The 144,179-nt window shown below is 40.1% G+C and overlaps 2 protein-coding genes across 3 annotated transcripts; one reads left to right on the forward strand and one right to left on the reverse strand.

The window, feature by feature from the left end:
* Positions 1-7,955: 7,955 nt before the first annotated feature.
* UTP23 (UTP23 small subunit processome component) lies at positions 7,956-12,139 on the reverse strand. Of its 2 annotated transcripts, none has more exons than XM_076329206.1 (3): positions 11,917-12,139; positions 9,720-9,894; positions 7,956-8,812 (listed from the first exon to the last, which is right to left on the reverse strand). In XM_076329206.1, the coding sequence occupies exons 1-3, from the start codon at positions 12,102-12,104 to the stop codon at positions 8,426-8,428; spliced, it is 750 nt and encodes a 249-aa protein (XP_076185321.1). In that variant the 5' UTR covers positions 12,105-12,139; the 3' UTR covers positions 7,956-8,425. The 2 variants fall into 2 exon arrangements, with proteins under 2 accessions (XP_076185321.1, XP_076185322.1); XM_076329207.1 differs by lacking the exon at positions 11,917-12,139 and adding an exon at positions 11,139-11,595.
* A 13,090-nt stretch (positions 12,140-25,229) lies between these two features.
* EIF3H (eukaryotic translation initiation factor 3 subunit H) lies at positions 25,230-116,668 on the forward strand. Its single transcript, XM_076329208.1, has 8 exons — positions 25,230-25,371; positions 48,184-48,340; positions 98,264-98,431; positions 99,942-100,041; positions 101,443-101,592; positions 111,107-111,227; positions 113,808-113,940; positions 116,408-116,668. The coding sequence occupies exons 1-8, from the start codon at positions 25,252-25,254 to the stop codon at positions 116,503-116,505; spliced, it is 1,047 nt and encodes a 348-aa protein (XP_076185323.1). The 5' UTR covers positions 25,230-25,251; the 3' UTR covers positions 116,506-116,668.
* Positions 116,669-144,179: the final 27,511 nt, after the last annotated feature.

Below are 144,179 nucleotides of genomic sequence, written 5' to 3' on the forward strand. Positions count from 1 at the left end.
GTTATAAATAACAACAACAACAACAAAAAATCTCAATAGTTGAAAAGGAAGGAATGAGGGGAGGAAACAAGATTTTTTTCAGATGAATTATACAACCTTATTTCTTACCTTTTCCTAGTCCCTTACACACAGAGACCAATTAAAAATCTAATAAATGAAACACCCCTCAGATATTCTACATAACTGAAGCGAATTGTCTGCCATTTTGATATGATCAAGCATATGTAATAACAAAGTTCTAGTTCCCACTAGCATTAAGAAATAAATACAGACTTGAAATCAAGTCCCCCAGACATTACAAAAAGCCAGACAGATGGGAAAAAAGTCCACTGTTTGGTACAGAGCAGTGATTTGTATGAATGCCATATCCCTATTTTAATTTTACTATCTTCAGCTCAGAAGCTTGGCAGGCCTGCCTGGGTTCTGATAGCACCAATCTTGGAATTTTTGTGCAAGTTTCTCTCTGACTCAAGCTTGACACCAATGGTATTGTTCTTGTTTAGGGCAACAATAAATCTGACTTTTTTTCTTACACAATGCAAAAGGAAATACTGCCATTCTGTAAGCATTCTAATGATGATGCGGAAACCTTATATAATTTTTTAATATCCAGGTTAATTAATTAAAAAAAATCTAATATAAACAAGCAGCTCTCATTCTGAAAACTCATTGTGGATACTGAGAGGCAAGGTCTAAAGGTGGGATAGAAATACAGTCCCAGGACTTGGGGGAAGATTCCAGCTATGGAAATGCAGCCATATAGCCATTGAGGACTACAAGAACCTTGCTAGGGCATGCAGAGAGGCAGTCAGGAAGGCTAAGGCTCGGCTAGAACTGAAATTGGCCAAAGATGTCAAGAACAACAACAAATGGTTCTTCAGATACGTGAGCAGTAAGCAGAAGCACAGGGAAGACATAGGACCATTGTTAAACAGGGCAGGGAAACTAGTTACTTCTCAGTGCAAGGCCACTGTCTATAATATTTGAAAAGTTGTGGAGGTCAGGGGATGTCCCTGATGACTGGAGAGGGCAGCTGTCATACCCATCTACAAGAAAGGCCTAAAAGAGGACCCAGGAAACTACAGGCCCATTAGTCTTGCTTCAATCCTTGGGAAAGTAATGGAACGAGTCCTTCTAGAAAGTATCACTAATCAAATGAAGCAGGTGATTGGGAAAAGCCAGCACAGATTTACCAATGGCAAATGATGCCAGACTAGCCTGATCACCTTCTACAACAAAATAACATCTTCTCTCGACATGGGAAAGCAGCAGATGTTGTTCACCTGGACTTCAGCAAAATGGACTTCAGCAAAATGTTCAACACCATTTCCCACAGCCTTCTCCTGGACAAACCGGCAAGACATAGCTTGGGTGGGTGGTCTGTGAGATGGGTAGGGAATTGGCTAAAAGGCCACACTCAGAGGGTGGTGACCAATGGTTTTCACTCAGGCTGGCAGCCTGTCACAAGTGGGGTCCCCAGGGATTGATACTGGGTCCCACGCTCTTCAACATCTTCATAAATTATCTGCATGATGGGACTGAAAGCACCCTCACCAAGTTTGCTGATGGCACCAAAGTGGGTTGTGCAGTGGACACATCAGAAGGGAGAGCCATCTTACAGAGGGACCTTGACAGGCTGGAAGAGCAGGCTAAGAAGAACTGTATGAAGCTTAACAAAGACAAGTGCAAGGTCCTGCGCATGGGACAACATAACCAAAGAGCCCAGTACAGTCTAAGACCTGTGTGGCTGGGGAGCAGCCTTGCTGAAAGGGACCTGGGGGTCCTGGTGGACAACAAGCTGACCATGAGTCAGCAGTGCGCTGCTGCAGCAACGAAGGCAAATTGGATCCTGGGCTGCATCTGCAGGGGCATTACTAGCAGAGATAGAGATGTGATCATCCCACTCTACTCAGCGCCTGTCAGGTCACACCTGGAGCACTGTGTCCAGTTCTGGCCCCCACAATTCAAGAAAGATGCGGGCAGACCGGGGAGGGTCCAAAGGAGGGCCACAAAGATGATCAGAGGGCTGGAGAACCTGTCCGGTGAGGGAAGACTGAAGGAGTTAGGTCTTTTCTCCCTGGAGAAGAAAAGGCTCAGGGGGACCTCATCACTGTATTCCAGTATTTAAAGGGAGGCTACAAAGAGGACACAGACTCTCTCTTCACAAGAAGCCACATAGAGAAGACAAGGGTCAACAGGAACAAGTTGCACTGGCAGAGGTTTCATATTGACGTAAGAAATAAATTTTTTACAATCATTCAGTGGAACAACCTCCCCAGGGACGTGGTGGAGTCCCCATCACTGGAGGTTTTCAAGATGCGATTGAAGAGGGTGCTAGATAATCTCATCTAGGCTCTCTTTCCCATGAAAGGTTGGACCAGATGATCTTTCCAGGTCCCTTCCAACCTGGGCTGTTCTATGATGCTATTCTATTCAAATTATCATTCACATCTTAATTTTAGGGTACAAGGTTACAACCATAAGTCTAGTGTACGGCTGAGTTTTATTTAGGATTTACGGTGTATTGGGCAAAGACTAGGCTCTTACAATAGTGTCAGTGCAGTAGCCAGTTGACTTGTGCATGATAGTGATCCCAACCTCTGAAGAGCTTGGGAGCTCAGGGAAATATTTACACCACCATTCCACAGGCAAGAAGCCAAGATACATCCAAGGGCAATGGCATTCAGCTCAGCCACCTGGGGAGCAGGTGGCAAACCAAGAGCTGAATGCAGAGTTCCTGTCCTGTGCCTTTTCTCACAAGACTCTTCTTGTCCACGCTGTTCCTCGAAGAACATCCAGCAGAAAGCAGAGACATTCTGGTCTTCTCAAGTGGGCTTGAATAAGTTGAAATCTGCTTTCCTGTTAGGTGCTGCTGTTAGGTGCTACAGAATACACTTCAACCTGGAAAAGAGATGAATGAGTGGAAATATCACAGAGGTCTATGCAGTCACGAGTGGCATGGGAAGGATGACTAGGGAATGACTGCTCAATGTTTCATCCATTACAAGGGCTAGCTGGTAGGTAGTACATTCAAAACAGACACATTTTTCGTAAGATGTGTTCAAATTGTGCAACTCCTTACCACAGAAAATTAGAGGCTTAAAGTTTACATGGTCTCAGTGAGACTGGACAAATTAGTGAAACAGAAATCCATTGTGTGCTGTTAAAAACAAACTATTTTTCCTGGGGTCAGGAACACCCTAACAAATTGTCAGAAAGTTGGAAAGTCATCTGGGGAAGTACGAAAAAAATGTTTTGTCTATTTTCATCCTATTCCTGAGGAACAGCTTTCGGCCACTACTGGAGGCGTGATGCTGGGCTAGACAGATTTTTGGACCATCCCGGAACAGCCCTGCTTGTATTCTTGGGAGCTGACAGAGAGGTCAGGGGTGGAAAGAGAGAGCCAGGAATTCTAGAAAACTGCTCTTTTCATTTTTTCTGAAAACCTGCCTGTCGAAACGGGTGCCAATTCACAAAGTGAAATATTTCCTCAGTGTTTCTCCAAGACAGTCTGAAAGAGTAACCGCCCCGAAGAGTCAAATCAGTAGCATCTTTGGCCCCAGAGGAAAGAACATGGCAAAAAGATCATTCTGGATCAACTAGAAGTCAAGACTGCAACAAGAAACTTTGAAGTCCCGTACTGAGTTCCTGGAAGGAGATTAGACTTAAAAAAACCCCATACCATGCTTTGGGTTATGATTTCCACAGCCAGAAGAGCCTCAGTCTATCCCAGGCTATTGCTGTGAGTACCCTCAGGAGCAATTAACTACATGGATTCACCCTATCAACAATGGCATGAATAAGGTTGCTCCTGGATGTAATATCTGTGTGCTGGGCAGTGAGCCACGTGCAATGTCAGGCGAGCTCTGCAGAAGAAGGATTTGGCTGCAAACCTGCCAGTGCTACAAAGTGTGTAATATTGAAAAACCATGAAGACAAGGCGTGTTTGGCATCATGGGACCTACCTTCTGCGAGAGCTCTTGGGCTATCAACGCAGGATCTGTGAGTGGGTTAGTCAGACCAGCTCCCTGTTTTGAAAAGGCAGAAACTGAGTCAGAAAGGGTAATGAAGTTTTCTTAAGGGAATTAGGAAGATTTTTTTTTAATTTGCTTATGGTTTATTATTCTGTTCCCTACTCTCCTTGACCGCTAAGCCATTTCTGGTTCACCTTTCGCTACTGACCAATTCTTTCCTCCAGTTAACACCCAGAAACCCTCATATATATTTTCCTCTCTTCCTTGGTTTCTTTTAAATGCCAGTGACTAATCTACTGTCTCTTTTCTTCCTCCCAGCTCTCGGCTCTGGGTTGGTTTTGGTTGGACCCTTGTTAACAGCTTCGTAGTTTCCCTGTATCCATACACAGAGTGCAGCTGCATGCTCTCCCTCTGAACCACAGGAGAAGAAATCAGAAAATAAAGTCCCCCCAAGAGAGCCCAGCCTGTCTCTTCTGTAACAAGCCGTAGCAACTTCTGCAAAATGACTGCCTCCGTGGGCAGACAGCTGAACTCTCCTAGACAAATTTGGGGCTCAGAGTGCACAGACATAATAATTACCAGAAATACATCACAACCTCCTCTCCTGGCATTAGTTAGGCCATTCCTAAATCACAAGGTGCAGTCTCTCTCTCACTCCTGACTCTCTGGGTACGAAAACTTTTGCTTTCTGTCATTCTTTCTCAGTACACGGCAATCTTTCTCCACAAAATTGTAAATGATAACACCTGCTGGGGCTCTTATTTGTTCATTCCCCGTGTCTGTGGCTGCTCCCTGTGTGAGATATTACGCCCACACAGAGGTATGAAATATACAGTAGCTGCTTGTGAAACTTCTATATGAAAGAACCAATGAGTATAAATAATGGCATTGTTCCGACGTTCTTCATCTTGTATCTGACAGAACATGTTCAAGAAACTCCAGGAACACTCTAAAGCTGATGGAGAAGCCATTCACACTATACCAGCGTAGCTGAAAACAAATGAGCAGGACTGCTTTGGACATCCTATTTTCCTTTCACCACCAGAATGTATTTATTCTTCAAGTCATACCATATTCATATTTACTTTAATGATTCATAAACATCCTAGGTTCCAGAACCTTCTAATTAACTCATCTATTTCGTGTCGTTAACAGATGCTCAGGGAGTGATTTATTGTACCATACCGGATCACACCAACGTATAAATCCAGCCAATTGAATTGGCAGGCAGTCTGGGTAAATATCTTCTGCTGCTGGTAGATGAGACTCTGTCCTAAATTCAGCATTAATACCCTGCAGACTGTGGCTGAAGCATTATTGTTTTCTTCCTCTATTATTCTGCACATGTAGCATACATTGGACTGTACAACACTGGTTATTATTTCCCTCTTTTTTTAAAGAAAGATTTAGTGAGGTACTGCATAGGATTCAGGATATATATTTATCCTGTCTGAGAAAAGAGGAAATCAATAGCCCCAAAGAAGCTTTCGCTCAAGCTCCTTTCAATTTACCTCTGGCTTTCTGTAGTTTCAAAAACAAAACCAGTCCCTCCGACACGCTACAGCAAAACGATCCTAAACTTTATTAGAAAAGTCACACTGGGGACCCTGTCTGTACTAGAGATCTGCCCAGATCTCCAGACCATTTATTGATAAATAAGGGATTGGGACTGGCCACCGTGGCTTTGGGCAGAACGCGGAGCTGAACTCCTACAGCAGCAGAGTTAGCTCTACAGGTACTTCCACGGCGGTGTTTTACACAACGCCTAGGGATGCTCCCAGTGACTCACGTTGCTGAATTATTAGAGGGACCCCGGCACCGTTTCTAGCCTGGGCCAGCTAAACCTCCACCAAAACCTGGCAGGCAGAGGCAGCACAGCCAGAGAGCACCCGCACGGGGCCATTTGCAGGCAGCCACACCGGTGTGCGCTACAAGAGCCCAGCCTGGACAGAGCCCGTCCATGCCAGCTGGGCTCAGCGTTACAGGCTGCTCTCAGCGTTACTGACTTGATGATATAAATACAGCCTGTCAGCTTTGGCCTGGCGGACTTGTTTTACTTGGAAACTAGGGTGGGTTTTTTTTCCCAGCTTCAAAACGGTAACAACACATGGTCTGATTGCCTCTGCTTGTTGCCTGGGCAGGAGCTCTCTTCCAAAACTGAAAGGCAAGTTATTTACCTCACTGGAGGAGAGCTGCAAATTTCACAGCTTTTCTCTTAAGAGCTCACTCCCTTTTCATTCCAGTTCTTCCCAATGGCAACACCATGACTCAGTCTGTGTTCGCAAAATACTAAGGAAACACAGATAAATATTGTTTTAAATTCCTTAAGGTGGGAGTCACTAGAGGACTGTTAAAGTACTCTTTTTTGCAGTACTTATGTTTTTGTCTGTCTGTAGTCTTCAAAAAAGGTATATTTAAGCTTTGTGTTTCAACTGCACTGAAAGGGACTATTGTAAATAATTACGGTGTGTTTTCTCCTCAATTTTTAAAAACAATATTTATAGTAAAGTTACTGGATTTTAATAAGCTTTTGACTCAGAATGAGATTTTGAAGATGAGCCATCTCTGCTGTCTGCTCCAAGCTTGACTTACAGCAGTGCTTTCTGCAGGCGGGTTTGGGGAGGGGGAAGAAATACAAACAATATTTAAGGGGGAATGGGAAGCAAAACTACATTAACGTGGCACTGTGCCCAAATAAGTGAAGGAGAAGGAAATAGGACAGCTTGAGAAAGGTGATATACATTAAACAAATATGCTGCATGAAGGAATTTCTAGGAGTGATTAAATTTCTCCTCAGGACTCACTATTAGCAACCATATGTAGGAACAATACCACGATGAGCATGACTGGTTTTAATTTTTAATTAAAGCTTTCACCTCGAGTACAGCACCCTTCCTTGCTGCTTCCATCTCTCACGGTCAGCTCCCAAGGCGCGTGTGGTCTCTCATATGGAACAATAAAGGCACACTCCACTCCTAACGGCTTCGTTGCGGTGAACAGCTTCGACCCGGGGCTACAGCAGCAGCGTACCGTGCTGCAAGCAGAGAGCACACCGATGTACCTCTCCCGCGCTGGCTGGAGGAAATCTCTGCAGATTCTAGGGAACGACCCTGCAGTTTCCGCTAGGACTGGCCAACTCCCATCACGCAAGCTGGTTTCTCAAACTCCATGAAACAACCGTCCTTACCATTTGAAAAGCCAACAGAAAGCATCATACATTATAGCTGTGTACGTACTCCAGACATTCAAGAACCTGTGCAGATAATGCACATAGGAGAACTACTTTGCAAACATATGATACACAGGTTGAAGGACTGTTTAAAAAACATAGCCCAAACTCATGTAGGTGAAGAAACAGAAAGCTTTCCTTTTAGAAAATTACATCTCGGTTAAGCAGAAATGCACCGAGAAAAGTTAAAAATCTGGTAAGAGGTGACTGGAAACACTGTTACGGCACACCTATGCCACAGCACGTACGCTACTGCATACCCCTGCAAAACGTCATCTCGGCCGCTCACTTCTGCCTCCTAAAGCCACCAAACATGCAAGGTACAGGAAATAACTACTATAGAAAATCAAGTACTTGAAACAATTTTGGCAGCTCCCTCCCCCAACGCAGTTCTATTCTATTCATAACCTTACGGACCAGTGAAACATGTGCAACGGGGTCCAAGTCCCATCACCGTCACCTGGCTGTATTTCAGGACTCCCCCACAGCTGCGCTATACTGCGATGGCATTAGGTGTTAGTCAGTGCTATGATTCAGCATTTTCAAGTTGCATTCTTCCTATTTAGAAGGGAAGAATAAACTAGAGGTAAGCTAGACACACTAGAGATGCCATTATAATGTCAGGAATATCAACACAATCACATGCCCTTCAGGAACTTCTTAAAGGTCACGAACAGCAGACGTATCAGTTCACATGGAGTTTACAGAGTAATTTAGGCTGGAAGAGACTTCTCGAGGGCATCCAGTCGCTTTGCAAAAGACTTAACCTTTGTATTCAAACAATACAGATAAATAAGATGCTATGCTCTTTTAGGTCAACTCCACATTCTGTAACAGAACAACTGTCAAAACTAGTTTTAGTATGAATAGCAACCTAGATTTAGAAAGAAGTCTAGTATCCCACCAAAACCCATGTGAAACCCAAGAAGCAGTTCTAAAAAATTGCTACTGATCATGTTAACTCTCTGTCAGGAATCAAGATGCTGGAGAGAATAACGAAACATGAGAGTTCCTAAGTATTTTGTCACAAAGCCAATTACTAAACAACAGAAGAAATTATTAGGACAATAACCTGCAAACATTGGGATCCAGTAATAAGCAGTACCACCTCAGAAAAATAAGTTTTAATAAGAACAACTTGATTTCACATGATTGGAAAAAGAAAGATTAGTATATAGAGTTCAAACAATGTTCAAGTCCTGCATTGTTTACAAAGTTGGGTTTATTCTTCTTCATTCTTCCGCACTGACTGCACAGCTTCTGCTTTAACCCTATTTCGCTTTCTTTTTCTTCTTTTCTTCTTTTCAGCAGAAGGCTCCTGACCCTCCTGTGTTTTCTTCTTTTTCTTCTTCAGACAGCTGAGAGGATTGGGGCCGCCTGCCCTTTTACGTTTCCTTCTCTTTTCACCTTCTTGCTTCGCTAGTCCTTCTTTTTCTTTAAGCTGCTCAATACTTTGTTTTTGGTGCTCTGGAACAAGCTCATTTGTCTGCAACTTTTGAACAAATGCCAAAGATTTCGGAGAAGGTTTGTCTAGCACCATAGTGTTCTGAATAATAAAGAGGAGAGGAACGCCAGCCTTCTTTTTCACTTTGTTTGCTAAATCCTGGTCCTGTAAAATTAAATACTTTAGTCAATATTTTGGGATTAAATGATATTTGCAATTCAAATGCACCTACTTTTAATACAAAACTATGAAGATAAATCACATTATGAAAAAGATAAGAAACTTAATCTAGCAGATATACCTGGCAGTGCCTTTCAGAGCAATTTAAATTTCAATTTCTCTCCTTCTGATTAGCTGTACTTCTGATGGAAAATTTCTTAATGTTTCCTTTTTTCATGCATATATAAGCATACATGCATTTTTTGAGAAAAAAGTCCCAGTTCATTGGTATGTAGTACACCACTTCACAAGAAGGAAGATAATTTCTCTTTGACACATCATTTTAAACTCCTTGTATCTTACATAAGTATACAGAATTTTACTGTAAACCATTTTATATATAGTGTATATAATTTACACATACAGTCCCAATAACAGACCTAAGAAAAAAAACTGCCTTTCTTATTTGTACACAAATTCTACCTTTATTCTTTAGTTAAAACCTCCAAAATTTCTTAAAACTGAAGTTATATGGTCGTTTAACGCTTATTTTCACTTTTTAGACTACTGTGCAAAATGGTTCAGGGCAGGGGATGCACACATAAGCAATATGCAAATTAACATTCATCAGTTGTTTTCTTACCTGTCAGTAGGTAGTCAGTATGTTTTCTACCCTTTCTGCTAAACTAAGCAATATCCTTCTAGGGTAAAAATACCTAGGTGTTCAAGTAAGACAAAAGATTCTCTACTTCATAATTAGCAAATACATGTAATAGTGAGTAAGGCTTTACGAGATTAATTCCCACAAGCTATTTAAAAATCTCATAACCGAGGTTTCTGTAGGTTTCCTCATCCTTAGGTATCAAAGGATCACTTCAGATGAAGTGAAGTTATGTTTCCCATGAGCATTTACCTGTGTAGCGATAAAGAAGTGATGAGGGTTGCCTTCTTCAATCATAGAAAGTAAACAGGTCGAACCACTCACAGGATCCTTGTGGTGAGAACAGTTTCGAACTTGAAATCTTTGGGCAATTAATTTTGCTCCGTACAGTGCTTTTCCCAGTGATTCCAGTTCTTTTAGAACACATCTGAAAACCAAAACCAACAGTGATTTCTAAATGAGAAAATAACTACACTCTTTCTACAACAGCAAAAGGTTGACGTGAGTTAATTAGGAATGAGCAATGCCCAGTTGTTCAGGCTCTATGATTTGTAAATGGCACCCAGTAATCTGAAAGCAGTAGCCCATCTGAAGACGTCAGCAAGATGTCCTCGGTTCCAAACAAGATTAACCAGTAACAACATTAAGTTATATTAAATGATTTAGTATCAGTGTCAATGCTAAGTCCTTACATTTATGTTCGGATATCACCTAGCATCTGAACTACTACTTAACAAATAAAATTACTGGAATTAGCACAAACTGATTAATCACTGCACGCAAGTTAAACTCGGTATTGGGGTCCATCACCCTGCTTCAAACTTGCTATCAGAATCCAACCGACTCAAGCAAAAGAAGAACAAAGATTGTCCATATGATTAAAAATCTGGAAGTTTACGGCTCCACAATGTTCCAACTAGACAATAAAACGCAAACCTAAAATCCTCCTCTTAGGAGCAGTTAGAGCAGACGTTCACACAGGACAGCGTTAGCAGTCTATGAGGATGCTAGCTTGTATACTCAGAAATGAACAGGAGATGAAACCTAACTTACTTCGGCCACTGAGTCTCACTATTAAATGTGGACAGTGGTAGGAACGTATGGGCTTGAAATACAGGTTAAGGACATGGTAGCATGGTGATTAATCAGAAGAAGTGAGAATGCCAAAAACCTCTTTGGAACTTTTTAGTATATATTTATCTCCAAAATAACTGCAAGATATTAAATAAAACTATTTTTCTTTGTCCAGAGAAGAAAGTTTAGCCTTTGAGGACAGTCTTTGTGGAGATTTGAGCCTGTTCTTTTTGCAAAGACTCTCACAGCGAGCCAGCTCGTTTCCTCAGGGAAGCTCTGGTCATGCCATTGAGGTGCTGCCTCACCAACTTAGCATTCTGACAGCAGAGAAAACAAGTCCATTCAACTGTCCTAAGTGAAAACAGGTCAAAAAGGCCAACAGATACTGCTGAAAGAAGGAAGCAAGAAGTGAGATTTAGACATGACTGGAATACAGTTTGGATCAAAGTGATTCCCGAACCTTTCACAGCTAAGGTCATGACTCAATACTTTCTACTGTTTAGAAGTACGGGCCAGTTCTGTATGCTTCGCAAGATGGCTCGGTGTTTAATTTTTGTAGCCTCGGGTATACATCTTCCTGATATTTTTAGTACTTGCCTCCATGATGGGCAGCTGGCTATTCTGTCATCACAGAAATCCAAGTGAGGGAGATTTACCATACGCAACATACAAAGTCAAGTAAAAACAAAGGCAATCTTAAGGCAGCTTAGCTATTTAGTATGCATGCTTTTACTTCCACGCCTTTGTCTAGCAAGCACATCCTTGCTCTCCCTTGAGAACAGCTACTTTGGAAACAATCCCTTACTGGCAGGCTGAAACTCCAGACAAGCAGTAATTCCCTCCCTGCCCAAGAGTTCTGAGCTTGCCTCTGCTGTTCTCGCTTCGCCAAGACGACGAGTGGGAAGAGAACCACCCAGACGTCCCTCACACGCCGGGGCTACCCCTCGCCCCACCTCATCCCTCAACAGCTTCTGCCATCTTCGGAAAGGCAGCTGGTACTGAACGAAGCTCCTGTCCTCCTGCAAGCTAACTACAGCCCACAGCGATACCCCCTCACCACGGCTACTGCCCTCGGCCCCATAACCACGCGGGCCCAGAGCCCCGCGGCCCCCACCCCACCGCACCCCACCGCTGGCGGCAGCGGCGGCTGCTGCTGCTGCTGCTGCTGAGGAGAGGCTGAGGGACCGCGGGCACCGCCGCCCGCCTCCCCGCCCGCATGCGCACTGCGGCCCGCGCCCTCCGGCTCCGGGACCCCCCGGGCATGCGCACTGCGGCTCGCCCCCACCGTTGTCTCCACCCCCACCCCCCCTCAGGAGCATGCGCACGGGGGCTGCCCGGCGGCCCCCTGCGGTGGCGGGGCCCCGCCGCGGCCTACCGGGTGGTGCAGAGCTGCGTGGCGCCGTCGAGGTACCCGGGCAGCTGCTCCCGGATCTGGATCTTGTTGCGGAGCGCGGCCTGGCAGAAGGTGCCGTCCAGCAGCACCTGGAAGGGCTCGCGGAAGCGGAAGTTGTGCTTGTAGAAGCCCATGTTCTTCTTGGCGTGCTTCTGCCGCGTCAGCTTCATGGCGCCGCCGCCGCCCGCCCGGAACGGCCCGCGGCTCCCCCGGAAGCTGCGCCGGGCCCGGCCGCCGCGGCGGAGCGGGGCGGGGGCGGGGCCTGCCGCGGCCCCCCGCCCCCCGGAGGCCCGAGGGGTCTGGGGCTTGGGCACCAAGCCGGCCGGCGCGGCCGCCTCCCCCGCTTGGCGAGGCCTGCGGTTACGGTCTGCTTGGCTCCCTTGTGCCTCGTCGGCCAGGCTGGCGTGCGCCGCGGCTGGGGCCGTGCGGTGCCTCCGGTGCGTGACCGGGGGAGGGTGGCGGTGCTGCCTGCCCGCCGTGCGTGAGGCCTGCGAGGGGTCCTGCTGGCTCATCTAGTGCTTCACACCGATTACCCGAAAACTAGTTCATTACCCCGCGTTTTGTGGTGCTGTGCTAGCTCCTGCCATTTGCCAGGATCAGAAATACACAAGATAGTTCTTTTTCCTAACTCGGTACAATGATTAAATCGCAATTACTGTCCCAGAGACTTCGTCGTCGGAGTTACTCATCCGTCGGCACACTTCCCTTAAGGCTTATTCATTGCCTGCTTTTATTGTTTGTCTGTATTAGGTACATCAACTTACGCTCTATATGCACAAAATTCAAAATTAATTAAAGTTGAAAAGCATATATTCTACATTTTAATGACTTTTTTTCCATGACAAATAGAAAATTTAATTTCACTGTAGTCTGGGGAAATAGCTGTCATTCAGAAAACTAGATTGCACAAACTCCTCCCTCTTCATCAGAAAGCCGGAGCATGCCAGACATCTGGCAGTTAAGAAACTGAACTTAATGCCTGTATTTTAGGCAGGCAAAGGGATGTGATACCTTAACACCATCAAAATGATAATTGGAGACATCTGTCTCACTGTGCAGGTACAACGGCAGACATCTTTCTGCAAGCAAAATTTGCAGCTACCTGGCAGTTAGCTCACTGTAATCAGTCAGACTGCTCTAAGGTCATTTAAGCAAATACCCACCTGTCATACTGGTGTTTTTGCTACCAAATAGACACGGGAAACATCTGCTTCCAAGCAGGTGAGTCAGTGTTAAGAGAAACTGAATAATAATGCATTTGATTACTATTCTAGAAATTGAAATGTTTAAACGGGAAGATATTTTAAAGTGGCTACAGGATGAAAAGTGGGAAGAACACGTGATTAGGAGTATTTTCCATGGGATATGACTGTGCTGTTGACAGTATTTTTCTGTCATTAAATCCTTCTTTCCAGCTGTCTTCAGGGCACAGTTGCGCGTGCTCATGAGTATCATGGACATACAAGGATACATGCCTTATTCTATGAGCTAAGTGGTAAGTTGAATTCATTGGTCTTTATTAAACTTCAGTCCTGTGGCTGACGTATTCCCATAGTGGCGTGGTGTCTCAGTTACTCTATCTAACTTCATAGTTTAATTATTAAAAAAATTAGACAAAAACACTCAGCAAGACTCCAAAGTAAAACCTTATTAGATGATTTTTTTCTTTTTCAAAATAAACTGCCCAAAGACAGGCAGTTATTCCTTCATAAGAACACTTTGCCAGCACGTCTCGCAGTGGAACTGTCAGCTAGAATGTGGAATCTGCAATTGCTATTGCAGAATGGAGATAAAAAGGACAAACAAGTAAATGAGAGCTTGAACTAGTCACCATTTTGAACTAAATGCAAAGTAAGATATAATCCCGAGTAGGGCGTTAAATACCATTGTGATGAGATACTCCTTCACTGTTATTTGGTAAATAGTGTCATCACAGATAAGTTGTAATGCAATTGGTATGGTAAAATATGTTCAGAAGGCTGGCTAGCAGGCAAAACAACAGCACAGATTTCTCCTTCATTGTGCAGAAGATAGCATTAATTGTATGATAAGCTACTTGCAGTACCATTCTGTAAATTGTATTTCACTTCTATGCAATTCTTTTAAAGTTTCTTTTTAATAGATTTTAAATGTTAAAAGTAATGTCTGTAAGAATACTATAGCAGTGCAGAGAAGTAGAATTTTTTCAACATTTTCTTTGATGTTTTGACAGTATTTTACATATAATATTCACCATTTTCCTTTTAAGTTCAATTATTTTACTATTCCCATGAGCAATGTGTAGAGTGGATTTTTTCAAATTAAGCCTAAGGATCTTACGGAGACTGCTGAATCCAGTGGTCTCTGGGACCGGGGGGGTTGCTGCTCCTGGCTGCTGAAGCCCACCCATGTACACTCTTTGGACCTGGGAGGGGTCTTAGGCTCACATGTATCCCGGGCGAGTGTATGCACGCACGCACACACACACAGAGAACATATATAATGTAAGTACAGACAGTGAAGTGGACCGCTGCCTGCTCACATGTGAGCCCCCCTCCTCCGCATCTTCCTACATGTCCCCCTGGATCCACCCTGATCCTTCCTTTCCCTGCCTTTGGCCAGTTCTGTGAACATCCCATAGCAAGTTTTGCATAATCCCACAAGCCCCTGCTGATATCCCATAAAAAGTTTTGCACGGTCCCATACACCCTCTCAAGTATGTTGTAAAACTCATGATAATCATGTTTCCCCATCTTACCAGTGACAAAGCTCAGGTTGATTGTCTTCAGGGTGGCTTCCTCGGTAGCTCCTTTAATGGCCTGAAGAGTTCTGCTCTTCACTGTTGTCTTGGCTACCACCTGCTCATTCGGCAATTTTTGTGTGTCTGTGTGTGTTTAATATATCACTTTCCTTCTTATTTCTTACTTCTGTTATACTGAATAATCCTTAACCAGATGACTTAATGAACCAAATGCTCTCACATTCCACATACTCTTACAGAAACTATCTGTAGCACAGCAAAGCTTGTCATAAAGCTCAGAGGAAGATAACTTTTTGAAATTACTTGCTATTATATTTTTAATTGAGAAGTTTCATCAGTTACCTGGCTGCACCACTAAAAGACTTTGAGGGTTTTTTTTGAAGTGACCATTTCATCGAAGAACTAACAAATCACTTGCAGTACCAGTAGATTGCCTACCGGCAGTATCATTCTGTTAGTGTGTCCTGGTTTCGGCTGGGGTAGAGTTAATTTTCTTCCCGGTAGCTGGTACAGCGCTGTGTTTTGGATTTAGGAGGAGAATAATGTTGATAACGCACCGATGTTTTAGTTGTTGCTAGGTAATGCTTACACTAGCCAAGGACTTTTCAGCTTCCCATGCTCTACCGACTGAGAAGGCTGGAGGTGCACAAGAAGCTGGGAGGGGGCACAGCCAGGACAGCTGACCCAAACTGGCCAAAGGGACATTCCATACCATGTGACGTCATGCTCAGTACATAAACTGGGGGAAAGCTGGCCGGGGGGGCCGCTGCTCGGGGACTGGCTGGGTATCGGTTGGCGGGTGGTGAGCAGTTGCATTGTGCATCACTTGCTTTGTATATTCTTTTTTTATTATTTATTATTATTTTATTTTATTCCCATTATTAAACTGTCTTTATCTCAACCCATGAGTTTTCTCACTTTTACTCTTACGATTCTCTCCCCCATCCCACCGGGGCTGGGGGAGTGAGCGAGCGGTTGTGTGGTGCTCACTTGCCGGCTGAGGTTAAACCACAACAAAGTGAACCTGAGGAGGAGAGTGGAAGGTGTTGAAGCACTACCTTTGTTAACATGGTTTGTTTTTCTAAAGACAGGAAACAGAATTTGAAATGAGAAACTTTTTCTAAAACACAAGTTCTTGATCACTGCTGGACAGGATACTGGTCTAGGGTACAGTTCTGAGGTAAGAGTTCCTGTGATTTTATCAATAATATTAATACCTTGTGGGTAAATACACAGTATTTATGAAAATAACGTGTCACACTGAGGGAGACCTTCTATATATTCAAAGCAAGTTCATACTGAACTTATCAAATCTGAGCAATGATAGGCGTCATAGGAAACCTGGCTCCACCTGTTGCACTGCACATAAAACTTGGTTCAGCAGAGTATTAGCTCTTTGCAGAGAACATCATCTCTTGGCGTCTATGAGTTCAGCTGGTTTTGAGATGCTGGGTAAAGCAGCAGTAGAATTAAATAACATAAAAATGCTGTGACGTGGATTACTTGAAGCGAAAGCTGTTCTTTATCAAAACAGCTTTGATGTCAGCCTAATAAAGATTTTCCTTAATAGCTGGCACTTGGCAAATGCTTGTAGCTTGGCGAGAAAAAGATCTCAGCTCCTGATTCTCCCAAACTTGTCCTGTGTCAGACCTTTTTAATCTGAATGTGTTGCTTTTGGGCAAATCTTGTGCTCTGTGGTTATCTGTAGTAAGTCTTAGCACCAGACATGCTTAAATATAAAAAATGAACTAATTTACAAAAAAGAAAAGGGTAGGGTTTTCAATTACAAGATTTGGAAACAAAACTGGAATAAATAAACACAGGACAGTAAAACATTATTGGGGTGTGTCTGAAAATGCTTTCCTAAGTGTAGTTTAGAATTTTTCTGAGCTATGTGAACCTCATGAACCTCATGAGGTATAACAAGGCCAAGTGCAAGGTCCTGCACCTGGGTCGGGGCAACCCCCGGTATCAATACAGGCTGGGGGATGAAGGGATTGAGAGCAGCCCTGCCGAGAAGGACTTGGGGGTACTGGTGGATGAAAAGCTGGACATGAGCCAGCAATGTGCGCTCGCAGCCCAGAAGGCCAAGCGTATCCTGGGCTGCATCCAAAGAAGCGTGGCCAGCAGGTGGAGGGAGGTGATTCTGCCCCTCTGCTCTGCTCTGGTGAGACCCCACCGGGAGTACTGCGTCCAGCTCTGGAGCCCTCAGCGTAAGAAAGACACGGACCTGTTGGAGCGGGTCCAGAAGAGGGCCACAAAAATAATCAGGGGGATGGAACAGCTCTCCTATGAAGAAAGGCTGAGAGAGTTGGGGTTGTTCAGCCTAGAGAAGAGGCGGCTTTGGGGAGACCTTATTGCAGCCTATCAGTACTTCAAGGGGGCTTCTAAAAAAGATGGCGGCAAACTTTTTAGCAGGGCCTGTTGTGACAGGACAAGGGGGAATGGCCTTAAACTAAAGGGGGGTAGATTTAGACTAGATATAAGGAAGGAATTTTTTTACGTTGAGGGTGGTGAAACACTGGCACAGGTTGCCCAGAGAGGTGGTGGATGCCCCATCCCTGGGAACCTTCAAGGTCAGGTTGGATGGGGCTCTGAGCAAGCTGATGTAGTTGAAGATGTCCCTGCCCACGGCAGGGGGGTTGGACTAGATGACCTTTAGAGGTCCCTTCCAACCCAAACTGTTCCATGAATCTATGATTCTATGTATAGGCCACAGAATAAGGTTCAGCAGCATTTAATATGCTAAATTGTATTTGTCAGTGTTGAGGTTTAACCCCAGTCGGCAACTAAGCCCCACACAGCCGCTCGCTTACTCCCCCCTGGTGGGATGGGGACAGAATCAGAAGAGTAAAAGTGAGAAAACTCGTGGGTTGAGATAAAGACAGTTTAATAGGTAAAGCAAAAGCCACACACGCAAGCAAAGCAGAACAAGGAATTCATCCACCACTTCCCATCGGCAGGCAGGTGTTCAGCCATCTCCAGGAAAGCAGGGCTCCATCACGTGTAATGGTTACTTGGGAAGACAAACGCCATCACTCCAAACGTCCCCCCCTTCCTTCTTCTTCCCCCAGCTTTATATGCTGAGCATGACGTGATATGGTGTGGAATATCCCTTTGGTCAGTTGGGGTCAGCTGTCCCGGCTGTGTCCCCTCCCAGCTTCTTGTGCACCCCCAGCACTCGCTGGTGGGGTGGTGTGAGAAGCAGAAAAGGCCTTGACTCTGTGTCAGCACTGCTCAGCAGTAACGAAAACATCCCTGTGTTATCAACACTGTTTCCAGCACAAATCCAAAACAGCCCCGTACTAGCTACTGTGAAGAAAATTAACGCTATCCCAGCCAAAACCAGCACAGTCAGGATGTTTATCATTCATTGCTGGCTCCTCCTTTCATTGCCTTGGGGCTGGTTTTGAGCTTTTGAATTTTAGCCTTCATCATGTACATTCACCTTTTAGAATACCTATTTTTCTGTTATCTCATGGGAGTGCAGCATCTGGATTTATAATAAACGTGGCTGTGACAAACCCTGTTTTTTCTTTATGGATTGGTACGAACTCGGCAGAGGAGAATTTTGTATATGGTAAAGCTTTCTGCACTTTTCTGGCTCTACTGTTACCAGACTCCTTAGTTAGAAAATTACTTCAGGTTTAAGTATTATAACTGCTCATCACAGTATGTCCCATGTTAACTGTCTTTTAAATTGTATATCATAGGAAGCACACATTTAATGTAGAGGTTAGGATATTTAGTTTCACTACATACTGGTGGCTTCCATGGGTAAGAAATAGAATACAACGGATATCTATACAGGCTTTTAAGTGACTGCTTATAGTAGCAAATGCTTTGAGAATGCTCTGGAGAACAAAGAATTTGCAGGTAACTTTAGCTTTGTTACTAGAGCTGAAAGAAATTATAGGGCTGAAGATAATCAGTGGGATTCTTGTCAGCTTCTCAAATGTTGTACCAGCTTTCTTCTCTTTTTCAACCTTGAGCTAAATTCACATGAATGATGAACAAAATCAGATCTTATCTAATTTAACTAAATCTTTTGTCTGAGTAGACACACTTCACTGATACACATCATGTAGTTTATGCAGCATTTTTGGTTGATGCAGCCCTCTAAGATGTACATGTTAAACAACGGGTTTCATGCTGCCGTAAGGACACACAAGGGCACCCTCTGAGAGCACCCTTTCTTCCCTGCAGTGTTCGTCGATCTGCACTAGTTAGTTGCCATTCTGCGCCACATGTGACATGCTGCAGTACTGCTCCCTCTGTACTCGCAGAGCTTGTAGAAGCACTTAAGAGTGATGTAAAACTGCCATAATCTAGAAAAATAGGAAGTCTTCATGGAGTACCCAGGACTGGAATTGTAACTTCAATATGGGGAGCGGGAAGAATGCAGAATCACAGAATCATAGAATCATTGAGGTTGGAAAAGACCTCTAAGATCATCGAGTCCAACCGTCAACCCAACACCACCATGCCCACTAAACCATGTCCCTAAGTGTCTCATCTACTCGTCTTTTAAATACCTCCAGGGATGGGGACTCAACCACTTCCCTGGGCAGCCTGTTCCAATGTTTAACCACTCTTTCAGTAAAGACATTTTTCCTCACGTCCAATCTAAACCTCCCCTGGTGCAACTTGAGGCCATTTCCTCTCGTCCTATCGCTTGTTACTTGGGAGAAGAGACCAACACCCACCTCGCTACAACCTCCTTTCAGGGAGTTGTAGAGAGCGATGAGGTCTCCCCTCAGCCTCCTTTTCTCCAGGCTAAACAACCCCAGTTCCCTCAGCCGCTCCTCATAAGACTTGTTCTCCAGACAGGAAAATATCTTGCCAAACACTGATTATGTGATAGCTGATGTGCTAGGTAGACAGAGGGGAAGAATGGAGTGATGCTTTACATCTTGTCTCCTGTTGTGCCTATGAAACTATCCATTGCTTCATTTTGAGCAGAACATCCCTCTCCCCCATTTAGTATTTCTGATAGACAGTAAATATATCAGGTCCATTTTAGTTCTTTTAAACAACTACACGGTTTGGAAATTACAGGAAGCTGGAAGACATAAAACATTCTGGATTTTTAGTATGGTGTGCTTACTTCCATTTGTTTCCTCATTTCTTGTTCTCTTAGAGAAGGTTGTTATCTTCGGCATGTTGTTATCTTCGGCATGTGATAGCTTGCGTCTCATCAAGAATCAGAAGGTACATCAGTTGGTTATGAAGATAAGGCAGAACAAATTGACATCAAAAGAGAAATTACGTGGGAAGCCTCTCTCAGACAAGAAATTAACTTTATGGCCAAAAATTCTGATTTGTGCAAGAGAATTCAGTTCAGTTGCCTGAGATACTATACGTGTCTTTTCACCCTTTCATTGATTTCAGGGAGAAATCAGTTAAATGGGAACAGAGAAGTGGAATCTTTACATTGTGGTGATAAAATGGTATATACTCTCTATGCTTACATAATTTTCTAACTTGATACTATAGCAAGAGTCTGGCTCTGCTTAGAAACGTACAATAACTTTGTGCAAATAACTTCTTTGTTTTACAGGCCAAAATTAGCACTTAAAATGTCTCAGTCTTTTTCATCAACTGCGTTTTCAATTAGGTAATTTCATTGTTAATTCCTATGACATTTTCTTTCTTCCTGTTAGTTGTATGCTAAAGGTTTTGAGGTGCTATACTGAATGATCCGTTAATAATAAAAAATAGCTATTAACACCTGGAACATAAAAGGAGTGGATAAGAATAGAAGGTAACTGAAAACATTTATTGGAAAACAGTTATTGAAAAAAGCAGAGAAAAAGTTGACCAGTGAAAAAAAAAACAACCTTTCCCAAGAGAAGAGCTTATATTTTTAAATATTTCCTTCATGTGCAGAAATACCTTATTCTGCTACTGTCCAGGATAGCTGCTCCTTTTTTTTTAATATAATGCTTTTACATTTAGTCAAGTAAATGCTAAAAGGTTGCTTGTCTAAGAGCATGGCTGAAACCATGCACGGCCTTTGAAACCTCCATTCTTACAGAAAAGAAATTGAATTTTCAAAGCTCACATTCTGGTCCTGTAGTTCCTTTATTGCATTTGATGTTTGTCCCTGGGGGTTTCTATGCTGTTGCAGCTCTCACCTTTACCATTTTTTTATCACTCCTGCACCCTTATTACTTTCCATTTCCTATTTCAAATAAAAAATCCAATAAAACCAATTTCTTCACTTTGATTCTCTTGAAGAAAATTAGAAAAAATTGTGGAATGGACTTCAGTATTGGCACCAATAACTTCTAAAATCACAATTAGCCTCATGACAAATACTAGTACTTCAAAATTCTTTGGCACAAAATGCACATGCAGTTATCTAGTCTGATCTTAAATTTTCACATTGAGCTCCTCTGTAAAGTAGTAAGCCCTGGAATATCTGACACTAAAGATTATTATTTATCAGTGAAACAGAATCCTGTACATGCTGTAGACCTAAGTATACAAAGGGCCTGACTTCAGTGACTTGCATCTGGTGAAGTGATCAGTGATACCGGAACAAAGTGGGTGTAGCGTGCTACCTTATTTATCAGGGAGAACCTTTTTAACATGGAGTTGGTAAGTCAGGGGATATTTAATTTCCTTTAGACTTAAAATGCTGTGGTCAGCAGAACACAAATGGCTGAAAACCCTGAATTACACAGGATTTATACACAATGCTGCTTCCTGAAGGTGTAGTCGGTATTTGGAATTGCCAGCATATGGCACACAGCGCTACTGAATATAACTGTAGTTATACGATTATATATAACTATACAAGCATGCACTTGGCAAAACTGCAGCTACTGGAGAGACCTGAGGGTCCCTGTTACATCTTCTTCCGACCCCCTTTCTTTTTCTGGAAACAAAGGAAAGAAAAGAATGGGCATTTAAGAGAACTCGTCTGTCCCATGGTTTCTGAAACTCGATTCACAAGTCTTCTTGCCTTCCTTCTGTTTTCTCCCCACCCTGTGGGAGAGGGGAGTGAGCAAAAGGCTGGGTGGGTGTTTGGCTGTTGGCCGGGGTCAACCCACCACAGATACCACTGACACAGAGGAACCTTCTCGTCATAAGGATTTTCACTCTCCCTATGGGATATGAAAGTGGTATGTAAGTGAGAGGCTACTATCAAAAGGCGTGCTGTGAATAAGAAAGGGACTTCAAAAGGGGCAAAGAGACCACGCCGTGTGTAGAGTTACACGGAATAAGCTTTGTACTTGAATGTAGGGATTAAGTACAGCCTTATATTCACTACAGTTCTCCCAAATACAAGCCTTACTTTACGAAGATGTTTGATACTTCATTTTTAAGCAATGCACCTGCCTGCTAAGGCAGAGTATGTACGTTACATGTAACGGCACACTGAAAAAGGTCAGCGATATATTCATGCCAAGTGCCTGTGTTTCTTGATGTTTGAAGGTTTAAGCCTGAATACCTCATCTCTTCGAGAAAACCGAGCTTTTCTGAACTTGAAACTTCTGTAAGGGTGCAAGATATTACAAGGTAATTTTAGGTCTGTGTTAGGTGAATCCACCAAGTTTTGGAGATTATTTTACTGGAAGCAATTTCTTTTTGTAGGTAATTAATGTTGGTTTAGGCAATTGTAGTTATTAGTGCAACTTTGTATTTGGGGTGCTGTTGTGTCTCAGTACAAGTACAGACTGCTGTATGTGTATCCTAAGTGATTCTTCCCTATTCCTCTATCCTTTGTGATAATGAAATTAAGGTGTTCATTATGCTTAGAAATATTTGGAATTGCTGAAAGGGTAGGGAGGAAAAACACAAAACTGAGACACGACCTATTTACCAAGTGGTAACAAGTCATTGCAGGTTAGCCGATCTCTGGTAACTACTCATGTGCATGGTCTTAGCCTGCAGCGTACACAAATGTAATTCAAGTTGGTTTAGCCCTTAAGGTAAAGTCAGTCTGACAATTTGGAAGGGATTACATCTTTGAACCCTTAATCAGATAATTTCTATTTAGCAACACTAGTTCTGCTCATGGCATTGGTACGGTGCAGCAGTGCTGTAGAGATAAATGACACCTCTGAATTCTACCAAGGTTTTTACTTAAGCAGGACTGGGGAATAAAACGGTTATGTTTGGTTCCAGCTGTCTTTTGATTTAGAGTATCATTTAAAAATGATTAATGGATTTTGTGCACTACTTGAATTTTCTAAAATATTTTGTGATGGAAGTCTTCTGTTTTGTGGTTTTCCTGAGTAGCTTGGGCAATGTTACTAAATTTTTTCAGTCTGACATCCTTTTCATGGCATCCTTTTCAAGAATTCAGTATTTTCAATGGTGAAATTTTCTATGGCCTCTTGCCTCCAGTGATCTGCTGAGTTCTGTAAAGTAGACAGTTGATATTTGTGTTTCATTTTTCATAATTAACCAAATTGACTGAATTATTCTGGCAGTGCATTAAGTAATGTTAGCCCTGTGCCAGTCCCTCGAATAGGGCTATTTTGGGTGCCCACAGCAACCTCTTTGAACATGCTGATGTTCTGTGCTGTAGCTACTTGTTGGTTTGGAGTTTGTTGTTTTTTTTTTTTCTTTTTAAATTACATTGGGTTTCTGTTCAAAAACCGATAGGCAGGAATAATATATCACACTTGTCTTATCCCAGGAGTTTTCATTCCTTTTCAGATCCCTAAGAATTTGCCAGTGGTAAAGCACTGTGCATTTACTGACAGAAGGCATGTTTTTTTCTACTTAAATACCTTTCACCAGCATCTTTGAAGTAGCCCACAGATCTCCAGCAGTCCATGGACTGGAGTTGAAAACCACTATATTACCATAATATTGTTTCCTAACCTTAGTTTTCTTTAATTAAAGCTATTTGATCATATTTGTAAATTAGAACTGGATATGCATGTGTGTATAACAGCAAAGTGAAATATTAATATTGAATCAACCAACTTTGTTCTCTAGAAAAACTTCAAAAGGCAATGCCAGTGGCAGTGCAATGTTCAGTCATGGTAACTTGTGGCGGGTAGGGCTCAAATTTGCAACACCTACGTGATGGTTGAGCTCATTGGCCACAGCATACTGCCTTGAAACTCTGGGTCGTTATTGCATCAGCCCTCTCTACAAACCTTTTTTTTAGAATGATGCCCTAATCCCACTGCACATGGACACTTCAGTCTCTTTGGGGCACAAGGCACACTTGACCTCAGTGGTGCTGCAATTCTACCCTTCACCCTTAATCCCCATTTAACAGATTCTTCCCAAAGGGAAATCTAAAGAGGGATTCATCACACCTAACTTTAGACATCTGTCACAAGGCGTTCTTAGCTCAGCTGGATATCTAGGTTTCTTGGTAGAGTCAATGCAGATCTGGTCAGTGGTATCGGTGGCATTTAGGTTTGCCTGGTGGGGATGATGATTATACTAGATTCTTTGCTTGAATTTGTTCCAGCCCTGATGCAAGCAGCTGGTAGGGAAAATTCTTGTGATCTTAAGGCCATTTTATAGGAACGGGCAAATGCTGGGTCTGTGTCTGCTGGAAAATGCAGAAACATCTTCCTGTTGGTGTTGGTAAATATGTTCCCCTCCCCCAGTTAGAAATTAGTGTCAACTACATTGTTGAAAAGGTTCATGGTGAATTTTTATGAGGTCACGTATTTGGCATAGTCTCTGAACAGCTCTGGGGTGTTTGGTGCGTCTACCTTTCACAGCCCATTTCATTTTTCACAAGAACGTGTAAGATTTGAAATACTTAAAAAAAAAAGCAGCAAAGCAAAATCAAGTTAACTTTTAATACAACACTTAAACCCTTTCCCGAGAACACGAGTAGTTGATAGTTCAGGGTTTTGCCTGTATCTAATGCTAAGGTTTTGTATCCCCTCGCAGTGCACCGGTGACTCGTTATTCACGCTCAAGACAGATACTCACACGAGTCCATAGCGGTCCGCTTTTTTAAAGCTAAAATCCAAAGCTTTCAAACCTATTCTCTCTTGGAAGTGCTTCTCCCTCAATCCCAAGCTGGTTTATTAGGTGCAGATGCTCCCCGTGAGCAGAGCCTCCCTCGGCCCTGCTGGAGAGCCCACTGGCTGCGCCACGGCTGGCCCACCGGCGTAGCCGTAACTTTACGTGACCGTTAGCATCAGATCGCCCAAGGGAGCCGTGGAAACGCACAGCCGGAGGTTCCCAGGTTGTCAGAAACGGTGTGCCAGGCGCCAGCCGGCATGCGGCCAGGGTGGCCTCCGCGGCCCCCCACCCCCCAGCCCGGGTGAGTTGCGATGGCCACAGGCGCCTCGCACAAGGCACAAGGTTCCTCCTGCTCCAGGTGCGCCGGGGACCGCCGGCCGGCTGGCGAGGCCGAGCGAGGGCCGCCCCGGGCCGCCCCGCCCCGCCCGGAGAGCGCCCGCGGCCGCGAGGGCGCGCCGCCACCGCACCGCCACCGCCGCCAGCGCCCCCCGCGGCGGCACCGCGCATGCGCCTCCCTCCCGTCGAGTTTCCCCCCGGAGCCGTTTCCCTGCGCGCCGCCGCGGCCTCGCCGTCGCTTCCGGTGTTTCGTTTTTCTCTTTCCGGCCGGTGCGAGGGGAAAGATGGCGTCGCGCAAGGAAGGCTCCGGGGCTGCCGGCAGCGGCTTCGGCGCCTCGAAAGGCAAAGGCAAGGCCGCCGCCACGGGCGACTCGGCCGTCAAGCAAGTGCAGATCGACGGGCTGGTGAGCGGAGGGGCCGGGGCCGCCGCTGGCGGAGGGGCGAGCGGGGCGGCTGCGGCCGCGTGGAGCCGCCGGCGGGGCTGGGGCTGGTCCCGGTCCCGGTCCCGTCTGTGGGGCGGTGCCGCAGCCGAGGGACAGTGTCCGTCCCGGGGTCGGGGTCGCCGTGGCGCCCCGAGGGGCAGGAGCGGTTTCGTTCTCCTCCCGAGCTTCCTAACCCGCGGCCAGGCTCCCCGTGTGCTCATCCCTGGGGAGGGGAGCGACTCCCTCCCTCGCGTAAGCGAAGGCCGGGACAGGGCAGGAATTAATTGCTTTTGAATATTCCCTTTCCTCCTTCAGCTCCGCTGCCCTGGTGCCCGGGTTTTCTGCTCCCACTTTTCATAGCTCAGAGTGTTGAAAACTACACAGGTGTAAGAGATGGCGAGCACGGTGGGCTTTTTCCTTCATCCGTTCTGCTTTTTGCCTTCTCTGTTAGCACTGCTAACATCTACTGCATTTTACTAATAAGAAGCAAAAGAAAATGACGGATTGAAGGGGTTTAGGAGAGAATGAAGACATCCTCATAGAGGCGATCCTTGCAGACCTTAAGCAGAAGAGTGTCTACTGAAGTTGGTTCTTGGCTTTGCCGCTGGATGTTTTTGTGTCAGTTCATGTCTTATACGATTGATATTACTCACAACAACATAAAGTGGGGAAAAAAATAGTTACTTAAACTCTTAAGGGTAGAAGCATTGTTTGTTACTTATCTTTCCCAAGTGTCACCAGAACACTGTACAGCTGAAGCGTGAAGGCGAATCAGTCTACCAGTAATGAGAAGGAAGATCATAATTTTTGGCGCAAGCTTGAAGCCTGCTTGGCATTTATTAGGGATAGTCCCCAGTCATTATCCTGGAGTTACACAGTGTAGTGAATGTTTGGGAAGAGGAAGAATAACTTGTTTGTGTATAGTGGTTCTTATGAAAGAGGAAATTTGAATTAATTAGACTATTTCTGCAGTATTCTGTTCAACTGTTTGCGTATCTGTGGCTTTGGTGCACATAGCATTTTCAGGGAGTGGTGAAAAGTGACCAGTCGTGCGACATAGCCCTAAAAATGTAGCAGCTGTCAGCAGACTGCTGCTGTTGCAAGCAGGCTAGTGCCAGATGGACAGTGGGGGGTGTGTGTGGCTTTTTATTAGCAAATTTGAGGGAACAGTGAAAAAGGGAATAGTTAAGAGCAGGATACAGGTTGGCACCTTTAATTCTATTTCTATGGGTGTAAAAGCTGTTTTATCAGTTTTGGACTTAATAACAACTGTTAAATTTGATTTCTTTTGTTCCTGCTTTAATGAAATAAAGAGAACAGATGTTTCAAAACTGTTCTCTATCAGGTGTGTAATCTGCTTTGTGAACTACTGTTCGCTCAAATCGACTGTGAGTGGCCCTGATGGTCTGCTTCTGACAGTCCAACAAATACCCGTGAATGCTTTTTGCTTTATGGTTTGTTTTTTTTTTTTCCTTGTGTATTCTTCTGGTACAGCACAGTGGTGCCTCTTGCAAAGAGTCTGTACGGAGGAAGGTAACTTACTGAAAACAGTGGAAAGCTTTCACCTTTCTACCTGCTGAAGATCTCTCCCAGTGGATCTTACACAAAGCGTTCTGAGGACACTAACAGTGTGGTTCACAAACTTCCCTTGACACCTGAGGTGAAGAGAAGTGTTGGCATAAATTTGCTTGTTTTGTTAACAAAGTGGCTCCCATTGCAAGCCCTCAGAATGTCTTACTGAAATTCTGGAAGAACGTTTCTAATACCTTACTGATTTAAACGTCTCATCTGTGCTCTCACAAAGTAACAAGACTTCATCAGTCAACTTGATGATGACCAGGGTGATTATGTACCAAAACTCGGGACGAATTCTGGTGGGCATCAGGGAAGTTAGCGATCTTTTTCTCTGCACTGGTGGCTTATCTCTTGGCAGTGGCATAAGTAATCCTTTCAAATGGGACTGCTTTGAGAGCAAAGGTGTGCTATGTAGGTTGCTTTTGGATCTGTGTATGCAAAATAGAAGATGCATCAGTCTTCTGTATATGTGAGAATGCGAAAGTACTTTTAGAAAGCTTGTTATTTCAGAGGAACAGTAAAGTAAAAGAAAATGATACTAGTAATGAAGAGGAGTTCTAAATTGTCAGTATGTTACCTTAAAACACAATACATAATGATGCAGCAATACCTACTTTTCTGGCCTCCTTTTAAATTTGGTACAAGTAGAGCATTCTGTAGTTAACTTCTCTCTTATTTTAATCTGATTAATTCCTTATTTTATTACATAATGGCGTAATTTGGATTTAGATGAAGTAACACAAAGTACCTTTGTTTCAGGTAACACAATAGTAAATTAAAAAGCACTGCCATGGCAGGAGTAAAAGCTAACAATGAAACCCTAACTAATAAGATAGGCTAAATTCACATAACTTTTTAAAATGTTAGTACTATTAGAGTATTCTGCAAAAATAATAGCACCAAAATTTGGGAAGATTGAGGGAGAGCTGTGTCACATTGTAGACACTTGATAACTTGATTGAAGTACCTGAATGCTGGTTTATAAAATGCTTCTGAAATTAAATGTGAACGTAGATTTCCAGTCTTCACAGTTTGACAGAAAGGAGGGGAAAAATACAAGTCTGTACCTCTTTCTGTCAGCTTTTCTGCTAGATAATTAAGGTCTCAGTCATCAAATAATACATATGGCTAGCTACTGTATGAGCATGATGATGAGATTCCAAGTATTTTATTCTATTTTTGTTAGCTTGAATGTGGTTTTGTTTTCTGATTCATTTTTGAGAGATCTGTAGCAGACAAAAATTATCTATGTATACAGTTATATTGGCAGTTTCGAATTAGGAATGTCTTTTGTAAGGCACGATAAGCAAAAGTGGGTGGTATCCTTCATCCAGCTCAGGAATACAAGGAATGACCGCAATATCAAAGAAAATTGATTCTATCCAGTTGCTTTTACAACACAGAAAAAGGCACTGATTGCATGTGGGTTCGGAGCCATTGATGTTGAGGAGGTTGTTAAACAAGGCATCTTTGAGGTGCTCTCTTGGAACTGGTCATCTTCTGAATTATTGAATTGCATGGGCGTTGCAGTTTAGACTATGTGATGAATAGAAATACGAGATTTCTGTTACTCCTTTTAAGACAATATTGTGATCTGCTTTGGGTTTATTTAGTAATAAAGAGTAGTAGTGGCAGCCTATGCTTGTTCTACAGATCACTGTATTTAACTCATCCCTAATGAGTAGGGATGTGTAGTCTATATAAGAATTTGTACAACTGCAAGGGATAACATGATTTTAGTTGCATATTATGGAAAGTCCTAACATGTCACTGGATTATGCCATCAAAAAGTGCTTGTGCTGATTCAACTTGTGTTGGTTCAGCAAACAAAGTATCCCATGCGTTTTTACGTTGAGCTTTTGTTGATATAGCAGTGTGTCAGAAAAATTATGTGCTTAATGAATAAACCTATAGTGAAAGCAGTTTCTAATGTAGGTGATCTAGTCTTTCTAAGAAATTAGAAACCGCAGGGTAAAAAATAACCCTCCGGAAACTCACATTTATAATGTGCTTTTTCTTTCAGATAAGATGTAAGAATTCCTGTATTTGTTTTTGACCATCCTGAGAAAAAGATCAGAAGATGAGCGCAATACATCACATTTTGTTGTCTTTGCTTCCCATTGTAGAAATTTGAATAGAGATTCCATTGTGTTCTCTCCACTCAAGTAGCCCAAAGAAAACTTGTGTTCACAGTAGTGGTGATCACATGCAGAGGATATTTCTGTCTTTTTTTTTTTTCCCCTCTTTCTGTATGGCTGTAAGTAAGCAGTCTTTTCATGTTTCTTCTTTTTTGAGAGATTAGCACTTACCTGATCACTCAAATTTGTGATGATTATGACTACAGGGAGCATTATGAAGACTCTTAAATGCCTTCTGGAGTTCTTAGAAACAGTAATTGTAAATTTTATAGTGAGTGTCCATCTGCAATAATCACAGAAGAACAAATGATACTTTTAATATAAGAACTGAAAAATAAAAAAGCATGACTGGGTTTTTGCAGGTTGGTTTGCAGTAGGCTTTTGGACCTAATTAGAGCTCACACCTTCTTAAAGCTGTTTGTCCACTTGGAGTACTGTAAGCTTTTTTACCTTGTGCGGATTGCTTTCTAAAGGCATTTTTAGAAGGTGAGTGAGCTTATTCTTCAAATAGTCTCTTTACTCTGCTCAGCTGTCTACTTGCATGGAGTCCATGAGAAAGAGAGCTCTCTTGAAGAAATAAGTTTAATGTCTTAAGTTTAGTAAAATCACCAGCAACTTTGGAAGTATAGGTGGAAGAACATATATGAGCATGGAAATCATATAAGTTTTCCTTCTATAGGAAACTAGACTAATAATTCTACTGACTCAGTGTCTTATATTATTGGAACATGTGTATCTGATGTGGTCACCTCAGACTGTTTTGTAGCTGTGTTTTAAAAGAAGTACAGGGTTAAGATCACCATATGATCATCTTTTGCCATTTGAGAATGTGAATTTAAACAGAATTCAGACACATGAAGACTAAAAATTACTTTGGTTTATAATTAGTTCTGGGGCTTCTGCATACTCACCTGCCTGGTGGTAGATCAGGGCAGCTAGTTCCAGATGTACCAGCTGCATTCACAGTTGATTGCAACTGTATTTAATTGCAGGCATGCCACTCAGAGATTGGAAAAGTTTTGGTTGTGACAGACATCTAGGAGTCCCTTGTAGATAATTAAATTTTGTCTCCGTTCACTTTTTCATTGAAAGAAAGGATATATAATATACACTTTTTCTAAGCTTCACATAGGGAGGAGAAAGGGTGGTACAGCTCTGGTGTGTGTGTGCGAGGAATGCATGGAAGGAAAGAACATAGAATCATAGAATAGTTCGGGTTGGAAGGGACCTCTAAAGGTCATCTAGTCCAACCCCCCCTGCCGTGGGCAGGGACATCTTCAACTAGATCAGGTTGCTCAGAGCCCCGTCCAACCTGACCTTGAATGTGTCCAGGCATGGGGCATCCACCACCTCTCTGGGCAACCTGTGCCAGTGTTTCACCACCCTCAGTGTAAAAAATTTCTTTCTTCCCAGTTGCTTGTGTGCAGCAGATTGTCTGATCCCTTTTTCCTGCTGAATGGGGAAGTAGCAACAGATAGAACAAATGTTGTAATGTGTACCTTTTACTACACTTGCTGGAGGCCCTTCTGATTTTTTGTGTAGCTAGTGGGGTCCAGGTATATAAGAGAACCATATTATAGCTTGAACGCTTATATATTTCTGACAAAATTCATGGGTGTAGTTGAGACTAGGTTGTGTGTGACTTTGTGAGCCGTTTCTTCAGTGCTTATAAGCTTGCTAGATTTTCAGTTTCACAGTTGTATGACCCTTCATAGCAAGGAACTCAAAAGTCACTCTCAGGATCTTCCCCAAAGGGGTAGTAATTATCACACGCTGTCTGAAATAAATGTGAAGCAGTGCCATAATTTGCTTACCTTTTTCTTTTTTTGCAAGAGGTGTTGATGGACTCTTGTTTGTTGTACTTCTAGAAAATTCTTTAGTGGGGCCTGAATTTTTTTGGAATTCAGCTTCGGAAATTAATCAGATTTGGTTCACTGACATATTCTTTTCCTTCAGTAAGTGCAATAAATTTGAAACTGTAAGCTGATGGATTTTAGAACATAAGCAGTAATTACTCCTTTGAATGGAAAGAAATTTTCAGGTTAGCTGAATAGACGTGGCAGTTTTCTTTTATGAGTACCTACCTGTGTACTCAAGTGATCTTCTGTGTTAATCTACGAAAAGGAGATACTTGTGCATTCCTGTTTCTTGCAGGAAAGCAAGGGAGAAGGCTAGGTCACCAAATGATTGCATTTAGTGATGTCAAAATGCAGAATAAAATCCATAAATTTGCTGCAACTTTTACAAGACTCCTGTACCTACACTTATTAGTCTGAGTGGTCTAAATTTGTAAAGTTGGGTATAAATATTAATTTTCCTTATTTCTACAAAACTGATCTTAAGTCTGAACTTCAAACTTCAATTGCATACCTAAAACTTTCGTAGCTGTCTCTAAAAATCACCTATTTTCTGGGAGTGTGATTAGTGGGGCTGCATTGTTGAATTATACAGATAGCTATATTGGAAATAACCTTTTCATGGAATCACATGAACAACTGCTTCAGGTTTTTTCATATCTTGGTGGTTTTTTCCTTAAAGCTAACAAACATCATCTTTCCTCTTTTTCATTCTTTGTCCTATACTCATTTGGGATCTGCATTACACCATGGGGTAATGTAACAAAAAATAATTCTTTTTTTGTTTGATGTTACGGCTGTGTCGTGAAACACTACTCTGTTGTACAGGGTTTCAGATATAAACCCGCTTGTGAAATATTGCCGTTTTCTTCAGAACACTGTTGTTTACTTGTTTTCCAGTGGAAAATTTGAAATGAGAGTGAAAAGGAAATACTGTGTTGATTTTATGCTTATTGGATTAATGATAAAGGTACTTGGATTTCTTGCATCTGCAATTTTAAATAAGAACCATTATAACCATAGCAGAGAGTGTGATGAACAATTCTGATCAGCTGCATTTCCTGATATTTATTATCTCTTAAATTGTAAGGGTTTTTTTCCAAATTTATTATTCTGCTGTTGCAATTTTTATTTGACCTCTTTTACATATGCACTGGATTATAGCCTTTAACTGTATGAGTGCCAACTGTTTGCTGTGTAGTACGTTGCATCCTTTCTCTCACACAGCAAAGTGAGTAAATGAGGCAAAGACGACAGAGAAACTCTGGTACTAAAGTAACTGCACTGTGACCGTGAGAGCAAATAAAACGAGTTAGTCTTGTCTTCCAGTTTGCTGCGTTATTACAATGGAAGTTTGCAGGGTAACCTTGTTTCATGTTTGTAGTAACTATTCAGCATTTGTTTTTGCAATATTAGTGTTCTTTTCATCAAAATAATAATATGTATGAATATTAGTTAGGCTCAGTATAACATTGCTTTACTGGAAGTAGCAGGTTGATGGCTGTAGGGTGTTGTGAGACTTTGGTTGTTTTTCATTTACAGGCTGGTTTCCCATTGCGATGTAGCCTAATCTTGCAAACTTGTACTCTTGGGTAAGCTTATTCCTGGGATATTCAAAAGTTTAGTTTTGTATAAGGAAGCAGCATGCAGATTCTCCAGTTTTTCAATTTTATATTGTTGAAAGTACCAGGAAATTGTGTAGTCCTAGTAAGAGATTCTGAATTTCCATCAGTTTGGAGACTTTTCTAGAACACTTTTGTAGTGAAACTTCTAACCCTACTCAGCTGTCTAAAATTGCACTTACCAAGGGCCTCCTCTGCATATTTCTGCAGTTCTCACAATTCTAGTAGTGATATCGGGCAAAATATAAAACTGTAAAAGCAGAGATGAACTGGTGTATCACTCAGAGATGTAAGACCAGGTAGGATGAGTAACACTTTTACTAGATGAGCACGAAAGCTTATGTAATATAGAAATTGAACTAATATTCAAAACCAGAGTTACTCCATGTGGTGGGTTGTGGGTCATGGATATATGGAAACTTTCTTCTGTGAAAGTAATATAGCTGTGGGTTGGGAGATGGGGATCTTTTAGTAAAGTGTGCTGGCTGCTAGGCCAAATAAGTGGTTTTTATTAATCAAGTTTGCCTTCAGAGTAGTCACAAGGAAGTATGTTGTTCCTGGGAAGCTCTTTCATTCTTTGCAGATCTTCTGCATGAGGATATTCTAGGAAGGAGAGTAAAAGTAAAGGAAAATAATTCCTCATCCAACTATATCCTTAAGCACCAATATATGACTTTTTCTTTCTTTTTAAAATCCTAACCTCTTGAATTTATGTATGCATTAAAAAATTTATATCCAGTAAAGCTTTTGGAGAACAGTGTTGACTGAATAAAGTTTTCTTATACATTGCTCTTGCATAACAACATAATTGCAGCTTTAACAACACGGTGAAGCATTAATACACGCATTGCTCATTTCATTAATGGGAATGATGTTTCCTTTTTTATTAAACCACTGCGTGTTAATTGTTTTTACACTTATGCCCATTGCACACATTTTACATATTGTAGAAAGTAGCAAAAGTTACGTAGGCTTCTCAAAATGACTATAGGTTTCTATAAAGCCTTAATACTGGTAACAAATTGCCATTCTGTAGTTAATGGATTTTGCTAGAGCTTTCAACAGAAGCCTTTATGGATAGCAATGGGTGAGGCATACCTGAATCTTTAGGCCATCAACTCTGAGATGAGGGTTAGAGGCCATGTTAATACTCAAGATGATCTTCTAATGCTAGGTAATATTTTTTCGAGCTACTTAATTCTGTGAGTCTTTGAATATATATTTAGGTGTACTTCTTAAAGTTTGTATAGAACTTAAGCTAAACCTTAAGATATCCTTGTCAGTTTATTTATATTAAATACAAACTTACATTGGCTAAAACATAAATATGTTAAGAAGATGGTTAGAAGTTGTAGGCCTTGTCTGCATTTGTGTTTGCACCAGTGTGGCTATAGTGTAGATACTTCTCTTGTGTCAGATATGACTGATTTAATCAAAGATTGTTACTTAAAGCTTCATTGCATCATCCCTGATTTCATGATGGTGTAGTGTGCCTAACAGTTTGTATTCTCATCTATGGTATGTAGAGGTTGTTTTTTTTTTTTAACATAGATAAAAACATGCTTTTTTACCTTTTTAAAACCACCCTAACATTATTGAATTGTTTTTCAATAGTTCCTCTACTCATAGTTGTGGTATTTAAGTTGCTTGTGCCTCGTTTTCTCATTACCAGCCATTTTTGTCCTAAAGGCGTATGAGAGATGACTGTATTCCCAGGTCTTAATAGGGAAAGCCTAGTTGGCTTCTTGGGTGAGGAGCTCTTCAGGACGATATGTTTGATCATAGTAAATGAAATAAGGTACCGTGTTTACTGAAAATCAGGTTTTGAGACTCGTCTTGCAAATGTTTGTTTAAGCACTTTTTCAGATGACAACTTTTGACACTCTTGGAAAGAAAGCAATCAATTTCCATAGTATTTGAGTAGTTGGTAATAACAGTGAAGCCTGTATTGAACAGGCTAAAAATCTTTGACATTTCTTAAGTGTGAAGATTGTGCTTTTCCTAGCTTTTCTTGTGGTTTCTTCCCTTCCCCTTTACCCTTTTAGAAGACTTTGCAAGAATGCCCAGACTGTGTGTTCTGCCTGCTGTTCTCTGTACAGTTTCTTGACACTGCAGAGCTGTGGAACAGGATTTTAGGATATAACGTCCTTCAGGCTGTACTGTGTTTTGTGTGTCCTCCAAAGGAGTTTAAATGGAATTTTAAGTTGAAGTTTAATCTCTTTGACTTTTCCTTGACCTGTTTTCCTAAAAATTTAGATCAGATTATGCTGGCACTGAGAGTTAGTGTGTGAACTGAATTCTAGCTTGATGTGTTCGTGGATACCTTGAACCATGGAGACGACAGAAGCGTTTTGTATTAGTTGGGTGATATGTATATACTTTCTATTAATCTTCAGATACAATGAGTTGCATGAATCTAACCCAGAGGGGAACTTCTGACATATAATCCATGCTTACATTCAGAAGAGAAAGCACTGATGTGTATTTGCGAGTTGAAAGGGGAAGAACCTCCTTGGAATATAAGACTTCCCATTTTTCAGGCTTAGTGAATTGCCAGTGAAGTTCTGAGGCATCACACTGCATTGGCTTTCTCACCCCTTCTTCCCCTGGCTGGCTACCTCTGTTCGTAACACTTCAGGAGGACGGTTTATAGCACTCTATGGAAAATGTCCCACAGTGTCTGACCTGCTGGATTTTATGAGTTAGCTTTGTCTGTTACCAGAGTAACAGTGGTACAAATCAGTGGCAGAGAGTTGAGTGAAGTGTCCCAAGAATGTTATCTATTTTGTCTGTTCTTTATGCCTCTTCTTACATTGGCACGTTTCTATTTAAAGCAAAATAAAAAAGATCTGTTTGTTTTTTCTTTTTTTTGTTGTTTTGCTAACCTAGGGTTCCTTCAGTTCTGGGTCTGTGAGTGGTTTCTTCTAGCAAGGAAGAAACTTTTTTTTTTTTTAAATTGTAAACTCTTGTTCTTGCTATTGATTTAATTCTTAAATGTAGACACTATCCCTTTTGAGATTTCTTAACCTGAAACAGGTAAAGTGCCCACATGATGGTGGTCTGAGGATTAAAATTTCAGTGTGTCTTGTCAATGGATAGCAGGTATACTTGCTAACAGAGCACAAACTTTAAATGATTTCTAAGAGTGCATTAGTGCACTCAGCATCTACTAAGTGTCATGGTAAAGTGTACTCTAGTGAGGCATTTAAAACTAGAACATCTGGTATCACTTCACACCGTGAAACTAGTGTGCTGACAAAAGGAGTTAATCTAAATGTGGAGGTGGTTTAAATGTGTTGAGCAGTGTTACACTTCAAGACTTGAAGGGGAAAATATTATTTCAAAACAGCCTTTTTTTTGCTGTGTGCAAGGAGAAATAATGTGTTGCCCTCTACATTACTGTCATTAACAGTTAAACTTCTCACTACTTTTTGTTCCTGTTATGTGCATATCAAACTGGTATCTGGCTTTGCAATTATGTATGCATAGCTGTTGAAAACAGTAAATTGTGCTCTTGTGATACTTACTTGGCTGTTAATACTAAGGAAAAGAATATTTCCACCAAATATCCTTCAAATAATTTACTACATTTTAGTGATTAAAATGTTACATCAGAAACAAATGAGATAATAAGCATTACCTTTGTGTCTTATTTAGGTGTTAATTTTGACTCGGGTATCTACGAGCGGGCAGGTGACAATTGCTGGCTTTGTTGCTGAGACAGTGCATTATGTCCTCTTGCACACTGAAACATTGTTAAATATTCTCCTTTCGTTTTCAGTTCATTGTAACAAAATTAGACCTTTGCAGCTGACCTGCAATATGGTATAGTTGAGGGAAGCATACAAGATACAGCAGGCCACGGGCAGAAAAACAGCAGGTACAGATACTGAAAGGCCCTTTGTGGTATGCATAAAATGAACATCTTTTATGCCCTATTATGTCTTAGGACTTTTTATTCTACCTTTCAAATAAATCTTACAGACCTTATGAGAGGCCTTGTAAGAAGAGGAACAAGTCTTTTTTTTTCTAGTATTTGAAAGAAGATAATCTATTTTCAACTTATTGTTGCTGTAGTCTGTTTTTATTAATCTTTCTTTGCCAGAGACATTTTTGGATATGATTACTTCTTGTGTTATTTTTCCATGTTTACACACATGCTCAAAATACATTCTCAATGATGTTTTGAGCATGCTGTTCGTACCTTTTTTTTTTTTTTTTTAATCTTCAGGCAGGGTTAAGATTGCAGAGATGCGATACCTGCTTTAACAACGCTTAGTAGTTACATTATGTTACTGCATGTTGAATGGTATCATCTTAATGGAAAGTAAATACATTGTTAATGTAATAAATTGGAAAATTTCATGCCTGTATAGTAAGAATTCTTGTTAGTATTTTGTAAGATTATCCAATAGTCTAAAATCAAGAATGCAAAACAAAGGCAATGTAACTGGTTTAATTTTGATAATGTCTTTTGTAACATGCATACACAAGGTTATTTAGGAATAAGCGTGGGAATATTCTTGAATGACTTGTATGTGGATGCTTATTTAAGATAAGCATTTCATTAACTTTTTTTTTTTGCTTAGTCTAATTTTGAAGTTAATAGAGAGGCTTATTTATTTACTGGAGTTTGAAGATGCACCTGAATTTTGCTGTGTGCATGCAATAACAGGCTAATTCTATTTTATAAATATTTGGCCTTTTACTGGAAAAGGAGGGTTAGGATGTTGCTTTGAGCATATAAGGCTTGTCAGTCTCTGCCTTTGTTCTGCTTAAACGTTGTATCCTGCTTTGCAGTCCATTTGCTGTGCATCCTTCCTGTTCCATGGAGCCCCATATCTGCACAATAGGCACTATATATACCTATTCGTGTTAAGCAAGTGTTGTGCCCATTTGGTGTTTAGGATCTTAGTTGGAGGTGTAAGTCACTTTTTGTCAATATTTTTTTTTATGCATATCTGAGGAAAATAAGCAATCTCATTGACAAAATTCTTCATTAACGTAGGGCTGAGTTTTTAGCACTTAAGAAGGTTATTTTTTACTATTACATTATTATCAATGCAAAAAATTAACTGTTTTAAAGCTTTTAAACTTTAGATGACATTGGGTATTTACTGCAGCTATCATACCACTTTTTGGGAACAATCTGAAAGCCATACTGCCTTATCCATTGGCGCTCTCAGTGATAAAATTAGAATGATTGTTTTTAATCTTACCGCCACAGTAGCTGTTACTAGAAATGGAGCTCTTCTGGAAGTGGTTTTCACATGGCCATGTTCAGATGGTGATACAAAGGCAAGTCTTATCTCTATTCGAAAGATGGGGAAGCTGAAGCTTACCAGCAATAACGGACTTTCATGTTTTTTCCTCAATTTTATACTTTAAGTCAGCAGGAAAACTGAGACTCAGTCCAGGCTTGGTTCTCTGGATTGTACTACCTGTTCCTAGGAGGATCTGTTTCTGTCACAGCCCCTTAGCATATGACCAAGCATTTGCCAGAAAGGATAAGCACTTGAATGTGGAAAAAATTGTTGCACAAAAGGTTATAAATTATTAAAATGACATGGAAGTCATATCCAGTAGGGATTTTACTGGTTACTTGGAAGCATCTGTTGAATGCATATGGAAGTCATGATTTTAAGACACACCCTTAAATAGTGTATGTATTCCAGTTCTGTTGTGCAAGGTATGGTCTTTGAAAAAGATCAGTAGTCTCAGATCAGCCCCCACTCCCTCCTCCCCAATTAGCTCTGCCCTATTTTACTAATTTTTTGAAGGTCAAATAGATAAGGGTAGCTGTCTTGCAGTTTTTCTTCAGCTTCAAAATGATAACAGTTTGGCACAATCTGATTGAAAAATAGGCTGTTAAATAAAATTTGCTACTGCTGCTTTTGGCTGTCATCTTTAAATCTTTTTATAGGAAGCTGCTAGAAGCTGATGCTGAAGAGAAAACCTTTTACTTGCAAATACACTACTAGCTCAATGAGCACTGTGAATATTTGAACGATGGTGATTCACTAATACACAGAACATACGTATTGACTGTATGTTGAATTATAAGTGTAAGGCTCTGGTGTATCGAGTGGAAAATGTTGAAACTGTGCCTGCCTTTACTGCTTCTATATAATTTCCATATGTTGTGCTCTAAAGGAGTATATTCATCAGCTTTCATTATTGAAATGATGGTTAGGTATTGAATTCATTAAAAATAATAAATATAAATTGCATTGGCAATTTACAAAAATTGCCTAAAGTACTGAATGTTTTCAAAAGATTTGAGTTCGGTGAGATTTGTGACATAGGAGAAATAATACACTAAGTAGTCCTGGGGAAATGCTCCGTCCCACTTGTAACTAGCAGAATTTTGGACGTTAATCTTATTACAGCCCTATCGCTGCGTCCTAACAGTGGGCTAATAACATCTAACATGCCCTGCTGCTCGTATGATTGAAGTCCTGGGGCTGCCTTATAGAAATGTTTCTACAAGGAAGTGATTCTGCAGTGCCTGTGGCCCTGATGGTTTCCATGGGAATAAGCATGAATCCATGTACTGTGAAATGTGTTATGAAACTTTGTATTGCAGAGAAATACATTATACTAGTGTGTGAACAGGGCAATGGAGAATTTAAATACGGGAATGTAATGGTACATTTTTGCTTAGTTGAGGTAGTATTTAAAGTGTACTAATGGCTTGTGAACAACCATGGAGATGGTTGTTAACCTGAACTGTTGTGCAGTCTGGGAAAAAAAAAAAAGAAAATGTAGCGGGACAAAAATCAGGGAGAGATTGATCTGTTTGGTAATCAACTGTTTATCAACTGTTTAATGACTTTTTCCTTTGGTGCGCTGCAGTTTGTGTTTAACTTCTTCCCTTTGCAAGAACAACCAGCTCACTTGGACATGAGTAAATAAATGACTTAAACAGATGTTTCATGGTACCTACAAGACATTAGTTGATTAACGTAAGTTCCTGACAGAGTCGAGGAAAACCACAGCCTATGAAAAACCAACAGGCCTCTAACCAAAACACAGTAATCTCTCCTTCTAATGTTGTATTTGCACAGAAACAGGCTTAGTGTCTGTACTATTTCAGTTCTTCAGGCTGAATTCCACCTACCTATTTATGTCAGTAGCAAAACCTTTTTCATTTTATATTTTAGATAAGTTATTTACCAGTTTTAGTTCTGGGTATTAACTAATGGTTTGTTTCATGTTCTATGTCTGGTTTTATATAAAATCAGTGATTTTCATAATTTGGTGTAGCTTTTTTAATAGGCTTTATGTTTGGTGTTGTGTGGTGGGGGTTTTTTTTTTGGGGTTGGTTTTTTTTTTTTTAAATCCTTACAGCTTTTGAAGTGTCCTGGTAATAAAATGAGTGAGAAGCTAACCCATGTGTACAGCAGCTGGGTGTGCTTCCAGTAAATACAATGTATGTGTCAATCACTTGGCAGTGTCCGTAGTGAGCCTGGACTTGCACTGTGTGAACGACCACCTTCGCTGGAAGACTGGGACTGTTGGAAGGTGCAGGCAGGCTGTATTGCCATAGAGGAAGGCCCTTGACAACCTTGTTAGACTGGGTTTCCCTCTTGCTTGAAGGGAAATTCTAGAGCTCTTGAATTGCAGCAGTTCCTCTTAAAAAGAGAAATAACAAAACAACTGAAAGAGCGGATACCTATGAAGTGTTTTATATGGGGCATTACCAGGCGGTGGTTTAAGCTTTGTGTTCAGTTTGCATTGAATGTATTGCTGAGATACACATAATCTCTGTGACAGTTACAGAAAGTGAAAAACGAACTGAATGTCTACTTTTTCTAGACTGAGTTTCAGGGTAAGCAAGGTATAGCTTTTCCAGCCATGCCCCAAAGAGTGCACATAACCGGTTCATGTTCAGGAAGGTGTGATAAAATGCTTCTTGGCCTGTCGCTGACTTTGAGTTGTGCTTTGAGTCAGCCACTTACTGAGGTAAAGTGGCAAGGTATATTCTGTCTAGCTTAATGCTATGTATGGATATTATCACCTTCTTTGTCCTGTTGGAAAAACAACCCCACAGTAAAGTGTTGAGTTAGGTGGCTATAAGCACTTTATGAGGCAGGAGGTAATACGGAATATCATTGAGATTCCTATAATTACAGGGTGATAGGGTTCCTAAACCAAGTAGAAGTGACTGAAAATACCTGTGTTAACTCAATAATCTGTTATGATTTGGGTAGTTTGCTTCAGCCTAATGTACATATTGTGGAGTTGCACTCCTTTTTGAAGGTTACTGATGTTCCCTTTTGTACTTAAATCATCTGAAATATTGAGGTTTATAAACAAAGCAAGTGATATGGTACCAACTGATGTAATAAGTCAACCAGGGAACAAAAAGCTTTGGATGCTTTTCATATGCTTCCTAATATTCAAAAGTATGCAAATAGTACAGGAGCATGTAACATTTCCCCCTGCCCCCCCCCCCCCCCAATAAAAGCTCTACAGTTCAAGATGGAATATTTTCCATTCAATTTAACATGGATTTCCCAAATGATTTGGTACTGAGGACCTACATGAGACAAAACCAACAGAATCCTATGATTTATAATTTCTGCGTGAAAATATACGTAGTGTCCCCTGCTTGAGGACCACCTCAGATCAATATGCATTGTTCATAATAGTTGAATTCAGGCTCAGCTCCAGGAAACTTCCGCTCTCATGTCAAAAAGATTTTGATATTTGCACCTGATTAAGATGATATGAAATGGCATACATCATTCTGTTATGCCTCCTATATAATTATTGTTTTTAAGCCCCAAAGTTCTGTCAAGTTCAGAAATAAGATTTTAACATCTGGTGTTTATTAGCTGTTGAGTGACATAAAATGTAAGCTTACTATTCCAAGAACTGTATTTTCAAAGGCTTTGTAAATATTGGTGTTAGGGCTCTAGCCAGTCAAGATAAAGGTAAAAACATTGTGGGGCGTTTGAGGCCTTCTGTCCAAAGGATGACTATTATACTTGCTAGACAGAACAGTGAGGGCTAACACTCATTATTTCTGAACTTGCTGTTCAGAAACAACATTTTTTTAAAAGTTACCTTGGTTTTCAGGTCTACTCAGTCTTGTCCTTTTGGCCTTAGATTTTGTACAGCATGTTCAGATTAAGTATCTTTCTGATTACTTGTCAGGGAATTAAAATACCTTTTTCTTTGGCCACCAATCATAGTTAGGATTGAAGATATCTGTCAAAACAATTACTTTAAGATGTTGAAGGTCTTAGTGGAAAGCAATAATTTTTTTTGTTTCTCCTGAGATAAAATTGGTCTAACAGTTCTAAGAGCTCTTATTCCAAAGTTAAGCGTGAGGAAGAAAAGAATAAATGTTTAGACATCAATTATGTCAGGAATGGTCAAAAAATCAGCACCGTTGAATAAGAGAATGTAGAAAAATGGAAAAAACCTTGCAGATGATCTAGAATATGCATTTAAGTGAATTCAGGGTTTGATTGTCAGTAGAGATTGTCACATTTCTCAAGATTAGTATAATGTGGAAAATTCAGTTTCACCTCTAATCTTCAGTTCACCTCATGGCGTGACTACGTGGTGGCAGTCTTGTGTCATGAAGCTTCATATCCAACACCTAAAAGACCAGGCTATCAACCTGTTGATTTTGTGCTTTTGACGCGGTATCTGTCAGACAGTGCTTTCTGGAATATGTTTCTGTGGACTGCACTGATTAAGTTGGAATTTTTTATGTGTGTCTGTAAACATCTGTCTCCTTAATCATCTGGAGGAAAGCGTTATGTGTATTAGACATATGTTTTCTTACTCTTAACCATTGCAGTGATACCTTTAATTTACTTCAGAGTTCCTTTTCTCCTGGCAGAAAAGTTGGGAGACTTTGTCACCATCTTATCAAGTGGTGCTATAGCCAGGAGACAAATCAGCCTAAGGCAAGTTTTTGCTTGGTCAGCTTCCAGAACTTGCCTTTTGTAAATGTAGGATAAGCATTTATCTGTAGTGTGTGTAAAGAAAAAAAACTAATTGAAACAACCAACAACCAAAAAACCAAAACACCCCCCCCCCCCCCCCCCCCAAAAAAAAAAAAAACAAACAACCCCAAACCACCCCCAAAAAACCCCACACCTCATCTGGAACTATTAAAAAACGTTAACATTGCCCATGTTTCACTATATATTGCTCTAGTTTCCTCTTCCCCCCCCCCCCAAGTCTTTGTTTAAAAACAAAGCCATTCCGTACTTACCTGAGGATTTCAGAACTGTTTAATTAAATTTCATTTTTGCATAGCTAACTGGTTAAGTTTCAGCACAGTGCAGCTTGTAGATTTACTTTTGGTGTAGTGTGAGCTGGGGAAGCAGGCACAGCCACTAAATTAGTATAAAATTTGATGTGTAAAATTTTGTATGTCTTCATTTAGATATTATTAAACAGATTGATTAACTCTCTTTTTCCAGAGGTGCCATATATGTATTTCATGTGTATCAGGTAGATGTCTTGATTCTAGGCATTCTTGAGTTTAGCACAATTCAAAGTCAATTGCATGAGTCGTCGTTAGTAATGATAGTTGAGATCTACCCATTTACAAAACCACATTAACAGTTCTCTCTTGAACTTTGTCTGTGCTAGGAGTTTAATTAAAATTGCTCATGCTGTAATGCTTAAATGTAAAAGTTCATGGTTTGAGTTTTAAGAAGTCATATGGAGAAGGCTCCGTATGTGATACGGATGTATTCAAAATATATCAGACACTGAGCAGTAATAGCTTTCAAGACTCTTTTGCCAAGCTAAACATTGATCACAGTTTCACTCGTGTTAAACATCGAGAGGATGTGGTGTCGTGGCACCTTCCACATTTGATGGCCATGTCGGTTATGGCTGGTTTGAAAACAGCTACATAACACAGTGTTATTTACACTCTCTCCCCATCCTCTCCCCAGATGCTGGCAATTGGTGCTAGTGGTTGTGCCGACAAAGCTTGCTTGGTTGGGAAAAAATGTTAAGCATTCAAAAAGATTTAAATACTTGATTTAAGACTGTAATTCAGCTTCTTACATCATGTATCCAGTGGGCTAACAGAAGCGCTCTCTTGTTTGATATTGCATCTGTAAGACACAGCACAGGTATTGGTTTCAATGTGGTGACTTTCAGCTCTCTGGAACACATTCATAAATGAATCTTCAGTGCTTTGATTTGCTGTTGTCTCTCTCTAGAGAAATACAGAAATGTGCATCTTGGCATAATCATGTCCTTACAGTGGAATCTTCCCAGGACCCCCCAAAGGCTTACGATACTTCAGCTGATGGTTCATGTTATAGGTATTTCTGTAATGAGATACAAACTTTTGAAATTAACAACTGTGGTGTCAGGATGTAGCCAAAGTTAAAATTTGGCATTATACTCTACAGCTAAAATATGTATCTTTGAAGTTTTTAATAGTTTCAGAATGGTTCTTTTTTGTAGTACAACTTCAGTCTTAGTGTTTGAGCAGTGCTTTGAAGATTTGAAGATTAGAAGCACTGCTGAAATGCAAGCGCTTTTTTTTTTTTGTTAATTGAGGATTAATGGCCATTAAAATCTGACAAGTGGCTACTCCAAGTGATTAAATTGCTTTGGTATTTTGAACACTAAATTTACAAGGCTGGGGGACTCTTGAGTTTTATTTAGTAGTTATTTGTATATCCTCTTCTAAAGAGTCTTTGTTTACCTACATATTTCTTACATACTAATTGTATTTGCCAAATCAAGCTGCATATGATTATTGGCTTGTGTGTTCCAGAGGTATCAGAATTTAGAAATCTGATTTTTTTTTTTTTTTTCTTTTTAACAGTAAGTCAAATTACTTGATACATTTTCTACCTGAGTACATAGCCTTTCCTGGTTGCCCAGCTGCATTAGTTAAATAACAGTAACAGTTGAAATGTGGTTTGGTTACTGTTAATTTCACGTAGCAATGGTATAGCAGTGAAGAGTCTAAGGGTATTTAAAAACAATTATAGTTTGTACAAAGAGGCAATATCTCAGATTAATAGGTGGATGAGAATTGTAAATAGTGTTTGGAAAGTGAATCAGCATTGGATAAAAGATGGGTTATACTGGTGTTCATTTAGATTTCTCTGGGATATTTTTTTCTGTGTCATTTGGAAAAATGGATTTGTGTTTCTCAGTGTGTTGTGTTACTTGCATTATTTATATTAACACTTCTTACATTTATTTTCAGACCAATAAAACTATTCTGATTCTGTTCTGATGCTTCATAAGCATAACATCTTTTTTGGGAAATGTCTAGATACAAGTTAGTGTTCATTTTTTTGGGGTGTGTGTGGTTTATTCAATATAAAGTATTGGTTTGTGCAGTCAAATCAGGAAATGTCATGGCATTGTCATTTGTATAGTCATCAGCTCTTCCTGCTGTATCTAGACTAGCAAACAAACGGAAATGACATTTTTAATGTTTGAAACCGGTCTTGTTATCACTAGAGAAATAGTTCTACTTTACACTTGAAGTCTGTTTTTAGTACTGAAACACAAGTTCCAGTGCAAGTTTCCCTCTTGGTCATATGGTAGTATTCTGATGGCAGGTTTTTCAATCCAAGTTTAAGAGCCTGCTATACTAAAGACTTGTATCTTATGCGCTAAATAAAACTCTCCAGAACAAAGAACAAAATTAAAACAAGAATCATGTGTCACTGGATGCATTTCTCAGACTTGTTCATTTATCTTTTTATAAATTACTTCGGTAGCTAATGTATTTTCCAGTGCAGTCATAAACCTGAACTTTTGCAGCTTGCTAATGGGTGTGAAATTGAGTAGTGAGTTCATGACCTTCTCGGCTACCTTTCTCAGACTCTTAGAAAATAAGCATGTAGGTAGGCCTAAACTGGGGTCTGTATCTCCCTGGATAGTGTCTGCTGTGATCTTCAGGCTGGAGATTGAAAACTGCAAACTTGTGTATGTTATTACTTCATTGAGTATTGGGGTATTTGGTTAGCATTTAAGAGTTTTGAACTCCCAGCTTTATCTCCCTGAAAAATCATTGATATTCAATGACAGCCCATGCTCTTTTCATTTGCGGCTGTTTTCTGTGAGCAATTACCATCAGAAATGCTGAGATAAAATTGGCATCATATCACAAATGCTTCTGGAAAGGAATCAACAGGCAAACAGGATTCACAGTAACAGGGACAGTCAGTGTGCATAGAAAACTCAAGAGCGAATGAGGAGAAAAATACTGGAAAAGGTGAAGCTTACGAGACGGTAAAGATGTTGAGAGTAGTTATGCAGTAGGCAGACAGCATGCTGTGCTGTGATCTGTCCAGTTAGTTATGGATTCCTTGACTGTAGAAGACTGCGCTTATGGCAAATATATGATAAACCTTAACTTCATGCTAAATGCAAGTTGAATATTATTTATATGCTGGCTCTGTGGTAGAAGGCATCCATCTTCTGTATCTAGGTGATCTTGAACTGGTTGCTGTACTGCTTTCAGCGTTGTTAAATTCTGCTTCACTGCCCGCTGATCTTAATTTCCTTACTGTTTTCCCATGAAATGAGATTTATATAGCTAGTGTCTTTTTGTCTTTCTGCTCTGTAGACCTCTTTTAACAAATTGGATAAAAAGGTGTGGCTTCAAAGGGCTTGAGGGAGAGATGGGAATGGGTATTGGGGTGAAACAGTTATCTACCTGTGATTGAGAGGCTTCAGTGTGAGTGTATCTGGATGCAAGCGAAAGCAGAAGTAAGTGGTATTGTGAATAAACAAAGAATCAGTGGGTGTTAGTCCTGTTTTATACTTACATCCAACTTAGTTGGAAAAAGGTATTTATTTTCCATTCTCCTTCCACCTCACAAGCAGGCTGTATATGAAGCTCTTGTTTTCCCATTTTACCCCAAGAAGGCAATGTGTTTGTAAAGAATTTCTTTTCTAGTCACTTTTTTCTTCCATTTAACCTATACTGCGGCACTTTAATTCATTAATGGTTAAAATTATAGAATCATAGAATCATTGAGGTTGGAAAAGACCTCTAAGATCATCGAGTCCAACCGTCGACCCAACACCACCATGCCCACTAAACCATGTCCCTAAGTGCCTCATCTACTCGTCTTTTAAATACCTCCAGGGATGGGGACTCCACCACTTCCCTGGGCAGCCTGTTCCAATGTTTCACCACTCTTTCAGTAAAGACATTTTTCCTCACGTCCAATCTAAACCTCCCCTGGCGCAACCTGAGGCCATTTCCTCTCGTCCTATCGCTTGTTACTTGGGAGAAGAGACCGACCCCCACCTCGCTACAACCCCCTTTCAGGGAGTTGTAGAGAGCGATGAGGTCTCCCCTCAGCCTCCTTTTCTCCAGGCTAAACAACCCCAGTTCCCTCAGCCGCTCCTCAGAAGACTTGTTCTCCAGACCCCTCACCAGCCTCGTTGCCCTTCTCTGGACACGCTCCAGCACCTCAATGTCCTTCTTGTAGTGAGGGGACATAAATTTGTGACAAAAAATTGTGACATAAAATTCTGCTAAACAGCCAAGGAGAAAGCTAGGGGCAAATATATGTTCCTGATGTGTAAATATGAGCTCAACTTTTTTTTTTTTTTTTTTTTTTTCCCCTTTAGAATATTCACTAAATACTAGTATTTGTACAAAATCTGTTCTCAGGGTGGTTGAGCTGAAATCCATTACACTAGTCTGTTTGCCAACAGACACTGAAGTAGTATTGCTTTAATGACAGCATAGTCATCAGACATTTTCTGGTGCATTTTGCTTGGATGGATTAGGATTTAGTGAAATAAAAGCTACTTGTGCTTGACAAAGTATAAGTTCTTTCAAGTCTGTGATTGTGGTTAGTTTCTTATCTTGTTCTGGTTCTTGTTGTTAAGCATAAAATTTTACTTAAATGTGAAGTGTTTCTGGCAAATGGTTGACTATTTTTGAATGTTTTTGTTTATACTGTTCCAATTTACAGTATCATCTCATGAGAATTATTCATTGTGGAATTCAGATTTAGGGAAGGAAGTGAGAATTATTTTATTAAAAATATGATGAGTAATTTGTGCTCTTTTTTCTTTCTTTTATCATTCATTATTCTTAAATATCATATGACACAGTTTACAAAATATAAATTACATTGTCATCTGAAGTAAAACTGCAGTGAGATGTAATTTTGAAGGTTAATGCAACTGAACTTTGATGTATTTTGTGCCTTTTAAAAATTTCCTACCAGTTTCTGCATAGTTACTTTTGAGGTGTTTTGATAGCTTCTTGTGCAATGTTTCCCTCAGGAGAGAGCTTATTGCCCCTACAAGATAGCTTTCAACAGTTACAGCAACAAGGTAAAGTGAAAAAGATCAATATTTCATTTCAGAAGGGCGTTTCAGAAAATTGGTTTAGAACTGCATTTTGACTGTTCATTTAATGGTCTTTTTTATTCTCCTATAATATTAGGATGGCCTCCAGTTCTTCAACCTGTATTAAAATTGCTGGTGTTTAAGCCAGTAGCTCACTTGGTTTGCAGCTCTAGTTTACGCAACACTTCAACAATTTAAAAATTCCAAATACATAGTTTGAGGACAAAAAAACCCATTGCATAATACGATTTTCTTGTCTTTGTGTTCTAGGTTGTGTTAAAGATCATTAAACATTACCAAGAAGAAGGACAGGGGAATGAAGTGGTCCAGGGAGTGCTGCTGGGTCTTGTGGTGGATGACAGACTTGAAATCACAAATTGCTTCCCTTTCCCTCAGCATACAGAAGATGATGCAGACTTCGATGAAGGTAATGGTTACAGTTTTGCAAAACTTTAGGTAAAAAAAAAAAAAGTCCATATGTGCAAAAAAGGATTTTTATTTTTTTTCCACAGTGACCAGAAGCTTGTATGTGATCAGAGAGTATTTTCATTTGACTTGAGGTATCAATGTGTTACTTACAATGCCATCCTGCATATCCAACTGAAATCTTGTCTCTGTAAGGGAAGTTATAGGGATAAATACTGTATTATATGGACACGCTTACTTTAGAGCAGGACGGTCCACACAGGAAGTTACATAAGTTTCCAGTCAGTAATTCATATAGACTTTAAAACTTTTTATGAAAATGGCTGTGTGTGTATTATATGTATGTGTATATATACATGTACATATGTACGTAGTCAGGCATACAGATTGCCCCTCTGTAGATTTATTTGTATGTGTTAAGTACTCTTTGAAAGCCTGGAGAGCAGAGCTTCTTAAGTTTAAGAGCACTGGCTAACTTGAAATCTGGGTGATATTTTTGTTTCTCCAAGTGAGCTAGAAGTAGCATCAGTGGTTTCTATCTGTTTTGGTGTTTCCTTGCTGGTCCTAGTAATGTTTTGTTATTGCCACTGTAAGTCAGTATAATTGGCTTGACACAGAATGGTATAAAATCATAAAGTAAACTTGAAAGGCTTAGACTTCTAATCTTGGTAATATATATATATGTGTGGGTGTGTTTAATGATACTAGTAGAAATGCTTCTTTGTTAGGGCTTAAGGAGAGACAGTTTATCTTCAAGAGTAAAGTGGCAATGTAGTCACGGTAGTTGTGGTTAGAAGCTTGATTCTATCTACTTTTGATAATTCAGTGTAAGCGAGATTACTTAAAGTATAAACCGCTTGTTCTTGCTTATAATGAGGTTAGTTATTAGTAAATTAATGTTTTATCTTATTATGAAAGAATCTTAGACTCTGCCTTTAAAACAGAGATCATTTTAAGAATTCTTTGCAATTTGGTAAGGTTTCTTAGCTGTTTATTGCTTCTGTTGTGGGATTATACAATTTGCTATATGAAAAAAAAGAAAAAGCAAACTGCAAGGGAATCTTAATTGTTCTACATTAATATGGTGCTTGAGTCAGAACTACATTTTATTAAAGCCTGAAAGATGTTTTAAAGATTCCTTCTCTTCTGGGGCTCTTCAAAGGATTGGAGTAATCTAAATTTTTAATTGGGGCCCATGCTTCAGTTTTTCCTGTAGAAAATGGCTGAATTGTTTCCATGTAGCTAGGAAGGTACATGGAAGGTACTCCTAGGCAAGCAAGGAGTGAAATAAATTTCTTAGTTTCTGAGATGGATTCATCTCACCATATGATGGCTACCATGCTGAAGTTGTAAGCCTGTGATCTTGTATGCAAGGTTCAACTGTTTCTGCTTGGGAGAAATTTTATTCCAAGAAAGTGACTCTTGTTACCAGTCTTTCTTTTTCCCTTTTTAGCAAGTAGGCAATAATCCTGGCATTAAGTAAGGTGCAAAAGGCAATGCTTGTGGAGCTTCCCTCACCTGGATGTCTTGGCTCATCAACCTTCTGTTCCCATGCTGCAGGCACAGAAAGAAGAGCAAACTCTAGCCAGAGTGGAAAGTGAACCTATCACAGTGACGCCGATGCATACCTCTAGCAGTGACAGGGAATTTGCAGCCAGGTCAGGGGAGCTTGCCTGTGCTGAATCATCGAATCATTTAGGATGGAAAAGACCTTTAAGATCATCAAGTCCAGCCGTTAACCTAGAACTGCCAAGTCCACCACTAAACAATGTCCCTAAGCACCACATCTACATGTCTTTTAAATACCTCCAGGGATGGTGACTCCACCACTTCCCTGGGCAGCCTGTTCCAATGCTTGACAACCCTTTTGGTGAAGAAGTTTTTTCTAATATCCAATCTAAACCCCCCCGGCGCAACTTGAGGCCATTTCTTCTTGTCCTATCGCTAGTTACTTGGGAGAAGAGACCGACACCCACCTCGCTACAACGTCCTTTCAGGTAGTTGAACCCTATAAGCCAACCTCGAGCCATTTTGTATTGGTCTTCATCTAGCCTCTACTGTATGCGTCACGGAGGGGTTCCCTCTGTATTCTTCTCAGTGAAGTACAGTTAAATAGACTGAACCATTCAGGAAATGCACAGCACTCATGTTCATTCTGCATTCCTTTTACTTAGGGACTGTTCAGCCCTTTGACCTATGTAGTAGAGGCTAGGGAAGATGAAAACCTAAACAAAATGGCTCTTGAGGTTGCCAGCTGAGGGTTAGGTGCCTTTTTAGGCTCTACATAGAGTTGTCTTCTGTCTTGCCAATGTGAAAAACAATAATGTTTTATAAATACTCCTTGTTTGTTTTTCCTGGAGCTATGTTTCCCTATGCAAGCATCCTGCCAGATTTTCAAAAGATTCTTTTTTCTTCTAGATACAGATACTCCAGCAGAGAAATCTCTTGTTATATGCCAGAACCTTAAAATTCAGGATGCTAAAAACCAAACAAGGCACCTCCCTCTCCCTAAGACTTGTGTGTTACATCAGTGTCACAAGTGGCTTTATATATTTGCACAAATTCAGGCCCAGCGATACAGAAGGAAAGAATAGGGGACTTGGCTCTGCAGTGCCTCCATCACCCAGAATGATACTTAAGATTGTTCTCTTTGGTCAGAATAATGTTGTATTGTCTTTTCTTCTTGCTTAGTGTATATATTTTTTTTATAATTTTTTTTTTCCCCTTGTCTAAGATTCTGGAATAGGAACAATCCTATTGAGATTCCAAGTTTCTGGGCCTGCAGAAAGCATTTCTTAGCGGACTTTGGTCATACTTCATCTTGTGTTAATGCAGGGACTGTTGCACTGGCTGAAGGGCCACAGTACCCCAGCTGCCCTTCTCCTGAGGGGGGGGAAATGGGGAACAACCTTGGTGTGGTTATCTGTTGGCAAACTAATCTGCTGTGCTGAGAATTGAGTGAATACACCCAAAAAATAATTTCTTCTGTATCATTTTGCAAGAGCTCTAGGAACAGGTCACCTGAAAAATACTCATTTGCCTTGTGGTCTCGAGGTAATCGTTGTTAAGAGAATTGAGCTTACGTACAGGAGGGTGATATTTGAGCAAACAAACTCTTGGATAATTGGCAAGAGACACTTAAGCTAATGTTTTCCTTTTTTAAACTGAGCAAATCTAATATAAAACACATTTTTGAGGGTGCTAAGAAAATATCCTTAATTTGAACTTGAAATAGGTATGCATAACATTTAAGAATCAATTTGATAAAGATGTATTTCTAACTTGTTAGCAACAACCATTTCTTCAGATATGTTTAGCTATGCTTTTGTTATGGTGCCATTTTGTCTCTTGCTGCTAATGCCTGAGATAATACTAAGTTTTGACTATTTGCTGCAACAGAATTCCTTCAAAAATTTCATTTCTTATTTAAAACCCATACCCAAACTTGTTCTTTTAGCACAAGAACATTTTTTAGTGCAGTTTGAATTGGACTATTTCTAGAAACTACAGAAAACACGAGAGGGTTTTTTTAGCTTCAAGTAATTCTTATTATAAATCTGGGAGGATTGTCTACCATTTATGAATCCACAGGTGTTTTTCATCTTGGAAAGCTTCTCCTGCAGTGTCGTCTTCCTACGATTCTTTTTACAAAGTGTAATTTTTTTGTAAGATTTTCCTGTCAGGGAAGTCTTAAACACCTAGGTTGGCCTGCTGCAGCACAAGATTTTTGGAGGGGGTGGGAGGGTTCAACCCAGCTCTGTGTTAGAAATCTGTAGGTGAAGTTTAGTTGATGATGTGTGAGCTAATGGGGGAAAATTACAGAACAGGGGTATGTTGTTGAGTCTTCAGCAAAAGATGCTTCAACATGAGTGTTTGATATTTTGGGGCTGCACTCTGGACTTTTGGGCAGGTGTTTACTTTTCAGATAACTGTGTTTCCTTATTACTAGTGCACTTAAATCTTCATAGGTATTGAATTTATTTCTCACAACACAGATCTTAAAATTAAAGAAGATACTTTCAGTTATCTATGCATACAACCCCATTCCCGGGTGCGTCTCCCCATCCTCCACCCAATGGATTCAACTCTTGTTTAGGGAAAATCAGACTTCTGCTGTAAGGATTTTTGGCTTAGGCACTTCTGTGAAATGATGCAATCCTCCAGCTTGTCTTTGCGAGGGTAGTTTTCAGAGAATTACTTTCACTTTAGGGCATTTCCAAGCTTTTGTCTGAGCAGTTTTGCTTTCTTTCAGTTAAGGTTTACAAAAAAGGTGTAATGCATGAGGTGTATTTTCTTCCTAAGAAATAAATGTATTATTCTTGACTATAAATTGTGTCTCTAAGCGGCACGTTAAGTTCGATCCTTTGCACTTCATTGTTTTTATCTTCAGTGCTATTCATTGAGTAGCTCTTCTCCCTGTTTAAAGGAAATTTATATTCCTTTCATGGAAAACAGCAGTTAAAAATGTAGTATACATCTTGTAATTCATTATAGATCTTGTGAGACATTATTTTGATAAGGTATTTTGAAACATTTTATTTCAATCTGATATATTTTAGTACCTTACTTACAAAACTGAGGTAATAAATTAAGTGCTGTGGTAATTACGCTAATAGAAACTTCAAGACAGTTACATAATTATACATCAAAATAAGTTCTAGAAGGTTGTAACTTTTTCTTCTTTTATAACTATGCAGAGTTTTTGTTAGATTCCCTCTGGAAGGCTTCAGATGAGAAGGTGATGCTGCCTTCTCCTTCCCTCCCCCCCCCCCCCCCCCCAACATGATTTTTACTTTCTTACCTGAGAAGGTTAATTTTGTTTCTCAATTTTCAGGTTAGAAGTATCTAGATGATTGAAGATTCTAATACCTGTATCTTTCTGTGCTGTAGGTTGTTATTTAGTTCTATCATCAGTCAGTAACAACTAGAAATAACATAGTGCAACATTTCCACAGAAACACCATTTTCTTTGTTTGCGGCTTCTATTTAGCCTCAAATGAATGCAGTTGCATATGGATTAACATGTCGTAGCTCCTATATAGTACTTTTTCCGGGTTTTAATTGGCCAGGGGTAGCAGCAGTTCATACTGCTGAGCCTTATCTCCAGTGTGGCCAGTACAGTGACCTGCGATATGCGATCCTTGCAGAAGCAGAGGCTTCAGGTAGCTCAAAGGGACATGCTTAGAAAAGTTAAGACAGAGCAATGAACTGAATGCGTGCTTTTGAACTGTTGCCTACTGCAGTGAGAATGAAGTGAGTGTTGGCTGTGTTAAGGCCCTTCCTGTTTTATTGGAGGACTTGTTCTTGAGGTTGCATTTCTTGAAGTGAAGGCTGTGGTCTGCTACACCGGTTTGACATTATGGGGGCTTTGAGACCAAAGACACATGAGTTAGTACGCTTTCCAGCATACTGTGTCTCAGTGCATGGGTGTGGTGGTGTTCGGTGGACTGTTTTGGCTTTTTAAAAAGCATCTTAATAAAAAAGGCTACTGTCTTCTAGAGTTCTTTTTTTTTTTCTTTTATTAAGTTAATAGTGTAGCTTCACAAACAGCCTTGTGAGTACAACTGGAGAGGTAGTATAAACCCCCGTATGGTCAAACCAGAATCTCCCAGACAGTATGTATATACCTATAGAGAACAAATGGACTATGTGAAGGTTGATTTCTTTTGCTAGTATTGCTGTAGAAGTCCTGATGTCATTAAATCACAGCCCCCTAGCTGTGTTGATTCATCTCCTTTTTGTAAAGATTTCTGTCAAGGCTAAATTTTGTCAATTTTTCTTGTGAAAACAGCTTCCACTTATTCCCATTTTAAATCTGCTAGTATTATAACTCAAAGGTTTATCATTGTAGGCATATCTTTTATTTCTCTTGTATTGTTGCAGGACAGAACTTGAGCATGCTGTAACTGTGTTCTGAATAGGCAGACGCAATTTTAGCTGACAAAGTTTTTTCTGCTTTTTTGTTTAGGTTTATTCTCTTTAGGTATAACAGTTGGCAAAAATAGAGAAGGTCATGTGTATTGTCTTTTATTGTAAGAAAATGGAACGTTTATGAAATACAGAAGCCCAGTTATATGAAATTTATTTCCCTAAGGACAAGAACGGATGACCCAAAAGCTCCTAAATCACAGTCTTGGTTCTGGTTCCAGTTGTGGTCCATTTATCTGAATTCCTCAACTGTGTGGGTTTTTTTTTTAAGTTCCTTTAGTAATTTAGGAAGAAAGCTATACTATGTAAATGTTGACTTTTCAATTACTAAGTGCTGGCAAAAGCCCATCGGGTTTGTGTGTGCATTTATGAAGTTTGACTTTGTGCTTTATGTAAAAAGAATACTGAATTGTAAGTTGGATTTTTTTCTTTATCATTTGGGTGTAAAGAATTAATGAAATAGTCTGCAGACTTGGTGAGGATTAATTTATATAAGGAATTCAGATGATTATGATAAAGGGTGGGTGGTCACTTGTTAAACATGCAAAACAGTCTTGTCTAGTCTTCCATGTTTTGGTTTTTTTGTGGGTTGCCAGAACTGATATGGGAATATACCGATTGACAGAGAGTTTGGTTATTAGGTGTGCTTAATTGTCCTGTAATAAGATGTATCACATAATCAAGGTTCTTTAATAAAGCTGCTAATCACATCTGAGTTACTTTGTACTTTACCTGTCACTGGTGCGAGTTCTTGATTTGTTTCCTAAAAGGGAACTAATATTGACATTGTTTGCATAATTGTCATGGTTCAGTGGAGTAGCAGGCATGCAGCATGTTAAATGTTTTGCCTAAGTTTTCATACTGTGCAGACTTCTCTCTACTGGAGGTTTTTGTCTTTATTGGGCAAAGAAGAAGAAATTCAGGTAAAAGGCTACTTTTCACGGCACAGTCTAAAGTTCCCTGTATGTGCGGATACATGGACTTGTCTATATCAGATACAGCAACGTACCCCAAAGTATGTTTTTGTAATATAAAGTCCTAAGAAAAAGTGCTTTTAATTATCTTAAATACAACAGAGGAACGTGAAGAGTACGTGTATGTATCCTCAACTCAATTTTAAAGCTCTTTTAAATCAGGCTATGGACTGAAAGCAGCGTGGCAGCAGGCGGTCTTGGTGGAGCCCCCGTTAGAGGGCACTCGAATCCAGCACACAAGCCTCCAGGCTGGACTGCTTTCTGAGCCAGGAAACCTGGGGCTTGCAGACAGAAGAGGGATAAAAATTATTTTCATCTGATAAGGTTCATAAAATCTTTGATACAAATGTATTCTGAAAATATGTTACTAAGCGCATTGAATTAAATACAGCTCTACTGACTCAATGTTTTTTCGTTTCTTAAATCAGCCTAAATGTGCTGCGTGTCCTAAGGAACTGTATAGATTGGTAGAATTTGATTCAGACACTTTTGTGTGTGTATATGTATCCTAAAAGCAGAACAGGAGCTTTCTTGTTTTGCAGGTTCTCTTCTTCACTTCCCAGTTCTACCACCTGTAACTAAGAAAGAGGAGATAGCACTTGTGATGGATCTTCTTAGACAGCTTATTTAAGTAGGTTTATACTGCTAGACTTAAAAACTGCATTAAACTATTCCTTTTCTGATAGTATTGCATGAAATGCCTGAAATGCTTTGGTTATTGCACTTCTGGACTTTCAAGTTGATTTTTACTGTAGAGGCAATGCTTTAAAGTGGTAGGCAAATCCTTTTGTTCAATGTCTAATTTTGAATCAAAAAAGAGAAATTATTTTGCTCTTTAAAGCACCAGGGATATTAAAGTTTTATTTAAATCTAGTTCCATTAAGATTTTGCTGCAAAAGAAGTTAGTGTAATTTGCTTTTAAACACAGAAATGCTGTACTATCTTTTTATCTTTTTGTTTAAGAAAACATATTTCATGGCATTTTTCCTTGAGTAATTATAAACATAAAAACCTTGTGGTTGCCTAAATTCTGAAAAATTCAGTCATGATTTGTTTGATTTTTTTTTTTTTAAATAAACCACAATCGCAATGGCTATTAACATATCTAATATACTTTCATGCTGAACTTTACTGAAAACTATGCTTAAGAATAATTGTTTAGTAATCCTAAAAATGAAGTTAGAGAAGCATCTATTTTAAGTGATAGGTAGTTTGCTGTATGTAAATATCTTTTAGCAGCATTACAACGAGCTGGAAGACTGTATCCAGCTCAGTTTTGCATTCAACCATTTCACTATATGCAAGTTTTGACCTTGAAGCCAGGAGATTTTTACTTCATAGTTTGTGTTCTATCTTAAATGTATTCTTTACTTATAATCATGATCAGTTAGTTTGCTATATGGATAGTTCATATAGTTTTGTAACACTTGCAGAAACTCATTAATTTTTATGTAATCAATATGAAAGTCCAATTTCTTTTTTTACTTTCTGCAATTTAGGTAAAATATTACAAATTAGCTATTCTGAATTTGATTTTTCTTGCTAATATAATCATCTCAACTCTGACTAAGGACATTAAAGAGGATAACTAATTAAATAATAAAAGTATATTCAGATGTTTAATATCTGTTCTTTGATTTCAGGTATCAATCTCTGAAGTTTATGTCTATATTATAGTTTGTGACAGTGATTTGAAAACATTAAGCCTTACGCTTGCTGTTTATTAGGGGAGAGAAAATGTACAGGTTATTTACCCTGAGTACTCAAAAGTTTTTAAACTAATTTTTGATGAGTTACAAAGAATCTAAATGTTGTTTGATTTTTACAAATTAATTTAATGTATTATTTGTTCAGTCTTGGGAATATGCAAGAGCTCTGAAATATGAAAATACTTTATATTCTTCCACACTTTAAATCACACAGATGCAAATGACCTCATGTTTATATTTTATTAACTTGTGGAAATATTATGGTAAACAATATCTAATGTGCTAGTTCCTATTAAAAGCAGAGACTCCCAAGTAATTCTTTTAGCTGTTCTACTACAGATTAGTTTATGAAACAATGTTGCTGTGAACATATGGCAAAGGTGGAACTTGTTGGCTTCCCCCCCCCTCCCCCCCGCAATGTACTCTATCATTTACTGAGCATTTGAATTTTGCTGTACTGCAATTCAGGAAAAAAGTCTGGATATAACCATTTGTATTTTAAGGAAACAGAGTTTTTTCAGGCAATTGCTAGAACATATAATAGACATCCTAGTAGATCCTGTATTCATCTTACCCAACTGAGGTAGGTGCCTTCTTGGGTTCCTAAAAGTTAGAAAAGTAATAGCTTTAGGCTACCTCTGTGTTTGGAGGAAGTAAAGCTTCATCCAGAAGGAAACCCAGACTGTGTAAAGACGGTGTTGTCAGTTCTGGTAAAAACGTTCTACTTCTTCATCCTTGATTATGACTCTTCAGTCTTAGACAACGTGCTACAGGAGTGGACATTTCCATTGGACTGCCTGGATCACTCTCTGCTTTTTGCATGTTTTGTTTTGGTCTGTAGCATGTCCTTTCTTAAGAGACCGATTTGCTTGTGGTCCCTGTGTTCCCTCGTAGCTTTGGCTAGATATTTTGACTCTATGCTTGTTTGTTCTTTTGGTAACACTTCTCCCAGTATGACTGGACCAAGAGGAAGAGAGTGTTCTTTTAACACCTTCTTACTACCTCTTTCCATTCCCCCTGCTTTCCTTTTTTGCTAATGCAAGTATTTAGCCATTTCCTTCCCTGAAGAATGCTGCAATAAACTTGAGGGAGCTGAAGAAAAGTATGGCAAAATGAATAAATCCCACGTGCTAATATTTTATTCTGAGAGCCCAAATGAAGGAAATGCCTATAGTTCTATTGAACAACAATTCAAATCAGTACATCTGGGTAAAAACTAATAGAAACTGACTGAAATAAGTAGTAGTAGTAAATAAAGAAAAATCTTTTTGGTTCCTGTTTCTTGCTCCATAATGCTTTATGGATTTCTCAACGGCATAATCTGGAAAAATTATGTAGCATTATTATTCTCTTCTAGAAGAAAATTATACATACTCGAGGTATAGAACACATTAAACCCAAGTCGCACCTTTTTTGTTTATAGCATTTATATTTATTTTATTGATGGAAAGAGAGATGCGTTACTGTTCCAAGGTTCAGTACTGAATATTGAATCAAATACTTGAGGAATAGACTTGAAATCCATTTTGCTAACAGGAAACCTACTGCAGCAGTGAAGTTGAAGGGATAAGAAATTGATTCACAAAGATTACTAAACTTAAAAGATTTTTCTAGAGAGAGAGTAGTCTTTGATAGAAAAGAGAAAAATCCTTAGTAGAGTTTAAGTTTAGATCTATATTTTAGCATTATTTATAATTAATATATGTTGTTAAATCCAGTGATGCAGTGAAAGATATGTGGAGAAACTGAAAAAGCTCAAACTGAGAAAATCTTATATTTTGCTGTAGTGTGGTGAGCCAGTGTATAGAATCTTAATAAGAACAAAATTTAAGGAAATAAAAACTTTAAAGCTCTACTGAAAATGAGCTGGGTGTGCATAGCTGCACATGTAATAGTGTATAGTAGCTTGAATTATTATATAATTCCTTATCAACTGTATCTACAAAGTGTATTTATTGTAGATAAGGTTGTTCTCACCCATCTAACTGCAAGACATTCACTGTATTCTGGTTTGTGGTGTGTTGGTTGAGAAGTTGCTGTAGTATGCAGCTTGTCTTTTGTTTCACTGTTTGCTGAATACACAGTTTGATTTCTTTTATTGGATTACATGCTTCAGTTCAGTGTAAATTCACGCAGTAGAAAAATACACATTAAAATAGATTGTTTACTCTTCAGTAAAATACTCATGCATCTTTGTAGGTTTAGTGTGATAAATCCTTGATGCACATATTTATAGCCAACATGCAGCATTGTGGAGTTTTAGTCAATAATAGAAATGGAAAGATTTCTTAAAACTTTTTTAGAAAAGAAGACAGGCATGTTTTTTGTGCGATATATTTAGGTCATAAGGGACATCTGCTAAGGATAATTTTTTAACACTTGCTAACAATTCAAATAAAAAATGGCCTATTCATCAGTCGTATTGTTCCTGACTTGGCTAGTGTGGATTTTAGTGATTCCCGATGTGCATTCAGACTCTCTTAATTGCTGGTTTCTTGCTGTTCTATCTTATTGTTTTATAGGACAATGCATAAGCGGGCACAGAATAATCAAAATGGTTTCCCTGGCCATATTAGGCACCTAACAAATGTATTTGCTGTGCAATGTGTGCATGTTTTTGCAAGTGGAAGTCTCGTTGAAACAAAATAAATCTTAACAGGGAAATAATTCAACAAGATATGAACGTGCTATTCAATATGTGTGTGTGAATGTATATATTAAAATATATTTATACATATGTGTATATATATTTTTATATATATATAAAAACCTAATCCATGTGATATATCTTGGAGCTTTTATAGCGTGCATTTATGCAGCAGAGAAATTAAGAGGGGTAAGTTAGGGAGGCACTACAGACACTGAACGTCAGGATTTGAGAGTTCTCAATAAACTGTTATATAGTGCCAGTTTTGTGCCTTTGGTTTAGAAAGAAAAGCTGGTTTAGAGATATTTGCAGTATAACTGAGCTCTAATCTTTTACATTCTCATGAACTCAGAATTTCACTTAGCTGTAAGGCGTTTGACTCCTGAAGAGGTGCATGTAACATTCCTCGAACTAGCACATGCGAGGCAGATAGCAAGATGTGCAATGCTAGGCTTCATTGTTTGAGGGGAGAGAGGTTATGGTGGGGTTTAGGTTTTGATATTGGTGAGGCAGGGAAACTGACCAGCTGAAGTCTGGCAAAATTACTGAAAGGGGTATTTGCAATTTGACTTCCACATATAGATGGAAATAGATTCCCCCCCCCCCCCCCGCCCCCAGCATTTTTTTTTTTAGCACTTTGTATTGCTCCATATTGTGTTCTTGCCTACCAATAGAGTAATAGTTGTTTATTGCTTTTGGATAATTGTTCTAATCATTAAGTGTTTCTATTTAATCCAGTCTGTGCAACTCTGAACTGTTTGTGATAGTGAAAGGAAAAAAAAAAAGTAGAAATCATAGCTTTTGCAGCAGGTTGGGGGAAGCTTTCTTCATAGCTTACTCCAGGTGTTGAATCTTGTTTAAACCGAAGTCTTATCCCTCTGATCAATTTTGGGAGGAAACAAAAGGACTTTATTTGCGAGATTTGTTACTCTCCTTTTTACTCTGTTGTATTAGCCAAGCACAACAGATGATTTTTAAATTCCTGTGTAGCTGCAAAACATGAAAATATTCCCCCCCCCTAGTTCTTTCAGTGATTTTTAGTTCCACTCTGACAAAATGTGTTTAGGAAAACTGGTTTGGGCTATTAAAGCAATACCAATGATTGGGAATAAATCAGTTTGTGGCTGTTATGTCAGTTGTTGAGTACAGTTGAAAGACCATAGTCTATGCAAATGTTGATTTCATTCTGAGTTTAAATCTGTAGCTGTATGGCTTAAATGAAGAATTTTATCAGACTTCATAGTTGTTCTCCGCATTAAATAGTGTTGAAAATCTGATTTATCTATACACTGTTGATTAAAACAGTTTGGCAAAAGCTTTATGTAAACTGCTTTACTTAAAGTATACTTTATGAAATGTACAGTTTAAGCATAGAGCTGCTAATTTTCTGTGGCTACAGCCTGGGAGAAAAGAATGAGGGAAGACCGTTTGCGAAGGGAATTGAAGATGCTGTTGTAAGGATGCAGTTTGGACACTGGGTGCCACTCCTGGTACACACTGAGGCTTGAAAGCCTTTCTCACGCAGTGGAACAACAAGCACTCTTAAAAATGGAGGTCTTTGTTACTCAGGAAATTCTGAAGGTCTTCGTCCCCTGAGCCAAGTGGTTCCTCTAGTTGAAAAACATATTCCTGAGTCCTACAAGGAGTAACTAAAGCTTTAAGGGCAGGATTTCTTTTTTTATTATTTTAATTCTACTGAGGATGATTTTCTAGACTTGATGTGTTGCTTTCTTGTTATGTAGCTCTCTTCATGTACAAGAAAGACAAGGTTGCAGCACCAAGTATTCAGGAACTAGACCAAACATGGCAATTCTCCTCAGGAATAGGAAGAATAATTTCAGAAGAAACAAACAAAAAAGGAATGAAATGTCTCCTTGGAAGTATTTTTTTTTTTTTTTTTTAGTGTTTTGGTCATGTGCCTGTTAGAATAGTACAATGTCAAAAGTCATTGAGTGGTGTGTTACTGATAGAAGACTAGATGAAAAGACAGTTGAGGATTGGTTTGGGATTGATTAACTTACAGAAACTAGAATTGGAGGCATATAGTGATGGTTTCCGATAGGCACCAAGTGCTGAAGGTAAGAGGAATGCCGAGGAGTTGGAGTGAGGAGTGGGAGTAAGAAGTGTTTAGATGTAAATTGGGTCAAGGTTAGTGCTCCCATCCTGAAAGCTGTGTAGCTCAAACTAGGAAGCGCAACGTGATTTATGCTTTACTGTGCTCATGCCTGGAGGTGTCAGCTGGCGCTGGGTGTCCTAAACATTGTACAAACACATACTTGCTCAGGAGTTTAGGTGTCCAGGTCTTAATGGCTTTCAGTGGAATATTGGCATCTCTACCTGGCTAATTTGGAAACTGAGATTTCAGTTATAACTGAAAGGCAAATGGGGGTTTGGAAGGCTAAATGCCATAGCATTTTAAAATGTTAGACTTCTAAACCTGATTTCCATGCAAAAATTTTATCCACTCTTTTGTTTGAAAAGGAATTGAAATAGTGGGTCAGAAATTAAAACGTGCTTGGAGCGGGGGGAAAGCAAGACACTACTTGAAATAATGAATGGCAGCGTGAGGGATGACAGAGTTCCTTGTAAAATTCTACTTTGATGCAGTGGTGTAGAACTAAAAACAGTAAGTCCCTCCGTCCTCAAATGTAGAAATTTGAGCTCTTGGTTTTACTTTTTAAAATGACATTTGAAAATGGGTTCCTGTTATTCACAGTGCTCCATTCTGTGACGTTTGACTGAATCTTCCAAGACACTTTTCTTATAATGATGTTTCAAGTGAAAAATTAATTGATGTATTTGGATGCATAAAGCACAAAGTTAATGAAGAATAAATGTCAAATCATCTTTTTTTTGTCTGCTTGCTGTCAGATCTTTACTTCTTTTAAAGGTAAAGGCTTTCAAAAGTACTTAAAAATATTGACTGTGTTTTTAATTGAAACTTGCAGGTTAAGTCTCTTAAGGTTGCCATTAAATTTTTTTTCAACTTTCCAGGACAAACACATCGGCCTGCAGAAAACTATGGCAAACATGAGTGTCTTGGTATCTCCTTGTAATTAACTAAGCTTTATGTAGATAGTGAATAATCCAAAGCCACATTGATTTCTGTGGTTTTGCCAACTGTGGCAAAAAGCCTGACTCTTAAAAGTATTTTTTAACTTTTTTTTTTTCAATTAGACCTTCTTATCAAAAGGCACCAGATAGATAAGCAAAGCCAGAAATTAAAAAACTGGCAACAAACCTTCTTTTGTAGTCACCTGGAAATCTATTAAGTGGGCCACTTGAAATAATGAGTATGGCATATGATAAGCTAGAGCCACCTGGGTTTTATTAGGCCACTTGATGCTTTGATCACAACTTTATTTAGAGAGTTGTCTGTTTATAGTGTCAATGTTCCTTGTTGTCAATTTAGATTTTTAATCTGACACAGTAAAAAGAGGGATAGCAAAAAGCTAAGACAGTATTCAAATCAGAAATTGGTACGGGAGAGGTGCTAGTTCAACTTGTCAACCTTGGAACAAAAGCACCTGTTAAACAGGACCTGTAATCTGAAAGTAGAGCAGTAGATGATTTTCAGTGGATGTGGGACACATCTGCATCATGCCATGGAGATCAATGGTGATAACGCTTGTTGGGAGCAGACAGAGGAGTTCACATGGAGCGGTGCGCTGCCATCTTGGGTGGAGGGATCAGGGTGGGCATCAATAAGGACGTGTGTATGTTGGCGTGTTGCAGCTGTGTCCCTTAGGAGCTGGTGTCACGAGCAAGCATGGCTGCAGCACCATGTGCACAGCTCTGCATTGCACTGTGAAACAGCTGGGTTCTGGTCTAGCTTTGGGTTCCCAGCGCTGCCCTCTGTACGATGCAGACATGCTCCATATGATTTTCCTTTGCTTTCCCTTCACGCATTTAAGTGGCATGTTAACATGAAAGAAGGAATACTTAGGTCTGTCCTCTGATCCTGCTCATTCTTGCTAATAAACTAATAAAATCTGAACCATCTTAATAACTTGAATATGGGAACTATGTGTCTTTATTCTTTCTCTTAATAAAATTTTGATGTGTCCAAGGAAGAGCAATGAAGCTGGTGAGGGGTCTGGAGAACAAGTCTTATGAGCAACGGCTGAGGGAACTGGGGTTGTTTAGCCTGGAGAAAAGGAGGCTGAGGGGAGACCTCATCGCTCTCTACAACTACCTGAAAGGAGGTTGTAGCAAGGTGGGTGTTGGTCTCTTCTCCCAAGTAACAAGCGATAGGACAAGAAGAAATGGCCTCAAGTTGCGCCAGGGGAGGTTTAGATTGGACGTGAGGAAAAACTTCTTCCCCGAAAGGGTTGTCAAGCGTTGGAACAGGCTGCCCAGGGAAGTGGTTGAGTCCCCATCCCTGGAGATATTTAAAAGACGTGTAGATGTGGTGCTTAGGGACATGGTTTACTGGTGGACTTGGGTAGTGTTAGGTTTGCGGTTGGACTCGATAATCTTAAAGGTCTTTCCAACCTAAATGTTTCTATGATGCAGTTTTGCAGAGATGAAATAAAACCATCACTATATACAAAATGCCTAGGTTGTAACTTTTTGAGGCTTTGCTGATTGGCAGACATAGGAGAACTGCTTGTTTGATAGCGTCTGTGTATTTGGTTTGGTCATGGATACTTAAGCATATTATTCAGCCTCTAACAATACTGTTTTTCTTGCCGAGTTTATCAGGTACTCAGCACTGCTGCTGAAAATAACTCCCCCCCCCCCCCCCCCCTTATTTTTTTTTAGTCTATAACAGGATAACAGGTAATGTTTAATGATAAGGGTGACAATAGTTCTTAATTGGGATTTTCTTTGTTTCTCTTGTATGTTTTGGAGTTCTTCAGAGTAGGCAGGGTGAAGGGACATTTGATTAAGTCTCCTTTAAGAAAAAGGTTTCTGCAAAAGAACACCACCACTTTTTTTTTCCGTGTCCAAGATGGCTGCAAGAAGCAGCAGTGGGTTTAATTTCTATCAAGGGAGGGTTAGGTGAGTCACGAGGAGAAAGACTGTAAGGGTAGTGGTACGCTATGGTAGGTTGAGGGGAACTCTGGGGTGGTCTCAAAGGATACGTTAGCCAAACGCTCGCTACAAACAATATGTAATGGGAGGAAACAGCTATCAAATGATTTTTAGCTCTGTCCGTATGATTTTGATATCCTATTTATCCTGAATTCAAAAGAGACTTTTAAATTACCAAAATCTATGCATTTCAACATCTGTAATGTGATCAACTTGTGTGGTAATATTTTCCATACACACACACACACCACCCTCCATATGTAGAAGTTTTCATTTGTGAAGGGATTGATGTGAAGGTGGTTTGATTTCACTGAAAATATTTAGAGTTATGAAATGGAAAACTGGACTTTGTATGAAAGCATCTCAAATGCTGTAATTCAAGTATCTCAGAATAGTATAAAGGAGAAATAATGTTTTACTTTTCATTATTTGGCATTTTACTCAATTGTATGTGTTGCAGTTTTTCCACTTTTGACACAGAGGAAGGTAGTTGATGTGAACATGGTAAACACAGTGTAATGTCCAAATGTCTTTGGGATCCAGTACGTGATAAAATGAGAACATGTCATTTCGGGGGGGGGTGGTGGGAAATAGGGCAAATCCTCCCCACTTCTGATTTTTTTTTTCCTTGTTTCCAGATTACATTCAAAAGTTAAAGCCGCCTTATTTTTTTTTTTCTTGCAAAATCTAATTTTTCCTTGATATTTTTTAGGAATTTGAGTGTAAAATTTAAAGTTCATTATATGCAAGCAACTGTTTCATTAAGCCATGTTTTCTCTTTCAGAACAAATAAAATTTAATTATTAAGCTAAATATTAGTTTTAATGTTGAAATTTTTTACATTCAAAGAAATGCAAAAATTATCTTAGTTAAAATAGCAATAGGTCTGTATTTTCAGGTCACATGCATGCAGTGTATATATACCCTTCTTGCTTATTTCACATCTCCTTTCTTCAGAAGTTCTCATCATTGTGTCACTGTCCTTCAACTCGCTTTACAGTTTAAGGAAACCTCTTCAAACATGTGCCCATAGGAGATGCTGCCCTGACTTGTATGGACCTAAGTCCCGTAACTCCTGCCAGTTGTGCTTCTGTGATTAGCGAGGGCTCTGGCTGGTTTGTAGTTAGCGCTGCTGCATGGTCCTGAGCAGGCAGGGGTCCTGCTCACACAGTTTGTGTGAGCAGTTGTTCCAGCAAGATCTGTAGCTGAGCCCTTGTTTGTACGCTCGTGAACTGGAAAGTGCCATATAAATGAGGACAGATCTGCGACTGCCTGTGGTTATCTGGACCTGGCCCACGTATTCGAGACACCTCCAAATATCTTACACAATGAGTCTATTTCTGCCTGGATCAGTTCTCAAACATGGTACTACGCTTAATGTTAAAAAGGTATTGGCCAAATAAAGCAAGTGGTAGCGGTCAATTTTTATATTTGTCAAAGCATAATATTAATGTACACTCCCAATCCCCATTAACTTTTTTTAAAGTTAGCTAAAAGAGTGATACAACTTCCATGATACTCTTACGGCTTTCTCCCAAATGTGTGTGTTTAAGTATGGAAACTAGTTGATCAAATGATTTTTTTATTGTAAATTTGGATAAAAATTGTGGTAACACAATTAACAGCACACTTTTGTATAAGCTGTTGTTAGGAAACATGCTGCTGAATTCTGGGCCTTCAGCTCAGATGGACACTTTTGTTTTAGTTTCCTAGTAAGGTCTTGCAGATCTTTGGCTCAGATAAAGGCCCATCCCCATTTTTTTAAAAAATTACAGGAAACTGTTACAGGAATAAAGTAATACAACTTCCACTCTCATGAAAGATCACTGTCGTATCTTGATAAAAACGAGATCACTGTTCTGTTTTTTTCAAGAAATGGCTAAAAGTGTTAAGAGAATTGTAGATGTGGTTGAATAACTAAAGCTTTCACTGAAGTTGTTTGCTAATACTAACTGTATTTTGTCTATAAATCCATTCAAACTCTTACAAGTTAATAAAAAAACCCATTTTTATTATGTAGGAATAGAATTAATATATCGTGACATGAGCAACATAATTGATCAGGTGTTTTTAAACACTTCAGCAGTCTTTTAATTTAAAAAGTATTAAACACTTAGAAGTGCCGTTGGTATTTTTCTTCCCAGAATACTTTTCTTCTCCAGTCAGTACTTCTGTAAATGTATATGCATGCTTCTTTTTGTCTCTGTGTAGCAGAAAGGTGTATAGCGCACTGAACATCTATAAAACGCTATTGCTGTTGGCTCTCTGAAAAGGGAAAAATATTCAAAAGAGACTTGGAAGAAAAGAATGGAAAGGGACCTTGGTTTCAGGCCTGGGGAACTGCAAAGCACTTCTGAGCTGCTGGAAGAGAGAGAAAAAAAAAAGGCTTTGTTTATACTAGTAAATCATAACTAGAAGCTATAGCGAATGCAGAACAAAAGTGGGTTTAGCCAGTGTTGTGTAACTTTGATCATCATTATGGTTTGTTTTGCATTTCCTTCGTAGTGTCCCACCAGGCTGTCTTTGAATCGGCTTTGTTGTCATCGTGTCATCCACACATGCAGACTCTGAAACTGCTGTTCTTCCATCCTATCTGGAACCTTGCAAATGCTGTATTTTCTTTAACTTTCTAAAGTGTTTTGCTTTTTCTTCCGTCTTTTGTATGGAATATCACTTTATGGTAAATTAATATTTACTGTCACCTCTTTTCTAAAGTCTCTCCCATCCAGATTATGGCATTAGGGTAACAGTTGATTTACGACTATTTTCGTCTCTCTCCTTGATCTTTCCCTTTCCTTCCCCCAGCTTGTCCTGCTAACATAGAGCAGATCTGCCCTTGCTTGCACCGCTGCTCTTTTTCCCCTGCACTTCCTGCTTTGAAACCTTTTCTCTACTTGATCCTCTGACCTGCAGACCGGGCTGATAAAAGCGCAATCTCTTTGCTGTGCCGTCCTTTTTGCTACGTCTGCTGGATCCCTATCACCAGTGAATCATGACTGCGAATTTTCCAGTGTTTATGTTACTGCATCCTCCAAAATTAAGATGGTTTTATTTAGAGGGAAATCTTAATCTAATATATTATTTGAATAACATTATGAGGAATGAAGTGTAAGTGTTAAAACTGGTTATAGACCCGATGCACGTTTTGAAAAGTATGCAATTAAAAGTTAAATTTACAAAGATGGCTAGTGATCCTTTTGCTCCTCCTACGCTACAGCTTTTATGCAAGTTAGATGGTATCTGGCAACATATCTGTTACATGCAGCTGACAGAAGTTTCATGGATCTCCTAGTACTGCAGCCAAAAACTCGATGTCTGTATGCAGCTTGCAGGCTGTGTATTTGGGCAGTCTACCTGAAGCTGCAGATGTCTTGAACCAAACGCCCTGTTTTATGCAGGAAAGTGTAGGTAGCTGAACCACAAAAGTGCACTGTGTCTAAGATGTCTGCTGCGGGGAACCCAGCCAACGTATGTAGTGGAGAGTTTAAATGGTTGTAAAGCTGCCAACACTAGGTAGAAGGTGGGATAAGAGAATGATTTGTACCTAGAGTGTGAGATTAATACCCTGCACTTGCATAGCACCTTTCATTTGAGGATCTTGGCACACTTTATGATCAGTTAATTGCCTCATAACCTCTCTGTGAGGTAAACTATCACTAGTTTACAGTTAAAAGAAACTGATTCATAGAAGACTTTAAGTAACTTCTTCGGGATGCCTGGGTAGTTGTGGGAGAAACCTGTGAAGTTTGTCTCATGCTAATTTTGGAATGTCTAACATCACAACACTTAATTTCCCTCAACAAAAGGCACTAACTGATTCTCGCTCTTTCTTGCTCCTCCATCTCTTCAGTTGTGTGGGTTCCTTTCCTGTGTTTTTTTTGCCCTGTGGGCCTTTGAACTGTGGTCTTACAGGTGGCAGCTGTAGGGAACTGTTGGAATGGGAAGCGAAGTGCTCTTTTAACTGTGAGTTATAAGCACTGCAACTTGTCTGTCTTTTTTAGATGCTGAAGAGCAGAGTCTTACCATGAAAAGAATTGAAGTCTTTTGACTTTCTTCCCATTCTCCTCAACATACAGCTGTCCTAAAGCTTCTCCCTATGTTCCCTATTGTTCTTGTCACTTAGAGAAATCATAAACCGGTAATCCTTTAGTGCCCGAGTTACCATGCTCATTCGCTAATGTGTGTATTGCTGGTGATGGTCTAGCAATGCTAGGTGAGCTAGACATTACTAACTAGTAATGCTCAGTTAAGGCATGGCTTTGTCTCTGTTAGAACTTACAAGCGTTAAATAAAATTGCATTTCGGTTTTAGTGTATGAATGCACCTCTCTGTGGCCCAAAGAAAACTTTCACAGTTAGTTTATTCCTAATTAGCCTTTTTCACGTTAGGAATAAAATAATCAGAACTATCTTTTTAATTGTTTTAATCATGTCTGTATAAAATTCCTGCTTGTCTATGCTTGCTAAAAAGACAGGAGTAAGTAGAATTTAATATGTGCCAGGAAAGGATACATTGCGTATTCGGTTGAAGAGGTGTTGGAATATGAAAATTAAATTTATCTTTTAGGGAAACAGTGCTACAGGCTGCATCCTTCGTAGTAGTATATATATAAAAAGCTATCTTTAGAAAGGCCACTGAGAGTAGTAATTCTTAAGATAGAAAAGTACTTCAAATTTTTTTGGAACTATGACAATTTATATTCTGATTTGAAGTACACATGGATAAAAATGGACGCTGCCTACACCCCCCCACCCCCTCCAACTTAATGAAACGTGATTTTCTTGTTACATGTACCAGTTCTTGTTAGTAGTGACTTTCTTCTGGTTTTAAGACACTGGACAGTGAGAGGTGGTGAAAGAAAGCTGGTATTAGCCATGTGCTCAGTAAGCAAAACACGTTTTTTTGACCTTGGCTTTGGAGATGAAAAAGAAAAAAAGTAAACAGAACTTTCCCTTAAGATACTGCAGACTTGACAAGACTGATAATTGTTTTTAATCTTTCATTTCAGCTGCTGTTGCCTCACAAGAGAAGGTATTTTTTCTTCTGCTTCTTAATAGGCAGTAACGCGTCTCATGCTACAAGGCAAAATCGTAAGGTCAAGTATTCAAGATAGACAAAATTTTTGTTACTTACATATTTTTTTTACCCCAAACCTACTGTTTAATTGCTCTACTTTTCTGATCTGCATCTCATTTAGCAAAGCTATACAGTACTTCTTCCTTAAAATAAGAGCAACTATAGCTGAACATAATTTAACTAGTTTCTTAGAGAGATATTTTGACAGATGTACAAAGCTTGTCTCTGTTACAGGAGGCAATTTTAGAAGCTTTTTAGATGGCCCAAGGATGACTGTTGTGATGGGAAAGGTAATGGATTGTTTCCAGGGAGAAAACTTACCAGCTTTAAGTTCAAAAAACAAGTTGAGTGGTTTTGAGCTAGATGCATCTGCTGATGCTGTTTTTAAAAATGATGCTTTTACTCCTGTAATGTATTGCGTACACGTAATATTAACCAGCTTACTCTAGCTTATCATCCTAACTCCAGGAAAGTTAATTAGGGTCACGTTAGGTATGTTACAAATTTCAGAGGTTCATACTGGTAAGTGTTCAAACTTGCACGATAGATAGCTGAGCAGGATTAATCCCTTGTCTTGTAAGTATACCTGCAAACCTTTTGACCATGGCTGTTTCCTTCTAGTGTTTAATGGTACTTGTTGTGCTTTTGGGATGTAATTAAAGAGCAGGCATTAGTGGACTACCTGTTGCTGTAGCCTCAGTAAAAGTTATGGTCATCTTGAAGAAAAACAAATGCCTTTGGTTGTTTTTCTCTTCTGCGTAGTACAAGATGTATGGTGTTGTGCGGTTGTTATTTGTTTATGTGCTCCTTCTGCGTGGGGTTTCTCTCCCGACGGACTTGCATGCGTTTTTCATTGTTGAAATTGTGCTAATGCATCGCCCATTTTCAGTGCTCAGTTAATTTGTCACACAAAAGATAACTGACTCTGCTGGCCATAAAATTTGTTTTATTGCCAATACATTTAAACACTTCTGATTAACTTTTATTGGGGTCATTTTATTAAATTTGATGCCTGCGAGTATCATGCTGAGGTAAAGATTGCTACTTCAGATGCCACAAATTTTATTAAATTGTTGTCCGAGAGTATGGTGTTTCTTTGTTCCTGGCCTGGACATCAAGTTGATTTGAAATCTGGCAAAAGAATGTGTTGTTTCCTTCTTTTAAGTTGGTATCATGCTAAGTAGTAGGGCCTCCCAAACGCTTTACACAATTATTTTTAAAACATGCAGAAAACCCCAGAAATATGAAGAGACTTCTTTTTAAAAGCTTGGATGGCTCATTTGAAGGACAGATTTATTTGTTTTGCCTCTTCTACAAAAGCATTCACAAAATAATAATGCCCAAGAAAATGTAACTCTTTGCAGGTAGAGTTTTATTGTCTTTACAGAAAATAATCCAGCTGACCTATTTGAAACACATATTTGCTGTTTCCCTTCACAGTGGGCTAGAAATGAAGTTTTTAGTATTTAATGGTTCAGCCCCGGAGGAGATTTTTTCTTTTTTTTTTTTTTTCCCCCCTAACTGAACTGCCTACTTTCAGTGCAAGTTAATTAGATTTTACTCCCAAGAAGAGTAAGACAGTAGTAGTCTCACTGCAGCTCAATATTGATTTGAAGATTACATTTTATTAATTTATACTTAAATAATGAAAATGTATTTATTTTTAAAGAAACATTGCTGTTAGAAGTAGATGCTTGTATGTTTATTGATAATAAATAAATTTTATATAACGTAATGGAGACTATATCATGAAGACTTTATGTGGTAATTAATTGATATCATAGCAGTCAAACAGTATTACAAGTCCATTCTGCTGAGAAATAGAGACGTGCCAAAGAGTTACATACTGGGACTTGAACAGGCCAAGTAGGTTATTAATTTTAAGTAGTAAATGGGCTACTAGGTAATGTTTACCTACAATTTATACTGGGAAAAAGAATGTCTTTAATAGGCTTTTGGAGAAAATTTTAGATGGATTAGCCCTGGTCCCCAGCGGTAAAAAGAAAGGCAAAGAAGGATTGGGAAAACATACCAGAGAGTAATGCTTAAGAGAAATGCAGAAGATGATAGCTTACTACTTTTATGTTTACAAGATGATAATTTACTACTTTTGTATTTACTCAGTGAGAGTTGCCTAAGTAAACAGGCAAAGCTTAAGCAGCAGGGACAATGGAAAGAAATATGGGCTAAGAGAGAGATCACAGCAATAAGAAGTGGAGAGAGAGGAGAGGAGAATTTATACCTGAAGAAATAATGTATTTACTGTGGTGTGAGTTGTAATTTGGTGTTACTGGGAGTGAAATGGTGATGGGAAGTAGAAGTTATAAGGCAAAGTATTGGTCTTTCTTTTTGAGCATAGTCTCTCTTTTCATAAAGATAAGGCTAAAATGGGTAAGTTTGTTTCCTACATTATAAAAATTGAAGGATTTGATTCAATGCATAAAAACAGCATTTGAGAAATTTGATGAACTGTGTGCTAAGTGATTATTTTACCTCCACGAGAGACCCTGAGGATGTGCGAGTTTTTGACACTGAGGGAAATGTGTAATTCTTTAAAATAACTCCTGCTGCTAACCTAAGTAAAGAGAGAACTTTCGTATGGAAACCTAATATATGCGTTCCCTAATATATGCAGATACGGTGTTTCATGTAGGCTTTTCTGTGGCTCCCAGTAACACAATTGCTGAACATCTGACAGCAATGAATGTATTTCACCATAAATTGGCACTAATCTGTGCTTTGGATGAGAAGAGGATAGTAATCTTTTGCCTGATGTCACCTAATCTGATTTTCAGTTCTTCAGTTACATAAACACTACAAAATCAAAATGTGGGCATCTGTTCTAGAACATTTGGTGATTTCTTTTTTAATAGTAATTTCTATTTTCAGTTTGCATCTTCTGTTAAAAAAGATTTTTTTTTTTTTTTTCTTTTTTCCCCCTCAGGCTTTCATGGACTAGTCCTCTCCTTTCATATTAAACCAAGGCTTTCCTTTTCTAAAAATGAAGGCAATAGCTGTGAAATGTCTAATTTCTTGAGCATTAAGTAGGTCTTCATGTGAAGAGCTAAAGCATACCAGCCCTCTCGCTTTTTTTCAGAGGAACATGCTTTCTTTAAAAATAAGTACTTTTTCATTATTTAAGAAACATTGCTGTTAGAAGTAGATGCTTTGTATGCTTTTTAAAAATTACTAAAAATACTTTATCATTGTGTGCTCCATCATGTTAGACGGTATTTCATGATAAACACGTATAAGGTACAGATTACAAAAACTTAGTGTACTGTATAGATGTTACGGAAGGTGATCTGTCTATGTACTAAGAAAGATGTTTGCTTCTACTCAACAAAACCAGATTATTTTCTTAAGCAAGAGAGCTGTTTATACAAAATATTGTCACTTCAGGATACATACGAAGTTAATGACTAGATGAATCTGTTTGAGGTGCCATCAGATGGTGGTATGCTTTTTTGGCACACCATACTTACTAGTATTCTGATGTTTCAGGCCAGATTTTATTTTAAACATAATTTATCTGAAAACTGGGCATGTAAATAGTGCTCTCCCTCCTCCCCAACAGAAACATGCTTTTTAAAAATTTTGTCTGAGATGTTTAACTATGTCATTGTAAAACCAACTGGAGAACAAGACCTGAACAGATATGAGAGTCACAGTATTTGAAGTTTGCTCTGTCTGCTGTTTTTTGTAGGAACATTTTTTCTTTACAAGTAAGAAGAAAATAAATTGCAGTAAATTACTATAGCTGGATGGCCTTCATGGAAGTTGAAAAAGAAAGAAAAACAGCTGACTTGCTAATAGATTGTATAATTTGTTATTGAAAAAAAGGATACTTCACAGCTATTAGAAGACAGTGGACAATATTATAACCAGCTAGAGGAAAATGGGTTGTAAGTCATTCCAAAATAAATAAAGCTTGTGGTTCTTACTGTGATACTGAAGGGGGGGGGGGAGTAAAATCTTTAGAAATATTTTAATGTGTTGTTTTTCTAAGTGTAATTCATTAATGACTCCTAAGTTGGTTTTTTTCCATGTAATTTGTATAAGTCAGTTATGACTGATGCGTGTGTGTGGGGGAAACCACCAACAAATTTTCAGTTATTTTGTATAAAATTCCACAGAAGATGATGAACAAAGTCTGGTAACTGCACTGTTCCTTGCAGTGGGCAGATTGAAGCAGGATTTTTAAGCATTTCTTTAGAATAAGATAGCTACTTACCCAGTTCTGAAAATTTTACTAGTCAGTTAATTGGGGGAAAGGCCACTGACAAATTGAGTTGACCCTAATCTAGTCACACTCAACACTTAATGCTGTGGACAGAAGGAATCCTACTGTTTTTCAGACTCCTTTTTTGACTTTCTCAAGCTACATGAAAGTAACATGTAGGTTTTTCTGGTAGTTCTAGTCTTTTGGGTGCCTTGGTAGCTACAGCTGCGGTGGAAGTGGTGGGCAATTGCAGACAAAGGGAGCAGTTTACAAAGGTGGAGGAAGGATGGGATAGTAGCTTGTGAATGTCCCTTGACAATATCTGAGAGGCCAAATTTATTCTATCGAGACGGATGTCCCTAGGCTCGCTTTTCATTTATGAGAGGGAGAAGCTCAAAGAGAGTAGCTAATTTGGTGGCAGGGTAGATCTCAACTGACATTTCACCCCAGAATGAGAAGGTGAGTATCTGTGATCTGGCCATAATAAAGGCACATCACTGAACGGAATTAAGTAACAAATGGTAAAAACAAATATTTAAAGCAATGCATAACTCACCTGTTAAATGTTGAAAGTGTTTACTGAAGGAGATGATAATTTTTCATTCCAAGTTTATAAGGCAGTACTATATTACACCCTCATAGAAACATGCAAGTGAAGAGAGGATAAGGTGAGATATCTTGTATTTTATTAGAGACAGGAATTACTTTTCAAAGTATAACAAACTTTCAGTGTAACACCATTTGTTTTAAAATAAGGTACTAGCTTTTAATCAAGTTTTTCCTGTGCTTTAGCTGATACGTTTTGATTATTTTGCAAAACCCCTTGAGTTCTTTGCGTAAGCACATTTTAAACTGTAATTGCACTTAATGTTCTGGTGAGATGGAGGGGACTGTATCAGTGAGGTGGTTTTTTTTTAATTATATACTGAAACAGTTTTTAAAAAATATTCTACTATTTGTGTCCTTACGGTTCCTCAGCCTTCCTAGTATCCAGTTTACTGAACTGTCTCCGTTCAAACATAAGCATGTTTTCTTGGCTGTTTCTTACCTGCCTAAAAGCTGGGTATCTCAGAGGATTTTTAGTCATTCATAAACTGCTCACTATTTTCTCACAAAATTCGGTCTTTTTCCTGTAAATTACATTTAAGTGACTCAGAAGTTGTAAATGGGTCCTTCAGTTTCTAAGTGTATAGGAAAGTGTCCTCCTGCCTGCAACATCCATTCGATGGTGTAGCAGTTAAAACCTATATTAGAAAGGTGGGCCCAAAGGGGCTGCTATACGTTTGCTTATTTGTGTTAAGATATTTGTCAAACCAAAATGTGGTCACATTGCATTTGTGTGATGCACCAACTGCCATGTTTCCCTGCTTGCAAGTGTTAGCAACTTGAGCATGGGTATTAAAATAGAACTGATAAATTAGTAGACTTCTATCAAGCTTGCTTAAGCATCCTGACAGAGGAGTGGTTTCTCAAAGAATAATGAGAAGGATTTGCAGCTGGTTTTGGACAACCCTTCATAAGCAAAAAGGGCAGTGTTTGTGCTTTTCTTCATAAGTTTAGTTGAAATACTGCAAAAAGTTAATGGGTATGGGGTGTGGGAATAGCAAAAAAGAAATGAGCCTTTATTTCAGTATTGAATGAGAATTTACATGCAGAAAATGGAAAGGCAGAGAAAAGCCTTAAAAGCGGAGAGATCAACTTACATTTGCTGTAACTATAACATCCCTTCTGCTCCAGTCTTCTTTGTACTGTATTAGAGTGTATTAAAGCAGTTGTATAGGAGAACTGTCTGTATCAGCTTTGTGAATTGATATGAAGAAATTATTAGTATACTGTCAAAACCAAAGGAAAGCAAATGTCAGATTTATAATCAAGAAAATATCAAGAGACTGGATCATTTAATTACCCATTTGTTGTTCCTGTACATAGGAATGGCTGTGTTTTAAGTTGCGATTGACTTCTCTTAAGGATGGGTCTAAGATAGAACTTGAGAGGATCCCCACGTGCTGACTGTAAGCAGTATATTTAGTGAGCTTTACATATCGATAAAAGCGGATGTATTCCAAGGTGGGATTTTTCATGTAAAGTAAAGCTTGCTTGGATTGACAAGAAAATGAACCATAGGGAATGCCAAACTAAGGAAGAAGGCCAGCTGGGAAGAAGAAGAAAATATATTGGCTAGTTTTTATCAGCTGTCCCATTTAGAGAGGAAATTGAGAGGTTTTGATAAATGGAGGAAAAGGTGATTCAGACTGTTGGTATAAAGCCTGAGCTGGTGAAGTAGCGTTCATTCAATAGGAAGATGCTCAAGGGTGTCACTTCTCTAGAAAGGGCATGGAGGTATTAGCTGGTGCTATGGGAAAACTCATGCTGTTGTGATATAATCTGAAGGATCAAACTTAATTTGGGGACTTGATCCTGCATTTGCTGCAAAATTAAACATATGCTTCAATCCTTTTCATGGTTCTGCTATTTTTCCAGTCTCCCAAGAATAGAAATCTCTATTCTCTCGCTTTCTCACAAGAAATGCAATTCACAGTTGGAGTTTGAATAATATTCTTTGTGATTCATCTTGTCTATATAGAGTTCTGCAGAGGGGAAGACGTTTTCTTTGATGGTTCCTGTCTTGACTTATTTCATGTAGTTGTTAATTGGTCAGAGTGAAATACAATATGTACCATTATTTCCTCTGCATAGTTTGATCCTACTCGACCTGCTGACAGCACCACAAAGCTTATGTGTACGGGGGGAGTGGTTTGCATGTACTGCGGGATGGGGAGAAGAATGTAGAATGATTTAAAGCAAGATATGTCAACATTTCCAAGCCCTGTAACTCTACTTGGCGATATAACTTTTCAGAGATTATTTCCTAATAATTTAATTTTCTATAAAAATACTCAAATCAGTAATTCTAACTCCAAGCAGCCAGGAGACCTTGAGTATTAACGCAGTCTTCTATTGCATGTTTTTCTATTTCAGACTGTTTTGGAGCTTTCCTTTATCATTAGAGTACTTTCTGTATTGATACACACTACCCGCAAAATACCTGGTTTAGTTGACAAAGCAAATGCTTACCCTTTACACAGCTTTTTACGCAGAAGACTACTTTTTAAGAAAAGATTTATTCTTTTGGATTTCTGACACTCCTTTTTAATAATTCACTGCATAAATCCTGTATCCGTATGTAGGGCACTCTTGAGTATGGATTTGTCCTCCTTCACATTATAAACTTCAGTGAATTGAAGATTTCAGTTAATGTCACAGGGCTCTTGCTTTAAGTTTTACAATCTTTTTTCAGTTTCTCATAAGTGAAAAACAAAGTAAGGCTGTACATATGTAGTATTTTATAAATTCTGTAAGTTCTGGATGACTTTAAATCATTTTAATGCTATTTAAGTTTCTTTCTTGTGATTCTCCTAATTAGTTATAACTCTTGTTAGGGCACGCATTACTAGGAGCAGACCATTTCATTGCACTGCCATTTCTGAAGCAAATGATCGTTGTTACAGGGAGACCTTTGTAGGTAGTGTTTAATTTAAATATGTTCTTACAGCAGTCTCTTGGCTGTTAAATTTTGTAATTCAAGCATCTGTCATTCAGAGCTCACTCCCTGGCAAAGCAAATCTTAGGTAACAGGGACATTTATATTGTGGCCTGGAAGCAACAGTGTATTGATTAACTTGGTTGGTTTCAAGAATGGTAAATTAACTGTAACATGTAATTTACCCCGTCTCTGTTATTTTAGTAGGACAGGTTTTTTGAATGATGTATGACCAAAAAAAAAAAAAAAAATTGATTGGGTGTTTCTAGTTACGATACTGTTCATTCTAGAAGGAGTGATTTGTTGTCTGCAGGTGAACTTTCATAATACATGTAATCTAATCTAACAGCCAAGGGATGGGAGGGGTCCCGACTGTTCTCTGTGCCCTTGGCTGCGTGTTCCTGCCTCCTCCCTTATGTAGGATCTAGCGATTGCATGGCCACAAAGTGAGTCAGATTAGTTTGTTGATCTGCTGGAGAGTGAATCCAACACGTTGATGCAGCTCACGTAGCTGGAGGAAGAGGAGGACTGAGTAGGGACCACCCATTTCAGCAGCAATTTGGGGTAAAGGATTGAGTGTAACATGAAACGGTATCATTTTTGTTCCCATCTTATTTACTTTGTTGTCTGTTAACACAGCGGAGAGTTTATTTTATCATAAAATGATCAAGAGCTGTAAACATTATCGGGGTGACTTGTTTTACTCTTAGCTAAATATCTAGATAACATGTCAGAGTAATTCTGAAATAAGCCTGAGCTAAATACTACCTGTATCACAGCTGTAGACTTATTTGTCAAATCGTGTAGAAAAGCCGAGCAACTGTTGTGTTTCTCATTAAAGGAAGAACTAAATTTGAGCTCGCAATGACAGGTTAGCTGAGTATTTATTATTAAATGATACTTTGCTTGAGATTCCTCCAAACTGCTGTACATGGACAAGGTAGTGTAAACAGATAATGATTTATAGACCCTAGCATACAAATTTCACAGGGCTATCCATGTCAAAATAACATTTTGGTCATTTGTACTGTTTGGGGTCCCCCCCAGCTGATTTGAATTATGAAAAGCTTTTGAATCACACTGGTTTTCAAAGAATTTCGAAGTTACATTGCAAGACAGACTATTTGGAACAGAAGATGAAGCTTGCTTGCTTTTTCTTAAAACTGAACAAATGCAAGTGCCGCCTCCGCCTCTTGGATTTTTTTTTTTGTCAGAGGTGGTCCCTTTCTTTATCCATTCTTCTCCTGGAACCTTTCATCACTTTTCTGCAGGGTGTAAATGAGCAGGACACAAGCCTAATATCAACACCTAATAGTTTGGTATGCTTGGTACCACAATTCTATTTCTGTGTGATAGATTTTTGGTATCATGCGTGATTTATATCATGACACTACTTGCTTAACCACGTTTTCCATGGCCAGTTCTTAATCTTTGTTTTCCCTAGTTGACCACATTATTCATCTGTTCCCTGCTTTTGTCTCATGTCTTGCATTAAGTACATGTAAAACTTTTTTTTATTATTATAATAAAGGCTATTGTGCAAAGGTAAGCAGGAGAAAAGGGCCCTGTACTGAGAGAGTTCTTTGTAACACAGTTTGTGTTAACGTGTGGTCTATTCGGTGGAAAAGTTTCAGTGTTCCTGTGATGGCATTAAACATTTTAATCGCTTTCAGTTCTATTATGAAATTTTTATCCAGGAAAAATAAGTTTGGGTCTGGATATCACTTCTTCATCTTCTAAGTTTGACTAACCAAATGCCCACTAGAGTATTTATTCTTCTGACTTTTGTCCCAGGTTTGATGTTAGAATTGTTTTGTGACCAAGCTCTGTCTCCGCTGTCAGTAATGTTCCTACCATTTATAACACTGTGTAAAATCCAGTCTCTCTTTCATCAGTACTAATGGAAGTGAATGATAGTATGAGGTGATGGAAACATTTTATTTCCTAAACACTTCTCAGTTTGCCGTTGATTTTGGTTACTCTGGAGGACTGATCTTTCACAGCTGTTGCAAAATGTAAGTGGTTTTTTTCCCTGCTGTGCAGATATCTGCCTTTTTCTAAACTCTCTGTGGCACAAAAGGGTCTTTTTAAAATGTCACAAATACAAAGCAATTTATGTTGGCATTAAATGTAAACATTTTGCTGTCGTTGTTTATGGAAGAAATTGAAAGTTTAGGAGTGAATGGGTAAAAAAAGATAAATATTGAGCAACCTTCTTATAGAATCAGGAATGTGAGTTACACATAGTTTATTCCTTAGGAAATACCTTATGTTCAGTTTTATCAGTTACTGCTTGAAAATACTTGGGGCTTCACTTTTATATAATTACAGTAACGATGCCTTTTACTGTCTACTCTTGTTTTATAGAAATAAGTTTTGTCAAATGTAATGATGTATGGATGAATTAATTGTTTTAAGTTTGCTTGTGGTCTAAGAGTAGTGAAAACTATATATATGTGTATGTATATCTAGTGTTATCTAGATATACATACATATATATGTGTATAAAAATTTGCCTGGATAAATGGTTGCATATGCATAAAACTGCCTAAACCCCCCTATGATATAAAATAATAGGATAGGTTTTAAATGAGGTACCTTTACTTTTAGAAATTATTTTCCACTGAGGGTTAGCGCTGGACATTAATGCATACATATGGAAGCACAATGTTGATTCAGATGGAAGAGGAAATATCAATTTAGATTGAGGAATGTGTTCCCTATAATCCTCCCTGTTCTCAGTTATTCTTATAGAGCTTTGCATAGAGCTTGTAGCTATGGTGCGGGAATACTAACTTCAGTAGCAGATGTGAGCCTGAAGCTTATTACATGTTTCACCAGATGTTTCATTTATCTTTAGGGCAACCTTCTGGTTTGTTTTTTATATCAAACACTGTGAGAAATCAAAATTCAGAATGTATTTTAAACATGTTATGGGTATTTGGAGATAAAGGAACCCTTTTATAACCTGAAGAAGCATTGTAATGTCTCATATTAAATATATTTTTCTTTTAAGCTATATTTCAACAAGATACTTTATAATTTCATGTATTCATCCGATTTCATTTACACTAAGCTTGCTTGTAAAGATAATGTAACCCTAAACTGAGCAGGTTTTGTTTGTTTATGTAAGCTCATTGTCTACTTTTATATTTCTTTATTAATAGTTCATGCGATTTAGTATCTTACATATTTGCTGTTAAAATTTGTTTACAGCTTAAAATAATCTTTTGGTTGAAGAAGCTTCAGCGTTTTCAGTAATAATTGTGAATCTCAAGAAGAGATCCCTCAGAGAGGGTGATTCAGTTGGTAATTGTGGAAGGAAATTGATCTTTGGGACGCTTCTATGGCTCGCTGCCTTTGTTTTTGCACAGCGGCCATTGCCTCTGTGCAGGATAGGAGGTCAAATTCAGCCTCTGTGTTCCTGCACCTGCTCACGTGCTTAAAACCATGTGCTCCTTGCCATGTTTGAGTTACAAGATTGTTCTAAAGCTGGTGTGCGTTTGGTATCTGTTAATGAAAATTTTAGTACTTGTGCCTCGCGGTTCAGGAGTATAACAAAACCACGTTTTGAAAAGTTTCACCAGTGAAAATTATAGGGGACAGCAAGTGAAATGTCTCTAAAGTCTCTTTAGTGATTTTGCTCATCAAGCACATTTATAGGTGTTGCTCATCAGGCACCATCTCTGCCTTCTGTCTTTTCTTTCATCACTGTATCGGTTCCATGAAAAAGAAATACCCTATTCGCAAACTTAACAAAACAACAGAGTGAATTGTTAGTCAACTTCAAATAAACATTTAGATCTAACTTTGTTCTGTAGATCTGAATATTACACTTGAGTTCTGGAGAAAGATTGTCAGACTTTGCAAAATGAAGCAAAGATCGAGTGCAATTCCTGCACTTGAAATGCAGCATTGGAAAACAAGTTCTTTATTGCTCTTGTCCTTGAAAGGAGAAGTAAAAAGAGAGTGTCATTTTAAAAACAGTTTGGATTGAGAGTTTGTGAACTCTTGTGTAACATGGAGCAGGTCTTAACAAAGACTGTTCTGTGTACATACTCTTCCCGTTTGTGGATCTCCTTTGTGGCTGTGCAAACGTTTTTCCCCTTTGAGACTTAATTACGTAGCCTCCTTGTAACAGCTACAATTGCTTACATAGAAAAGTAATATCGGGAGAGTATTTCATGTATTTATAGCTATCTTTTAAAACAACAGCTGGCTACCAGAGCCAGCGTGATGTGATCAGCAATTGCTCTCCAAAACAAAATTTGAAGTCTATTTTAAAAGCTAATTGGCATATCTTTAAGTCTGGGGTAGTATTTCTGTTCCTCTTCATGCTTCCGCAGTAATGCCTAAGAAAGGAGGCCTTGAGGATAGACTTTCATTGCCACGTGGCCTTGTGGGGATAGAGGAGTAGAGAAGAGAGAACAGCCTGGGCTCCATTTCTGCTTTAAAAGACAACAGCAGAACAGGCAAAGTTTCTGTTGTGTTGGAGTGATCATGTAGCTAATTTAGCCAGTTGCCTAAAAAATCTCACTGAAGGGTTGTCCATTGCAGAAATGGTGTCATTTACCATGGTCTGGGTTATGCTGAGTCCCTAGTGGAAGTCTCGATTTGTGGATTCGGCTCTCCCACGCTGAGGTTTTGGTAGTGCAATTGTCAGTTTGTCGAATGTTTCTAGCTCACAGGACTCTGGCAAGGCCATTTTTCACGTGGAATCTTTTCTTCCACCCACCGAAGGAGTGGGACGTGGTTTCCAAGACCCCTCAACTCTAAGTGTAAAAACTCAAGAAAGATTATTTGTAGAAAAAGTGTCTTAGACTCTTAAGCTAAACAGTAACTGAAATTATTTACTATGCAGAAAAAAAATCTTTTTTTATTATGCTACCAATCAACATAATCTAGTTGGTGTTTTATGGCTAAGGACTCTGCACACATACCACAAGCTCTGTGTCTATGTGGATACATTAATGCTCTCTAATAAGTAGTGCTGTGGCTCACAGTCTTCATACAGAAAGAAGGGTTTTTAAATTTCTTTTTCAGTCCCATTGAGTATATTCTTATGATAAAATATGGAGGAGGTGTTGGAAACACAAATTGCAGTTTTTAAGTAGTTGTTTGGAGACTCTGAGAATGGTATAAACATCTTTCTTCTGAGGCAGAGAAAACTTTTTGACAAAGTTTGTGGTATTTCCTGCTGGCACCTGATACTATGATTGTGATACATAAAAATAAAATAAATTGAGGAGTTTAAAATAATTATTTTAAGTAAACAGAAGTTGAGCTTATTCTTACTGAATTATCACCTTTTCAGATACTTCAAATTTGCCACTGTTCAGCTCATGAAACTTTTATTATTCTGAACTGTTTTCTGGTATGAATGTATATCTGTGGCACATGTAAATTTTTGTTTTTCAGTGAAATACTTCAGAAAATAGCATTCTTTGTAATACCCTGCAGAGAAAGGATCTTCAACAGTTCATCTAGATTTTGTTCTGGTTATATTATTGTTCAAGAGAATTTACTGACTTTGCTGTTGATGGCTGCAGCAGTATTTCTCACTTTTCTTGATTTAAATGCAGTTTTAAACAGAGGAGATCATGGTCAGTGTACTAAGATGCTTTTTAATTTCTATTGCTTTCTGCCATGTTTCCCCATCTGTTGTACAAAATGAATTCTCTAGGCCTCTCTTTTCAAGTCCTCTTGACATTGCAGTTCAGTGTTATTCAGTCCTTGGCTTTGTTTCCTTTCTGTCCTTTGACAGTTCTGTATTTTCATGTTTGCTTACCATATTGAACTGCAGTCACAAATCTAAGCACAGTTTGTGAAACAAAGTATTTTTGGACTGGCTTACCCATGTTAATTTTTTGAAACCATTTCTGTTGCATATTTGACATTCAGTGAGAGTGGCTAAAATAAATATAGTCTGTGGCTGTTAATCAAAGATTTTGTACCTATTGTGACTAGTGTCTTGTTTGCATTTGAAAAAGTATTTAGGCTGAATCCTTTGAGAATTATATAGTGCTCTGCATAATTGCTTTTAATGTTTTCAATAACTAACAAAAAGATGAATGCAGAATGAAAATAACTGCTTTTGAAACGCAAAAAGTCTCCTTTGATGAAATTTCACACTATGGTGGTTTGTTTCTAAAAGGCTGTATTTTACTCAAACCAAACTCGGATTACCTAGATCATCATAATTTTTCTTTAGTGTGTAGCAGAACTTTTGGGACCTTGGCCCCTTTAAAAAAAATTTAAAAATCGAACAATAATATTTTGTGTGACTTGAATTAAGGTTTGGTGTGTTTTTGGTTATTTGTTTCTTTACTGTGTTCTAACTTATTAAGCCATCTTTTCCAGTCATAGAATCACTGAGTAGCTGAGGTTGGAAGGGATGTCTAGAGGTCTCTGGTCTAATCCTCCTGCTCAAAGCAGGGTCAACTAGAACAGGTTGCTTAGGGCTTTGTACATTTGGGTTTTGATCATCTGCAAGGATAGAGGCTCCACAGCTCCTCTGGACAGCCTGATCTGGAGTTTGTCCAGCCTCACAGCTTTTTTTTAAAAAAAAAAAAAAAAAAAAAAAAAAAAATTGTCTTATGTTTAAGTTGAATTTCCTGTGCCCATTACCTCTAATCCCGTCATTGGGCACCACTGAGAAGAATCTAGTTCTTCCTTCTTGATATCCCTGCCCCTCCCTGCTTAAGTATTTATGCACATGGATAAGATCCCCCTGAGCCTTCTCTTCTCCAGGCTGAACAGCCCCCGCTCTCTCAGCCTCTCCTCCTATGACAGATCCCCTCAGTCCCCAGTCATCTTCATGGCCTGTCCCTGAACTCTTTCCAGTAAGTCCATGTGTCTCTTGTACTGGGGAGCCCAGCACTGGACACTGCACCTCAGACGTGTCCCACCAGTGCCCCTCGACCTACTGGTAACGCTCTGCCTACTGCAGCCCAGGAGGCTGTTGGCCTTCCTTGCCACAAGAGTGCGTTGCCAGCTCGTGGTCAACTTGGTGGCCACCAGGACCCCCAGGGTCTTTTCTGCAGAGTTTCTTTCCAGCTGGTCAGCCCCAGCGTGTGCTGGTGCCTGGGGTTATTCCTCCCCAGGGGCAGGACTTTGCATTTCCCTTTGCTGAAGGGAAGCCCGTTTCTCCAGCCTGTTGAAGTCCCTCTGGATGTCAGCACAAACCTCTGGTGTATCAACCACTCCTCCCAGTTTTGTATCATTGCAAACTTGCTGAGGATGCACTCTGTCCCATCATCCAGGTCATTAATGAAGATGACAGAAAAGTATTGGAGCCAGTATTGACCCCCGGGGCCCACTACTAGTGACTGGCCTCTGGATGGACTTTGTGCTGCTGATCCTGCATGCCTCATCATTGCTTGTTGTCTTTTATCTGAAGTCTGTTTGGGTACTATTAGTCTTGATGAGCTTTTTTTCTCAAGCTATAATCTAGGTTCGTAAATACACTTTAGTTATGAAGGCATTTTGGCAGTGAAATATAGGTACCACCAAGTGATTCAGTGACTCACCTTTTCCGCAAATGGGGCTGTTTTGCTTTGGGGCTGTGTTCAGAGTAAATGGTGAATGCTGTCCCAAGGGTTTATAATCTTCAGAGAAGAAGCAGGAATGCAAAGAATTGACTTGTCCAGCCCCCATCAGGGAATCCTTCAGCTGAGTGAGCAGTGGAACCGCAGCCTCCTGCCTCTAGCTCCGATGTACTGTACATTACACTGTGCTTTTTCTCTTACTCGTTAGAGGATTGATTGCAGTGGATCTGTCCTGCTGCTTCCCAACTTGTTTCCCATGTACAAAACCTACTTTAAGTTTATAACTTCCTCCTTGGCACAGAGCACTTTTTCTGCCTGTTTAAACAGGGTGTGAGTTTAGTTCTTGGCTACTTTAAAAGAACAAACCACACTTAGATATAAAAGTTGCAAGTGCTATGTTGCTGTAATACTAGCTTTGGCTTGCAGAATCCTGCCATATGATGTTACAAGCCCTAGAAAGGGGAGAAATTCACCCTAACTCTGTCTTGTGTAGCTTGATCTAAAAGCCATGAGCTTTATTTTCTAAATTTAATATTCTTAAACTGTTGAGGGTTTTAGTTTTGTTTAAATTATTTGATATCTTTTGCATTTGAACATAGTGCATGATCTCAAGTTGTTAGATGCCAGAAGTTGCTTGTGAGAAAGCATGACTGTCTTTCACCTCAAATATCCAACCACTCCTGTTTTTATTGTTCCTCTTGCTGTGCTATGGAAAAGACTTTTTGAAGCTAGCCTGAATTTATTGTTTCTTTGAGGACACACTGAACAACAGGCATTGCTAGTGTTAGCTTGGGCTTTAGAAACTCTACTGAGCAATACCAGTGATAATACCGTTCAGTAGATACCTTGCAGTGTTATAGCTCCTAACTGCAGCACTAATGCACAATGAAATGGGGATTTCTGTTTTGAGTTACCTTGGTCTGAATCCCCTAACTGTCAGGTTATTATCTGGGCAGTGGTGTGAAATCATATGTTGGATTTTTTTGGGGGGGGGGGCGGGGGGGGGTAGAGATGAACCTTGTAATACTGCGAACAAACACATGCTGTCAGGCTTCTCTGTCTTGTTTGTTGCTGAGAAGTTGTCTTTCCATTATTTATTGTTGAACTTGCTTTACAACTTTTTCCATGTATATAAAAGTATGGCCATGTGCATTAACATTTACCATGGTATCCACCTTGATTCTTGGTTAAATTAATATTTAAATATAGAGGGCGTTGTGCATATTCTCTCTCTCCCTCTTCCTCCCTGGCCCCCCCGCCCCATATATGTATGTGTATATGTACATATACATACACACATAAGTGAAAACAAGGAAGCAGTAAGTGATGATGAGAAATCTGATTTTCTTGGGGAAAAAATGGGACCTGTAATAGCTAACTATTCAGGTTGTCCAAGGCAAAGTTGGAAGTCTGATACAGAAATAGTTTTGGGATTTGGAGAATGCTAATGCATCAGCACAGTTGGGCTGGATCTGTCTTGGCCAGTTGAAATGTGTTTAGTTGTACCAGGTTTTACTTTCTTCACATCTATGTGGAAAGCCTTGGAAGACTAAACAATGCTTGTTTAAGTACTTCAGTAGATTCTGGTGTGTTAAAATAAGTACTGGTGTTTCCCTCCCTCCCCCTGCCCCAAGTGTGGCATGCTAAATTGTATTTTTCTTCCCCAGATTAAGGAATGAGCATTCTGGTAGAAAAGTAGTGGGAACTGGAAAAAAATGACTTTCATGGTTCTTGTGTCAAAATGGTGTAGTTGCTGCCAGTGAGCCTTTCAAAACTCTACCTGCTGGCTTTCCATGGCACCTGTGTTGTGAGTGGCTAGCCCTGTGTTAAAGCATCATATTGGAGTTATTTAGAAATCTGTACTGTTATGCCTGAAACTGTACGCTTTTAAAATGTTAAGTACCTTAATACTGTTTCACTAATTAAATGTTACACATGCTACTTAATCGATAGCTGTTGTGGTAGCAGTCATGTAAGGAAACAGTACAATGATGTAGTAGTGATGTTCTTGAACATCTCTGTGTTGGAATTGGCATAAAAACAAGGTTTCACCTAATGAAGTGTAACATACTTCCTCATTTGATTAGCTCCGAAGTTCTTAACACATTGTTTTTCTTCTAACATTGGTGCTTAGCTGTATGGGATGAGATGTGTTGAAAACTTGGATGCCATCAGTTCTGGATGACAATTTTCTGGTCAGAATGTCATGTCTCTCATCACTGTAAGCTCTTGCTGCCTGCTAGCATTCATGGCCACTAAATAACTTTTTGCATCTCCAATACCCTGCTAATGCTATTGCCTGTCATGTTGACATTTACGTAATATTATTTGGCTTTAGGAATTGAAGGAGGCTGGTTTTCACATGCAGGAAGGGACTGCCTCTGTCAGAATTTGATTTAACCTGCTGTTTCTTGGTGCAGCCAGCAGCTTCCAAAACGATTGTGCCATGGCCGTTGGCAGGGAGGTCTTAATAAAAAGGCATAGATTTTTATGAGATGTGAAAATGTCTTGTCATCTAATTGCAGTAATTTAGGAGCCTTTCGGGCAAATTCTTTCACAAGGTTTGAACCACTGGTCCTACTCTTCCTCCAAAATTGAATATTTTTCTTCAGGCTCCCTAGAAAATGTTAATCAGGGTCTTCTACTCTTGAGCCCACCTACAATCGGTTTCCTTCATGTTGTTTCACAAACTCTAAACTATCCTAAGAGAGAATTGAGAACAGCTCTTGGTAACCAACATGCTACAATAAAATACTAGTGTAACGTGTATCCTTTATGAATATTTTAATATATTTAAAAAAAAGAGTTATTTCAGATACTCAGTTCTGACTCTCATTAGGCATCAGCTAAGTATGGATCCACAGCCTCCACATGTGCAACACAAGCCTTTCAATTCATCTACAGAAATGCTTAGATGGAGGGGTTGTTTAGTTATCCTTTCAGAAACCTGCATGTTAAGAATTTTTTGTGTTAGCAATAGGATAGTGAAAGATTTTTTTTTTTCCTTCCTTCCCCCCTCTCTTTTAAAGAGTTGCCCGGTGATAATAAGTGATGTTGAATACGTCTGTCTCCTCTGTAGTGGTTGGATCTGTAGCTCGAGAATTAAACCAGCAGGGAACCCATCACTCTCAGATCTTCCTGTCTGCAAGCTAAAGAAGGGTAGAGATTCTTATTGTGGCAGGGATTGCAAGCAAGAGGACTTGATTCATTTTATCTGAAAGTCAATGCTTGGCAAAGCGAACGGCTGACCCTGGATCTCGTGATGGAGAGAGATTTTCTCATCTATCTACTGGGTAGGACTTTGCCTGGATTCTGACTTACTTGTACCTTGTGTGAATTAAAGTTATGTTGCTCATGGCTTGAGGACTTGGCTGACAGCGATGAGAAGTGCACGTAGACAGTAGTACAGCAGGGATCCAAATGAAGCTACCCTCGGTTGGAGCTTTCATACGATTTAATAATTGCTCTCTAAGCTAGTTGGATGGGTTGTCTCAGTCTGTCTTTGTATCATGGACAGTTAAATGGCTACCTGCTCAATGGGATGTGTTATGGATAGGTGTCAGGTGGTGTTTTAAGAGTGTTGTAAGAGGTATACTGAAATGTCCTTGTGACATTGTGCTCATCTAGGTATCATACAAAGCTTCTAGTTAGTGCTTTAAATGAGGGGTCAGAGTTAAGTGCTATTCTTCCTGAAAAGAAAGAAGTTAACACAGCATTTTACTGCTGTTTGATCAGTGAGTAACACACCTGGGCTAGATAAAACTGGTAGACTTAGTAAAACTAATGCGAATTTTGGGGGTTGGTGGGGTCCTCCTCTCTTCCTTAAAGGAGCAGTAGATGTTAACTGCTTCAAGCCTTCCTGGCGCATGGGGAGATCTTGCTCTGCACAAATAGGCCCCCGAAACAAGAAGCTGTAAGCCTGAGGCTGAAGACACACTCGTTTTTTGTTTTGGTGTTTTTTTTTTTTTTTTCCCCAAAGTGCACTTAACACATTTGAAAGCTAGATACTTGTGTAATTTTGATTCAAAAGATGTGTTTATGGGGGTAGCTACCATGTTGTTCTTCTGTTTTGCCAAAAATTAGAACTTTTCTTGACTGATTCTTCCTGCCAGATGTTTAGCAGTGTTATCCCTACATGATGGGCTGATGGAGGCCACAGAAAACAAACAGCATGTGTAACTTTCAACTGAAGAAACAGTCTGTAGCAATGATTTTTCTCTTAATGAATCCTGATTTACCATAAGGATGATTCAGGAAAATTGTTGTATGGGGGCTGTGTCTGCTTCAGTGTTTGGACCGCATTTTGTGAGCTTGAAACTTAAGAACAGTGTGAGAGATTCTTCAAAACAGACGTGTGGACATTTAATACCAACGAATCAGAAAACCACTTGCTTCATTGTATCTGATATGACAAGATGGGTGTTTTGGCTTTAAATAAGCTGTTGAACATGTCCCTCCTCTTCCCCCTGCCCTTTGAATTTTTGCAATGCAAACACTGAGTGGTACAAGATACCGAAACTTTGAAGCTTTACAAAAAAGAAAAATCTTTTTCTGCTTTTCAGGGAGAGGTGGGGGATTTAAAAGCCCCAAAACCCCTTATGTGAAGTCATTATTGTTTTTCTTCACTTATTGAAAAGTTATTAACAAAATGAGACTGGCTTTCTTGTGATGTGTGCTGTATGACATTACTGATTTTCAAAGTGCAGTGATTGCTAAGTTGTTTCCATTTCAGTGTCTGTCCCCATTCTGCTTTCAAATTGTTGAATATGAAAATCTGTGTTAAATTAAAAAAGTAAAAATGACCGTGTAATTCATTAATCTTTAAACATTTCCAAATTTTTTCCAGATAATTTAATAACCTCTCTCAGCATTTATGTAATATAAAATTTCATAAAAATACATTAATCTGATTGACATTTATGTAGGAAAGGAATTGGATTTCACCACACATTTTTGTGTTACTGTGTGCTTAATTGCTTTGTAACTTGTAGCACTAAGGTAGATATGGTGATAATATTTTGTGAAGAAAGAGCTTTTACCTGTTAATGTAGCTTCACTAGAGCAAACAAGCAAAAATCAATGGCCAGTAAAAAAACTTAAGGAAATCTTACTAACCTTTTTAAAATGTATTTTGTTTTTTTAAAGGATGTGCTTAGTCAGATATGAGGCTACTCTAACATACAGTTGGTTTTTGACCATGCTGACTCCTTTTCATGCCTTTAATCCTACTTTGCGTTTCAGCGGCTAAAACGATAGTCATTGGACAAAAATTGCATAAGTAAAGGCTTCAAGGTGCTGAAGTTCATGGGAATGCATTCCTAATAGAAAACATTTGATGCTTTCATTAGACATTTGGTGTTTATTAGGAAATGAGATAGCATCTTCTTGCTCTTTTACAAGGAAAGCAAGAATTAAGCTGCCCAGATGGCATTTTTAGTAGTATAATTTACTGGTGTCATGACAATGTAGGCTGACTGAAACTTTTCTTGATAAAACTTTTAATCTTGTATCAAATCCATCTTCAGTCAACATAAAAATAGTAGTGTAGTAAGCCAAATGGATGCTTAGATATGGATAATGCTTACCTGCTGTATAGGAGGAGATTGAGGATTAAGTGGTAAGTATGTGTAAGACACGGTGAAGATGGGGCTTTCTATATAAATGCCAAGAAAACTACTCCAAATATATGGCAGAAAACCTTCAAAATACGTTGCATTTTCTTCTGGCAGTTGCTTCTTAAAGATCATCGTCAACAAAATAGTGAAATTTTATTGCTTGCTTTCAACTTTAATTTCAAGATGCTAGTTTAAAATGGATTTCTGAATTAAAAAATGCTTTTGGAAGACTCAAGTGTTTCAATATTTCTGGAAGATAGTATTATAACGCTTTTATCCTTTGGAATAATGTTGCATACCTTAGAAAACAATTTTGCAAGTTATCTTGACAGTCTTGTCCATCATCTTTAGACTATTCTTGAGGCTCGGGTGTCTTTATTTAAAAACAGTACAAGTTTCCATTGTCTTGAGTTGTGTAGAGAATTGTGTGGTCAGTGAGATTTATTTAGGTTGTCCAAAGGCTTATCTCGGTGTTTGCTCATGTGTTAATAAAATGATACGATAACTTGACTGGTTTGATTGCCTCCTAATTCAGTGGTTATGTGCTTAGACCAGATCCCCAAGCTTGCTGTCAGAAAACACTGGGCGAGTGCCAGCACATGTGCAGGAAGTGGCGTGCTTCCATTTGCTGCTTTCCCGTTGTCCTGTCACGCACATCCCCCATGCTCCCCGTTCCCTTGTTTTGCTCCTTTTCTCTGAAAACTTGTCCTCATCCTCCTTTATTCCCACCAGTGATAGAGCTACCCTTTCCTACCTCGCTCTGCTTTGGTAGGAGGTATGTCCTTGTGCTGGCCCGTGTCTTGGAGCCACGTCTGTAAAGCAGCAAGGTAGTGCTGGGCAGTTACTGCCTGCTTTGGTGTGGTGCCCCACACTCCAGGACAGTTACTGCTGCCCGTACTGCCAAGCCTCTAGTCATCAGCTCTGGTGGAGACTATGCGTGGGCAACTGCTGTCTAAACTGGTAATAACAGTCTGAAGATACATGCTTACATCTTGGGTAAGTATCTCCAGACGGAAGCACTCCAAACATGTTGTTTTGTTTTTATTATGTTCCTGTTACTTTTCACTGTTCACCTACTGATTGTGATACCTCCTCTGGGTGTCCCATACTTTTTCTGTAGAGCACAATTAATATCACACAGTGCTGTAGTAAAACTAACATCGACTTGTGATCAAGGTTAAAAATGAATGAGTTCACTGAGCATACACAATGAATAGTTACTTTAGAGTTTTACCTCTTCTGTTTTTCCCCTTCTTTCTCATAAAATGAAGGACTTTTTGCTTTAGAAAGCAGTAAGACACTAGCAAAGCCTCAGTTCTTGTAATGAGCATCTACTCATGGAAGACGGTTGGACTTGCTCTTACTAGAGCAGTAGCATTGGTGGCATAGATGGAGGTGATTGGTACAGATTTGCTTTCAATTTATCCCATAGTCTATAAAGAAAATGCAAATTTGTAAAGCATGCTTTTCAGGTGGTGTGCAGTTTTTCCACCATGGTTGCTAACTTTTTAAGGAATTGTTATATTTTAATAAAAATTTAATCCACTTTGGACAAATATGTTCTGCCCTTTTTTTTCATCCTTGAATTTAGCAATTAAAATGGAGTTGAATTAAGTCTTTTGACTCACTTTTGTTTTTGTGGTCTTATGATTGACTATGACTCTTGGACTTTTGCCTATTTTCAGGTGATTTTTTTCCCATCCAGCTACTCACAGGCCCTGGTCTGCTTAGCTTCCAAGTTTAGAGGAGATCAGGTGCTTTCAGCCCAGTATAGCAAAAGTGCATAAAATAGAGTACTGTTTTGTAACCCTGACTTGATATTTCAGAGGAGGAAATGAATATTATTGAGGAAGGCAATATTTACTTTTAATTTTTTTCTCCCTGAATAGGAGAATTGTTGAGTTACTGAGCTTGTGCATTTGTCTTGGGAGAAGTGGTGGGGGGTTGGATATAGATAAAAATCTGCAAATATGTGCACGCATGTGTTGCACACTTAAGCTTAAGAAATATATTTCAGCAGTATCTAAAGGCTTTTTCAGATAAAACACTGCTGGAATTAACTGTGAATTCTTGTTTCTCTTTGCCCATCCTTTTTATTTGTATTTTTTAACCAGAGTAAGTTGGTTGTGGTACTAATTATATTTGTATCTTCACAATTGGAGTTGTTATCAATAGATGCAGTCATTGTGATTTGTAGTTTTTTAGACAATTAATTGAGATTGTGTGTGTGGAGGGAAACGAATTAATCTGTTGTCTCCATAATTCTCTGTGCTTAATTAAATTAAATCAATTTTCCTTCTTTTCAAATGCGTACGCTGGTTCCTTGAACTAGCATCTGCTAACTTGTTTTAGTCATTGAAGATACTGTCTGAAGCATACATGTGGTTTGGCAAAGCTTAATATGTATAGAAAAAACAGAATTTCTTGTGCTGCTAAAAAGTACCATGTAGTGTATAGCACTTGTTCAGTACGCATGCTACCACATGGTAGCACTTCAAAAGAGACAAATTATTGCCTTAAAAATACTATCCACATTAGTAGTGGTGCTATAAAAGGAACATTTTAGCTGTTTTTCAATATAGTTTGACCAGAATAACTGAAATTTGCCATGTTCATGTTGCCAGTTAAATTCAGAGAAGTGTTAGTGCAGAGGCTGGAAGCTCTTTCTTCTGATGGACTTTTGTGTCCCTTGAATAAATTTTAGTTAGTGACAACCCTAAGTTTTAGTTCTTCTGTCTTCTGGATGCCCAAGATTCTGCGAGGAAACAATATTCATCCTCAGATACTCCAGAGAGTCTTTTTGAGGAGGCTGTTGTGGGTGAGGGAGCAGTAAAGGTCTACCTTGTTCTTGAATCAGTGACCCGTCCTCATGAAGACGTGTAACTTCTGCTGTTTGAGGTCATAGTTTAAGGACGAATTTGTGAAATGTGGGTCAAGACAAACACTTCATTGTGAAATCCAGACTGAAGGCTGTGCAGATGTTAGTGGTTCGTAGCATAGAGTTGGTTGTTACCTCCTTTGGTAGTGCTGCCTGTGTCCAGTGTATGCTGCAGTGAGCTGGATGAGCAGCACCATAAAACCAGTCTACAGCACGTGATACTGGGTACAAAGTTCTTCCACTTTGGTGGGGCTTGGCTTTTTAGGAGACATGTTGGTTGCTGCTCTTAAACCAGATTTCTTAAGGCGTATCAACATAAAATATGTTTTGGAAATGAAGGCCTTGAGCATCTGAGGTGCCATCAAATGTATTGCCTCCAGGGCATCTTTGATCAGGGTTTCACATGTCATAATATTTACCAGCAGTCTGAATGTGCCCAGGCTGAAATGCATCTCATCTGATGGTAATGATAACTATTTAAGGACTAAATTTTGGCAACACGTACATTGATGTGTGACCTCCTGAGAGCTGGATTTTAATGACTTGTTTATAAAGAAATAAAAATACAGTTTTAGTGATAAATAAACTTGCATCATGTATCAGGTTGCTACAAGAGCACTTGTTTTGAAAGCGTTTTAGAAATAAACTGTTATTTCAAGAAGGATGTGAATTTGCCAGTTGTTTGTAAACTCTGGTGTCTTAGATTTGTTTGCATTTTAAAATCATCACGTGGACCTTTTTTTCTTTTTCCAGTGCCTCAATTGATTTGACCTATTCTTAAATTAGGTTTTCAAATAGTGAAGTTATTGACCAAGGATATTTTAAGGTATTTAGAGAATGTGGCTGAGTTGTCCCAGTGTTGAATGGGTCATCACATTAGTGTTCAGTTCTTGGCCTCGTCTCTGATTTATTATATAATTTTGGGTATGTTATTTTCTTATTGGTAAGGTAAGGTGTATACCTCCTATACGTTAAAGCCCAGATAAAGTTTCTAATGTTGCCAGTACTTTTTAGAAAAGGAAAAAGTGTTTACATTATTTTAGTATTTTGTTTAATCTTTTACAACAAGTTTGTCAAAACGTAGTTGAATTTGGGGGGGGGGGAATTACCCACCAAACTACTGTAATAGGGTTTACTGTTTTCAGTAAAGGGATTTTGTTAGTACAAATTCACACAAGTCAATGATACTCAAGCAAAATACCCATACTGTATGGTTTTGCACTTTTTCTGCTTTAGACAAATTATAGTAACACTTTCTAACTGCATGAATCCCCTCCATTTGTTTGCAAACTAAAAAAAAAAAAAAAAAAAAAAAAAAAAAAATTACCCTTTTAGGAGAAGTTTTTTTTTTTTTCTATTTTGCTATTTGCTAATAATAGCAAAACAGAATCTTCTGTTTAAAAAAAAAAAAAAAAAAATCCACCCCAGAGAGGTGCTCAGGAGATGCTTGATGGCTCAGGAGACAGAGGCTGTGCATTCTCAATGCAAGAAGCAGACTGGGAAGTGCAAGCATGGCTGTTGGCTTTTCTCATCATAAGGACGCTCCTGAACAAATAATTTGCTTAAAAATATAGGTACACTGTTTAAATGTGGAAAAGAGGGGGGAAGCATCCTGGTCTGGCTGTTCCCCTGCCCTTTTCCTTGCTCATCTCAGTTCTGGGTACCCTCAGACTTAGTGGCACTTTTTAGCGGCACCTTTACAGCGTGGCTTGGGAAGGACTATGACTTGAAACAGTGAACTCCTCATTAGAAGTGCATGACTATCCCAAGTCCTAGCAGATTGAGGACTGGGTAGAAGGAGAGAGCTTTTGCCTAGTCTGTGCTAAACTTCTAGGTAAAAAGATGTAAAGAAACAGTGGTAACGATATCAACAAAGGCAACTTGGGGGCTGTTATCCATTTGTGCAAGTTGGCAGCTTATTGGAGCTATCTAGCTACTAATACATGTTATAAAATATATATGTTTGGTTAAAAGAGTTTCCATTTCTCCCTGGTGGGGACTGCATCATGTTTTAATTTCTGCAGTTGTTTTCCCAAGGCAGAGATGTTAGCTATTGATGCTTTATTGGTTCTTTGAGATTTTTTCCGCTATTGCCTTCATTATCAACTAACTGCGAACAGTCATGAGAGGAGGAATTGCTGACTTGAAATCTGGATGGTTTTCAGTAAGTCCTTTTTCTTCTAGACGGTATCGCTTACACTTAGTGCAGTTATACGTTGCTGGTTATACCGTGTTTAAGAAAAGAAGTTGTCCTGGAACTTGGTTACCAGTTACCTCTCAGATGAACACTTTTAAGAGCATGATATACCTTTATTCAAGTTTGTGAAAGATCTGGATGTTTTCTTAGGGTATTCCCTCTCTTTAACATTACACCTCTTAAGGGAGAAATTATCTGAATGGGTCAACCACATCACATGATTTCATAGGAGTCTATATATAAGTATCTTTTTTCCCATCATTACATGACTACCTCTACTTTGACAGTGTCCTCAATTACAAGAGAATTGCCACTGCAAGGAGCAGTCTAGCTCAGCTATCTAAAAATCCACATTTAGCTCCATTCTCAAAGAATGTTTTATCTTTCAGCTGCTTTTGAAAATCCCTTTCTAGTTTTTCCTTTTCATGACTTCATTTGACTAGAAAGGATCTAACCATAATTTCATGTTTTAGTATGTTGTAGCACGTCATGTTAAAAGCAAGTCTTACTTGCTGTCCAGACAGATATATCTTTGAAAAGCTTCTTTTAACCAAAATAGTTTATTCTAGCTACATTTAATAAATGGATCGTATGCTTTTTCAATTCAAAATCGTGGTCACAGCAGGAGTCTTTTAGTTTGTTCTGAGGGAGGTCTGTGTTCTTTGCTTTAATTGTAAAATTTAGGAACTTAACATCTTCCACCCATAAAACCCCAACAAAACCTTTAAGTTTAAGGACTGAGCGGCTTTGACAAGCAAGACCTTAGCTTTGCTCTTGTGAGAAACGTTGAGATGCTACCTGCTAAAGCATCGGGGCTGCTGTGTAAGGAGTATGCTTGAAACTGGCCGCTATTTCTGGAAATTGTGCAATGAAAGCGGGATTAAAATTTATTTTGATCTGGCAAGGGGGAGGTTTTCATACAGACTTTAAAATAGCTGTTTGATCAGTTCTACTGGCTGGCTGTCCTGAAGAGTGTAGTGGCATCTTTAGATTTGCCTTGGTTTAGAGACAGCCAAATGGTGCAGGCCTTTTCTTTGCTTGTGGTGTATTATGGGATTTCAGACTGTAGCCTGGATGGTTTTGCTGTATTAGTTTTGGGGTGCTGTATTATCATGGTGTCCTGGATGAAACACAAATTGCAAGTCATTTCTATTAAGATAGTATGAAATAGAATGCAAGCACCAACATATGCTGATGGAAAAAGTCTGCAAGGGTTTATATAAGTGTACGTAGATTACTTTAAAAATACAGTCAGTAAGATACGGCAATTTAAGGAAAAGGGCCAGCAGACTGCAGAATGTAGTTTGTGCTGTAAGGGTGATAAGATGGAAAAATATTTGTCCAATCTTGAAAAATGTCTCCTCGTATCTTTAAAGAATATGGTTGGATTTTTTTTTCTCTTGAAAGGATATAAAGTAGGGTCTGAAAACGCAGCATATTCTGTCCTCTGATTAATTTATGTTGCTTTCTTTTATAATGAATATCATATTTTCATCTGCGCAAGGAGAAGCCTTGAAAAAAATTAACAAAAATGAATGCATAGGAGGGGGTTGGTTTTTATCTTTGTAAATTTTGCAGCTGCAGACAAAACTTACGGATTGTGTAGTGTTGTTGCATTTGATTTCCTGTCAGTTGGCTGTGAGTGTTGGTTCATCTGATAATCGCACTGAAATCTGTTTCCTTAAATTTAACCAGCAGGCACAGTGTCTGTCTGTCTAAGAGGGCTGATAAGTGATAAGGTGTGTTGATCTGCTCGATGGGATTATGTTAAACATTCCTGAATAGAATTCTGTTCCATCAAGGCAATCTGTTTGAATGAAGCATTTAGTAGAAACAGAATTTATGCGTTGGTACAATGAAACATTACATCTGTTGGTGTAAAAAGCCTGACAAAAAATGTTCTCGGTCTGAGGTAACTTACTATATATAAATATGTGTATTATGTATAATATATACATACATGCATACTTACGCATTTATATACATCTAAAAAGAAGAAACAGTGCTGAAAAACTGAAGATAAATGCAGTCAAAACTATCTGACAGCTATAGCTGGTCCCCCAAACTCTGAAAATGTAGTTTTACGCTGTGAAAAAGACAAAGTTTATCTTCTATTTCATATAGTCATTAAATAATTCTCCTTTTGATTCCAAAAGTTGTCTAATGCCAGACAGTATTACAACTTAAATCACAATATTTCTTTGTTACTAAATGGTAAAATGTTACTGCTTAATGAAACTCACTATCAGAATTTTTTTTTATGAATGAGCAAGGTAATACACACTGTAAATGATGTGTAACAGTTTGTCGATCACTTTAGCCGTTAACTGCAGCTGAAGAAAGTCTGCTTACTCAGGCTAGTCTTACTCTCATTCTCTGAGGAAGCTCTGGATTTTAATGAAGACAGTCCAGCAGTGAATAAACAAACTACTATGCAGTTGCAAAAATGAAAATAAAATAAAATACAATTTACTCATTTAATATCAAGCTCTCTCTCAAAATAGTACAGATTGTGTAAGTTTACTTTTTAAACATACTTTTTATTTCATCTAGTTCAATACCAGATGGAAATGATGCGAAGCCTTCGCCACGTAAACATTGATCATCTTCACGTTGGCTGGTACCAGTCCACATACTATGGCTCTTTTGTCACTCGTGCCCTCCTGGACTCCCAGTTCAGTTACCAGCACGCAATTGAGGAGTCTGTAGTTCTCATTTACGGTTAGTATGAGGTTTCCTTTATTATTCTTTTCCCCTCTTAATATTATTACTACTATTTTTGTATTCTGTCTTTTGCCTGTAAGAGTAGCCTGGCAGGCCTTTTCGAGTAAATACCAACCCTGTGTCTACGGCAGCCTCAGCAGCAGCTAAGTCTAGACAGGGTTTCCTTCTTTCTGTTTATTTTTCTTGCTATCAGAGCCCTGATGTGTACGTTTTGGAATGCTGGAGTAGCTGCTTCATTTTTATTCCTTCATCTCCCCTCCCTCATCGAAGGGGCTGGTGGAACCCGACCAGATGTCTAACAAACCCCGCTTGCTAGCGTGTCTGGCTCTGTACGTGACTGACCAATCATCACACGAATTGCCAAGTTTTTTTTATACCTCTGACAGAAGCATACAAAACCTGGACTGTTTCTTAGCACAAAGATTTTTTTCTTTTCTGCCTATTTAATGGTGTTTCCTCAAGCTCTCCAGACCAGATGTTCTGTGCTGTATCAGAACCGTAGGCAATTTAACAGCTTTATAGCCTCCCCCTCCCCAAACACTCGCAGTTTGCCATATCTGGCAGACTTGCATATAGTTTCCAGCTGAGAAGTAAATGTAACGTCCTGAGTATCTGTCAGAAAAAATACTAATGAATACGATCAATCTTATGAGCTGCCCCAAAATTGTTTCAGTATGTTAACAATTGGATTACAGTAAAGAACAAGTTGTTAAAGTATACTTATATTGGCTGGAAACATTGCATCATCAGACCTTGATGAATTTTCCACTTGTTTCAGTCTATTTTGGTTTTCATTTTATCACCGATTGCTAAAAGTTTTACTGTGTTAAGTTTCAGACAACATGAATGTTAACACAGCTTTTATTCTCATGTTGGCATGCTTCAGCCGTTATCATGCTGCAAGTGTTAAGCTTCTTTGTCCTAGGAATGTAACAGTTTGTTTAGAAAATTTCCCCCTAAATTCAGTAGAGTATGTCAAGGCAAAACTAATCTTTTTATATACCAGTTACATTGTTATGCACGAAGCAGCAGGGCAACTTGATCTGAATTAGCTTATTGCTATTCTAAAATTACAAAATTTTTTGTATAAAATGTAGTTTAATGAATATTTTAACTTACTGCATAATGACTGGAGGGAAAAATCTTTATTTAAATGAGGTAGCTCTTACATAAGTTCTGTGCATAGTTCATACGAAAGAAAAGAAAATGTGAATTAGACCTTTAATGGGGAAATAACGTTGTGAGTAGAATGGGTCTAGATCCCCCCATGTTCTCCGAGTTAAGTTTATTAATTAGCTTCACTGTATATAGTTGGATGTATTTTACATTTCAGTACAATAAGTTTACTTCCGCTATAGTGTCTTTTCTGTGTTGGTTGTCTTATTTTTTTAATAGGACTACTTAGTTATTTTTGTTCTGTTTGTGTCATTCAGATATTTAAAAAAAAAAAAAAGGCAATCTGGGTGATTATCTGGTAATAATAAGCTTCCTCCATTTTTAATTATAGATCCCATTAAGACTGCCCAAGGGTCTCTGTCACTAAAGGCATATAGGCTGACTCCCAAACTGATGGAAGTTTGCAAAGAAAAAGACTTCTCTCCAGAAGCGTAAGTAACTTAAAAGAATGTTTTCTCATAGGTTTTGCTGGATTATTTGGGAGGCAGAAGGGTACGCGGGATGATGAAATACTGTATTTTAAAATCTCATGTAATAGTGTGTGCTGGGGAAACTGGATATATATGGGTAGTGATAGATGTGTGCTGATACAGTGGGCTGAGAAGGCATGAAAGTCTGTCTTTGGGCATCTAAATAAGGGCAGAAGTGGTGAAACTTGAACTGATTTTGGAGATGGTCAGCGGGCTGGCTCTAAGGACCATGGTGAAGATAGCTGTATCTGGGAACAGAGTCAAAAATATAAAAAAGACATGGAGAAGGGGAAATAGCTGGTCTGTCTTTAAGCTCTTTTTTTCCAGAAGGAAAATTGAACAGGTATTCTGGAATAGCTGTTTTTCTGTATTTATTCCAAATTAACTCCCCCGTGTGGACACAATCTTCTGGAGTAAAGTAGGATAATTACGCTGTTTCAAAAGATTAGCCGCTTGTAATAGATCTAGGCTTTAGCTGTCATCTTTTTCCTCAAACAGCTTGGTGTTCAACGGCAAAAGCACAAGCGCTTGTTTAAACTTTCTTCATTGAGGAAAAACGGATTCATTTCATTGTTTGGTGTCTAAACATAACTTTTCCATGATGAACAAATTGTGTTTAGTCAAAAAAAAAAAGGGGGGGGGGGGGCAAAAAGCAAAAGTTTTTATTCCAATATACACACAAAGAAGTTAAGGATATAGTTCCTTAGAAACTTACAGATCATGCCTTTATTTCCAGATTTTATGAAAGGTATTACTGTCTACTTTATTATAAAGCAATAACAATAGTTTTTATATGTATATTGTAGTAAAACAATATACACTGGAAATTTATATTTTAATATCCACCATGGACTTTAATTATTCCAAAACACACACTATTTTATCAATCTAATTTTTGGTCAGTAAAAATTCTAATTATTCAGCTATTGGGGAAATTGTTTTTCATTGTAGTAGTTATGATTTCAAAGGTATTTCAGTGTCATGTGGTAGCTAACTGTTCACCTCTATTTAAGAGAAACCCTGATGGCAGGGAAATCGGTAAAATATTTTGGAAGGGGCAGAGTTAATCCTGTCAGTATAGTCTTTTACTGGAGGCTTTTTCATGTAAGTAATGTATTAGCAAGCAAAGCAGCTCCTTGACTTCTGAGAGTTTTTCCTAGAGCAGCTTTTCCTAGTCTTTGTAAACATGAGGTTTTGCCATGCAAATGCTCTCTTACTAAAACTTGACTCTTGTTTGTTTGTGGAACTATGAAAATCAAGAGTTTTTACCAAATTGCCAATTGTTGTTGGAGCAACAATTCAACAAAAAGAACAAGAGAGTTACTGTTTAGATTAATAAATATTTTTTAACTTTTTTCACAGCTTGAAAAAAGCAAATATTGCTTATGAAAACATGTTTGAAGAAGTGCCCATTGTAATTAAGAATTCATACCTGATCAATGTGATGTTGTGGGAACTGGAAAAGAAATCCGCAGTAGCCGATAGACATGAATTGCTCAGTCTGGCTAGCAGGTAAGTACTTGTTACAATAATGGATGTATTTTTATTCGCTTTCCCAAACCACAGTTTAACACCTTGGGTGAAATCCCAGTCTCATTACAGTCCGTGGAAGCTTTGCCTTGACTTTTAATGGGGTTAAGACTTTACCCTTCATGTTCTTTTGCTGAAGGAAAAACTGCACGGTAAAACTATAGCATTAGATTCAAGGACTAAATTCAGTCTGTAATCCGCATATACCTGTACTGCTTGAAGTGTATAATCTTTTCAGTAGTGTGTATTTCTTCAGGAAAATACTGGCATTCGGAAAATTCAGGCAAATAGACCTGGAAGTAAAAATTGGTTTTGTTAAATATTCCTTAAGTAATCCTATAAATTATTTTAATAAAAAATAAATCGCATTTGTTCTACTTTGGTAGCAGGATGCATTTGAAAATAAAATAATAAAGCCTCTATCTGAGAAACTGGCAAAAATGCTCAGACTGATTGTCATGACAGCCAGCATTCATGATGTCAGAAATTGTTTAAGAGTTTCTAGAATGATCTTCTCATAACTCTATCTAAGAATAACTTTTTGGTTTTGTAGCACTTTGCCCTGAAAATACATTTGTGATAACAAAGTAGGCATGACCTCTAGCAGTATGATCAGAAATTTGGTGGTGCTTAAATCTTACACAACACAGTACAGTTAATTGGATTATTATTGGGCTGACCAAAATAACCAGGTACGCAAAATGATGCAGTATCTTGTTGCATGTAGGAACTGGGATGTATTCACTAATAGGTTTTTGGGGTGTAACACTTTATGTCAAGGTATTGTCTGCCAAGATTCTGATCCCCTCTGACTCTGACAACCAAGTTAGCTGAATACTAGTGGCCTCTTTTCTTTTTTCTTTTTTCTGCTCTGTGCCCCCCCCGCCCCCCAATCTTGTAAGGCTGTTGTTAATGGATCCATATTGCTAGTGGTCCATATGTTGCCCGAGTTAGCAGAAATTTTCCACTCTATTTTCTTTACTTAAGCTTATGTGGATGTATTGAGGGATCTGATAGCTTTTAGAGAAATTGGTGAAGAGAAAACAGGTATAGGGTTGAACTCTGCAAGGGAATTTACAAATGTCGCAAGAGATACTTAGTCAATAATTTTGTCCAGTAAAGTTGTGACTTTGCACCTTGGAATTAATGAAGTGAAGAATTTTTGCCGAGATGTTCAGTCTGCTTGACTTTGCAGGCTTTCTGTCAGGCTCTTTCCTTGGTCAAAGATCACAAAGCTTTTACCATCTGAGGAGAGGGTGGGCACTGGATGTAGGAGAAGACAGTGATTCCTCATGAGCTCTACCACTTTACTGTGAAAAGGAAGACCGTGCTGAGGATACAGCAGGTTTCCAGGTGACCTGACAGCATTGCCCTTGATTGTTTCTGTGGGTTTGCTCTTGTAAAAAGGGTTGGGATTACCCAGCACCTTGGATCCTAGCACGGGCTGCTGCTAGTCACGTGATAGAATTCTGGAAATGGAAATTAATTTGAACAGATCACAAACCACAGTTGAAGTTTTTCATCAGCTTTACATCTTACGTAGTAACTGTTCCGTACCATTGCCCTGACTCAAGATAAAAGATAAGAACTGAACAAACGAATTTCCTTTCTGGAATGATGGTGTTAATAGCCTGGTGCAAGGCAGGCTTTTGTGTTGGTCCTCACATCAGTAAATGAGATGAGAAGTGCCATGAATGAGCCCAAATGAAAAAGGAAACTCCATCATTTGTGTTTAGGAGTCCTTCATAACAGGAAAAAAGGAGAACTTCTGTCTTCATGAATCAAAGTTTCTTTTCAATGGGTGTTTTCTTGGAGCAGTGCAGCGCTGTTCTTGATGGTGACACAGGTGGAACTGGATTCTTAATAAACTTGGTTAAAAGTGCCTTTTCAATTAAGTGTGTTTCTTCTGAACTTACAGTTACTATCCTATATACTGGAAGCAATTTCTTGAGCTTATTGAAGTCTAGAATTTCCCACTAATGGGGAATCAATTCACTAGATTCAATAGTTTTCAGAGGTATATCTGAATTATGTCTCCTGAACTGACTTTCCTGGCAGCGTTCTTCTGGCTCACCTGGTCTATTTGGGGAACTTAAGGTGCTTAGTCTTGTTTGAAGCAGAGCAAGGCTTTGGAAAGTACCCCAATGGGTTTATTTGCAGGTTTTTGTATGTGTCTTTTTTTTTTTTTTTTTTTAATATTTGATAGCTGCTTTTGGTTACGAGGCAGGTTACATTCAGTGATATCTTACATTGGTATAACTCAGCTGGCAAATTAAAACATTTTAATGCTCATTTATTCAAGGTAGGATGACTTGCACTGCCTGCTAAAATATTTAACTAGTTTTCACTCGAATTCAACAACTAAGATTCCTCTGTCAAAGAATCTATTGCCTGGGAGTTCAACCCCCCACTATTCTGTAGGGTTTTTTTTCATTTTGCATTTCCTTATTTTTGTCTTTGAATAGTTGTGGCTAAAACATCTCGGGTATCAACTTTTAATTTTGGTGTGTGTCCTCCTCACTTAACTTTGCTATTGTAGAATTAGTTGTCAGTAACTTTAAGTCTGTTTTTTGGGGGGGTGGGGGTGGGAGGTGTTTGGTCCTTTGGGAGCATCCCTGAACCTTTTTTAATCTTCTGAAGCAATGGTTTTGGCAATGAAATTATTTACCCATAGTTGTTCTCCTCTGGAGAGTTTGTTTCATCAAGATTCTCACATGTTCAGCCACCCACCTTGTCTGAGTTTGAAGCTGTACCTATTTGTCTGCGCCTTAATATCTTTCTCCTTTTGAAGTACATTTGTGATAATTGTATAGAATAGTTTACTTTTTGGGGCATATATTTGTGTTTCTCTTGTGAAATCTGAATTGACTAGAATATTCTAGGGAAAGAAGTTGAAGGCAGAATAGCACAAGGCTAGCGAGTAATAGCAAGTAAAGGCCTTTTGCTCAAACTGTTATCCTCCTGCTACCCTTAAGGATCAAAATGTCTTGAAGACCTTGGAGTACTGCCAGTCTTTTGATAGAGACTCAAGAATTAAAATCCTGTCAGATAATGTTCCAGATCTTCAGAGAAATAATTACAACCAACTTTCCCATTGTCATCCATCTCTTCCCTATTCTATTGATGATCTAGTTTAAATTAAAAAAAGCTTTTTTGTGGTCTAGCTTCATAATAGGGTTGTTCTATAATATCTCAATTTGTCTCCAGCAATTTTTCTAATAGTGTGCGTCAGTAGAAGCAAACATGTGCTGAACATTTACTGCAGTAACATCTACTTGGCAGATACATTTTTTTCAAACATCAGATGCAGTATTTTTGCAAAAGTGACATAAGGAGGGTTACTTTGGCTTTCAAAAACAATATTAACCTTTATACATTGTACTGCTTATTCAGAAATCTCAATGTGCTTAACGGATTATTAAGATAATTATGAAAATCTCTAATTTGCAGATGGGGGAAGCTGACACAGAGAGGGTAAATGTGTTGCCCAAAGGCACACATCAAAGTCAGAGCAGAAAAGGGAATGGAGCTCAAGACTCCTGACTTGCATATCTCATTCAAACAAAATCCTCTTAAAAAGAGCACAGGTTGAACTTGGGCTGAAATGCTGAGATGTAAACAAGTTCTGCTAAGTGGTGGGAATGTTCCTTAAAAATATTTAATCAAAAAGATGTGCTTTGCCCAGCAGTACCTCTCTAATCCACCCAAAGCTGTTCCCACCAGGAGGAGAAACACTGCACAGGGTGGCACCTTTCCCAAAAACCAGTGACTCTGAGAGGGGCCTCAGTAGAGCTGATGGAAAGTGGAAAAACGGGGCAGCAGATACAGCATTTTCTTACGTTTGCTTTTGCTGCTCCCTTTTCTCATCTTCCTTAGCTAGCGTGCAAGCAAAATGAAATGGAGTGAGGGGATCCATTTCTGGTGATGGTAGGCAAGTTTAGGGGACCATCTTTTTTGGACGTCTCCAGCTTCAGAATTGTTATACCCAAAAATTAGGTGCCTGGGTACAGCACAGTGATTCAGATCTCGGAGGCTGGGTGCCTCTGCTCCCTCCTGGGCCAGCGCAGGTAGGTGGGCTTCTCCAAAAGTGCAAACTGATGCCTACGAACTGTGTGTAGAGACAGTTAAAACTAACAAGCAGGACATGGGAAGCTGAGAATGATGTGGGTTGCTGCCTCTCTTTGAAGCTTTGGTGTCTGACTCGAGGCTGCATTTTGGGTGTTTCAGACCTTCAGCAAGTGTGTGTCTGGAGTCCTGTCCTGATTAAAGATGCTGAAGTAAATGTGGGCTTCATGTGTAGTTCCCCATTATGAATCCTACAGAAGCGGAGCCAGTTTGAGGTTCCAGCCCCAGCTGCTTGCATCATTCCTCCCCACTACCCCATTTCATCTCTACACCCCTCCCACCCTCAAAGATTTTTATTTCCTCATCTGTTTCAGAATATGGCTGTACAAATAGCTTTGTGGAATAGTCTGGTGGAAAAAGTCAGGCTGCCACTCTTCCCTTCCAGCCTTTCCCTCAGCCTCCCTTAAAAAAAAAAAAAAAAAAGAAGAAAAAAAAAAAAAGAAACTCCAACAGAGGGTGTTTTTGCATTTACAGTAGACTATTTCACTGGAAGAGTTTGAAGTGTGCCCACGCAAACAGCTGAATCCATACAGCTGAGAGTGCTGTAATCCTTGGGCAAAGAGGGAGGGAGAGGCAGGAAGATGCTGATGCTGGAACGCCTTAAACTGGCTTTGCTGGCAACAGCAAACTGCACCTCTGCTCTCCTTAAAATATATCTGCAAAGGGAGGCTCTGGTGGTACGAGCATTTCATCAGGAAAAGGGAGGCTTGCATTCATGTCTCATAGCCAGATCCATATCCTAACAGAATGCCCTCGTGTAGTGAGTGATCTGTGAGTTTAGTTAATGTATAGTTGTTGCTTTCTCCTGTGGATGCTAGACTATAACACTGCCAAATGCAAGGCTCACCAGCAGGAAGAACAAGACAGAAAAGACCATGACTGTTATCTGCAGATTATGCTACTCTGTTCACAGGTTTCTACTTCTCAATTATTTGACCTTTGTATTTAATAATTGTTAAGCAAGGAATCAGAAGTAATCCATGTGTCGAGGACTTGATTTCACACCTGCCCTTTTGGGTGAAGGATTATACCCCATCGAGTATAAGGCTGTTACAGCAAAAATGCACAGCACGAGAAATTGCTTTGCAGGCTATACTTTCTAGTCTGTTTTTTTTTCCTAAACAGACTTTGACAGTTTCCCTTTGACAGTTTGTATGTGTTTGTCCTTTTTCGGCATTTTTGATCATGTCATCCAAGCTACACAGATCAGTCTCAAATGATAAATTTCTGGAAGTTTTACAGGTCACTCACCACAGGTGAGTGTTTCTAATAACAATTCTGGTGAAGGAGTGCTCTCACATTATATTATTTCTTCTTTAGATGTGTAAGAATCCACATGACAGGTATTTTCTGACTGTCCTAACTGCAGGAGAAGCTCCATTCTGTTTTTTCCCCTTCTATTATCTATATTTCTCCCCAAAAAAGAACACAGTCCCCGTGTGTGGACTTTCTGATGCTTAGTATGACGGCAATTCTGCAGCTGATATTTTTCTCCCACGAAGATTCATTGATACCTGAGGTGTGGTGGTCTCCTGGTGCTATCTTAAGGTGGACCTATGTCTTTTAGTTCAATTCAAGAGTGTGCTCAGATCATCACCGCTGGGTGATCTCAGACCTGACTTGTTTCAGATGAAACTAAACCGAAAATAGGTTTTAGGAAGATACCTACTGTGCTTCAGCCACTAATGGGCTTTCAGATTACTGGACCATGTCAGAATTAGTGATAAGAAACCCCCCTGAAACACATGTAGTGTGAACACTGGTTTGTCAGCATTAGCCGGTTTGCTTTATAGATCTGTTCCTGTTGGTCTACACTACTCGCTAATCTAAATGAAAACTCGATTTAATTGACTCTTTCGCTGAATCAGCTGACTGAAATGCATCCATTGAAAATGCAGGTTCTTTATTACCAACACCCTCAGAACAACAACAAATGCAAGTGCTGAGCTCCACGTTGTCTACATTTGACTGTCACAGAGCCTTGTAGGAAAGTGAACCTTCATGGGGATGTGAGCAGCATTTACTGGCACCCCCCCTTTTTAAATTTTTTTTTATTTTTAATTTTTTTAGTTGCATTGAGGCATAGCGGGCATTTAGGTACCTAGCAGTGTGATCTTTGAGATCTGCTGTAGGGGAGTGCACGAGGTAAGGAGGTGCCTAAAAGAGCCTTTGGGCTAAGTAAATGTACGATGAGTCTTATGGGCTGGAGCAATATGATTTAACTCCCTAAATCTCACCAGAATAAACTTCAGCTGAATAAAACTTGCTTAAACATTGTATATATACATTTTTTACAAATTACTTCCTATTGGTCTTTCTATTTTTTTACGACATGGAGCAAATAAAGGGTATCAACCACATGAGAACTGAGGAAAAAGCTGGTCCTGTGTTTGCAGCATACTTATCACTTCATGTCTCAGTTCACATCTGTTTAAGTTATCTGTTTTTAGCTTTTTGTTTCCCTGGAAATGAGAGCAAACACTATATTACTGCAACTTCTAACAATAACTCTCTGTTTCTGTATTCTGCTGTACTAAGCTGGTCCTAAAGACATTCACATAAAATCATTCTTTGTAACCAGCTATATTTCATGTGGACACTATCTGTAAAATAATTATGTATTCCTGATGTCCATGTACCCTACAAGGCTATTAGTGTGTACCTACATAGGCATTTCTGATAATATCCAGTTCTAACACTAACTCAGTATAATACAAACTCTATAAAAACCTGAAAACATGTACACCCCTAGCCATGGCAATATTCCACAATTCTAAATATCATGTAAGTGAAATGTTCAACCAAAAAAACCCCAAGAAGTTTAAAAATTATTATAGTGGCGCCTTTCTTGCTGCTGTGTAGCTGAAGTCTTCCTCACCATCTGCCCCTGTACACAACTGAGATTTAAAACTCTGGCTAGTAAATAAATTGTGGTCTGAAGTTACTGATACAGCCTTTTGTTCAGTGAGCAGGCAGCTCAGCTAGTAAAGTAGCTGTTCTAGTACTCGGAGATAAGGGTGTCTAGCTAAAATCTCACCAGGTATCCTCTAGTGCCTCAGTACGTTACCAGCTTCTGTCTCCAGCTGAGTTCTATGGATTTGGGGAATAATTTACACTAAAAAGGGATGTGTGTAGTATTACGTATGTGGTTCCCTTTTCACTTTATGCCTGTCTCTTCCACTTAGAGTTTCCCCAGTCCATAGGCTGTAGGATGGTGGGAATGCATTGTAAAAGGCAGAAAGAATCTCGGATAACGTGGAGAAGCAGTGACTGAAGGATATGATTCTGACATAAAAGTGCACCAAACTTTTTATTGGAAAGAAACTCTCATGAGTAATAGTGGATTTCAGTTGAGGAGAAGGATGGAGTTCAGCTTTTTGAGTCATTGGTCTTCAGCCAAGTAGGACTGGGTAAGGCTTAGATCAGAGCCAACAAACTAGCTTCTGATCAAAGGGATCAATAGAGAGCAGTAAGTATCCTTCTTTTACTGCACTACCCTGTAAACACAATTTAGGATGAATACTGTCTCCATGGGCACCAACCTAAAAACTTCCAAAACTTTAACTTGGAAGCTATACCTTAAGTTGAACATTCCTGCAAAATACTGAATCCATTGCTAAAAATGGTTACAATAAAAGTTGTTTAACAGACTGCATTTGTCTGGCCAAGGCAGTAGATTGCATTACTGGAACTGGACGCGCCCAGCCTAGCTGCTTCCATGTTGCCTATGGTATGGAATGCGGAGCTGGCTGGACTGGACGCAACACTCCCTCTCAACAGCTAAGATCAAGTGATGTCTGCTGAACTTCCAGGTGTGGTTTGATAGACTATAATGAGATGGAGATCTGAAGAATGTTTAACTATCACTGCAGAGGGATAGTTAAATAGCCGTGAAAAAGCTAGCAGTAACTTGAAACCAAACTCTTTGAACAGATCTCCTGGAACATTGTTTGGGGTTGCATATCACAAAAGCATCAGACTTTTTCTTTTAACGTTTGACCTGCATCTGTAATATCAGTAAATTCATGCAAGGCATTGTTTCTTTGTAGAATTCATAGAACTGCAGTATTCATAGAATCGTTTAGGTTGGAAAAGACCTTTAAGATCATCAAGTCCAATCGTTAACCTAGCACTGCCAAGTCCCCCACTAAACCATGTCCCTAAGTGCCTCATCTACTCGTCTTTTAAATACCTCCAGGGATGGGGATTCAACCACTTCCCTGGGCAGCCTGGTCCAATGTTTAACCACTCTTTCAGTAAAGACATTTTTCCTTACATCCAATCTAAACCTCCCCTGGCGCAACTTGAGGCCATTTCCTCTCGTCCTATCGCTGGTTACTTGGGAGAAGAGACCAACACTCACCTCGCTACAACCTCCTTTCAGGGAGTTGTAGAGAGCGATGAGGTCTCCCCTCAGCCTCCTTTTCTCCAGGCTAAACAACCCCAGTTCCCTCAGCCGCTCCTCAGAAGACTTGTTCTCCAGACCCCTCACCAGCCTCGTTGCCCTTCTCTGGACACGCTCCAGCACCTCAACATCCTTCTTGTAGTGAGGGGCCCAAAACTGAACACAGTATTCGAGGTGCGGCCTCACCAGTGCCGAGTACAGGGGCACGATCACTTCCCTACTCCTACTGGCCACACTATTTCTGATACAGGCCAGGATGCCATTGGCCTTCTTGGCCACCTGGGCACACTGCCGGCTCATGTTCAGCCGGCTGTCGACCAACACCCCCAGGTCCTTCTCTGCTGGGCAGCTTTCCAGCCACTCTTCCCCAAGCCTGTAGCGCTGCATGGGGTTGTTGTGGCCGAAGTGCAGGACCCGGCACTTGGCCTTGTTGAACCTCATACAATTGGCCTGGGCCCATCGACCCAGCCTGTCCAGGTCCCTCTGCAGAGCCTTCCTACCCTCGAGCAGATCAACACTCCCACCCAACTTGGTGTCGTCTGCAAACTTACTGAGGGTGCACTCGATCCCCTCATTCAGATCATCAATAAAGATATTGAACAAGACCGGCCCCAGTACTGGCCCTGGGGAACACCGCTCATGCCTGGCCGCCAACTGGATGTAACTCCATTCACCACAACTCTCTGGGCCCGGCCATCCAGACAATTTTTTCATAACTATGAGGTTCTCTGCAAAGACCAAAACACTTAAATATGGTATTTGCAATGTGGCAAAGATGCTATAGGAGGAGATGCCATGTAAAATATTATCAAATAAATATATGAACAAAGATAACCAGGAACTTAAAAATCTGTGAACTGTGCCATTAGTGCAGAAATGCTGGTCAAGTAACTTGAAATGAATTTTAAGTTTTAAATCTTTCTTTTTAATAAATTCAATCTTTCATGAATGTTTCTTGTATTTCAGTAATCACCTAGGGAAGAGTCTGCAGCTGCTGATGGACAGAGTCGATGAGATGAGCCAAGACATTGTTAAATACAATACCTACCTGAGGAATGTAAGCAAACAGCAGCAGCAGAAACACCAGGTTGGTAACATGGAAAACCTGAATGAGAGGATTTTTTTTCCACAAAATACGGTTTGGGTGGTGTTTTCTAAGACAGATGAATTTGGATCTAAGCAAGATAGAATTCTTACAGAAACATATCCATTAAGTAGATTTATAAAATGTGCTAGTCAGTGGGGAATTATCAAATGGATTCACTTCTGCTGACATATAGTGTGGATTGGTCTTTCTTTGCTATTTTACATGTTTGTTAGTGATTTATGATAAACCAGTATCATTGATAAATATGCTGTGGACACGGGGATTAGAGGTTTAGTAAATGAAATGAAAGAGCTGAAAGTACAAGTGAATTGTTCCAAAACAAACCGTGTTTTAGTATCATCACATGTAGTCACGTATCTAGAAATAAAGAAACATAGTCCATATTTAAAAGACAGCGGGCTGTTCTCTGATTGGAAATGACGTTTTAGTCATGTTTTGTATCAGTAGATAGTAATACTGATCAGGTGATGTTGACTTTTAATTTCTGATGCCAAAGGGCCTCTTCAAAATCCAAAATAGTCTGATTAGAGAATACTAAGTATAGAGACCGGCTCTACGTGGCCCTGCTTGAGCAGAGGGGTTGGACAAGGTGACCTCCAGAGGTCCCTTCCAACCTCAACCATTCTGTGATTTGGAGATGGTATTACTTGATTTGCTGTTGCTGCATTTGATAAAGCAATACTGTGTCTAATTATAGAATAATGCTCGTAAATTGGAAAAAAGCACTATGAGAATGATTTAAAAGCCTGGAAAGCAGATCTTAGCAAACGCAATTCACTTCACGTGATAAATTAAGTTAACAAGTGACATGCTTACTCAAGAAGTACCTGTGTGAAAAATAAATTTGAACTCTTTAATCTAGCAGACAGAGATATGACAAGATTCAGTATCAGCCAACTGAAAATGGGCCAGGCCACTTTAAAGATAAAATATTGCAGGTATTGCTACACAAAGTAGCTAATTATTAAAAAGAGCACCTGTGGTTCATGTGAAATGCTTCATCACTGACTATTTTAAAATCAAAATTGGCTTTTTTCACTTAAGTGAAGTGTAGCTTGAACAAGGAGTGCTTTAGGGAAGCAGCACACAATCAGTGGTCTCTCCTGGCTTTGTAATTCCTGAGGACGTAGAAGCTTCATGCATGTTATCTTCAGAAAATTTATTTGCCTTTGCTGCCTAATTTGAATAGAAAGATGGCATCCGCTTCAAAGGTTTTTGTTAATAACAAGGGGATCTATCTATTTTGAAAAGCAGAGCAAAGCAGGTTCCATGGTGTCTCACTTCATTTCTTTACTGACTATAGCTGCTTTAGTAGTGGCTCATTGCAGCATAGTTAGTGGTCTTAACTTCATTTTTAAAATGGAGCAATTGTGATTAAGAGCAAGCCGTTTCAATAGAGAATAATAGGCAGACTGCTGAGAAGTGAATGGGGTAATGCAAAGAAAGAAGAAACTACATGCAATTCACATACAAATATGGGCATTTAAGATTTTATTTTTAACTTTGTCCAAAACCATGTATTTGTCACTACTACTGGAAAAAAAATTACTTCATTTGAGTACAGCACCAAGTATGAACTGTTTTCAGACCCTTATGCACAGATACATTTAAGTGAGAGAAAACGCCCTCTACTCTTTGGCCTGTTTATTTTAAAGATATTTTTTTTTTTTTTTTTTTTTTTTTAATATGAAGGCTTCAATAGACAAACCTTACAACTAATTTCTGGCTGTGACATACAGTATGAAATCTCACATATGTGTTTTTGAATGTATGTACTTCTGCTGCAAGAACAAATATTTATCCAATAGCTGAAGAAGTGGTCTGCCTTAATTTTTATAAAGTTTGAGTAACCTACATGACAAAGGGAAGCGCTGAAAACAAATCTGTGTTTTTGTGGCGTTTTTTTACAGCAGAATAATTTCTACAGACTGCTACTCTGGTATATCCTCTGGTAACCCACAAAGAAATGGCATCAAAGTGGCAGAGTATCTAAATAACTGGAATGGAGAAATGAACCATTATGCTTTGTTTCAGCCACCACTTTGTTCTCAGTTTAGAGTTAATATTTTTTGGCTTAAAATGCCTTGTTTAATTAAGTTCTCTTCCCCTTTCACATCAATATGTTTTGACCTTTAAGTTGCACAAAATTGAGTATTTCTGGTTTGTATAACTATTGAGGTAATGGCTTCTCATACCTACATATTCCAACCTTGTTTTCCTTTTTTGCATGGGGAAATGGAGGCCTTTATCTACCATACTGTATTCTTTCCATGAGATAGAGTATTTATCTCTATGAAAAAATTTTAAAAATTAACCCCACCACCTCAGTACCACATAATTTTCCAGTGCCTCACTTATTTAAGGTGCCAACCTGGGGCGGGGGGAAAACGCTTGTTACCAGTGAACTGAAATAAACTGTGAATTGCATTTGCATTACTTGAAATAAAATGTCTAATTTTTAAAACATACTTGCTCGTTAGGTAAAGAGCATCTGAAAAGAAAAACTTTTTGCTGCTTTGGAAGTCCTGTTGCATTCTGTTTCTGTTGCTTTATTTGCAGTACCAGCAGAGACGTCAGCAAGAAAACATACAGCGTCAAAGCCGAGGAGAAGCCCCTCTTCCTGAGGAGGACATCAATAAACTTTTTAAACCACCACAGCCGCCTCCAAGAATGGAGTCACTTCTTATTGCAGGTAGTGTCCTAGCAGCCTCTTCAACTCATCTTTTCATATATGAATGTTAGCTTGGGAAAAAGTGCAGTTGTTACCTTAGAAAGCATCTGAATTTTTCATTACCTTTGCCATTATGGTGTGATATTTTGGCATTGGTAGTATTCCAAATACTGTCCTTCATTTGGTCAAAGGCAGTGGTTTCAACTTGTGATCTACAGCCCTAGTGCCTGAAGTTTTTTTTAAAAAAAAAAAAGTAGCTAATAAAAACAACCTGATTGCTAGTAGGCAGTCCATGCCTCTGTTAGAAAGTAAGCTTCTACACACAGAAGAATTTTAAACCATCTAGGTAAGTAACAGGGGCATGTTACCCATGCAGATATGAACATATGTAATTTTTTGAAAGCAAGCCACTGTGTTTAGCCACAATGGCTGCATAAGGCTTTAAACTTGATGTATGGAGACTTTCTCCCTCTATTTCTTATTTTGCCATGGTACCTAGTTCCTGCTTGACCATCTGTGCCTCCTGGGTTGATGGGGAAGGGCAGGAGCCGCAGCCAGAGCCTCTTCCTGGCCCCATTCTGAGAGGGTGAAATGGGATTTTAAAGGAGAGCTGGAGAAATGCCCCACGGAGCAGGCTTTCTGCACGAATGGGTGTAGCAACTACTGCAGTCAATTAGCTGCTCCCTGCACTCATACCTCAACTCCAGAAGTTAGGGGGCTGTACAGACAAGAGGCCGAAATAAGCTGTTTGGGCTGGAACTACTGATTCAGAGCAGAGCAGTTATCTGCAGCCCTAAGTTACTGATAACACCCCTAGGTGTTGAACTGGCTGTTGCAGCAGTTGAGAAGATTTTACTTTTAATTTCACACAGAATTGGGATAATTTATTTGATTTCTATGGCCAGAGTTTTAGGGAAACTATCCCCATCTTCCTGCACCCCAAGGTGAATGAAAATGTAAATGGGAACAAAGCGTAGATATAGGTCCCACCCCGCCAATTTCTTCAGTTTACTGGTATGCTGCAGTACACGGCCACAGTTTGGTACAAAAGTCAGTGCCTGTCCTGTGCCTCCTGGAAGGGTAAAAATATCTGGGACGTCACAATGGCAACAGGGAGCAGAAAACCTAGATGCCCTGCTAAGTAATCTAAATTTGGAAAATGTCATGAGAAAGCAAATTGTTTAACTGTAGCAGGCTTTTTGGATCAGTTAGCTATCACCTTGTTTTGTACTGAGAGAAAATTAAACCAAAGTCCTGGTAATTTAGTGAACAGAAGAGTGCTTTGACATTTAAAAAAAAAAAGTGAATTTGAATTACCACTCTTAAATTTTGGATTGACCAAGAGATTATTATTTTAATATTAATACTGATTCATACTGCTAATAAGTGCTGCTTTTAGAAGAAATAATGCTCTTGATTTATTATTCTTTCCAGTGTCTTTCAAAAACTATTGTTTTGATAGTTTTTACCAGTTAATGAATCCTAGCAGCATTGAAGTATTTAAACATTCAGCTTTAGCATAGCTTAAAAATGCAACAGAAGTGTGTACACGTGTGGTTTATGAAAGTGATAGCTTAGGATGAATCATCTCTTATAAGAGGAGGAATTGAAAACTATTATACTTACAAAAAAAGTTTTCAGCCAAAGCACTCCCTTCGTTTCTTCTTTTACCATAGTCAGGGGAAGAATTGAAAGCCTCCACTTCAACTTAGATGAAGTGAAGTTTGTGGATAAAGAATAAAACTTAGCTCTTTTGTCTCTGAGGTATTTAAAAACTTTTCAAATAGAGCATTAAATTGAGAGTTTATTGGCCTTCTAAACAGTTTTAATTTTGATTAAACTGGCTTCATGTTTTGCTATTCCTAGCTAACAAAGGAAATAACTTGTAGCAGTACGTGTATGAAAATGTTTTGATGGGCACGTTTGATTTGTAAAGCACGGACAGGTCTTCATACCCTGATGATTTTTGAAATAGCTAATAAAGTGAAACATTAGGTGGAAAAATGCTAGCAAAATGTCAAACAGGAGTACCACAATTTTCAATCTGCTACTGAAAAATATTTGTTACAAAAATTTTAATAGGGACAGCAGATGCATAAGAACAGAACTGAAATTCAGTCTTGTAGTATTTTTAGAGCAACTAAATTGAACAATTAATGTGATTAAGCTTCCAATACAGCAGCAAGAATTGTTTATTCTTTTTATTGTCATATGTCTTTTCAGAAATTGTACATAATAGAATTGTAGGAAAATTAAAGTTTTTTTGAGCAGTTTACCTATTCTGCTAATTTAGTTTCTTCTTCCCAAACCTATTTGGGAATACTGAAAATGTAAAACTCCTAAGTGCAGAGTAGTTGAACTGTTTTGCTTGCTTCTCCGTATAAATCCTGAATGATTCATGCACATTCAGCTTTTTAAAAATGATGTTCTAGGATGTCTTTCTGAATTTCAAAACTGACAAGGGTTTACTCTTCTTTCCTACTGACAGGTCAAATTAATACCTACTGCCAGAATATTAAGGAGTTCAATGCACAGAACCTGGGCAAGCTTTTCATGGCTCAGGCTCTCCAAGATTACAACAACTGAGGAAACTTTGCTGTAGCCGTCAACAGGAAAAGTTATTTACAGTTTTATACTGTTCATGATCCTCTTGAAAATTTAGTATGGTGGGAAAAGAGTTGTAAAACCGAGTCACCTTGGTTTGTGTAGAATTCTCCTGTAAGAAAAATAAAGGCAAATTTTAACGATATTTTAGTATTTCCTTATTTGTTGGCCCTATTGGACTGGAATTTTCTGTGGTCACTCAGGTTTTCTAAATGTTTGGCAGTTATTCATGTTTAGTCATAGCAAATAATACAGGTTTTATTTAACTTGGAATCTGAAATAACCAATTATGACAAATGTTCAGTATAGCTGACTTTACTGAAGAAATTTATGATTTCCCAGTTTTGGTTGAGAACTTACAACCATAATGTGCTAGTCACTTGGAGCAGTTGCTCATTTTTATTTTAATCTGTTTGAACAGCGTGGTGCGACGGACCTTCCATATCACAAATATTTCACAGGCTTCACATCCAGAACATACAAAACTAGTGTTATGTGGAGACTGATCCCCACCATATCATGCTAAGCTGTGTTCCCATTTTTTGTTGCCGCCACCAACTAGATTGAAATCCAGTGATGCTACTGAAGTCTTTGCGACAGAAACCGTAGAAGTAGCTAACCTGGAGCAGCTAGTGTGGTGTAAATGGACACCATACCTACTCTGCATTAACTTTGCCATCTGGATGTGCCTTTATTCCTGAACTCGGGTGTCCTGGTTTCAGCAGGGATAGAGTTAATTTCCTTCCTAGTAGCTGGTACAGTGCTGTGTTTTGGATTTAGGGTGAGAACAATGTTGATAACTCACCGATGTTTTAGTTGTTGCTAGGTAGTGTTTACACTAGTCAAGGACTTTTCAGCTTCCCATGCTCTACTGACTGAACAGGCTGGAGGTGCACAAGAAGCTGGGAGGGGGCACAGCCAGGACAGCTGACCGAAACTGGCCAAAGGGATATTCCATACCATGTGACGTCATGCTCAGTATATAAAGCTGGGGGAAGAAGAAGGAAGGGGGGGACGTTTGGAGTGATGGCGTTTGTCTTCCCAAGTAACCGTTACGCGTGATGGAGCCCTGCTTTCCTGGAGATGGCTGAACACCTGCCTGCCCATGGGAAGTAGTGAATGAATTCCTTGTTTTGCTTTGCTTGCGTGTGTGGTTTTTGCTTTCCCTATTAAACTGCCTTTATCTCAACCCATGAGTTTTCTCACTTTTACCCTTCCGATTCTCTCCCCCATCCCACCGGGGGGGAGTGAGCGAGCGGCTGCGTGGTGCTTAGTTGCCGGCTGAGGTTAAACCACGACATCGGGCTACTTACCTTTTTAACAAGAATGTTAATTTAAAGGTTTAATACGTGGCAACTCACACATGATACTGTCATAGATTTCTTTTTTTCCTTGAGTTCTTTCTTGCATGTGATTGTGTGATGATTTCTGAGAGCCTAAAATGGCTGAAGGACTGTGGTTTGGTCTTTTAAAATAAATAACATCCTCTAAATATGGACCTAGCATGGAATATTTCAGCCTCTAAAGTGAATGTTTTGGAAAGTAAAAGTGTGTGAAAACTGGGGGTTAGGCTAAGAACTTATTCTTTTCCAGTCTAAACTATAGTGATTGCAGTATTTATGTAAATATGGATGCAAATTTTGTTCAGCCCTCACATACCTGGCAAATTACCAGTCTGATCTTTTGCCTTGGAAACTTGGGGCAGCTTTGTGTTAGCTTTCATACAGTGAACTTCTCTGACATCAAAGATTAGTTAAGTATCCTGCTACAGTACCACATGATTGAGTTTCATTTCCTATACAAATAATATTCAAACCGTGTTAATTTTCTAGTTTTCTGAAGGACCAAAATAATAACCACCAGGGAACAGAAGTAGGAGCAGATAATTAGACTAAGATGAGACATTTGAGAGAGAGAAAAAACGATCTTCTGGATAACTGGGAATAGAAGACTGACTCTGTAGTGACTGTGTATAGAAGGAAGCAGCAGTAACTTTATACATCCTAGAAGGTCTGCAAAGGAGGTGTTAGCAAAATAAATACTTGGAATTGGTTAAAAACAAGCTGTGTGTTTTGAATTAGTTCTTTAAGATTGAGGATGTAAGTGCGAGAAAGAGGGCAGTAATATTCTACTGTGCTGGAGTTTAACGAGATCAGTGAATTTTATATAGCTAGATCGAATGTGCTAAATGTCAATTAAAGTCCATGAAGAAATATGGACGACTTCAGAGATTTGTGGCATCTAAAGGTATGGATCTGCGTCCTTCAGGGGAATGAGAGACAAAAGTAGGTGAGGTGTAAGTAGACTTTGGCGATGATTTGACTATTCTGTTCTGAATCACGCTTTGGTCTTCTGTCGTGGTGGAAACAGAGGAAGCCTCCCTGGGCGAGGGAGGTGGAGTCAGTGAAGCTGTTGGCCTATAAATGAGAATCAACAGCTGTGGAGATTAGGAATTAAAGGGGATGGGGCTGTGTCTCCATGCCGTGTTCGGTGTGAGCTTTCCCACTGTCTCTGTATTCCTAGAACTTCGCTTTTACATGTTCTCTTCCTAATGTGAGCGAGCTGGCAGCTCATTCACCAGAAGAAATGTCCTTTCCATTTCTAATTATCATGGCACTACCTATTTTTTCTCCTTCCTTGGCTGTGAAAGGCTTTTCTGTATACTAATAAAAAAGTCTTTAGACTTTTTAAAGACATTAGAGTCTTTAAAAATCACCTCTAAAGAAGTTAGAACTTCTTTTTGGTCAGTGAGCCTATTGTCATTGCAGAGGCAAGCAAGGCTTCTGCCCTGCAGTTCCATCTCCATCATGTGTCCACAGGTAACACATATGCACACAGGAGACAAAATGTGTGCGTAAGGAAAAACCTTCCCTGCAGTCATCAGGTATACACTACACATAGGCCACATCTAGGCGTTGTCTCTCCTGTCACGCTCCTAACCATGCAGGTCTGTGTTGAGATAACTGTTTTGTAATTGTTCTTTATTTGTGCAGAACTATAATCCTCGTAAGAGAAAATGTTACTTTGGAATCCAGCTCTAATTGGCATGAGTCTTACAGGCAAGTCTGCTAAGCTAGATGTTGTGCAAGTCTTTCAAAAGTGAGGTTTGAAAGGAGAAAAAGGGGACGATTATTTTAGTTTTGACACTGAAGAAAACCAGTATTTCTTCTAGTTGGTCGATACTTGGATTTTCACCAGTATAGCTCCAATTTTGCTGTGACATTTACTGCCCCTGTTCCACTGCTACTTGTGAAATGCTCTAATTGTACTGATAATTTGAGCCTACGTGGGATGTGAAGTGTCATCTCCCTTGACCAAGCTAGTGCTACAATTATAGTGTCATGACTGCCTACTTACGGGAGGTTGTGGTGCTCCGTGCCAACTCCCTTTTCATGTGTAGACAAAACATAAGGGCTTTGCTGGTGTAAGGTGGGGTGGATGCAGCTTGGTGTTACATAAATAGTTAGAAAGTTAGTGCTCCTATAGTTTGAGGTAGCACTCTCCCTGAGGAGTCACAGTAATGGATGGTGCATGCTCCTGCTCGGTCAGAACGCAAAGTGGAATAGGTTCATCTCTGAGCTTTTCTAACAGTCTGAAATGTGTCTGGTTGTACTGACAGCCCTGAGGTTATCTTCAGGACAGGCAATAGGAAAGGATGCTAAACTTCGGACCATCTACTTGCTTAACTAAAAAAATAAGTCTAATTCCTCAGATATGGTTAACTGCCACAGTTGTTGTCAGAGACTAATCCTTAACGTTTATATTTAAGGAAAATGAAACTAAATGGGAGAGCTTTTCTGTAATCCAAACACACTTGGTGTGCCTTTATCTCACCATCAAGATATGATGCGCTATTTCCATTGTCCTTTCGGTGTTCTCAAAGTTGGACCAAACTCAATCTAAACTGTAAGCATTCTGCCGCTGACTGCCCACATGGAGGAAACCTGGGGTGCTATCCCCCCTTCTACACAGGTTATCGTGTCCTTTTTTTTCTCAGCTCCACACGATGTTCCCCCAAATACTTAAACATTTTAGAGGCTGAATTTCTAGTCCTCTGCGTCCTGTCAACGTTTGGACTTCTGCGCAGAGCTGATCAGTGTGACTATAAGGTACTGCCAGGTAAGAATGGATAGTGTTTGTGCAGATGTGAACTGCACAGAGTACAGAAGGTCTGGGTGAGGTTGCAGATGTCCTGTTTGGTGCTAAGACAGACGTTGGGTGGGATTGGCAGTGGCAACCAATAACACTTGTAAAGAACATCTGACGTCTTTGTGTTTATGCTCTTTGTGCTTTGCGAATTTCTGAGCACAGAGTCATTCGTTAATCTTCCTGTTGGTCAGTATTGCCTGATTTTTTGCCTTCTGATGAATCTCTGATACGACAAATCACTGGTGACAATCTGAGACATCTTAAAGAAGCAAGCACTATTTAATGGTTCTCACTTGATAGTCAAAGGACTCCTGGTGGTCTGTTAAGAAATTGTTAGGAGCTGGTGATGCAAATAGTATCACCAGCTGAAATACGTGCAATGTGTGCAGTAAGGAATGGAAGTGGTCTCTGTAGAACTGCTTCTCATCCAGTTTGCCAGCCCTGGGGTGAAAGATAGGTCCCTCATGATTTTCCATGCCTGTGCATTTTCTTCCCCTGGATTTTATACTTCCTTTTAATTTTCTTCAGGTTTTGCCCACAGCTTGTTGATTTTTAAGCAAAAAGAGCATGCTGCTCTAAATCCAATGCCTTCTGTCATTATGTGCTTTACTTTTCCATGAATTCCTCTGGAAAACTTCGTCTGCAACTGGAAGGATGTTTTAAATTTTGTGAGCTGAACATCAAATTCATGGTGGAAGTTTCAGTTGCTCAGGTGTCAGGTATGGCCCCGAGTTCAACTTTCTCTTGCCCCTGGTCTTCAGCTGCAGGGGACTGAATGCATGGGCAGTGCTCAGGAGACAGTGGCGCTGCTCCTTGGGACTAGTCCAGAGGGAGCGATTCAAAAGCTTTTCATACCAACTTTACAACTGGAAAGAGGTTTACACAAAGTTGGGCCTGTGTTTTATTTTTTGATCTTTTAATTGACAGACCAGATTGCTGTTGACACAACTCATCATGTGCTGAGCAGTAGCAAATTACACAGAGCTGTAGAGGATGTCTTTTAAAAAAAAAACCAGCTTTGGCAAAAGGCTCCTTAGTGAGAGAAAAGTTAATGTCTTATTTCAATTAAAGCAAACATTTATATGGGAGGAAAAATGGCCAGATCCATTTTACAATGATATTAAAAGGCATTAGGGTGTCAGTAAAATAAGCAAGGAAGGGTAGCAATGTATTTATCCAGCAGAAGCACAGCTAAAGACTTCAAAAGCTTTATAAGATGAGAAGAATGTGTGCAATGAGGATTTCCACTCTGGTTTAAATGACTGATTTATTAATCTGTCACCATTACTGAGGGTGGTGTTCCTTAAATGTCGTATGATACATCAAGCTTTTGATCTTTTTTTTTTTTTCCCCCCCCTGGATTTGAGCAACGTAAGTTTAGTCTTATATGAAAAAAGCATCCTGTTTTCATCATTCAGTGTGTGATTTCACCTTTTATTTCTCGGTAAAACTGATGGAGTGGGAGTCATACCCAGCAGGTTAGAAAGCTGATTGAAGGATTCAGGGGTTTCATCCCACATGCAGTGTTTGCTTGCTTGCATATCCCGACACTTGAAAACAAATCACTGAAGGATTTAAAGTAGGTTTTGTCTGTCACAGAATTGCTTAATTTTTATGTTCCCAAATCTTTCACTTGGCTTCTTTAACATTAGTAAATTTAATTATTGGCTTGCAGATTGCATCTAAGGCAGGAAAACATACAGCAGGAATGCACCAGTGGCAGCAGGCTTGCCTGTTTCAAGCTGTGGTAGTAAATATGCCTGAAAGTGAAGTCTAATAATGACCAATTTATATATTTTAGGAGAAGTAGTAAACAATATGATGAATAAGGCTGGTCTGTCTTAACAACAGATTGTAACACTTGAGCAGTTCTGCTTTGGACCAAATGTGTGACTTTTACACAGGATTTTTTTTTTTTTTTTTTTTTTTAGCTTACCTTGAGCAAAAAGCGTGGTGACATTAATTGCTGTAACATTTAACATAACACGGTAGTCAGGCAAATCCATTGTTACTAGCTATGAAAAAACTAGTTCCAAAAGGATTAGCAATTGCGAGCTTCAACAACGTTAACAACTTGTTTACATGGACTACAAGGTCATAGTTGATTTAATAATTTTTAACGTGACTCCTGAAGTCATGTTCTAAGACTATCTAGGTTTCTGTCACAATTAGGCTTTCAGTCCGGGGGGAGACGGGGGGACGGGACTTCCGGTTTATAGAAGAGCACTTCCTACAGTTATATGTGTGAGCACAAACTGTCACGGACTTGGTTTCTTGCGGCTTTTTGGTCTTTTTAGTTCAACCACAAATAGCTGTTCACAATGGCTCCCACACACAACTGCCACGTTGTATCTCCAGCTCCCCCCAGGACTTTCTGACTCCCCTCCTCTTGAGCGTGCGCTGGCCCAGCGCTCTGCCTCGGCTGCCTGGCTCCTGGCAGGCCAGGCCAACGGCTCTCCATTGCCGCCTGCTCCCAGCCCCTCTTGGGCTGCGTGTCGTGCAGGTCTGCTCTCAGCGGCTCAGCCCACCGATCTGTCGCCTCGTTGAACCTGGCCAATGAGTTTAGAAGTTACCAGAGTGGAGTTAAGAGACAGCATAACTGCATAAAGCATAAAGTTATGCTTAGAAAAGCTCGAAATAACCCTTTACTTACGCACAGCTGTTGATATCGGTATAGTACGGGGGGTACGTGAAGAGGAAGCTGTGCAGATCTAGGTTCGTGTGGACCACCAGCATCCGTCCTGCGGTGAGTAACAGATTGCAGTTGAACAAGCTACTTGGAAATGAATAACTCTCCCGTTTGCTAATTAATTTTCATAAAACGTCAATGAATATTTAATGAATCCCCACTCTCAAAGGAAAATTTTCTACTTGGGAAGGATACCCAGACATTTTAATTTTATGTATCTGTAGAAGGGAAATAAGGTGATCTATGAGAAGAAAAGAGGCTTCTGAATTGAGCACTAAACCAGTTACATGGTCATGAAGTGACTGGATTGTGGCTGTCTGCAAATTACACGTGCTGGCATAAAAGTCAAATCCTATAGCATTTGTTGGTCTGAGTATTTCTTAAGTCATAAGAATTTTCATTAGATAGCAACATTATTAGAAGAAACTTCTTTTGTGTATTTACGGTATTTTTCAGCTATCTTAGTAAATGACTAAAGTCGTACAAATCAGACATCTATCTGAAATTTCTCATCCCCTTCGTAGGCGGCTGCTGCTTCCTCTCTTGGGAGAACTGAAGCTTTGCTTTTCTCCTACATAACGTAGGAGAGCTTTCCTCATCGAAGGAGGCGAAAGGGGACTTGGGCTACGGGCTGAGCAGTCCCAAAGGAGGAAACCACCATGCCTGGAGAGAAGCTTGTCCCTGTCTTGTGAACCACTAGCCACGAGCTTTCCTTGTCACCATCTCTGCCTGCCACTGAGGCAATAGCTGTGAACTTGCCACTCCTGTTACTAGAGTGTAAGTAGTGATGCTGGTAGACATGGTGAATAATTTCCCTATGTAAATGGCAGCTCTTCTTGACAGGAAACGAGCTGCATCGTCATTCACAACAGCCTGGCAATGTAGACATGAGCGTAGCAGGGAATCCTGTGTCTAAACCTGGATTCACTAGATCTGGATAAACGCCTTGAGCAGGTCCTTGGGTCCCCACACTTCACTCCTCCAGTGCAATAAGCAGCAATTCTCTCTTTTGTATTTTTAGAGTGTAAGCTCCTTAAGAGAGATGCCATGTCTGTCATATGCATTTAAAGTGCTTCATGTGCTCAATCCAGCCCATGCTCAGCAGGTCCTTGATATCATTTGGAGAATCTAAGTACAATTGCCTGATTATTACATCTTACGGAGAAAATAGTACATGATTAGGCCATTAAAAGGTTGTGTGCTGAGTAACTGGATGAAGATTGCACTGACAGTTCAAGTTTTTCCTGTCTCTTGAGGGCTCAGATTTCCCAAGTTTAGTAAAGCAGTTTTTTATAATATGAATCTGTGTAGACTGCCATGCCGGGAAGCACAGTTATCTTCTCTCAGAGCTAAGAGAGTGGAAAGCAGCAGCACAATGCAATTACCTGCTATATGTACCTGACGCAGAGAGGTGTTAATGGGTTTCTTTGCTACTTGCCAAACAGCAAAGCAGTGTTGAGGCCAAAATGCGTAGATGTGATGAACGCTCCTAGCCTTGTAACCCTACCAGCCAGACAAGGTTGTTCTGCCTAGCCTCTTCTTAGCACTTGCTTTTCATTTCTTACATCTCTTAATTCTGTAATTAGCTCATCACATTATTTATTTTCAGCCATACTCTCTGCTCTTTTTCAGCCTTGCTCCTTGGTCATTCTTCAAATTGTGAGCAGGGTGATGATCAAAACTCTTTTTTTACTTTATGGAAGCACCAGAGCTTTTCATGTGAAACTGTAGTTTTTCTCCTTTTTTTTTCTTTTCTGTAACCTCAGTCTTGGAAATAGCTGAATCCCTTGAGCAAAAGCTTCCCAAAAAAGATCCTATTAGTCAGACAGCTAACATCAGGAATGTTTAGCCTGAATTGTTCAAAATTATCCTGAAGCAGAATATTACAATGGAAAATGTTAAGTAGCCTCCACATAAATGCGGCTACTTGTGCTGCCATTAATAACCTTGGCCTTGTAGAGAATGTTCTTGTGCTAGCTAAATTAGATTAACCAGTAAATTTTCTCCATCTTTAATGTCTAGCAGATTTAAGACTTCTGGGCTTAAGCCTGCTGCCACTAAAGCTGATGGTAAAACTGTTGGATTCTGTGTGAACATGGACTTTTCAGGAATGATGTCAGAATTTTGTACTGTTGAAATCTGTGAATATTAAGAATACAAGAATATGGACATTACAGTGCAAAAATAAAGTGAATAGCTTTCAGACCAGACTTAAGTGTGAACAAGAATGTGTATGGCATTTCAGTCAGTTTTAATGTTAGCTTGTAAAAATCTGTAAGTATATTAAGAACATAGGAGTCCCCATGGCTTCTGGTAAAATTACATTTTTGATATTGTAGAAAAAATTGTGTGATGAAGGGTTCAATTCCATTTTTCTGAATGTTTCATATATCTGAAGAATTATAACTCTCGGGAGAGCATAATATAATATCTAAAGTCATATTGGTATTTAATGTTTTATCATTGTAGTTCTGCTTGCAGCCTCTGCACCTTATTCCATCACCCTCAGATATGCTGTGGCATTATTCAGATTTAAATAGCTTTTACCACTCACTGGCAAGAAAGCTGTTCCAAGAATATTGTCTGCATTGCTTGCTAAAAAACCTGATAATGTAAACTGCTGCCCTTTTCAACTGGTGATCGTTGCCTGGTGCCACTATTAAATAGCAGGTAAACAAGCAGCATCCCAGGGTCTCAGCTGGCATATTGCCACTCGGGCATAGTAATATATGCTGCGCTCCTAAATACAGGCGAGACATTTACAGATTTAAAATACTGAGCTATTTTGTGCTGTATTTTGTATGTGCTAGGCAATTTTTTTGTCCCCGTGAAAGTCTGGTGTATCTTCAATGCTGTTTCATGTTGGTTTTGAGTTCCCAGAGGTTTTTCTCAGAGCTAAATCCTGCCGTGCCAGAGCATGGGCCAGACCAGAGCTGGCTTTAGGAGCAAGTAGTTCAGTGGGATGAATCTTTGCCTGAGATAATTCACCTCGCTGGACCGCTGTGATATCCCAACTAGCTGGAGTATTTTCATGCTGCTCTGCTGTGCATAGTATAGACAGCCTTCAGTCTGAGATCTCTGCAGGCAAAATAGGCCATATCTGTGAGCTGAGCCACTCTGCTCAGCCTGTGCTTCATTCCTCACAACGTGCCAGGGAGTAGAGGGGGAGGCGAGAGGTTTTGGTATGTCTGGGGTGGGAAGTCTGTGCCTCCTCCTCCCCAGTTTGAAAGCGAGAGGTGGCGGTGACTGAAGTCAAGAGTTTTACTGACCATGCCTGGAGAGCAGGAGCCTATTCCTGGCAGAGGAGAGCTGATGTCCCAGGAAATGTGCAGGGACAGGAGTAACATCTAACCCAAAAAAGACAGACTATCCACACGCTCATATCCATCGTACAGAGAATTCACAGCAAGTGCTCATACTTGACCACCCTGCAAAGTGATCAGATCGGCTACAAATGAGCATCTCTCTCTTGGAGCGCTCTGCTGAGCTAAATGGGAGAACCTCTCTGAAGCTTGTTCGTGGCTGATTTTAATAGCAGCAGTCTCATCTTGGTGTGCGGGGCTTTAATTGTGCACGTCCCATTAGTGCTAATGGAGTTACGCACCTGAAGTCCTGTGCATGGAGATGAGACTATAAATCTAGGGTTACAACCTCATTAAAGTTGTTTATTTCCCGTGTAATAGCCCTTTTGCCACCAGGATACCTTAATTCATTACTTTATTTGTCCCTTTGAATGAAGTCTCCTCATCTCAAGATCATAACTGCCTCTTCTGTGCTGTGCCCTGAGATGACTACTCATACTTTTCTCCATCTCTATCGCTCAGCATGGCAAAAAAAGCCAGGACCCATCTCCTGAGATTCATTGGGAGCCTTATACAGAGAAATGTATTATTTTTTTTTTAATCTTTTAAACCTCACCAATTTCTGTATTGTTTTTCGTTGTGAGTGCTGGAAGGTGCTGCTAGGCTATGCTGTTTCTCAGCACAATTTACCATAGCTTTTGGAAATCCATCTGTACTCAGCACTTTCCCATGGGCAGCGAGCGTGGGGGGGAAGCAGGCTGCAACAGCAGCTGGGCTTGTGCTGGAGAAGGTGCCTGTGCTCATCGAGGAATGAGCTGCTGTGGCACTTGGGGAAAAGGCTCTTAAATACGAGCAGGGGAAAGAGTGAAGGTGGGAAAGCCAGGGGAGGACTGGGGCCAGCAGAACTGAAGAGAGCTCACTTTCCTAAAAAACAAGTGCCAACAACTGATGGGATAACACTTGGGGAAACCCATCTTTTTAAAAGTGGGCTCAGGTCAGGCAGTTTATAAAAGAGGGTGGTTTGTGAAGAGATGGAGTGTGCTGACAGCAAGCAGCCTACGAGGGGCACTGGGCAGAGGAGTTGTCTGCTCCCATCCCACGGGAGAAGAAACCTTTGACAAGTACTGCATCCCGCATTTCTTGTATCCATCTTATGAAGATAGATACTTTGGTCTTCTGCTGTCTTGTGGTCTTTTCAGCCCTGACTCCTGTTTGTCTCTGAAGGGCGATATATACAGGAATAACAGGGCCTTTTCTAATCCATCACAAATAGCAGATGACAAAAAAAAAAAAAAGATGTTTTATTCTAATGGCCTTTGTTTTGAACTTCTCAGTTTTTCAGCAAGGGTGATTTTGTCCATACCGGTCTTGAAGAGCTTTGCCATCTCCAAGCCAAGACTTCCTACAGTGGTTAACAAGGTGAGTGCCCGTCACAGGTTGTCTTAAAAAGACTGGTTTGACAAAGACATGAAGTGAAGTCTGAACACTATAAAAAGGGTATAAGAAGGTTAACGATAATTTGAGAATATTGGTCTTTTCTGGCATGGAAGGGTTGAAAAAACAGCTTTAGGCCCATGTTTCTAGGTTTGGATTTTCACAAGTGCTCTGCTTTCGGCAGGGGGACATGGAGATTACAGGGAGGATGGGGGGGAAGCGAGCGCTTGTGCTTCAGCCAGTCTGGTATGTCGGAGGGCAGCGGAGATTGGGGTGCAGGGGCCAGCTCAGAAACAAGTTACGTTTCAAAAGCACAGGTAGGAAGGTGCTCATTTAGGGGATAAGCAAAGGGTGGATGATTTCAGAAAGTCTTTTGGTGGGGGAGAGGAAAGGGGAGGAATGAGAAAGGCGCAGAGCCTTTACTTGCCCTAGCAAATTAGCTGACTTGAAGAAATGCCCGTATATGAGGAAGACATTAAAGGCAGATGCAAATGTGGATTTTCATATTGAGTGGGAAGAGTGCTGCATGGAGGAAGCTGAAACTAGGTAGAAAGATCACGAATGCAAACAGACTGGAGCCAGTGATGAGCTGTCCACTGCAAGCAGTTGGGTAGTGTTGGTGGGCTGGGAAGAGAAAGTAGAGATTTGAGCAGGGGCATTGTTAAATGGAAATGAAATTGGCGGGATAGGAAACTTTTTCCCAGGTAGTAGTTGTTTAGTTCACACATGACACTTTCTTCTGGAGAATCAGAGTGTGTCCTTGCCAGTTAGGTCTGCAAACCCCTTCACCAAGGCCCCTGTGTTCATCACATCCCCTGGCACCATCATGTGTTGTCCAGTGATTGCTGTTTCTGTTCATGTGTGCGAGTCTCTTTCTGAATAAGCTTTAATGGCATTGCAGAGCTTCCACTTCACTTTTGCACTCAATTTTCAATATGCAGCTCACTGAGTTAATTTGCAAGGGTAGTTATCATGGTTTGAAGCACCTTATTTGGAGATGGATCCAGATGAGACAGCAGCAGGTATTGAATTCCGTGTTGTGCATCGAAATAATAACCAAAATGGAACTTTACCTTGTTCTTTCCATTTCCATTTTATTTTCTTATTCATTTAAGTGAGTAATTAAGATGCAGGTTGCCCCCAAGTACCTGATTCACCTGGGGGTGCATGGTACCCTGGGCAACTGGACCTACAAAAGCCACCTTAGAGGTGTCTTAAATTCAATTAAAGACTTGGTTATTTGAGACAGCTCTGAGATTTCAGGTGTACTGAATGTTGTTGTCTGCTCCACTGTGGTAAAGGTATGCCTGCCATTGGCACAGGTTCAAGCTATGGCATCACAAACTCAGCTAGTGTCTAGGCAGAGCTCTCCCTCTCCCCATCCACAACTGAGACCATCACTTCTCAGCCATCCCTCGGTGCCCTACTGGCAAGGCAAGCAGCTAAGCCGGCCTTGCAGTCATTCAATTTGTGCAAGCCTAGGGAGAGAGTGAGGACCCTTCAGTCAAGGACTCTTCAGTGAAACTGTTGGCTCTACCCCTTTTGTGATAATCACAGACATTTAGCTATTAAAAGAAACAAATTCAGATACTGTCAGTTTGTACCATCTTTTTGTTCTTTTGCGCTGATCTGGTTTGTTGTTCTAGAGCTGTGCAGTTTATTGTTGTTTTTAAGGGGTTTTTATTTTTGACCAAATCAGCACAAAGTAGTAGTGGCAGTAAAAATAATGGCATTTTATTTTAACATCTGGCTTTGAGTCGTGTTTGACATTGGCAGGGAATAAATAAAGGCATTCTGTTGTTTCCCTGTGAAATGAGATTTTTTTTTTTTTTTTTTTTTTTTCCTGGGCATTTAGGTGTGTACTGTGCTCTGCAGAAAGTGCATCCCATAGTTCTTCACAAAACTTTCCTAATTGTGGGCCGGGTAGGATAAATGTTTAGCAATCAACTTGGCAGGGGAAGTGTTGCCGGGAGCCGCCACCCAGGGAGCACTCCACCACCTACTCCTCGTCCAGATCCAGCAGTACCGGTACCACCAAGATCCTGGCTGCCATGCCACCCGGGTTGCTGGTTGCTGGCCTGGGCAAGCCCTTTGATGAGGCCACACAAGCTGGCTTTCATCTAGAGGCTACCACCTGCAAAGGGCTCTTGTGTATCGCTTGCCCATGGCGCGATTCATCTCAACTGGCTTCTGCTGCCTGTGTTGGACCTGATTGTCTGGGTGCCTCTCAGTGAAGTGTGCTATGGTCAGGGGACCAGATGTCGGCACCTACTTTCGAATGAGGTGTTTGTGCCCTGAGCTCTGCTGACTACAGAGGAGGCACAGGGTTACCTGCTGGAGCGCAGACAGACCTTCAGTCAAATGAATATAGCCTCTGGTACCTCCAACAAGATCACGTTAGGGTTGAGGGTCCCACCTGGTTTGTCCTGGCTCACCCGTATCTTCTGTATGTCCTTTATGTGTAGATGAGATCCATCTCCTCATCCTGGGCATATGCTACTCTGAATTTCCACCTGGAAATGGGAACAGAGTAAGTCCGCATGCGAGGAGTGTCCTCACTGAGCTGTGCCGCCCTCAGCTGCATCTACCAGCAGGTGCTTTGCGTCTGTGCTCCCGTGTGCTCTGAAAATTGAGTTCCCACTGATAATTAAGCTTCGAAATATGGTATGTGCCCATCCTAGTGAGAGAATAGTGTTGGTTACATGAAGTGTGTCATGTTGCCGGCTTTGACGATATTTTTGTATAGCTACAAATATTTTCTATCAAGTTTTATTAAGTGAGACCCACATACTTCTTCCAGCTGTGACCGTGCGGTCTGTTGCTACATAGCTGTTCACCCCGCCCTTGCTCAGCAACACTTCACAGTCATGCTGTGGTGCAGATGAAGAATTTGGGCTTGAAGCTGGCAATCTGATTCCCATTAAAGCTGTATGGAAATTTGCCACACACCTGCCTAGGAAGCTGGAATAAATAATTCAGTGCTGTGCAGTGATACCTAATGGCAAGCAGATAACTTGAATAGCCTTGTACTGGGTTTAGCTCCTCAGTGCTCTGTCCTTTCATAACAAGAGAAGGAAAAAAACCCAAGACAGACATGGGGAGGTTAAAAAGGGTTGTGGACTTTCTCTCTCTTGGAATGAGTTTTCAGCCCTTCCGAAAGGAAGGGACTGACATCTGGTACAGCTGAGGAAGGCAGCGTCGAGTGCAAACTGTGGGACCCAGTAATGCTTGCTGGGGATAGTCGACATCAACGAGAATGCGGCCAAGTTAATTGCTACATGTTAATAGCCATACAAGGCAAAAAAAAAGAGTGTGCAAATCTTTGCATCTGAATTCCATTTTCAGAAATACCTTCGGACTTTAGGAGCAAGTGTCATAAGTAGAATTTAGACTCTTCATTGCATGGGTCACTCTTGCAAGGAAGGCCACCTTCATTACATACATCTATTAACCATTAACTGTGGGAGCAACTCTTCTACAAGCATGACTGATTTGCCCTCACTTGGATGCAGCTACAGGGATGTATTTTGAAAGCTAGGCAGGCAGGAGCTGTGGGCAGAAACTTCTAGGTTTAGGTCCTGTGCTGCTTATGCAGTCAGTTGGTCATATTGGTTTCCTAGTGCTTTCTCACTTTTTTTGCTATCTACGTGCCTATGGACACCTGGTGATTAATATCTGGATTTAGAGCAAGCATCATCGGATCTAACTGCTGTTATTTCATTTTATATTTTATAGCTCTAAAAGGCTAAGAATCTCGCATGAGAGGTGAAGCCATCATGTTTTTCTTTTGGAGTTCACCAGTTAATCTATGAGAAAATAATCTTAACAAATACTGGTTTACGTTTAAAAAAACTTGATTTGCATAGAATCATATTAGCTTTTTGTCTGCAACACATTTTAATATCATTGCTTCTTATTCTTGAAAGCAAAATAATCCCTGCCTCCAGGCTTTTAGTGATCTGTAAGTTACACTGGAGACAACATATCTAATTCAGCAAGAATGATGCACTAACTCCAATACATGGTGCAGCCTGTTAGAAAAGATAATCTAATCTTGCTAAATGTATGAATAAGTTAAGAATGTAGTAACTTTAACAACTGAAGTTTGTGGCTCTGGGCTCATGGGCTTCAATGACAGCTCTCTCCCACCTGCCCTGTTGCAAAGCCTACAACTGTGCCCAACGCACAGCAGATTGCTTCTGTTCATTATCACCAGAAGATAAAACTGTATCAGCTGTGTAGAGACACATGTTAATCCTCTGCAACCCTTTTACCTTACAAACTTGCCATTGCAGGCCTGGTCTTGAGTGTGTGTGTGTGTGTGTGAATCTTGGATGGCATCGAGTATGCCAATCCAAGCTGAAGAGGTGCCTCGTTGCAGACCTGGTTGCCCTACCCCAGTGGCAGTGGGCTCCCCTCCCCGCTGCACTGCCCCAGGCACCTTACCGGGAGAGGCCCCCTGGGAGGAAGAATAAACTGTAGCTACAAACATAGCCTTGCTTTCAAAGCAAGCAGGAGAATAGCTGTAGATGCAGATAGGGAGATGATTTGCTGCACAGGATGGTGTCATTCTCTTACGGTCGCTTTCCAGCATTGTAAACTCTCTGGGCCGATGTAAATAATATCAGTGAATTAAACAGAAATGGTTTCTACTATTGCGTAGTTATTATTTCCAAGCAGTATGGCAAAGAGATTTTTCCGGCATGTCTGTGTTCAGAGGGAAACTGTAGGTAGGTCTGTGTGCTCAATTTCAGCATTTAATCTTGGGACAAGTAGGTTAACAAGTAGTCTCTCAATGACATTACAGTATATTGTGTTTACGATGTCAAACTAAGGCCATTCTGATTTTTTGACTTCTATAAAACACCCCATATACTGTACTAGGAAATAGTCACTTTCTTACATATGATGTGCCAGGTTGGTATAGTGAGACAGTTTTGGTACATTTCCAAAGAAACTAGACTTCTGGGATTTTTTATTTCATTCCGCCCAATGCAATCTGATCTACTGTGGGTCCCATGTGAAGTCAGTTTATGTACCTTTGGCCACACAACCCCACATGATTACTAGCTGACTTTCTTGGCTCTTAGAAAAACTGTCAGGCAATTTTTTGATTTTAGCCCCAAACAAGGAGAAACAGGGAGCTTGCCGGTCCTGGTTCTGCACACAAACGGTGGGGGAAAAAAGCACATCTTTTCTTTAAATAAAGGATCATTTAAAAAAAAATAAAAAATCCTTGAACTGCATTTTTCATCTATCTGAGCAATTATAAGATGCTGGTTTCTTTATTGGGGGGAACACCATTCTCATACCCTTAATTGCAGACTGGAACAGATCTTGAAACAGAAAAATCTGCTTTACTGATAAGATCTATCAATCAGCTAAACATGCATACCCAATAACTCGTAGCAGGTCATGCTAACTGCTCACTGAAAAACTGTGGGGTCTGTAGTACTTTAAAATATTTGTTATATGTTATTATTTCTCAATCTTTACTTTCATTTGGTGATGTCAGGATGCCAAATTTATAAATAATGGGGTACTTTCACCTTTTATTTAACTACTGGATGAGCTGCATTGCTCTAGTTGCAGGCTCCCAGCTCAGTTTAACTCTATTGCGCTGGAGACACTGGGGCATTTCTCGTCCCGCTCCCAGGCAGGGGATGGTGGGTGGGTTGATCCTGCAGAGGGTAGATGAAGCAGCATTGCTGCCGAAGTGGTAACACAGCCCATCAGGCAGCTCAGCACAGCGGGGTCCAGTCCTGCCCCCTGCTAACGTTACTGACCAGGGGGTTTGGGAGCAGGGTGGGGAAGAGTTTTGAGGAAATTTGACTCAAGATGCAGATTTTGCAGCTTGGACCTACCTCTGTTGCCAGTCAGGGAAAATCCTGCTGGTAGTTTCTGCATGATGGAGGGACAGCGGGGAGGACATGGCACGTTCCCGGCTGCAGTGGGAGAAGGTGCAGGCTTTGGGAGCTGAAGTCACAGCTCTGTCCTATTTCACAGAAGCTAAATGAGCGTTTCTCAATCTTTTAAAATCAAAAGACCAACAAGCCTTTTTGATCTGAGCACCGGCAGCCAGGGAGCGAATGGTGCCTGTGGGCAGGCATTGACATAAGCACCTGCCAACTGCGTGGGATGGCCTGTGTGTGTTTTGGTTTAGTTTCTTAATTATTTTTCTGCAATCAGTTCACAGACCACCTTCTGGTGCCTTATGGATTGTGGGTCGCCCATGGGCCCCATGGAGCAATGCTGAGCTGGATGATTGTTACTTATGAACTTAGGCTGCACCGGAGGCATTATAGATGAAGGATTTATGTGCTGTTACATACATTCCCTGAAATAATTGCCTCTGTCTCAAGTACTTTGATATTGATAAGTGACAGGTAGAATCTGTGTTTCTATCTAGTCCTACATGTCTTGTTTTGCAATTATCCACCTTCACTGAATAGTTCCCTTGTATAAGCTTAAATTTAGCAATTACTTCTTTGCAATGATCTACATTAATTCAGACATTGCGTCCAAGGATTTAGTCTAGCGTGTTCATTTCGGGTGAAACATTAGAAACCTTCCAGCATCTGTAATAATTTTTGTGTATTAAATGAAGGAATTTTTTAACTTAACATTAAAAAAATATGCTTAAATAATATGGGCCAGCTTCAAAGTGGCTGCAGACAGGAAATTGGAAGGTGGATGCTGTCTTTTTAGCCCATGTGAACATAAAAATAAAGTTTCACAGGAGCTGGACTTCAAGGCCAGCTCAGTGTGGTCTTGGTTTGCTGAGCTTGCTGCTTCACAGGGAATGCGAGGTCCTTCCTGGGGATGGATGAAACTCTGGCAGGAGACTGGCAAGCATGTCTGAGTGACTTTGCCCTGCAGAGAGCTGTGTGCTGCTGCTGTCCTGTACCCCCGTTAGCTGGGGTCCTTCTGGGGGACGTTTGTTTCTGTTGCGTCAAATCAGTGAGAGCCTGTAGACATTGTAGTCAGTACGTGTTAGTTGGTGGTCACCAGCTTAAACTGAAAATCCCATCTTCCCCCGAGGAGGAGTTGGCAGATGCACCGGGGGTCTGGTAGGAGGATGCACAGCTGGGGCAGAGAGTGGGAAGTGCCCAATTTACATCACTGCATTAACTACCGTTAATTCCTGTGACCGAGGCCTTGGGCGAACGCTAAGAAAAAGCTGCTCTTGCCTCCAAAAGGCGTTGTGTACCCGTGTTTAATGCACAGCTCGTGGCTTTGGGATGAGACCTGGCAATCCTGTAGCAGTGGTGGGTTCCCACTCCCTGCATCCACCTTCCTGTGGGGTGGTCACAGAGGGTGACAGAGCGTGCAGGTAGCCCAGGAAAGGTGGGTAATGATATGATAATGAAAAGGTAAATCAATTATTATGTGTGAAAAGGGTAATTAGCGAGCAGGTTACTGCTTAGCAGCTGAGATTTTCATCTGTTTGGTCAGGCCAATTTTTTTGGGAGTGGCTGATCGGCTGTAATACTCGATCTCTCGTGTGCATACATCTTGTTCTGTGGGTAACTGGCTGAAGTGATAAATCTGGTTACGCTGCAGTAGAGCTTAACCCTGTTTGTGAACAGCCACTGTGAAAACATTTGGGGCATGTACTGCATTTTAAACATTGATGTTGTGGCCGTTTTTGTTGCTGTTTCAAAACACTGGAAGAAGCAAGGCAACAGGATTATATAGTTCTCCGGCTCTCTTTTGCTTGTTCCTAATCTTAAAGTGATATTTTTTTTTCAGTCATAAATAGCATTCTTTTCATTTTCTTTTAATTTTATCTGCCGCTTTGGATGTCAGATCTGGTTTATATACTCAGTGTACACACACATTCTTTAAAATAGAGGGATCCTGCTATTTTGCCTCAGGCACTTTGCAGCCCATTCCTGGTTATAGCAACAGCAAGTCTACTTGAAGAGCAATAGCCTTCTGCCTTGCCAAGTACATGACTTTCAGTGGAGTTGGTGCAGGCAGCATTGGACCTCTGTGCTCTCCTCATACCCTGCCTGTCCCGTAGCTAAGGAAAAGTAAATCTTCCCTCAGAGCTGAGCAATTAGGATTTTTTTGGCCAAAGGAGAGGATGGGGAGGGGAAACCTCCTCACCTGCCTTGTAGGAATGTGGACTCTCCTGTAGTCACTTGGAAAAGTGATGGCGCAGCAATTTTCTTGCGTGGCTCTTGACGCTGATTATTTTAAGTGTCTTTTCCTGTGAGTGCAGAAGAATCTGAGATTTCATTTTGTACTAGAAAAAGGTAATTTTCTAAGCAGTGCTTTAAGTTTGTTGAAGAAAAGCTTGAAAGAAAAACTTCAAGGCTCAAAAACCAAAAGGTGAACAAGAAGAAACCCACAGGATATTAAGAGAAACAAACAAGCCAACCAACCAACCAACCAACCCACCCACCCAACAAATAAAGACCGCCTGGCCCAGTTTCTGATCGGGGCTGGCAGTGCAGTGCACATCTGTCTGTGGTACTGACGTTGTCAATACTCCCTCTGTTCCTCCTCCACCCCCTTGTCTTCTAATTTTGTGAATGATATTTTTATAAATGCTTCTTCTTGGATGTGTTTGGTGTTGGTGAAGGGGGAGATCAGGAGAAATGCCATCATCCGACTCACTATGGGCTTAGTTGTGTTTTTCCATGCACATTTCTGCTTGCTGGCCATGCTGCATGCCTCCCTGATTGCCTCTGTTCTGGGTCAGCCAGTGTCAGTGGCTTGGGAGGGTGCCAGGTCCTTGTAAGTCTGATCTGCTTGGTCAGGACACTTACAAATACGCCTTACGTTGATCTAATTGTCCTCTGCCTCTTCAGACCTCCCAGGATGTCCCCTCCCCTGCTTTTTGGCTTTCCCTCCATCATTTTCCATACCACATCTATCTCTTTCACTGCTAGAAGAGCTCAAGACTGAGCTGGAAATGGAGATACTGTGGCTTTATTAAGAGGATCTGGTATTGTTATTTACTTTCCCCATGGTTTCTATACTAATGGCCATCGCAGCTCATGTTTTATTTGTCTGACCTTTGACAATTCATTTAAGAATAATGGACTCTTAATTTCAAACTTTGCCTGAAAATATCCACAAGGCTTATATTAAGAGTTGCCAAAACCAGTAGCCCCACAGAGGGGAGGCTGCTGCAGCTCCATGTCCCCCGGCCCAACCAGCAGTGACACTGAGCAGTTTTCCCAGTAGGCACATGAGTGCACACACATACCTATGTGCACAGCCTAAAAGTAACACAAAGTAAAGCAGGTAGAAATACTCAAACACAGGTAGCACAAATGACCTAATCCTGTCCCCTTCTCTGGCTCAGCAGGATGGAGGTCCCTCCCCTCCATGGGGAGGTTTACATGGCACCGGGCCTGCTGGCGACAGATGGAGTTCAGCTGTCTCACAGGGGGAAAAGGATCATTGCTCATGAATTGGCAGGGCTCATCGAGAGGGCTTTAAACTAGGTTCGAAGGGGGAAGGGGATAAAACCAGGCTCACTAGAGATGAGCCTAGGGGTGGCGTGCCGATGCCGGGGGTGAAATCGATAGCCCAGCTCAAGTGCATCTACACCAATGCACGCAGCATGGGCGGCAAACAGGAGGAGCTGGAAGCCATTGTGCAGCGGGAGAGATATGACTTAGTCACCATCACAGAAACCTGGTGGGGTGACTCTCACGATTGGAGTGCTGCAATGGATGGCTATAAACACTTCAGAAGGGACAGGCAAGGAAGGAGAGGTGGTGGGGTGGCCCTGTATGTTAGGGAGTGTTTCGATTGGCTAGAGCTCAATGATTGCGATGATGATATGGTTGAGTGTTTATGGGTAAGGATGAGGGGGAAGGCCAACGAGGCAGATATCCTGCTGGGAGTCTGTTATAGACCACCCAACCAGGATGAAGGGGCGGATAAAGCGTTCTACAAGCGGCTGGCAGAAGTCTCTCAATCGCTAGCCCTTGTTCTCATGGGGGACTTCAACTTCCCGGACATCTGCTGGACATACAACACGGCAGAGAGGAAGCAGTCTAGGAGGTTCCTGGAGTGTGTGGAAGACAACTTCCTGACACAGCTGGTAAGTGAGCCTACCAGGGGAGGTGCCTCGCTCGACCTGCTGTTTACAAACAGAGAAGGACTGGTGGGAGATGTGGTGGTCGGAGGCCGTCTTGGGCTTAGCGATCATGAAATGGTAGAATTCTCGATTCTCGGTGAAGTAAGGAGGGGGGCCAGCAAAACCGCAACCATGGACTTCCGGAGGGTAGACTTTGGCCTGTTCAGGACGCTGGTTGAGAGAGTCCCTTGGGAGACAGTCCTGAAGGGCAGAGGGGTCCAGGAAGGCTGGACGTTCTTCAAGAAGGAAGTCTTCAAGGCGCAGGAGCAGGCTGTCCCTGTACGCCGTAAGAAGAACGGGCGGGGAAGACGACCGGCCTGGCTCCCGAATGGGGAGCTCTTGCTGGGACTCAGGAAAAAAAGGAGAGTTTACCACTTGTGCAAGAAGGGGCAGGCAACTCAAGAAGAGTACAGGGATCTCATTAGGTCGTGCAGAGAGGAAATGAGAAAGGCAAAAGCCCAGCTAGAACGCAATCTGGCCGCTGTCGTTAAAGACAACAAAAAAAGTTTTTACAAATATATTAATGACAAAAAGAGAGCCAAGGGGAATCTCCATCCTTTATTGGATGCAGGGGGGGAACATTGTCACCGAGGATGAGGAAAAGGCTGAGGTACTCAATGCCTTCTTTGCCTCAGTCTTTAACAGGCAGACCAGTTATCCTCAGGGTACTCAGCCCTCTGAGCTGGAAGACAGGGACGGCGAGGAGGATGAACCCCCCATAATCCAAGAGGAAGCAGTCAATGACCTGCTACGCCACCTGGACGCTCACAAGTCTATGGGGCCGGATGGGATCCACCCGAGAGTGCTGAGGGAGCTGGCAGAGGAGCTCGCCAAGCCACCCTCCTGGTGGCTGTCCTGGTTAACGGGGGAGGTCCCGGACAACTGGAGGCTTGCCAATGTGACGCCCATCTACAAGAAGGGCCGGAAGGAGGATCCAGGGAACTACAGGCCTGTCAGCCTGACCTCGGTGCTGGGGAAGATTATGGAGCGGTTCATCTTGAGGGTGCTCACAAGGCATGAGCGGGACAACCAGGGGATCAGGCCCAGCCAGCACGGATTCATGAGAGGCAGGTCCTGCTTGACCAACCTGATCTCCTTCTATGACCAGGTGACCCGCCTAGTGGATGAGGGAAAGGCTGTGGATGTGGTCTACCTGGACTTCAGCAAGGCCTTTCACACCGTCTCCCACAGCATTCTCCTCGAGAAGCTGGCGGCTCACGGCTTAGACAGGTGTACTCTGCGCTGGGTCAAAAACTGGCTGGACGGCCGGGCCCAGAGAGTTGTGGTGAATGGAGTTCAATCCAGTTGGCGGCCGGTCACGAGCGGTGTTCCCCAGGGCTCAGTACTGGGGCCGGTCCTGTTCAATATCTTTATCAATGATCTGGACGAGGGGATCGAGTGCACCCTCAGTAAGTTTGCAGACGACACCAAGTTGGGCGGGAGTGTTGATCTGCTCGAGGGTAGGAAGGCTCTGCAGAGGGACCTGGACAGGCTGGATCGATGGGCCGAGGCCAATTGTATGAGGTTCAACAAGGCCAAGTGCCGGGTCCTGCACTTCGGCCACAACAACCCCATGCAGCGCTACAGGCTTGGGGAAGAGTGGCTGGAAAGCTGTCTGGCGGAAAAGGACCTGGGGGTGCTGGTCGACAGCCGGCTGAACATGAGCCGGCAGTGTGCCCAGGCGGCCAAGAAGGCCAATGGCATCCTGGCCTGTATCAGAACTAGTGTGGCCAGCAGGAGTAGGGAAGTGATCGTGCCCCTGTACTCGGCACTGGTGAGGCCGCACCTCGAATACTGTGTTCAGTTTTGGGCCCCTCACTACAAGAAGGACGTTGAGGTGCTGGAGCGTGTGCAGAGAAGGGCAACGAGGCTGGTGAGGGGTCTGGAGAACAAGTCTTCTGAGGAGCAGCTGAGGGAACTGGGGTTGTTTAGCCTGCAGAAAAGGAGGCTGAGGGGAGACCTCATCGCTCTCTACAACTCCCTGAAAGAAGGTTGTAGCGAGGTGGGTGTTGGTCTCTTCTCCCAAGTAACCAGCGATAGGACGAGAGGAAATGGCCTCAAGTTGCGCCAGGGGAGGTTTAGATTGGACATGAGGAAAAATGTCTTTACTGAAAGAGTGGTGAAACATTGGACCAGGCTGCCCAGGGAAGTGGTGGAGTCACCATCCCTGGAGGTATTTAAGAGACGTGTAGATGAGACACTTAGGGACATGGTTTAGTGGGCATGGTGGTGTTGGGTCGATGGTTGGACTCGATGATCTTAGAGGTCTTTTCCAACCTTAATGATTCTATGATTCTATGCTTCTAGTAGGAATATATAGACGTTTATGTCTACAAGGTGGATCCCTCCAGCAGTTGGGCTCAGACTGGATCCCAGTCTCCCCAGTTGCTGGCGCCTGCACATGTGAGGTCCCAAGGCCACAGTCCCACTCCAGTTGTTGCACTCAGACCCCCTTGCGCACACATGCACACAGAAGAGAGACCCCCCACACCCATAAAAGAGTTAGAAATTGAGTTTATTACGAAGATAGGACAGACTGTAGCATGGCTAGACAAGTATATTGACCAGACACCTTTTTATGTGCAGCTGGCCCCTTTGATGCCCTTTTCCCTCTGTTTTCCCACATCTGTTCCTCCCCAAACCACATCAGTCCCTCCCTTTCCCAGCCTTTGGTTCCTCCCCTAAACATCCTATAGTAAGTGTCGCACAGTCCCAGTGTGCTCTTCCCCTGCATTCCATAATGAGCCCTGTCCCCCAGGGCAGGGACCCCCGTCTGTGCAGTACCCCAGAGAGCTGCCCCCATGGACTCACGGTGCTGGGTCTCACCCAGCCCATGGGGCTGATGCTCTCCTAGGACAGCCCTGTGGGGGCTGGGATCGGGTTTCACATCTCTGACTGGGGCTTCCCCAGTGCCTCTCTGCTCTTCTGTGTGGGTGGGGTGAGCCTTTCATCAAATAACTTAACAGGTTATTGCTGGAATGAGAAGTTGTCCAGAAACACTAGAGATTAACCCTAGTCAGCCACAACATAGGCATGTTCAGAAATGCCTGAGTGACTTAGCAGCCTTGCGTCCTCCCTTAATACTTAGGAACATAAAACTCATCAAAAAATCGTTGCTGTTCGTGGTCCCAAGTTGCTTCTGAACAGGGGGCTGAGGCTTTTCTCTGCAATATTTACTCCTGTTTTGACTAGTATTGCACTAGCCATAGATTTTGTACTATGAAAACTGCTCCCAACATAACAATTTATGGTGAAACTGCAGTACATATTTTAGAAAGATAGAGACTTTGAGTCAGGACTGGATAAATAATGGAAAATGCATCACACCATTTAGCAACTTATTCCAATAGCAACTTTGTTCTAACAGACAGCGATTTGTCAAAATCCACTGTCTAAAATCTAATTGAAATAGGTTGCACTGATTGACAGAGCTGTAGTCAACAACATTCAACGTAGAAAGAAGCAGGATATTTTCTTCCCCATGTGCTTGTTAGATTAAAGAGCTCTCAAGGATCAGAAGACATGTCTCTGTCTAAGGAACAGAGGCGTCTGTGAATGGTAGGGGTGTAATTTCCTACCCACCTCCAATTACACTCTCTTGTGATCCATCTGTCTGGGAAGCTATCAGGTATTGTGTTTTATAATTACTGCTTGTTAAAAATATCATCTTTGTTGGAATTTTAAAAAAGGAAATCTCAAAAGACCTTCAAAAAATGAAAGCAAAGCTACTTTCAGAAAAAACTTTTAATGAGAAAGAGATTAAAAATGGGAACACTTTACACAAGGATTTGAATTGAAAAAAACCCAAACAACCCATGTAGAGCATTTCAATGATAAAAGAAATGTATGCACTTATGAAAATGTTTTCTGTCAAGAAAGTGCATTAAAATGTTTAGATGAAGATGTCTCAGTATAATTGTAGGATTGCATTGAGAGGTGTCCTTTGCCTGTTCAGGTGCAAGGCTGAACTCCGAGTTTGATCTTCAAGGTAATGGCTGTGCTCAACTCCCTTCATCTAGGAGCAAAGTGGTACATCTAATCGACAGGAAAGGTGGATGTATTTGCTAATGGGATCTGGGTCTCCTTAAATAAGTGTCTGATTTCCCCATAGAGCTGAATTTAGGCAGGAACAGCGGATGCCTCACAGCCCAAATTTTCCCTTTGGCTAGGTGAGAGGGGACACTGCTAGCCCCCTTCCAACCTGCATACCTGGATTTCCTTCCCACAGAAAAAAAAGGTTGTGGCTGAGTTACACGTCTGGACCTAGGACCTGGAAGCTCTTCCTATGCCCCTGTTATAGGTATAGCCAGGACTCACACTCTGGAGGTCTCTGAAGGCACCTCATTTCCATAATGAATATATAAGGAATTAGGAGAACCATTGCATTAAGCATTAGAGGAGCCTTAATTAAGTGGATTTGATCCCATCTAGACCAATATTCACCTCAGTGCCACTGTGAACTGTTTAAGCAAGAAAGAGCATTATCAGGTAGTAGGGACTGAAAACCCATGCGTAATCCTAGTGATTGCGATGGCACAACTCAGTATATATGCTGATTTAACAACAGAATTTGACCTCTATTTATTGATGAAATTATGGTATTTTGATAAATATCCCATTCCTTATCTTTGATCTGATATCACCATTTGCTTCTATGGAAAACTAGATGTCCTCAGCCCAGCTGAACCATGTGTTTGAGAAAACTGATTCAGTTGATACTGTCTACTCTTTCCAGCTTATTCCTAGTTTCTTCCTGCTTTCCTTTCTTGGTTTCTGGTCACCCAGATTAGGAATCAGTCATCTAGAGTTGCAGAATTACAATATTTTCTTGTGTGACCTCTGTTACAGGAGCTAACCCATCTATACCAATAACAGCCTGATAGGCCACCTAAATCCAGCTGGACTTGCCCCTTCCTGTGGTGGTACATACCAAGGGTGCTCACTGGGGCAAGCAAGCTCACTCCTCATGTCCAGGCATATACAGACAGACTGGAAGATACTGGGCTGACCTACACTGCAGTGATACAGGGTCTTGGATTTATGCAACAAAAACTGGGAGACAAGAAAGGGAAATGACCAACTGTGGTTCATGAACATGGGCTAATTGTTATTTCGGAACTAACGCCATAAGCCCTGATGTTGCATGTCTTCAGCATGGCACCTTCAATGAAGCCATACCAATTTCTGTGGGCTTACGATGTAGCATAGTAACTGTGTGGTTATTCCTTCCTCTGCAGATGGTCAATATGGGAGGGAGAAAGTGGGGTGGGTTCTCAGACCGCAGTTCAAATTGACTAGTCAGCATTAGGGAGAACAACCCTGAGCCTGCATAGGCAGGGAAAGAGTTAAAAACCGGAATTCCACTTTGGACATCAAGGGGAATCATGATTTTTACTACATCCCTCTGCCCAGCAAGTATAGTAACAAACTGGGTGGATGAGGATCTCTCTCTGGTTGTAGAGACTGAAAATTATGGTATTTGCACAGCAATAAACTGCTGTGGGAATAAAAACAGCTTTCAGATGTTTACTGCTGGCAAACAGGGGGATCCTGAAAAAAAGGATCACGTAAGGATTTATGTTTTGTGGTGAAGACACTGACAGCAAAATATATTTTTAAAAAAGCTGGTATTCTTACCTGATACCATGGGCAAGCTCTGCTTCATGGTTTCACCCTGCTGGACCGTATTTCACACTCTCTGCAGAGGCAGTACACTTTCTTTGCAGAATGAGAGCGTGACAACTTCTCTCTCATCCTCTGCCCTGGAGGCTTGTTAAAAGGAGGAAGAATAAGTGCATCTGGAAAGTGACTGGCTAAATTACCCAGGAGCCAAAGAATTGGATGTGTGTGTGTGGGTTAAAGTACTTTTTTTGGTTTACTCTAATATCTCAAATCGCTCATCCCATGGAGTTACGGTGGGGTAACCAGAAGGGTACTTTACTTTTAGTCACAATTCAGGTGTTGCCCCTGGGGATCCCCG

Source organism: Aptenodytes patagonicus, chromosome 2, assembly GCF_965638725.1.
Source record: "Aptenodytes patagonicus chromosome 2, bAptPat1.pri.cur, whole genome shotgun sequence".
Taxonomy (NCBI): domain Eukaryota; kingdom Metazoa; phylum Chordata; class Aves; order Sphenisciformes; family Spheniscidae; genus Aptenodytes; species Aptenodytes patagonicus.

What these genes read in the sequence shown, in the direction of transcription:
- UTP23 (XM_076329206.1), bottom strand. Translation starts at nt 12,104, where the DNA reads ATGAAGCTGACGCGGCAGAAGCACGCCAAGAAGAACATGGGCTTCTAC. An exon ending in ACGCAGCTCTGCACCACCCG is followed by an intron (nt 9,895 to 11,916) that starts GTAGGCCGCGGC and finishes TTTGGTTTTCAG; the next exon opens with ATGTGTTCTAAAAGAACTGG. An exon ending in ACTTCTTTATCGCTACACAG is followed by an intron (nt 8,813 to 9,719) that starts GTAAATGCTCAT and finishes TTAATTTTACAG; the next exon opens with GACCAGGATTTAGCAAACAA.
- EIF3H (XM_076329208.1), top strand. Translation starts at nt 25,252, where the DNA reads ATGGCGTCGCGCAAGGAAGGCTCCGGGGCTGCCGGCAGCGGCTTCGGC. An exon ending in AAGTGCAGATCGACGGGCTG is followed by an intron (nt 25,372 to 48,183) that starts GTGAGCGGAGGG and finishes TTTGTGTTCTAG; the next exon opens with GTTGTGTTAAAGATCATTAA. An exon ending in AGCAGCAGCAGAAACACCAG is followed by an intron (nt 111,228 to 113,807) that starts GTTGGTAACATG and finishes CTTTATTTGCAG; the next exon opens with TACCAGCAGAGACGTCAGCA.